The sequence below is a fragment of the Balearica regulorum genome, chromosome 2 (genome assembly GCF_011004875.1).
Source record: "Balearica regulorum gibbericeps isolate bBalReg1 chromosome 2, bBalReg1.pri, whole genome shotgun sequence".
In the NCBI taxonomy this organism is placed as follows: Eukaryota; Metazoa; Chordata; class Aves; order Gruiformes; family Gruidae; genus Balearica; species Balearica regulorum.
Window position 1 is genome coordinate 27,775,048 of NC_046185.1, and position 144,179 is coordinate 27,919,226.

The window sequence follows — 144,179 nt, forward strand, 5'->3', positions numbered from 1 at the left end:
CAATGCACTGTCTTGATTCTCTCATGCTAGTTGGCACGGCAAGAGATCGCAGTTCCACGCAGTGAAGCAGAGAACGATGTTCTTTCTTACGTTTTCACTGTCTTCAACGACACACACAGCAGCCAGCTGGTCTCTATGCTGTAGGTAGGGGTATGGTGCAGACTCTGTTTTAGGACAAGGAGGTGTCCGGCTTCCAGAGGGAATAGGGAGTGTGAACTGGAAAGAAGCAGCTGTAGTTGTCCCTGTCCTTTTCCATTGGACATTACATGAAGCAGTATCTGTCCTGCAGTATACGTGCAGGTGCAAAGACAGAAAGGGCTGCAAAAGCACATTTGCAGTAAAAAACTTTTAAAACCCTGACACACATGCACAAAGAACACAGAAATGGAGACGACTCATTACGTAATGCAGAAAGATCAATCCGTGCTGAAGCCATCCTGACTGCTGTCTTGGTACTTCATCTTTACAAGCTATTAGACATACACTACCACCTAGACGAACAGTGAACTGACTTAAGACAGATACTAACTTAGAAGCTATAGAAATATTAATCTCTTTCTCTTGCAAGTGAATTAAAATTTAAATGGCAAGGTAAGTAAGAAACTTTATTCTGATTCCTTATAAATCAGCCATACCTTGCATCTAGAAAAAGCTAAATGAGGCCTGAATTATTCCATTCTAGTATTTGGTAATTTGCATTCAGTAATTTTACAAAAATATATTTCAAGGTGACAAAGCAAATCTGATCTCCCAGAGTGCATGTCAATGGATTAATTTACAAGGGATTCATTTTCATTTAGGTCATTCTTACCCTTATATGTATGTACACACATCTGAACACATAACACTTTTATTATCTTGAAATCATATTTCCTATTTGGGATGTAAACTAAAATTGTCAACAATTTTAATAATCATTTTTCTCCACAGCTGTGACAAAAACAATTATCTCAATCCAGAGAAACATGAATGCGTAGTTTTAATGTGTGTAATTTTTATAATCACTACTCTCTTGCACTGGTAATATGTGTTTCCTTGTGTCACATTCCAAACTTTGGGGTTTTCTTTTTCTTGTTATGCTCTTCGTCCTGACTCTTCTATCCCCATTTTACTGTATCTTTATTTATCAGTACAGGTTTTGGTGGCATTTGCTGAATCATGCTGATTTAGTCTGAATCTAAAGGTAGCAATGTATTAGTCATAAGACACTATATATATACTCCTGGTATTAAAAGCTATGACAACGATCTCAATCAGCATAAGAACTAAATCCAATTCCCATGACTGAAATACTGGAAAGCAAAATTCTGCATTCTATTGGAGCATGGGGTGATTTCTCTTGAAGTTTCTTTTCAGATTCAGAGACTAACGCCAGCACATACAAAAGATTTTTAGGTCTTGTAATTCAGCTGTGATGATAGATGTATTCAGAGTAAAGGAATCTATACAAATAGCAGGTGATAATCTGGCCCAAACTCAGGAAAAAAACTGTAAAACTTGCACTAAATTCATTAAGCCATGATTTCAAAATTCTATTCTCTCAAAGCAAACTGAGGTCTTCCAGGGTATTATTATCAAGTATTAAATGTGTGAGTCTGTTTTCCTGTGCATATATAAAAACACACAAAAGAAATAGATATATGTTTTTTAAAATCTAACTAAGTGTATGTGTACATAGATTATAAAACGTTGTTGTGCTGCATAATGATAGATGTGGATGAATTTTTATTGATTGCCCCAGGGGTCAGTACTGGCCTTACTCAACATATTCATCAATGACCTAGACAAGGGGACAGAGTGTACCCTCAGCAAATTTGCTGATGATACAGAACTGGAGGAGTGACCGATGCACCAGAAGGCTGCGCTGCCATTCAGTGAGACCTGGACAGGCTGGATCGTTGGGCAGAGAGGAACCAAATGAAATGCAACAAGGGCAAGTGTAGGGTCCTGCACCTAGGGAAGGACAACTCCAGGCACCTGTGTTGGTTTTGCAGGGCAAGGTTTTGGTAGCGGGGGAGGCTACAGGGGTGGCTTCTGTGAGAAGCTGCTAGAAGCTTCCCCTGTGTCTGATAGAGCCAACGCCAGCCGGCTCCAAGACGGACCCGCCGCTGGCCAAGGCCAAGCCAATCAGCGCCTCTGTGATAACATATTTAAGAAAGAGAAAAAAAACCAGTTAGAGAGCGCTTTTGCAGCCAGAGAGAGGAGTGAGAAGATGTAAGAAACTCTGCAGACACCAAGGTCAGTGCAGAAGGAGGGGCAGGAGGCGCTCCAGGCGCCGGAGCAGAGATCCCCCTGCAGCCCATGGTGAAGACCATGGTGAAGCAGGCTGTCCCCCTGCAGCCCATGGAGGGAGGATGAGGGGGTGTAGCGATTCCACCTGCAGCCCGTGGAGGACCCCACGCCGGAGCAGGTGGAGGCACCTGAAGGAGGCTGTGACCCCGTGGGAAGCCCACGCTGCAGCAAGCTCCTGGCAGGACCTGTGGATCCGTGGAGAGAGGAGCCCACGCCAGAGCAGGTTTGCTGGCAGGACTTGTGACCCCGTGGGGGACCCGCGCTGGAGCAGTTTGCTCCTGAAGGTCTGCACCCCGTGGAGGAGACTCACGTTGGAGAAGGTCGTGAAGGACTGTCTCCCATGAGAGGGACCCCACGCTGGAGCGGGGGAACGATGAGTCCTCCACCTGAGGATGAAGAAGCGGCAGAAACACCGTGTGATGAACTGACCGTAACCCCCATTCCCCGTCCCCCTGTGCTGCTGAGGGGGGGCGGAGGTTGAAGCCGGGAGTGAAGTTGAGCCCGGGAAGATGGGAGGGGTGGGGGGAGGTGTTTTAAGATTTGGTTTTATTTCTCATTCCTCTACTCTGTTTTGCTTAGTAATAAATAAGATGAATTCCCTCTCTAAGTTCAGTCTGTTTTGCTCGTGATGATAATTAGAGAATGATCTCTCCCTGTCCTTATCTCGACCCGTAAGTTTTTTTTTTGTTGTACCTTTTCTCCCCTGTCTAATGAAGGAGGGGAGTGATAGAGCGGCTGTGGTGGGCACCTGGCCCTCAGCCAGGGTCAACCCACCACAGTCTTTTTTGGGCGGTGCGAGGATCCTCATTAAGCACCACCACCCTTCTCATCCCTTGATATAATATGCTGATATCATTCTCTTAGTCTGTGGACCACCCTTTTAAAATGTCCATAAATGTCCACAAAATGTCCATTGGGTTCACTTGGTCCACAACCTTGGGCTCCATCCACCATGGTGGTCACTCAGGACAGGAGAGGTGGTTGACGTGGAGTTACTGGGCACCAAAACCAGCTCAGGTCAGGTCCACTGCTGCACTTGCGCTGCTTCCTGTAAGTCTTGTTCTCCATTGGTTCAGGTGATTTCTGCTACAGTAATTCCTGTAACATGCAACTCAAATCATCGACTATAAAAATTTAAAGGTATATTTCCATTACAATCTCCACCCCTGGTCCCTTCGAGTCAGACCATCAAGTTTACCATTGCAATGAACCCTTGCCCCTGCTCCGGCTTGAACTTATCCTCAGACTGCAGTCCCTTAGGGGTGTACCCGCTCCAAGTGGAGCCTTATCCATGAGCCACAGTTTCTCCAGGGGTACACCTGCTGTGGCATAGACTTATCCACAGCCACAGTCACTTCGAGGTGCACCTGTTCCAGCATGGCCTTCTCCATGGGCCACAATGCCTTCATAGATACACTTGCTCCAGCGTGGCCTTGCCCACAGTCACAGTTGCTTCAGTCCTCTCAGAAATAAACCTGCCCTATCATGGGCTCGTCCATGGCCACACACTTTGAAATGTTCCAGCATGACCCATGCACAGCCACTGATGCTTCAAGGTGTACCTGCTGCAGCATGGACTTATCCTTGCCACAGATGCTCCAAGGTGTACCTTCTCCAGCATGGACTTATCCTTGGCTCACAATCCTTCCAGAGGTATACCTGCTGCGGCACAGACGCAACCACGGCCCCAGACGCTTCGAGATATACCTGCTGCGGCACAGACGCAACCACGGCCCCAGACGCTTTGAGATATACCTGCTGCGGCACAGACGCAACCACGGCCCCAGACGCTTCGAGATATACCTGCTGCGGCACAGACGCAACCACGGCCCCAGACGCTTCGAGATATACCTGCTGCGGTACAGATGCAACCACAGTCACAGATGCTTTGGGGTGTCCTGCTCTGACGTGGACTCATCCACAGGTCACAGTCCCTTCGACTCGAGTGCACACAGGAGTTCCAGCCCATCCAGGACAGCGGCACAAAAACAGCAGCGATGCCCTGGCCACCTGCCAGCCCAGGCTCATCGCCATTGCTGTTATCAAAATGTTCCCAGGCACAGCACAGTAAAATGGTAAGCACTACAGCAGTACAGCAAGCAGCGAACGCACAAAGCAGCCACTAACGAGCACTAGACTCTAAAAGATAGTAAGGCAAGCAAGCCCCATTGCAAGCACAGGAGCCTGCCAATTAATAGCTAAACAGCTAATACTAAATAGCTAATAACAGCTATAAATTCAATCTAGCACATTCCAATCAAATCTGTCATTATCTCGAACCCTTCGAGCCCCACGTTGGGCACCAAAAAGGACTGTCCTGGTTTTACCCCAGCCGGCAGCTGAGCACCACGCAGCCGCTCGTTCACTCCCTCCGCAAACAGGATGGGGAAGAGAATTAGAAAAGTTAAAGTGAGAAAACTCGTGGGTTGAGATAAAGACAGTTTAATAGGTAAAGCAAAAGCCGCGCGCACAAGCAAAGCAAAGCAAAGCAAGGAATTCATTCACCACTTCCCATGGGCAGGCAGGTGTTCAGCCATCTCCAGGAAAGCAGGGCTCCGTCACGCGTAACAGTGACTTGGGAAGCCAAACGGCATTGCTCCGAACGCCGCTGCCCCCCCCCCTCTTCCTCCAAGCTCCTTATAAACTGAGCATGACGTCATATAGTATGGAATATCCCTTTGGTCAGTTTGGGTCACCTGTCCTGTCTGTGTCTCCTCCCAACTTCTTGTCCACCCCCAGCCATCCCTCTGGCAGGGCAGTGCAAGAAGCAGAAAAGGCCTTGGCCCCGTGTAAACACTGCTCAACAATAGGTCCATAGAACAAAAACATCTCTATATTATCAATGCTGTCTCCAGCACAAATCCAAAACATATCCCCACACTAGCTACTATGAAGAAAGATCAATCCTCTCAGCTGAAACCAGGACAGCACCAGTACAGGTTAGGGGTTGACCTGCAGCAGTTCTGCAGAGAAGGACCTGGGAGTCCTGGTGGACAACAAGCTCTCCATGAGCCAGCAATGTGCCCTTGTGGCCAAGAAGGCCAATGGTATCCTGGGGTGCATCAAGAAGATCGTGGCCAGGAGGTCAAGGGAGGTTATCCTCCCCCTCTACTCTGCCCTGGTGAGGCCACACCTGGAGTACTGTGTCCAGTTCTGGGCTACCCAGTTCAAGAAAGACAGGGAACTAGAGAGTCCAGTGGAGGGCTACAAGGATGATTAGGGGACTGGAGCATCTCTCGTATGAGGAAAGGCCGAGAGAGCTGGGGCTGTTTAGTTTGGAGAAGACCAAGAGGGGATCTCATCAATACTTATAAATATCTAAAGGGTGAGTGTCAAGAGGATGGGGCCAGACTCTTTTCAGTGGTGCCCAGTGACAGGACAAGGGGCAATGGGCACAAACTGGAAGTTCCATCTCAGTATGAGGAAAAACTTCTTTACTCTGAGGGTGACAGAGTACTGGAACAGGTTGCTCAGAGAGGTTGTGGAGTCTCCTTCTCTGCAGATATTAAAAACCCACCTGGACACGATCCTGTGCAACCTGCTCTAGGTGATCCTGCTTTAGCAGGGAGGTTGGACTAGATGATCTCCAGAGGTCCCTTCCAACCCCTACTGTTCTGTGATTCTGTGATTCATGTAGGGCCACAAATCTTTCCCAACTTCTTCTTATGCTTTTGTTAATACAAAAAAATAAGCAACCAGTAGATACAATGATACTTTCTGATATCCTCCTTCACATAAAAAGTTAGTTCATCAAGCTGTTAGCTGCAGTCTAGCAGTTTTCCTCCTCTAGTGATCAACTGTCCCACGGCGTCTTCTTCTACTATCCAATGCAATTGCAGCAAAATAAGGCTCTGCATCTCAGATGTGCCCTCCACATGCTAGTTCCTTCAACAGACGTTCAGTGTCTGCAGTTATTGAGAATATTCAGTTCATACATCCTGAATGCACTGTTCGGTTTAGGCGCAATTCACCTCTGCAATTCAGTACTGTCATTGCTCAGTGATGAGATGAGCAAGGCAGTCCTCCCCCAAAATAATGAATGTTTAATTTTGAGATGTCTTTTATATATTTAGTCATAAAATAATACACTTTATTTGCCATTTGGGGATTTTTTAGTACTTGTATGGTGCCTTTGATCCATGTTGTCAAGATTGTGTTGTTCTCCACGTTCACAGCAATCAGACATTTTGAAGAAAAATTTTGAGAATCTGTTATAATTAATGATCCCAGAAAATTAATTTTAAAGAAAAATACAAAGTCTTAATCCAAGAGAAGGATGACAGTTGACAGAAGTGAAAGACATTTTGTATGTGAAGAAAATATATTTGCATATATTAACATACATAGTATTATATGCTGATCATAAATATCTTTTCAGTTACACGTGGTAAGCACTAACTACAGCAATAGCTTCCCACTTTTAATTCTACAGCTTTGCTAGTCAAAAAGAACAAGATTAATACTCATTAATCTGAATTCTCAAATCTATTGAAAGAACAGCATCAATATAGTAAATAGTTCAACTTCAGGAACAGGCAGGGGTAAAAAAGCTTTTGCATTCTTTCCCTGTGCTGCCACCACAGGACAAGTCACTAGTTTAGCTGAAGTAGCCACTTCACAAACGTACAACTAAAATATTCTGTGTGCACACACGTACATTTACAGGTACATTCTTGTATTATCTCTCAGTGTTTGTTCTACTGACTGACTAATAAAGCATATAACATTGGAAAGAATGCTTTTTTTTGCTTTGTGATGAAATTACTTTGAAAGCGGCTTTAGAAAAAAAAGTCTCCCAAAAAAGTACTGCTAAACAAATCATAATTATGTATGCAAATTTTTTACATTTGGCTGTACAACTGAATGACAAATTACACTGAAAATGGCTTTACAAACTTGCAACTGCAAGTCTGCCCTCAGGCTGACCCAAGAGTCCTTTCATTTCAGCACAAAGTCATTATTTTGCTATTAAGTGCCATCCATTACAAAACTAAAATCACGTGCAATTACAATTACACGCTCATTTAGATGTGCTATTGCTCATTTTTACACGTGCAATATTGATATTGTCTTTCATAAATGTTTTATGCTTTCCTGAACCATAGCTAGTAAAGGGAGTATGACTCTGTGGCTTTCTGCAGTCTACAGCCTTTAGGAGCACAAGCAATATGTTAAAAAAAAAAGGTAATAATCTCTCTGATTAGTTTGCCAACTAGAAAAAGCCATTTGGTTTTGGGGGTGGGTTTTTTCTACATGTATGCATTTTTTTCACAAACCAATAAAAGCTTTAATATTTATATTTCGCTATACATAATAAATCTCTCTTGGCTAGACCTGTCATTGGCTCTTTAAATTAATTACTGTATATATCAGGTATTGGAGAGAACACTACATTATTATCATGTAATGCAAGAACATAAACAATACCAAATGAAGTAGAAATTTCCAGTAGGGTAATTACCACCACCAGGCAAACAGGAGACAGTTGATAAAGTGGAAAAAAATGTTAGCTCATGTTTTCATTTCCGACAATCAGAGGCAGGATTCTCTCTAGGCACAGGACAGCAGGTTGCTGGGATCTGCCAAATGGCTGCAGTCCAATGCTCCCTCTGCGTGCGCCAGGCTGCGTGCTGACCTCACTGCCACTGCTGGTATTGCCAACTCATGAGTGGCAGCGTGTGAGGTGATAACTGTTCCTGCTGGGACAGTCAGTGCCTCAAAAAACAGCCATTACCAGCCCTAATATTCCCATCTTCCCAGCAGGCCCAGGAGCAACAGGCTTTCAAAATACCTGGAACACTTCATTTCTTTCTCTTCTTGCTCTATTTTTGCTCCTGCCCCTTCTCCTTCCCTTATAAATTAAAAGCAGCAGCCCAGCCTACAGCCCCTATGAAATATACAGGTGAGGCTTTTTACTGTTTAATTCATCCTTAGCATATTTAAATCTACAAAAATACTTGAAGGATATGTAATTCTACATCACTGTACATCATACTGTTTCGATACGTCAACCACAAAATGGTTGTGTTGATCTTGCACGAATTGGTTTGCAGCACCTGGCACACTTCTTTCAAAAACCACAACAGCCCCATGAAAAAACGCCTTTATCTTGGTTACCCTGTTGACTTCCCTGTCAGTAACTATTCTGGAGTAGCAGCAGACATTTAATATTTATGTGCACTTACATATTAATAATTGATATTTAGTGCTAATTTAGCTAAAGGAAATGGTTGACATGAGTAGGGGCATAACTGTTTTACGTGATAATCTTGTGAGAATAGATGATATGGGTCAGAAGAAACATGGTATGTCTGAGCATAAACTAATTCACTTGGGAGAACTTCGAAACCAGACTTTAAATGGCACTAAGTGGGCTAGCGAGTATGCAGATGTACTGCATGAGTGTCTGCAAAAAGAACGTACGTGATGGCAGCTAACTGGAAGATGATGTGTTACGAGAGAAGACTATAGGAGCATGACATCTATAGATGAGCCTCTATTTCAGGGACAGTATTCAACTCTGCATACCTGATTTAAATAATATTCAGAGATTGCTGCAAAGAACCACAGTGCTTGGTGGAACAAAAATGTCTTTATACATAACAAACTAGGATTGTAAATCTTATCATTGGCTATTAATAATTAAATAGCTATTATTTAAGTACTTGCTCTTTATATAATTAAGTTATGTACTTGATGTTACCTACCCTATTCTGAACCTCTGGAGTCAGTCGGTGCTATGAATTATTTAAAAAAACCACCAGAAAGAACAAAAAAATTAACAAAAAAGTTAAGAGCTTTTCATTAGTGCTGTGTTCTATAGTAATGTTGTCACCGAAATTCGGGAATGAAAGAAAACTCCTTAACACCAATTTAGCATTAAGAAGCAGGCACTTCCTTTATTGCAGCACTGGGTGTCAGGAGGATAGTTCCTCAAATCAGGCACACCTCAGGCTGGTTCTCTTGTCATATTTATACACAAATGTTACAAAGATTACAAAGTGGTACACTCTCCATTATAATAATTGGTTCATATTTCTTCGCCTAGTATGCAAACTAGAACGCATGCTCAGTTCTGTTCTCCGCCTCTATCTTTTGAGTAGGTGGTAAAATTTGGGTAGGGGGCTTATGGGTCAGTGGTCGTGGGGACCCTGGCCCAAATTACCTTTCCCCTAGTTTCTCAGTATTTCGGTGTTAGTAATTGTTTGCTATATGCCTCAGAAAGATAAGGATGTTGCTGGAGGCAATTAATGTCCTCCCTTTCTGCAAAGTATGTACATAAGAACCTTGAAGTGTCTTGCAGCTCCTCCTTTTTCTCATGATGTGTAGCAGGTGCTCATTCTAAGAATTGTTAGCCTTCTACCTAAAGTAGTAATGAATAGTTTCTTATCACATATAATACAAGTAGGCCTTCATTACAGGCCTTTCTTTTTGGCTACAATGTGACTACCTAGAATCTAGCAAATTAACATGAGGGAATTTCAGTCTGCCCCTTTGGGAGTTAGCACGGTGTATCCATTGCTATTGTTGATTATATGTTGTAGGAAAAAATATAATTTAATTTCCAAAATGTGCAGGACACCGTCACTTATATAAATGGAAAGCCGGTGGCCATTCTCTGTTCCCCTCATACCAGTTTAACTGGTTAGTGCAACTGGGCAAGTTGGCTAGGGCTGTTTTCGGATTCACACACACCTGACAGCTTTCCCTGGCCTCTGTATTTTCCTTGCCTTTCTGCAAGAGGCTAGTTGTGGAGATCGCAGAGCTGTGTTCAAGTCTTACTTATTTTCTCCTGATTTCCACTGTAAGGTCTTGACAAAACATAACTACACTTTGTGGGATGGAGGAGTAGTTCTAAGGATAAATAATTTTTGAAAGAGCAGAGAGATCTCATTAACTACCAACAAAGGTGGGAAGGAAGAGTAAGTGGAGAAGTGCTTTCTGTTCAGCCAGTAAATCACCCAAACACAAGCTGGCTTGTAAATTGCACATTTTAGGGGGATTATAGTGATTGAGATCAGAAATCACCCTCAGTGGTGCCTCAGAGTACACGTCTCAGAGGAAGAGCACAGGCCGTACCGCTTCCTCGTCAGACCGACCCGGACCTTCTCGCTCACACCAGAGAAGGGGCTCTGCCCCTGGCACGCAACAGGGTTTCCTGCTGTTTTCGTGGGGGTGGTACTCTAGCTGCTATAAGGTAACATACATTTTCATTATTAAAACGAAGAAACAAACAACAAAAAAACCCATAACCATAAAGTACTCAGCAACCCGAAATGGCAAAACTTCGAAGGCAAGCAGAAAAAGAATCAACTAAAGCTTACTTCACAAACGACACCACCTTTATTTCCAGTCTCTCTCAGTCCTGCACAAGAGGGAGCTGGCGGCAGCACCTCATCTTGCCTCTGCCGCCTTAGCAGAGCCGGCAAAAACCGCCGCGCCTCGTACGGCGCGTACCATTCCAGTCTGCACCCCCTCCCTAAAACGCGACAGGTGGCGGGACGAAGCCACAGCGGCCCCCTTGAGGGACGCCGAAGACCGCCATTAGGCTACAACCGCCACCTCCACTCGCTGGCGGCGCGACCGTTAAACGGCCGGCGGCACGCGGCTGTGGCGGGACGTGCCGCGCGAAGGCCAGTCCCGCCCGCCGCTGAGGGAGAGCGGCGCCTCGGAGCCCGTTCGGGGTCCTGGGGCAGAGGTGCCGCCTGCTGCTGGAGGAGCTGCCCTGGGAGGCGGTTAGAGGTGGGCTGGGGCAGCCCTCGGCGTGCCGCGGCCCAAAGGGGGGCGGGAGGGGCTGGCGAGTTGAGAGGCGAGAGGCCGGGGAGAGCCGCCGCGGGCTGTTAGGTACCGCGCAAGAGGGAGGCGGCTTCTGTCAGGCTGACGGAGCGCGGTTTTGTTTTCTTGAGGGTTTTGGTAGGCGTTCGGGGGCTCTGACTGGGACAGTGCTGTGCCTTTTGGGGCAAGGGGAAGTGGTCAGTTTCTGGGTACTCGTGGGCCTGCCCGGCTCGGGGGATTTTTCACCAAAATTGCGTTAATTCTTTTTCACGTGTTCAGGAAAGAGTCTTCTAAAGAATATTTTTGATGGGCCCTTGTAGCTGTTCGCTGTGAATGTCCAGCTTGTTAAGATCCTCAAGAAAAAAAAGGTCATGCCGAAATCCTGCTAGGCCTGTTGGCTACTGCAGAAGGCTGCCTTTCTGGTGGGCAGCTCACCAATGGGAATAACTCCTGAGAATCAATACGGTCTTTGTAAGGGGGATGTCTTGGGGTGCCCCTGCAGCAATAGTCTCTCACAGAAGCAGTTTATTTCTCAGCTACTAAAACTAATCTTTCTCCACTTTTCTTGATACTAGTCAGATAGAACAGCGTATTAATCCAGAAGGTTGGGCTAGTTAACTTGCTGCGGTCTTTTCTAGCCTCTTCCTTCAGCTTAAAGGGGGAAATAGAGCTGTTACAATAGTGCACTTGTCACCCCTGCCCAAACTCCCTCTTCTCTCTCATTTTTGTTTTACTTGCTTTGGAGTATGTGGTTTCTTAGACATCTTCATGGAAATTTTGGGGGTGGAGGGGCAAAACGTGTTTTGCTGTCACCACAAGTCACTTCGTTTTCATTGTCAGTGGAATGCTTTAAACAATACAAGTGTGCTACATTCTAGAAGCTAGCCACCCTCTTAAAACAGTTTTTCCTGTTTTAAAAAAGTGTGCTTATAATTTGTAATCAGAGTATGCAGGAAAACTTGCTTTTTTTTTTTTTAATCTTTCAATTTAAATATTACTGCATTGCTTTATGTGGAAATTTAGTATCTAGTATAAATATTGTTTAAACAAGCATTGCTAATCTGGATAAAATCTGTTTTCCATGTCAATGGTCTCAGTTCATTCACCTGCAGGAGTTTTGATTGTTCCTTTTGACAACAGCTTTCAAGTCTTTTTTTAAGATGAGAAGATAGGAAAACCAGGGAATCGAACTAGAACTTTTTTCCTAGCTTTAGACCAACTGTTCTAATTAAGACAATAACCATTTAATAGTTGGCTTCTAGACCTGAATGGGTTCAAACTGTCTATGTTGGAAAATTGTTACTTGAATATAGTAAAAGTTCAGTGTTCTAGTTCAAAAGATTATAATGTAGTAAATCATCAGATTTTTATTTTTTTTCTTCTATAATGCAAAGACCAGTTAAGTGGGAAGTGATACTGGCTCATATTTTAAATAGCCTAACTTCTCTTTCCCTGTTCCATACTGGAACTCTATAGTTTTAACTCTTGAAGTCATGATACTTTCCTTTGAATCTTCTTTGTTATCACAATTCTTCTCTTGTCTTGTAAAGTCTGGTAGAGAAAGCAGAATTTCAGTACCATTATTATTCTGTTGATCATTGTTTCTGCTATTCTTTTTCTCTAAAAGAACCTGACGTTCCTTCAAGTCATGAAATTTCCCAGTTGACAAAGGAGATGGGGGTAGGAAGGAGTAAAATTAAGATATATATATTACAAATTAAGATTTTACGACTGATGGTGGGTCATGTGTCCCCATCTCCTTTCTCCAAGTGCACAGACGTATATATACATACAGGAAAAAATATTTTTGAGAAGAAGCTAGGGTAGCTCAGTTGTAAGGAGAATGAGAGAGGTCCCTGATTCTGTCTTTATGCAAATTTTATCCAGTATATTCTATCATCTAAGAAAACTTAGGTGTGAGGCCTTTCTTCTTTTTCCTGCCCAGATAGTAAAATACACTATATCCTCTTGTCAAATGTAGCTAACAAGTGGTAGATAGACTGCTCTTCTCACGTAACATCTGTATGTGAAACTGAATGGCCTGTATTGATTTCTGCTGCTTTTTTAAAGTGTGCTGCTTCAAAATGTTAAAGGAAACTAAAAAGTTTATTGGTAAATCCCTTCAGCCAGCACGACCTGTGCACCATCTGTCTTCTAAACAAGGTGAGTAGCATGGCTAAGATACAGTTCATTTTGCCAAACCTTCAGGTGCTTTTGAGGAAGTAAGAAGGACACGTAAGGTGACTTGAGTATTGTTATTTTTTTAATTACTTTGTTCGCACTACAACAGTGTATAAATGTCTTGCTGTGTGTTGATCTTACTACCTAATCGCTGTGATAAAATCTGAATTTAAACTACATTAGGTTTATGCAGAACTCTTTTTGGTGGTGTTCTAGCTTGACATCTGAAATTCTGGCTTCAGAAAGCTGGATCAGGCCTCTCCATTAAATTTGGATTTCTTGGGTTAGTTGACTCCTGCTACTGAAAACGTCAAACACACATAATTTAACAAATATATTATTGTTTAGATTTTATTGCAAGTACCGTGTACTGCCCCGTACCGTTCTTATCTAGCCTTCATGCAAGTTCAAACAAAAAAATGCATAAGAAAAAAGTCATGCACTATTTATGTCAAGTGTGTATATTTTGGTTTTGTTTTTTAAATTTCTGTATGCCTTCTAGTTATTGCTGTGTTACAGCTGTTACTGTTAAGTTAAAAATTTTTGGTGGCCAGAGAAACAGTGACAGCTGTGCTGATGTGGACAGAAGCTAAGTGACATAATAAATTTTTACTTTGTTTAAAATTCATGGAAGAAATGGAAGAATGATGGTCTTACTTGATTTAGAGCTTTTAAGTTGTGAATAAATGCCTATACAATCTCTTTGTGGTTGGATTTCGGTAATGTTCTTGTGGCAAGTATCACAAAATAAAAATGTGGAGTCTATTTAAAATATTTTTTCTTAATGTTTTCTCTTATCTTCACCAGTATCATCCATTGCGCTAAACTTTCAGACTGAATTACCTAGCAGCAACACTGAAGTATGTTTGCAGAATAAGGTTGACTGGGTGAGTATTGAGTAAATAGTAGATGACAAAGTTGATGGAGTGTGTGCTATAAATTGAAAGTCAGCTTATTCCTTATGTTACCAAATGAAAAGTAAACTGTATTTCCAGCTAGGAGTGTCCTTGAATCTGTATGTTATAAATGAGCAGTGTCAGAAGTGTTACGAAGTATGAGTTTCAGGAATGCCTTTCCCTGATATTTGCATGCAGTAGTAGCTGGAAAATACATTTTATGATTTACTTAAGAGTCTTTTGAAAGTCTGTGTGTTTTTTCTTTAGTCTTCATTGAATTTAAGACAGCTATTTTAAACATAAGGTACACATATTCAGTCTTTGCTTATTATGTGTAAGGAATAACATTAGAAATTTATTTTTTTTTAGTTCTGTTAGCACATGCATAAATTCATTTGAGGCAGCAAACTTCACAAAACTAGATAATTAAACAGTTCCAGTGCATTCTGTAGTTCTGTTTCATTGACGTGCTGGACCGGGCCTTAGCATTCAAAAAACCAGAAACACTCTATTGCTTTATTGCCAGAAATACTTGGTTTTAGACATGGTACATTGTGTCTTTCAAACTTGCAATTGGTTGTATCTGTTTGCTGCAAAATGAAATTTGTAGTGTTCCAGCTGGAATATTTAATGTTTCATAGTCTGAATTTGATTTTCTGTTGATACTGGTTTTAATATTTTTCAGACTGTATTGAAAGTTTTAGTTTTTTTTTTTTTAAGAGGTCTAATAATCGTTTAGTCCTTCCTTTGTTTTATGAAGCTTCTGGAAGCTGCCTTTGACTTTAAAAAAAAAAAAAAAAGGTCAAGGCGTTGGCAGCCTATCCTTAATCACGCATAGGGAAATTAACAGTTATACGTGTATCTTGAACAATGTGTATTTAGGAGAACAAACTATTCTCTTTTAGAATAGGCCTGTGGTCAGCAATGTTATAGTACTCAGTTTTATCAATATTTGGCTACGTGTAGCTACATAATGCATTTCTTTGATGTTAGTATAGTTGTATTATATGTTTTAGAACTTTTCCTTTGGCATACAATATTGAAAAGACTTTTTAATACCTTTGACTCTCAGCTCTTTCATAGGTACCTCCAAATACCAGCTGACTAGTCTTATGAACCCCTAGTTGATGGGCAGCATTGGCCTGGAGGCTGGCATAGCAGCTTCACAGAACATTTTTCTAAGCAGGAACATTGAGTATCTAGTTCTGAAGATAACAGGACCTGAATCTGATGATACAGAGTTGTATATTCTCGCTCTTTAGTGAATCTTCCTGAACATTCTCTGTGTTTTAGAAAGTGTCAGTTATGATCTGAGAAAGCTGTACATTGTTATCCGTTTGCTCTTTGGCTCCTGATACGGTGAAATAATGTTCCCATTTCTAGAATAATATATATATATATATATTTCACTTCAAGAACTTGTTCTTCAAAATTGTAGTTGTATTTCAGGTACTTTAAATCTTGTCACCTTTTTGGCAAGACAATAATAGTGCTCTGTATCTACAATCATAAAACTTTAATTATCTTCATCCCCTTTCCTTCCTCCTTCAATATATTTCTTTTTTACAGAAGATAAGTGATCGCAACACTAAACACACTGTAAGGTGAAAAACAGCAACTGTTGATAAAACACTTAGTATTGCTAAAGGAAAACCAACTTTTTATACCAGTCATAATCTTATGTAGCGACAATCTGTTAAAAAGAGAATAAATACCCAAGGTGATATAGGTTAGGATAGAGGAAATGCAGGTTACTTTTTGGAAGACGTGGTGAATGGTGAAGACTTTAAAAAGGAAAGCAGATTGTATTTGCCACTAACTTATAAATAGATTTAAAAAAATAAAATAGGCTTTAAAAACAACAGAAAAAAGCTAACTCTGGCAAACCAGGTTCTTAAAGCAGTGAATGAACTGAAGAAGAATCTGGCGATTGAATCATCCAAACTGCTTAAAGCTGCTTAGACCTCCGCCAGGGAAAAAGATTCATCATAATGGCACATCAGTAGTGCTGGTCAGTGTTAGATTCAGCACTGAGTAATCTGAAGAACAATGAATTATAGTATTAAAACTACTATCTGAGGATCTTATAGTCTGAAACTTCTAGTCTTAAGTCTTAGAGGAAGTGGAGAAGAGGTACTGTTAATAATGAGCACAGTGACAGTGCTTGTATCTAAGACGTTAGCCTTCATTCTAGGGAATTTCCACCAAAATGGTGTTCAGATTAAAAGTGCTTGAATTTTCAACTGTGCCCTAACTGGATAATTTAAAGCAAAGAATAATTTTTATTCCTTCATGGTATGCAAAGAATAATTTTTATTCCTTCATGGTATGCAAAGAATTTTCAGAAGATCGGAGAGCGTTGAGTCCATTACCTCAAATCTATTTGAGGTAGAGAGAGAGGCTTGAAAAGTCTCTATTGGTCAGTATCAGTTTTAATTTACTACTTCTTAACTACCATTTAAAATGATGTTGAGCTTCACAAATAAATCCCCTGCTCTAGGGATATTCTTTATAGATGGATTCCATTCTTTGTAGATGGATTTCAGATAGGAGCACGTATAATAGTGTTCTTGTGAGTGTTGATACTCAATGTTGGACCAGAAACCAAGCGTAATAGAACTCTTGATATTATAAAGCAGTTGGCACGATGATGTGATGAGAGGTGGTGCGGGAAGAAATGTAAAAATATTCTGATGACATTGTCTGGCACACTGCTCTAAATTCTGCTTTGTCATGCACGTCTTTTTCTTGTGGATTTGAGAATGTGTTAAATCCTTGTTTGTACTTGGAAAGGGCCTTTGAATAGCTAAGACTTGCGAAGCCTAGTTGAACATCACAAAGCAGTTAGAATTAGCAGTATGGCGCTCTGTTCTCTGAAGTCTTTCATTCTTCTTCATCTCTTTCAATCTCTTCATTCTCTGAAATCCCTAGATTTTTCAGATGTTTTTTCCCCAGAAGTTTTAGACAAATCAGGGAAAGATAACTAAATTTCAACCCCAGAAAATGGAAGTGCGAGCAGAGTGGATAATATGCCAGAAATATTTTGCCATTTCAAAATTTCTAGTATTAGCACACCATGAAAGCTGGTGGTGCAGTTACAATACAAAGCGTTAACTGCCGTCTCTGTCCAGAAAAGATGATCTCTTCAGCTTTTGACAAATGCTTCCCACAATTTTCAGTTCTTACTGCCCCCCTCCCAACCAACCAAAACCATCTATGTCAGAATGAGATTAAAATTCCTCAGCCAAACCTGTGGAACCTTTTGGGAACCAAGACAAACTATTGAGGGTATACTGCTTTCCTACTTTCCAGAACACTCACTTCAAGGTTTTGGCCGTTGGAATGAACTCAGCGTTCTACTGTACATGTTGGGTCATGATGCTTATGACAGCTTTTGCTAAATGAGAGAATCCAAGTCTGTCTTTTGGTCTTAAGGAAAGTCCTTGCTGCTTTTATTATTCCCCAGTGTAACACTTTCTGGCTGTGTTCTGGGTGAGATAAGAGAAAAGGAGGAGGTAATTGTGTTGTTCTTAAAAACTAGCAATAGCACTGTAAAATTCTGTCCAAAAAGATTGCTGCCTTAAATGTGCTTACCTATACTGCTTTGTAAGTAGTTGGACTATTCCTTTATTATATGTAATCAAGAGTAACAAACATTCTACAGGTTCAAATTAAACTTCTCAGATATTTTACATTACCAGTATTTCTGTTTACAGTTTTCTGCAGTTATTTTGCCAGACCTTCATCTTTCAAGTTAGAGATGCACCAGTTGTTATAAATAGCTACAGTTCTGAGTACAGTTTAATATGTGCAAAACTGTTTCTTTACAAACTGTTCTTGTACTGTAAAGAAGGCAATGATTCAATTGCACAGAGTAGAAAAAATTAACAGTATCCACTTTTCTTCATGCACAGAAAGTATTAATTGTCCAAAATCTTGGTGACTGGTAAAAGCAAAATTAATTACTGAAACTGTGCTACAACTGTTATTTTTTAACTAAGAAACCCAGAAACATACATCCTTGTTTTAATATGTTTAAAGGAAATGAGCTTCATGACTTAATTTTGTAAAAATACATCAAAAAAAGTTTAACTCTTTCCTCCTATTTTAGTTATCTGAAATGACTGAAGTGAAGATCTTAACTCAAAATATGATGCCCTGTCAACCAAAACAGCATGAATCAGAAGCAAAAAAAGGTAAAATATTGCATGGAGATCTGAGTCAAAATTGTATTTTCTGGATGGAAGACAGTTGAATTTTGAAGAGATGTGGGCTGCATGTTATTTTTTTTCTGATTAGCCAATGTTTGAGAGTTTGGCTTTCTTCTAGACCACAATTTGAGAGCAATATGAAACCTTCCTGTTTTTCACATAACACTCTAGAGAAAGTGTAAGATTTGGCAATAACTGAGATGGGAAACCTTCACTGGTAGACTTGCTTGCATATAAGGGTGTACCTGCCTTTTGTTTTGTTTTTTTGTTTTAAAAACACCTAGAAAAAAACAAACCCTGAGCATAAAAAAATTTCTTCACGCAGAAATCCTGTTTTTGTATAAATTGCTTCTGTGTGTATAAGTATAGATTTGAGATACATCCTTTAGCCTATTGCAGGGGTCAGTCGTGGCATACAATCTTTAAGACTGGTGCATGCAACCAGTTTAAGAATTTAATAGTTTGGCTTCCTTTTCCTACTGTTACTACAGTGCTTCTGAAATACTCATTTTCTGCTGGTTAGATATCACTTAATTTCTTTTATGATTAGTTTGTTCTTGTGTAAACACTGTCCTTAAGGTTTGTTCCTTATGCTTTTCTTTCTGTACTGCCTGTCAGTCAGCACTCATAAAGCATAATAGTGTTTTTGTTGTGGTGTAGTAGTTTAAACAAGCTAAACATTTATTCTTTTTTTTAAGGGATAATCTCAGATTCCAAATGTATTCTCACAATCTTCCTCTGCACTGCTTCTTCCCTAGTTCTTCATTCTTAAATGTGTCACAGGAGCTGCGACAGTAATCCAGGTTAGGTCATCGGTTCATTGAGACAATTTTTTCTGTTACTGTCTTCCTGCAATAAGGCATTCTAAATCTCCATCTGTAATCTCCAATCCTTAAGTAATCTCTGGAGACTTGGTTTGTTCTGTTGCTCTTGAGTACTAAGAATTGAAAGAATTCTGTTAAGTTTTATTGAGCCTTTCCTATTTTACCTCAGTCTGAGGTTACCATCACCCAGGTTCTTGTTGTGGGTTACTGACTTGAAAGTAAGTCTTCCATGTGTCCCCTTTCAAGCTCCAATTATTTTCTTTTATTCTTGGTCTTGGTAAATAGAATAATGTTCTGTTCTTTGGATCTAGTTTGCTGTCAGGCTTGTCAGGTTCTGTCTGATGGTGGCTTTCTGATCCTTTCTTCTTGATTCTGCTTGTGATGTGTGGAGGCTATTGTATTCTACAAGATCTTAAATGGCTTCTCAACAGATCCTACTCTCTTGTATAAGCCATCACTTTGGATCTTTTTTAGTGGTTAATTGCTCTGTGATGCCTCCCTGGGTCTACTCCACATTTGTCCATAATGTCAAACTTTTTTCCAACACTTGTTTTCAAAGGGCTTTTGTTTGCTGCTTGTAATCCTTTCCTTTAGAGTAACACAACTTCAGAGATCCTGTTGTTCAACTACTGCCTACAAATTAGTCTCTTCTTTTTTTTCTCCTTCTCTTCCATCACAATGTGAATTTCCACTGGAACTCCATATTTATCTCCAGCTCTACCTTAAGTTCTAGATAATATCCATTTGATAACTGTTCAGTGGTAGTATGCCTTCAATTTTCTGTCTCTACAGTTAAGTGTTTTTTACTGTTATCTCAGTCACTTCCTTGCTTTCTTTTAGAATCATAGAATAGTTTGGGTTGAAAGGGACCTTTGAAAGTCACTAGTCCAACTCCCCTGCAATACGCAGGGACATCTTCAACTAGATCAGATTGCTCAGAGCCCCATCCAACCTGACCTTGAATGTTTCCATGGATGGGGCATCTGCCATCTCTCTGGGCAACCTGTGCCAGTGTTTCACCACCCTCATTGTAAAAAATTTCTTCCTTATATCTAGTTGGAATCTACCCTCTTTTAGCTTAAAACCATTATTCCCTGTCCTGCTGCAACAGGCCCTGCTAAAAAGTTTGTCCCCATCTTTCTTATAAGCCCCCTTTAAGTACTGAAAGGCCGCAATAAGGTATCCCCAGAGCCTTCTCTTCTTCAAGCTGAATAACCCCAACCCTCTCAGCCTGTCTTCACAGGAGAGGTGCTTCAGCCCTCTGATTATTTTCATGGCCCTCCTCTGGACCCCCTCCAATAAGTCCATGTCTTTCCTGTGCTGAGCACTCCAGAGCTGGACACAGTACTCCAGGTGGGGTCTCACGAGAGCAGAGTAGTGGGACAGAATCACCTCCCTTGACCTGCTGGTCATGCTGTTTTTGCTGCAACCCAGGGCACAGTTGGCTTTCTGGGCTGTGAGTACACATTGCTGGTTCGTGTCCGGTTTTCCATCCACCAGTACCCCAAAGTCGTCCTCCTCAGGGCTGCTCTCAATCCCTTCATCCCCAAGCCTGTATTTATACTGGGGGTTGCCCCAACCCATGTGCAGGACCTTGCACTTGACCTTGTTGAACCTCATGAGGTTTACGTGGCCCACTTCTCAAGCTTGTCCAGGTCCCTCTGAATGGCATCCCATCCTTCAGGCATGTCAGCCTCACCACTAAGCTTGATGTCATCTGCAAACTTGCTGAGGGTGTACTTGATCCCACCGTCTGTGTCACTGATGAAAATATTAAACAGTACTGGTCACAGTACAGACCCCCGAGGGACCCCGTGTCACTGGTCTTCATCCAGATATGAGCTGTTGAGTGCTACCCTCTGGATGCAGCCATCCAACCAATTCCTCATCCACAGAACAGTCCATCCATCAAATCCATATGTCTCCAATTTAGAGAGGAGGATGTTGGGGGACTGTGTTAAAGCCTTACAGAAGTCATTGTCTTCATATGTTTTTAAACAAGGTGTGGGTGGGGGGAAACAAGCCATAAGTTTTCAAGCATGCTGATGTTCTATAAACTACTCTTTTTAAAGTTATCCTCATGCTCTCACATAGGTTCATCAGTTACTATAATCCTTTGTGGTCAAAGGCAGGAAAAAGTCCCATTCATATTTGACTTTGTGGCCTTTCTTCTCAAGAGCCTACAGCCTGAGAAGCAAAAACTAGTCAGTCCAGTGACTGTTTAACAGAGATCCATTATTCCTAAAGGTACAGACTTCCCTGTCACCAAGGACCAGAGATAAAGTTTGTCCCTTCTTTACCTAATTCCTTTCTTCTTGTTTCTGCTGTTGTTTAAGAATATCATCTTAAAATACGGACATGGGTAGACATATCTGAGGCTATGCTAGAGTAGAGATAGGGGGACAAACTCAAATGATAACATGCACATTCTAAGTATTTTTTTTGCTATCTGTCCCATAGAAACATGCCACTTTGGTGTGAGTTATCAACAGATTTTCTAAGGTTTCAGGACCAGTTTGTGGCATTTCTATTAATTAGAAAAAGATATAGGGAGTCTGGCTATAGTGTAAGGTTGGATTCACTTTTTTGGGTTCTTTTGTATTAAAACTACAAACCCATATTAGCTTAGAATAGTCCTCAATATTTACTAAGTCAATTTGATACAGTTAAACTGAAATGCTCTGTAATTTACTACAAATTGTCCTGATGCAAGGTCAGACTTAAATTAATGCTGTTTTTAACACTGATTTTTATATTCCACATGCAGCATTTCCACCCTTCTCTAAGAAACCAAATCAGTTCTCTGAATTCCCAACCTTGATACCTTAAACAGCAATGTTGAACTTAGTTGTTTTGTATATTCACAGAAAGGATCAAATACAGCAGAGATTTCCTTCTGAAACTTTCAAGTGTTTCTCTGTCTCAGAAGAAGCCAGAGTTTCTTCCTGATCATCCAATCGTACTTGAAAAGCCAGTAAGTGCACTTTTTGTATTAAGTGAAGTTACAAAAACAGTCATGGAGGCTTTGACAACTCATTTGATAGCAAACATTTTTCTTCAGACTAGCCTGCCAAATTGATAAAACCTTCAAAAGACAGATTGTGCAGTTCAGCTCTGTTACTTTTGTACAATCCCCAGTCGGGACTTGGCATCTTACCATAGAAAGTACCATACAATGGAAAAGGGTTTTTCTTTGTTTTCAGAAAAAAGATCAGATATGTTTCCAAATTTTAAGTCATTATTAAATCATATTAAAGCTTTCTGTGAAAATCACAGTACATAGGTTTGGTATTCTATGTGAATTCCATCTCTGTCTTTTCAAAATAAAATAGAACAATCTTGATAAATTTCTATCTTGGTGAAAGTCTAATTCCAGTGTTTAAGTTGTCCATGCATCCGTGTCTACTACAAAACTATTAATAAGCTTAATGCAGTTTGTGTTATCATTATCTCTGATCTGTGTTGTTGGGGAGAAATGAACAGAAATGAATGATGAATTTGAAGGATTTCCAGGAGCGCCACCTTAGCCTTTGAGATGAAATAATTCTCAAATACTTAATATGCTGAGAGGAAAAAATCTAATGGTTCATATTCTACATGCCAAGTGTGGGAAAACGTTCTTGGGTATAAACAGTATAATATCAAATCAGGCTACATACCAGGCTGCTTTTGAGGCCATCGGGATGTAGTTCTTCTAGAAACAGGATTCCTATTCTGGAGAAGTATGTCAAGATGACTACTGTGTTGGCCACAATTAGAGGGGTTTTAAACTTTTCAAATTTCTAGTTTTTGGAAAAACAAAGTTAAAGTAATATGTGACAGTAATTGGCTTTCCCTGATCTTACTTTTACATCTTTCTGTTATATTTGTCCTCAAGGTGAAAGCTCTATTTGTTTGAAAACCTACCTGCAAATAGAGAAATTTAAACTCTTGAATTTCCTAACTTTCCCCCTCCCCCCTTCCTGTCATTTGAGCTTTGATAATGTATGCACTTTTATATGGCTATATAATATATATTATTCTGGTGTTGAATTTTAGTGTAGACATTGAATTTTTAGTAATTTGGGAGTTCTTTGGATCTGGACTGTCCTAAGATGTATTTTGTATGCCTGCATGGATATACTAGCTGGCCTTTCACTAAGCAGTTTCCATATTGGCAAGGAAGAGGAAAAAATTACCACTGTTTGCAAGAACATTGTAAGATCTCAGTTAAAGTAAATGAACCTTGTTAGAAATCATAGAATCATAGAATCATAGAATGGTTTGGGCTGGAAGGGACCTCAAAGATCATCTAGTTCCAACCTCCCTGCTGCGGGCAGGGACACCCTCCACTAGACCACATTGCCCAAAGCCCCATCCAACCTGGCCTTGAACACTTCCAGGGATGGGGCATCCACAACCTCTCTGGGCAACCTGTTCCAGTGCCTCACCACTCTAACAGTAAAGAATTTCTTTCTAACATCTAATCTAAATCGACCCTCCTTCAGCTTAAACCCATTACCCCTTGTCCTGTCACTACACTCACTGATAAACAGTCCCTCACCATCTTTCCTGTAGGCTCCCTTCAGGTACTGGTAAGCCACAATTAGATCTCCCTGGAGCCGCCTTTTCTTCAGGCTGAACAGCCCCAACTCAGCCTGTCCTCACAGGAGAGGTGCTTCAGCCCACCGATCAGCTTCGTGGCCCTCCTCTGGACTCTCTCCAACAGCTCCATGTCTCTCCTGTACTGGGGCCCCCAGAGCTGGACGCAGTACTCCAGGTGGGGTCTCACCAGAGCGGAGTAGAGAGGCAGGATGACCTCCCTTGACCTGCTGGTCACACCTCTTTTGATGCAGCCCAGGACATGGTTGGCTTTCTGGGCTGCAAGCGCACGCTGCCGGCTCATGTTGAGCTTCTCATCAATCAATACCCCCAAGTCCTTCTCCTTGGGGCTGCTTTCAATCCATTCCCCGCCCAGCCTATAGTTGTGCTTGGGATTGCGCTGATGTGCTTGGGATTGCGCTTACCCACGTGCAGGACCTTGCACTTGGCCTTGTTGAACTTCATGTGGTTCACATGGGCCCACCTCTCAAGCCTGTCAAAGTCCCTCTGGATGGCATCCCTTCCCTCCAGTGTGTCGATCACACCGCACAGCTTGGTGTTGTTGGCAAACTCACTGAGGGTGCACTCGATCCCACTGTCCATGTTGCAGACAAAGATGTTGAACAGCACCAGTCCCAGTACTGACCCCTGAGGAGCACCACTTGTTACCGTTTTCCACTTGGACATTGAGCCGTTGATCACAACTCTTTGAGTGCGACCATCCAGCCAATCCTTATCTGCTGAGTGGTCCATCCATCGAATCCATGTCTCTCCAATGTAGAGACAAGGATGTCATGCGGGACAGTGTCAAATGCCTTGCACAAGTCCAGGTACATGACGTCAGTTGCTCTTCCCTTATCTGCCAATGCTGTAACCCCATCATAGAAGGCCACCAAGTTTGTCAGGCACGATTTGCCCCTAGTGAAGCTGTGTTGGCTGTCACCAGTCACCTCCTTATTTTCCATGTGCCTGACCATAGTCTCCAGGAGGGTCTGCTCCATAATCTTGCCAGGCACGGAGGTGAGACTGAGCAGCCTGTAGTTCCCTGGGTCTTCCTTTTTACCCTTCTTAAAAATGGGGGTTATGTTCCCCCTCTTCCAGTCGGCGGGAACTTCGCCGGACTGCCAGGACTTCTCAAATATGATGGAGAGTGGCCTGGCCACTTCATCCGCCAGTTCCTTCAAGACACGCAGATGCATCTCATCAGGTCCCATGGACTTGTGCACCTTCAGGTTCCTTAGATATTCTCGAACCTGATCTTCTCCTACAGTGGGCAGTTCTGTATTCTCCCAGTCCCTGCCTTCTGCGACCTGGGCAGTGTGGCTCAAGCATTTGCCAGTGAAGACTGAGGCAAAGAAGTTGTTGAGTACCTCAGCCTTCTCCATATCCTGGGTAACCGGGTCACTCGCTTCATTCTGGAGGGGACCCACATTTTCCCTCCTCCTCCTTTTATCACTGACATACCTATAGAAGCTTTTCTTGTTACCCTTGACATCCCTGGCCAGACTAATTTCTATCAGGGCTTTGGCTTTCCTAACCTGCTCCCTGGCTGCTCAGACAGTTTCTCTCTATTCCTCCCAGGCTACCTGCCCTTGCTTCCACCCTCTGTAGGCTTCCTTTTTTTGTTTCACTTTGCCGAGGAGCTCCTTGTTCATCCACGGGGGCCTCTTGGTGGATTTGCTTGACATTCTCTTTGTTGGGATGCATCGCTCCTGAGCTTGGAGGAGGTGACCCTTGAATATTAGCCAGCTGTCTTGGGCCCCTCTTCCTTCCAGGGCTTTGTCCCATGGTATTCTCATTGACATATACTGAAAGAAAAATTTTATTTGTGGGATACATGAACCCTACCCTTCAATCTTTCGAACAAAGATTGAAGCACTTGGAGATATTAAGCTTTTCTGTATGGGAATCCAAATACAAGAATCTCTGAATAGAATAGAAGCTGAATCTTACCCAGGAATTCCTTAGACCTGACTTGGCCTGTCAACTAGTGGATTTTACTTTCATATATTAGTGTGAAAAGATTCGTGTTGAATTTCAAGAATGAGGAGTGATAAAACTTATTTCAAAATTAGAACGAAAAAACCCAGTAACTGCATACGTTTTATGGAACAAAGACCTGCATTATTCCCTCTTCTGAGTTAGCTGTATCACTTGGAAAACATTATTAGTGAGACTTTCATGAAATACAGGACTGATTAGTCAGTGTGGAAATAGGAGAAATCTCTGTTCAGAATGCAGAGCTCACTGGTGTATAGCTCCTGTTAAAACAGAGACACTGAAGAAGCAATTTTTTTTATGCAGGAGGAGGGTTTATCTCACATGAGAACAGTCTGGGCCCAATATCCCATAAAAGGATTTAGCCTTTTAGGATTTTTTCTTAATACTACTTACTATATGTAGATTGTGGGAAAAGCATTTAATAATTCTTGACCATGTAATCTGAGAAGGCACCTGGAATCAAAGAAAGAGTGAAGATAAATCCAGAACTGTTTTATCCAGAAAAGACAGTGATTTCAGGTTCCTTTTCATGCAATAAGGTGACATGAGCCTGTCATGTTAAGTTGCCTGCTTTGTGAGACACCTTGCTTATTGAGACTGGATATCAGATTTTGAGCATTCCATGCTGAAGTAGAGAACGAGTTGATGAATAGTGGAAAGCCTACAGGACAAGTGCAAACAGCGTTAGTTTTGGTGCAGTGTTTCCAGGTGCTGTGTCTTTCTAATCTGTTTAGTGATGAGACAGAATTATAATCTGCAGCCTTATTTTGAGTTTGGGAGGGTTTTTGCTTGTTTGTTTGTTTTTCTTTCCTTAGCATGTTTTTGGTAGCTTTTAATGAATTTTCCCAGAATCATTTAGTTTCAAAGGGACCTTTTGAGATCACCTAGTCCAACTCCCCTGCTCAAGCAGAGTCAGCTAGAGCAGGTTGCCCAGGATCGTGTCCGGTCAGGTTTTGAATATCTCCACAGGCAGAGACTTCACCACCTTTCTGTGGAGAGATTGCACAACCTGTTGCAGTGCTTGGTCACCATCACAGCGAAGAAACAATTGATTTAGATTTAGGGAGGCTGTGAAAGCTGTGTCTCATTCATCACAACTTATTGCATGTTCCCATTACTTAAAAAATAAGTCAAGAATCTTTCTCATAGCCTTTGTGGCTTTTAGAAGGGTGGGGGAGAATCAGACTAATTTTAAGGACATCCTATAGCGAAGCTGATATGATAGTGAGAAATTATCTGAATGTTGCTGTTCCTGAAATCTCTAAGTGGTGGATTTCTGTGCGGTTTTGCTTGTGATGTCTTGATAACATCTAAAGACAATACTCTTCTGAATGATAGTAGAATGTCTGTATTCTGATATCATTATTCAGGACTTGTTTTCAGGGGAGAGTGCAAAACCACTTAACTTACGCTGTAAGGGGTGTTCAGTTGTTCCATTATCCATCCTCTTTCCTCTATACTTTAGTTTCCTTCATACAGGAGATTCTATGGTTACCTGGGAAAATTCCAGTGTGGTGACTGATCCCATGTCACCCATTTTTCTGCATAAAAACCAGAGGGATCAATGAGATGCATGTGTAAATTAAATGAATGATGCTTAAAAGGGGCAGAAGGAGGCCTCCAAGTAAATTTCTAATGACAAACAGACAATCCTACAACATGTCAACGAGCTTGTTTTTAGGAGCAGATGGTTGTCAACAGTTTACTTCTGAACTGAGTATTCAGGCAGTTCTTATCCATCTTAAGGCTTCCATAGTTCTGAATTTTGAAGTCGCTGCTGAAGTATATGCCAGTCTGAGTGAAAGCCATATTTTCAGATGGAGAAAGCTTCCTAGAGTGATTTATACAAGGGCAATGTTGTTGGTAGAGTTAGTGGGCTGTGGATTGCATTTGTCCCAAAAGACATTGAGGGTTTTTTGAGATGTGGGGATCAGGCCTACCTATACATAGCTCAGCATTTGAACTGCAGTGAAGTTACTGTGTTGACAAAGTCTGCCAGGAAGATTTCAGATTAAGTCTGTGTGATTAATGAAAGTAGAACTGTTTGTATTAATGGAAAAAAAAAATCAAATTGTTAAATGTACATGGAGTAGAAAAGGGTTATAAGCAGACTATGAAAACTTGGTTTAAATGACCTCTTACAAATTAAGTAATTTGAGGGTCTGTTTGTCTTGCAGGAAAAGAGCAACCCTTTTATTGACATATGCAAGAAGTGACAGGTTGTTTGGAAGATGAGAAATCCATCAATGAAGGAGCTACATATGATGTAGATCTTTAAGATTCTGAAGGTACTTGGGTGCCTGCAGATGAAAGTAGGACCCTATTAAACTTACGGAAGTGCCTGTTTCTTCTTGTAATTGCCTGAATGCTTTAAAAGTCAAACCTTTGATTTGTAATGTCTGAGATGGTAATACAATTACAGTGAAAATAAATAATTTTACATTTTACTGTGACAGAATTTTGTCCTTTAATTATCTGTGTTATGTCACCATATAGTTTGTCTGACTATAAATTCTAAACCAATACTTGACCAGGGCTTTTTGCTTGCTCCCACCTCCCTTCCTTAGCAGTAATAATGTAACAACAAATACTGGCTGTGTCAATTCTCAGATGTCTTGGGGTTTGTACTCCTCTAACTTATTTTCTTGTTTCTTTTTTATTTCCAAAACTTTACTTGCTTGCTTTCTTCATTTGAAATCTCCATCTTGACACAAGACATTACTTAATATTTAGTGGACACATACCTTCTTTCAAGGTATGAAGTCTCATGTTACCAGCAGTTTCACTAAAATGAGAAATCTTCTCTCATCATGGATCAGAACGAGAGAACTGTCTATGCACTACATTCCTTGAAGTTCTTTGTAAATAATTGTCCAGTGGTTTTGACTTTGAAAAGTGGAAGTAATGGGCAAAATTGAGGAACAAGACAGATTTTAATCACGTCTTATATGGGTAAATGGGTATACCAATACATAGTTAATTCTATAACTTTTTTTCTTAAATTAGTACAGTATTTAACAGTGAAGTGGAAAGCAGTAGTTTGAGTAGTTCCTGAAAGCATCCTTCAGTTGACAAGCATCAAGAATAGTTATTTTTTATGAATATAATTACCCTCAAAACCTGTATTCACACCTGTGGTAACGTTATTTGGGCACTGAAGGCAATTTTTTAACTTCTGCCACAAATGATAATGGAAGCTAAATGAGAATGTGTTGAATGGTAATTGCAATGCTGCAGAAGACTTTCAAGTTGCATTTGATAGACACTAGATTTCTTTCTCTGCACTATGCAAATAAACTTGTTTGAATTCAGTTTCTTTCATGTTTAGGAGCAGTTAGTCAATTAAAATAAACTTTCACGTGTTCTATTTGTGCGGTTTACAAGTACTGTTACAAAGTGCTGAAATCCTTTTTTGTTTGTTTGTTTTTTAATCAGTGGGAATTTTTTAGAGTGAGTCCTATGGTTCTTTATCCCCAGTATGTGTCGAACGCAATTTCTGTGTGTAGCTCTCAAAACTGGTAAGTGAAACTTCTCAAACTTGTTTTTGTGTATGATTCATCAGTTTGTTTACTAGTAAATATATACAAAGGAGAATGACTATTAGAAGGACACATGACCTACTAGAACTTCCCCCCCTCCCCTTCAGCACCTAATGGACATGACGTTCTAAAGCAGGTTATTTTAAGAATAATATAGTTTTTCCAGTGAAAAGGAAAAATCTCAGTGTAGTGTGTCAGTTTTCACTTAAGGATTTACCCTGCAGTGGTGTCACATGTCACTGTATTTCCTTTGTTGGTAGATCAGTAGTGACAAAAGAAAACATGGGTTGCACTAGACTGACAGCTTGGCATAGGAAGAAAGCCAGCCAGATCTTCAGGAATATGCGTAGTTTTACTTTGCTAAAGACAAGAAACTTTTAAACTGTCGCTGATCTGTCATTTGTGAATGCAATACGGCTGTTTGGGTGCCTTTTTAAGAACGAACAGATCTGTAGTATCATGTCAATATGAGAAAGGTTTGGACTTCAGTATTATAAAGCATTCAGTTTTGATGATTACTGTAAGAAGATTTAAAGGTGAAATTTGTCTCTAACGTGGGCACCTAAATTTAGTTGTGCAGACATCACTTTCTGACATCCACATTTCTATGGAGAACCTTGGCTCCGTTGGCTTTATTCGCAAAGGGTTTGATTCAGTTGCCTGAAGGTAGGCACCTGGTTTCATCTGAGATATGTAGGATATATGAAGCACACAGATATCTGAAGGATAAATGACACACAACCTATAGGTAACTCATTTCCTCAGCTGGGAATTGGAGACCAGTTGGGATGATACCCTAGAGCATCTCACATGTACTAGATGCCTTTGCTGAAGGAACTAATTTTGTTTCAGAACTCCATTGGTACAATAGGAACTAAGATGCCTTGGTCACATGCAGGTACCTAAATGTGTCACCTTTCTTAATCTTGAGCTCAATCCTGGTCGTGGTTTCTGGCATATGGAACCGTACTGCAATGAAGATTGCTTGTTTGTAGTCTAAATTCCCTGCTTTTAATTACATGTAGTAATGTATTGGTTGAGTTGAAATAAAAATAGGTAAATCCTGGAGCGGAGATATTTTATTGGATATGACTTCTAAGTTACTTTTTGGGTACTGTTTGTAACCTGGGACTGCTAGATGAGTGGAGAGAGTGGTCATTTAGCGTGTAGAGCTTGTCAAGCTGTCATGGAGGTGTGAGGTTATAGTAGTCACTTGACTTTCATTCTTGGGCTGGAGGACACACCTGCTGCTCAGATGCAGGGAACAACAGCAAGACTTCATAGGGAAGAAAATATTTTGACTTCCAGGTTTATGGCTATTTATGCTGTAACAGTGGTTTCTGTAATGACTTTTCAGTGAGCTGTCAGTGATCTAATGAAAATATTTTCCAAGTGTTCAGGGCATAGATTTCAAAGCAAATTGGTTGTGAAATGTTAGTCTGTGGATCCAAAGAGGCTTGGCATACTTACAGACATGTTTCCTCTTCCAAGGACAGGGGCTAGAGGCTGTGAAGAGAACATGGTACTGCCTTGTCTTGTCATGGGAAGAAAATTTCCTATATGAGTGAAGTTCTGTATAGACATAAAAGTTGTCCCTATGCTTATGCTCCTAATTAATGACTTACAGCTCTCTGAAGTGTAAGATGTACGAAAATGTGTGTTCATGTTCATACCCCTTTATTCTGTAAAAGGAGAAACCGGCAGCGTTAAGTAACAATTGTTTATTAACACAGGACTAAAACTTCACAAATATTTAGTCATACCAATCAAGGTGCACTTTTCTGTTACAGTTTGGACTGAATATACACAATAAACAGTTTAGCGTAGTTGTCTTATTTCAGCTTTTAGAATGCATCATTTCACTGAACTCGTCACAAGAGGGGAAGGTAATGTGCACTTTTCCATATTTTAAAATGGAAAAGATCACATCCATAATAACAAATGGTATCACATCATAAATTCATAACCCAACGCACCTGTACACTGCTATATGAATGTTCATAGAATCATAGAATGGTTTGTATTGGAAGGGACCTTAAAGACCATCTAGTTCCAACCCCCCTGCCATGGGCAGGGACACCCTCCACTAGACCAGGTTGCCCAAAGGCCCATCCAGCCTGGCCTTGAACACTTCCACTATGTTATTGTAATGAAAAACAATGCAACATTAACATTACTTGGAACCACAGCTTCTAGTTGTTATTGAGGACCCACCACGATGCTGAAAGAGAGAAGAATTTATTTATTTGTTAAATAGTATTTCTTTTTCTATCTCTTGTAAAAATCCGAAATAAAATAGCTGTGACGTTTATAAAGAAACATCAATTCGTATATGCAGCTAATACTACTTTATTTGAAAGCTGCATACTTTCAAAGACAAAACCTCTCCAGGCAGGGGAAGAATACCTAAAATACTAGGAGAGCTGAGTATAACTGGTGAGGGGTGGCTTTAGCACAAGAATGTGTATCTCTCTTTGATGACATCCAGAAGCGTTAACGTGTCATAGGTGCGGTTGAATAGAATTAAGCGCCCAGATCCCAGAGAGCAAATCACATAAATCCTCACTCCTGTTCTGCTGTGTGTGCCAGTATTTTAGCTGACCATTGTGTCTCCTGGGTGGTTGTACTGCCTTTAATGACTTTCTTTCCTGGTGACGTTATTCAAAGTGCTGTTCTTTTTTCACAACTCTAGGAATTAAGAGCGTTTTGCCCTAAAAGTAAGAGAATTGACGGACTTGTAAAATGTCATTCCTGTAAAAGAAGATCTGGAATCACCAGATTATAGACAGGGAGTGAGACACATCTGTACTTCTTCCCCACAGTCCCTAACCTTTGTCCTTTCAAACCTTATGCAGAGAGGAACCACAAGATTTATGGAGAGAGATGGAAGGAAGGAAGGAAAGGAATTGTGCCTGTATCTGAGATGCCAAGTCCCCTTAGCGGATGGGTGTTCTAGTCTCAGTAGGTTTTGCACTGCACAGTTTGGGGATTAAATTCATTAACACAACTTGTTTCTGTGAACGTGTCCATAAATCTTTCAATTTAAGGCATTTTTCTGAAAAAAATGTTATTCTTGAAGAAGAATGTTGAGAAGATACTTAAGAATCTTACCTGAATTTGGGCTATGAAAGCCTAGTAGTCTCTGACACATCAGGGGATTAATGAATTTTGGCCAGAAAAATGCCAATTTAACAGTTTATTTTGTCCCTTGTGGTGTCATAAGTGTTCAACTGTTTTCCCCTAGCTTTTGTTTTCTTCACCTAAAGGTTCTCCAGTGTCCTCGAGTCCAGATCTTATATCAAAATGAGGCGTTCACTGAAGGTGAACCAATTCATGCCACCCTGGTAGATTGGCCTGAAGCAACTCGGTCGGTTAACAGGTGTGCAAGAGACTGCAATTGGTTGTGGTTGTTATTAACTGATGGTAAATGAATTTGCTTTGGGATAATGCTGGATCTAACAGTCCTGAAATCCCGTATCTTCCTGAATCATTCTTAGCTGGCTAAGTGTATCCTTATTAATTTTAATTAATCAGCTGAGTGAAGACTCAGGTTGTAATCATAGAATCAGATTCAGATTACAATTTAGAATTGTTTTTCAGTTCTTATTTAACCAGATGTGTTAAAAAAAAAAAAAGTAGATGTGTCTGAGCTAGGGTAAATTTGTTTTTAAAATAGAGCCTATCTATGTGCTCATTGCAGACGGGTTTGTTTGGTTTTATCCTGATTTTAGAGCAGTATGACTTTACGTTGTCTAGAATTCTTTCATAAAGTATACTGATAGTGTTGCAGCCATCATTTTTAATTTCATGAACATTTTCTATCTTTCAAATATAAATATGATTTGTATAGATCAAATATGGGAAGTACTTTCCATGAAACAAAAGTTCAAATGTCTGCGCAGATTTCTAAATGATAGATAATCTATAAAATGGTAAAAATAATGGTGAATGCGTTACTTCCCATTGCCCCCCCAGCACAGAGTGCACAGTGAGAAATGCTGTTTCTATGGCAACCGTCTGCCAGGATGGAGTGCTGCAGACTGAAATCCTTCTTAGCAGGCAGAGCTGATGGTTTAACGAGCATTTTGAATCTGATTTCAGACACTTCTGTTTAGGCATTTATAAATGACGTTTACATTTTATTTTATGTTAATTGTACTTTAGCTGTGAGTAAACCACCTCAGAACACTCCTGGGACATACCCAGTCTAGCTCTTGGACATGAAGAAGTTTGGGAGAAGGCCGCATTGTTTCCCACAGCTAAGTTTGTCTTAAACCCAGCAATTTCCCCAGTAAGATAATAGATTTGAAGGGATTCTTGGTTCATTAAGTGCAATCTCCTGATACTGCAGGAATCCCTGGCATATAATTGTGTGTTCAGGCTCATGAGGTCTGAAAATACCTTGGCTGGTTTCTTTTAAGGAGAAAACTCAGCTATAGGACTATCTATTTTTTTTTTTCTTCTCCTAGGTCTGTACTCAGACATAGGGGAAATTAGAGTTTCACTGTAATAGATTTGTGTTGCCCAAGATAAAAATTTTGCTGTCCTCCCTCTGTAAATGTGGGACCGATGCTTGCTTTGCTTCATCCCACACTGTCTCTTTTAACTATCATTTCTCTGAGAAAAATGATGTTGCATCTTTATTGGTTTATATTAGAAACAGTAATTTGGAATCATCAACACCTTGCTTTTTCAAAGTAGTTTGTTTTAACATAGCAGGAAGCATGTACAATAAATTGGTTAGTAAATGTAAATTATTAGTAATGAAGACTTGTGTCAATAATGTAGATATGATTAAGTCGAAGTCTTCATCAGCAAGCAATTTTTTGCCTGCAAATCTTAAAAAGGGTCTATTTTACTAATCACAAATAGTATTGTTTATTCTAGATATTTTCCTAAAAAGTATATGCTAGCCTAACTTTGTACTATGTAAAAGAAAGCATTGTGGGTCTTATGCTCCTGATGCATTTTACATTTCTGTGCTTCAAATAAAAACATTTAGAGTCTCTTTCTCCTTCATACTTATCTTACTGAGGGTAATATTATGCAGTTGTCCTGCATATGGAACAGACTAATACAGTAGAACTCTTCACATGGAACAAACAAAATACTGTGAAAAATTGATATTTACCAGGGACTAGCATTGTTGTGATGAGCTCAGGAGTTTCCAAGAAGTCCACATTACTTCTTTGGAATGTCTTGCTGTAATTCATTTGAAGGTGGCTAAATAATTGTAAAAAAATAAGAATATTAGAAAGTTTTTAAAGGGGCTAAATATAATGCTATAAGCCAGATTTTGTGCTTCAAAACTTAGACGATGATAGTGGGAGAGGAGACCAGATAAGCCGTGAAGTGTTTGCATGTAACATCAAACACACTTTTTCCTTCTGTATGGTTGGTTGCCTGTTACTCTGATGCTTTTCACTTGGTTGTAACACAGTATAGCAGTTCTTGTTCCAAATGGGTTGATGTGTGTTACCAGTAAAAAGTAAACGTACCTACTTTGGACTGGGGCTTTGTTCAAAAGGAAAGATAGTAAGCTTCAAGAGACTTCTCCATCTTCCTTCAGAACAATTTCTGTATACAGGTTTAGGATTTGAGGATTTGTTTGAGTTTTTTTAAATAGGAAAAGTAGTTAAGGAAAATATTTTTGTCTCAATTTTTTAGCCATCTGCCTGCTGTAGGTTAGAACTCAACTGGTCGGACTTCTAGTCACTACGACTTCTATTTTGGACCCAAAAGAGACATTCTGGAAGTCTGTCAGATGGGGTTTTGTGGTGTGGATTTGGGAAGCTTTGTGAGAGTTCCCCATGACTGCTTGCATGCTTAAGTGTGTTGCTGGATGGCACAGCTCCTGCCTCACTCATTGGCTCCATTTCTTTCTTTCTTTGTCATTAACCTGTGCAAATATTGCTGTTTCCCTATTCTTTTATCCCTGATCAACTAACATCCATCTGATGTCATTCCTTTCTCTGTTCACTTTCAGACTTTGTATGTTCTATTTGAATTAGCTGTGTCTGACATTTTTATTTACATTTCAGTATATTTTAGTCTTTAGCAACTGAAGTAGTGTTCTGAAGTATTAATTGTGATATATTTAGCAAGAGATTGATTAGCAGTATTTCATTTGTATTCAGTCCTTCTACACAATTGCTTTCTAACTTTCAAAACTTTCTATAGTACAAAAAAATATCAACCTGACCTCCCAAAACTTACCTATTCCAGGCATTGGAGTTCTCCCAGAACTCATAGACTATGAAGCGGGAATCACTTGGAAGCTTCTGTATTGAAACACTAAGAATTGTCAGATAGAACTAATTTAATCAAACATGACAAAATTATCAGACGTACACATCTTTTACTCCAAATTGCTAATGAGTAGGAACCAAATGCAGTGATTTTTGGGGGAGAAAAAAACCCCCCAAAACCCAACCAAATAATAAATGTAACAAATGAGTGATTTTTGGGAAACATGCTGCAAATTATTGGAGCTTTTTTCCTAAACTCTTGGAGTATTTTCATGGCTTTTTATTTACTGATATTTTATATTACTACACTTACAGACTCTTATTTATGAAACCAGTTTTTCATATTGCTCCAGTAGTCTTTTATCTAAAGAAATACTAATCAGTAATATGGAAAATTAATCAAACAAACAACTGTGGTTCAGGGAAAATCAGCTAATACAGCATATTGCACAAAGATCAGCTCAAATATGTTTATAGAGTAACTTGCGCTGTTTCAATGAAGAATTGTACTGTGAGAAGTCATCCTTTTGCATGAGAGATACATCAAAGTGGCACAGAGTTTAGGTGCTTGAAAGCAAATATAAAGACACATAGGCTGACATCTGCTGCAGATGATACACTTTTAAAATAATACTTTGGGTACTATTTACTTATTCTTATGCTATTCAGCTAACAATTTATCATGGGTGAAAAATGACCTACAGAATATCTGCTGATCCTCTACAGGGAATCATCCCACTTATTATCCTGAGCATAAAAGCTTTATAACACATAGGGTACTTATGCATTTGGGTACTCGAGTTGGTGTTGAGATGTATAGGACAAAAAGTATATATACGTATTTCTCTGCCCAAGTGTGAGATTGCTGATCTTACTCCTCATGTGCTTGTATACTGTTCTCAGATTATAATTCATACTGTAATAAGCAATAAGTCCTGTGATTTATTGGTTTTCTCCTGCTGTATGTGAAAGTACATTGTAAAATAGCAAAAAATATCAAGAACTGTTGGAAAAAAACAAGTCAATGTCATAAACGACTACAGTAAAAACCAACCGGTAGGTGGCATTACAGACTTACCAAATGCCTGTAAGCTTGGGAAAGAAAGTAACTTTTTGCATCATTTGTTAAGTTGCATTCTGAAGCCCTGTAAGCTCTCTCCCCTGACAAGGCTGCAGTCACTGCAGCGTTCTGCTGGATGCTCGTTTTTGGAAGGGGATTGGAGGACTTCTCTGTGTTTTTTCCAGGTCTTGGCCCACAGGAGAATTTTATTGTCCTCATCAGTCTGCCCTTATAAGTGAACCACTGCAAAAAGGTCACTGTTTTCTTTATCTGGCTTAACTTACTTTTTCTGGCCTGTGTGAACGCTACTGATACGATCACAAGTGTGACAGTCTCTTAACAACAAGGTTCATAAATCAGTTGCTAAAATTTATTCTTACCCTGGTTCTAATGTTTTATTTAATTCTCAAAGGAGCAAATCAGAAGTACACTATTTCATTGAAAACTTTGCTATTTAATTTTTCCAATTCTTTATTATGAACAAAAATTTTGAAATTACAGCCTAAAGGGAAGATTTTGAAAGCTTCCAAACAGAGAACTAGCAAACAAGTTGGTAAGTTGCTCACTTGCCAGGTGAGCACAAATGAAGGATAGCAAATGAGTTTTCCAATAGAGAGTGTCAGCCTAGGAGCTTGCAGAAGCTGTGGATTGATGACCTACAGAGCTCAAAAACCTTAAAAGATTGTTGAGCATCTTTGGGACAGCTTCTGTTGTCATTTTGTGATACTACTAAAAGTCTGCACATATACTTTGACATCTCTTTCTGGTTTTCATTGTCTTTGAAAAGCTGTCTTACACACCTGCATAACCAACCAGGAAAGAAGATGATAAAGGTTCTGTTTTCATAAATAACCCAGCTCTACTTAGAGGTTATTCCACAAATCAGACTACATTCCTTCCTGCTGCCCAGGGACAATAACATTGTACTTACTGCAAGCAGCCACCCTGAGTAGAAGCAGATTCCACGTACTGCTTCAGAGCAAGCCGGAACTCCACGATTTCTTCTTCTATCACAGACATTTGACGTTGGACAATCATTATGTGCTGATACAAAAACATTACAATATTACTGCCATATCGTCCTCTAAATTCCTTGTTCTTTAAACTCTGAAAAGTCTATCACAAACCAATAAAAAACACAATCATAAAAAAAACCCACAAAAGTTCCTTCAAAGTCCCTGTTTTAGTGCTCTGGAATGGGGAAGTAGAAATGCTTGAGTGCGGCTCTTATGTCTAGGCAGGCTGAGGCACAGTATGGAAACACCCCAAATTTGTGTCCACCTTAGAGAAACTGAGAGTTGTCCGAAGCCTGGATGAGACAGTCTTTTCAGAATAGTGCAAAGTAAATGCTCATCTGTGGAATATTCAACAGTAAAGTCAGCACATTTCCTTGGATTAATCTGTATGCAAGCAGGTGTGAGGTTTGAGGTAAGAGCATGTTGCCACAACCTGCATTGGATGCAGTGTTACTTCTGTGGAGGTGCTCTCGTAGTCTTTTACCTTTCAGAGCTCTGACTCGCACCTGAATGAGGTGCCTAAGGTAACGTGTTAAATAATGAATAGAGAAGGATTTTATTTCCTTCAACCTTTCTGCAAAAAATTAACAATCTTTATAAACAGGACTATGGAAACACTTGGCAGTATGGAAGACCTATTTATCCTGAATTACTATGATTACCATTTAGCTAATGTAAGTAATTTACATATCGATTCATCCATTGAAGATTGTCAACCTTACTAATGAAATATTTGAAGAAACACCATGTGCTTCTTAATTAATACAACTTCATCTCTTTTACGGGTTTTTGACTTGTTTCTGCCTTGATTATTGATACTGTTATCTCCTGGATTATCCCTTCTTCATAAGCAGCCTGTCTAGCAATATTGTATAATCTCATTTAAAAAAAGAGAAAAATATAATACAATTCCTGTGATGAAATAAGGAATTTGATGGATCATCTATTTTGGTTATTTTTTCATGTGTATTTGCTTTGCATTTTGTTAGGTTCAAAGCCCTGAACTTAGGAATGCTAGTGTATTTGAAAAATTCATCTTGATCTTGGGACATGAACTTAATTAAAAGCAAGTTTATTTCTGGTTATGATTCTGGTTTTGTAAGTTGTAATGTTGATTACTGCTTAACATTAGATGCTCTCCCATCTTTCCTGACAAGGCTTCCTATAGCAGTTTGGGAGGGAGGGAAGGAGGCTGGCTGTACAACCGTGATTTAAAGCATGCATGCAGCATTCGGTGATTGGGAGCTGAGAAGCTATCACCCCGTAAACATAGCTGCCAAATTCAGTAAATCTTATTAATGACACCTTTACCTCTTTATGTAAGTTGAGGTTTTGGCTCACTGTATCCCTTGAAAACAATGCAAAAATTAATATGAAAGTTTTGACCATATATTCTAAGTTTTGTTATGTTGTGTCTTGCACAGTGTATTCTGCTGATTAAAATGGATGCTTGCCACTGGGAAAAGTGAGGAAGGTGACATTTTTATTTATTATTTTTTTAACATATCAATGGTGAGGTGGTTGTCTTACTACCTGGCTATGAAAATCAAATGTCAAAAGTCATTGTCTTGAGATAACACTTACAGATTTTGCATTTTCTTCCAAAACTTCCTCTTCAAATGGCTCGAGCTTTAGGTCCTTTCAAGCAGTTGAAAAGAAAATAGAAATATAAGAGGTAATACTACAGCTGTATTCTGGTCTTACCTTTTTAACAAGCTATTCCAATAGCTAGACTCTGTTTTAGCTCCAGAAGTTATAATTAAATCCATTCTTTATTAGCTGTAAATCAAACACAAGCATTGTTTGCAGAATCTCACATGTTTCAGTGGTTAAATCCAACCCAGGCTGTTCTGTAGTTTTATTTATAGTGCTGAGCAGGTAATTTTTCATTTGTAAAACAAATCCACTTGCTCACAAATGTATGTTGGACTTTTAATTCAGAAAAGACAGATACCTTCTCAAATTGTCACGTGGACTATGGAGATGAGCAATTCTGGTAATTTGAAATGAACTATTGGCTACCATTACGCCATCATAAAACTTTATACAGAAGAAACTTCTTCAGGGGGAGTATAGTTGCAAGGGACAGTTTTGTAGCATTGAAAAAGATGCGCACGGTGCTCCAAGTCAGGTTTCTGAACTGCTGTGCTTGCTTCTGAGGACAGGCTGGGCACCAGCAACAGATGCATCCGTGAGGCAGCAGTATGCTTGCTTAACACACAAACTGGATGTGCACTTCATGAATCCGTGATTCATGCAAACGCCATTTAGTAATGCACACAAAAATATCACTTACATGCTAGGCACATGTGGTACCCTCTAACCCAGTGCCATATGGATATTCTGAAAAATGGGTATTCTGAAAAATATCCATATGCCTGAAAAAAAGCAGATCAATTTGCAATAAGCAGCTGGAGCAAAAGGCACTCTTTGTTAGCGGTGCTTCGCTTCTCATTGCAAACAATTCTTGTGTTACAAAGATTTAAAAAAAACAAAACAAACCAACCCTCTTCTACTTGCAGCTGGGTGAGCATTGATTAACCGCAAGTAGCAGGCGTTTTGCCAGCACAAATCCTGTTCTCGCTGAAAAGCTAACAAGAGGTGTGCAGGCAGAATTCAAACAAACAGGACCTCCACCAGCAGCAGGTAGCAGGGCAAGGCAGGAGTGAAGTAGCAGTCACAGAGTAACGGCTGTGTAGCTGTACCTCTCCTGCAGAACGTGCACAGAAAGGCATGAAATGGAGAAGGGGGAAACACCCAACTTTAGTAGCTCATTTGTCAGTGCAGGCACTTCAGATAAAAACCTTGAGAGAAAATGCATATTCCTGTGGTTTTTCTGTACTTTCACTGCATTTTTTTTTCCTAGGGAAATGTATGGAAAAACAGAGGAATGACTCAAGTTGTACTGCAAACTGTCTTTTAAGGTAGCAAGAAAATAATTCTATGTTTTCCAGTATATAACTTGAGAAATTGAGAAAAAAAGACAACCTACAAGATTGATTCATGGTTAAATTCACCTTTGACAGAACAAGAAGAGTTAGACAACGCTAAATCAGCCATTCACCAGGTAGTTTTCCAGTAGGAAACACTGGTGGATAACTTGCTGGCCTCTTCAAGAATTTGAAAATAATCTGGACAGGTTCTTCAGTAACATTATGTCATTAGACAGGGCATGATTACACAGATGAGGTAAGTCTACACAGACAGCTTGCTGTGACCTTTTAGTATGCGAGCACTGGCACATAGTCCTCATCTGTGCAGAAAGGGCACTCAGGCATCGGCTGACTTGATGTTGAGCATGAGTGAAGTAGCCCAATGTGGAGGTGAGAGCTGCTGCCATACAGTTCTCCTGCAGCCTGGAAATGAAACCAGCTCAGAGCTGAGGCTTTACCATGCCTCCTCAGTCCTCCCTCACCTCAGCTGAGAAGCAGTAGCTTCTGAAATTGCCTCGTAGTGTGATTGTGTGATCCTTCTAATCTGCCTCAGGGCAAAGTCAAAAGGAAGAGCTTTAGCAGCTGCTGAAAGACAGCTGAAATGTCACACTTGGTGGGATGTGGTGGGTTAACCTGGAACATCATCTGGGCTAAAAGTGATTAAGTTACTGCTGAGAGATGGCATACGTAATGGCCTCATCCCCGGTGGGAAGTGGTGACCAACCACTTGGTCACCACTTGATGTTTCTAATTTGTTTCAGTCTGAAGTTGGTGGCCATTCAAGCAATCAGCTTTGCCTTTTCTTGACTTTGTTTTGGAACAGAGTAGATGCGCTCACAGTCTCCTACTGCTAAGAGGCACCAGAGTCCTTTCTGCAATATGTGCCTGTCCCAGTCATGACCCAGACACTTTTGCTAGATGCTGTTTAAACATGGATCGCAGGGAGCTCCTCCTACTGTAATGAAGTGTAAGATCTAATAAAATGAGGACCAGAGGGAATGTCATTAATGCAAAAAAATTCTCATAATCTTTTTAATATGCCTTAGGATACTTTATGGGACCAGGAGTTTTATGATTTCTAGGTTGCATGCCTAGTAAATCTGGGGTTTTCAGTTCACAGGGGCCAGAAAGAACTGCCAAGAGAAGAACAATCAAAGTAGGTGGTTCTGGAGAAGCTGCAGAAGTGGTGAACTTCTCACCTCTCACAGTTAGACCTGGTCGTGAGATACAAAGTCAAGCAGATGCAAAGTTAGGCAGAAGTGGATATAGGCTGTCTGTTGGCAAAATTAGATTTATCTAATTGCTATGTTTTATTAATCAAGTTTTATCTTGATAAGGAGATGTTTATGGAAGGTCTATGCCCTGCCACTTTGGCATTCAGTTCCTTTTCAAACTGAGGTTGTAATTTATTTGCAGCAGATTTGATCATCTTGTAACATCCTTGTTCTAAGTTTATTCATTACAAAATGGTTGGCTGTTTTCTGTAATGTTTGCATTGCATTATTGCTGTATGCCAGATTTCTTTTTTCAGTAACATTCTTTTAAATTTTAAGTTTCCTTAAACTGTTTTTGGCACCAGTCCATGTTGGGAGGTCACTGTGGCAGGGCTCTGCTACTCAAAGCAGAGCTAGGAGTAAAGCTGGACCAAAACCAAGAGTTACATTTCATGATGGACTTTGACATTTCAAAATCCAACTTATATCTATTCAGGAAAAAATCAAGTTGCTACTAAAATGTCATTAATGTGGAAACTGCTGTGTAATTGCTTTTCTGAGGCAGAAATGACCTCTGGGAGGAAGCAGGTGGATGGGTATGCCCTGGCCAGAGGCTTAATGGACTGAGCAGACCATGAGGAGCTGCCGAGCATAGCAAGGAACAGAGTGAGGAGCTGACAGAAGTTACAGTGCCAAGAGGAATGGTCGCATTTCACAGCTGGTTAAGGAGAAGTGATGCAAGAGACTGTCAGACCTGAGGGATAGCCCAAGGGAGTACTGGGCTCCTTTTGGGGAGCAGAGTCTTGCAAGGCCAGCAGTGCCAGGGTGACTGTATTGGTAACGCAGCTTCTCAGCAATAAGCCTGAGATAACAGAAATACCCAGTTTTGATCCAAAGTGGGACCAAAGGGGAAAAGTACTGAGGGCAGTTTGTTCATCTGGGAGGGCGCAATGGCAGGGAAAGGTCACTATCCTTGTCTTGCTGAGCCCTGTGGCAGGTCATCACCGTTTATTCTGTCTTCTTGTTAAATCCCACACTTAACTATTTTCTGTGTGTTTAATTTGCTACTGAACTCAAGTTGGACTACCAGGCGAGTAGGAGGAGACACTTGTCTGCCAGGACCCAAGGTCTGAGCCAGTGCCTGGGGAAGGGTCATGGGTCCAACCACAAATACTAGGTGGACTTAAGGCCCATGATAATGTTCACTGGGGAATGTCCATCCTGATCAGCTGGAAAGAAGGAACAGGGTCAGGCTGTCTCGTGTTCATGTTTCTGAGAGCTGCTGGTCTGTGGGTGCTGGTAAAGGCACCCGTGCCCGTGCGTGTGGACCCGTATCTTTGGAGTACGTGCACAGCCTTGCTGCTGGTGAGCACTGACCTGCAGGGAGGAGCAGCATCAGCCGCACTGGGACTGGAGCAACTCCTGGATCTGCGAGCACTTCAGCCTAAAACCTTGCTTCTAGTAGACCATGAGGAAGAAGTCCCCTGGGTCCCAAAATCCACTGAATTTAGCCACACCCTTAGCACCTATCTGAAATTGTCTATCTGCCCTTCAGTAGGGACACTTTATGTAAAGAACAACACAGGCATTTATACCTTACTTTTTCCTCTGCTCTTTTAAAAAAAAAAAAAAAAAAAAAAAAAATCATCATACATAGACATAAATCAGCTTTTAAAACCAAGGGTAGCAATCAATCTGATTGATTGAAAACAAAAGCAATAGATATTTTCTGTACAGACAGATGTTAGTCAGGTTTTTACAAACCCTGGGAAGCCTTGGTATCGTTGGATCATTTGTCAGACTCCTGGAGGGCTCTGCTTCGTCATGGGAACCACAGGCGGTCTCAGGGCTCTGGGGGGCTGGTGCACCCCGGAGCTGGGGCAGCTCCGAGGCGGGATGGTGGGATTTGCATCAGCTTTTGGTTCAACCATACTTACTAGGAAAGTGTTTTAATCTTTATAAATTAGTATTCTCTGACAGGGAAGGAAGAAACCAAACTTTCTGTTAGGCTTTAGTGTGAAAATTTGGTGAGGAAGAGAAAAAAATCTGATTCTAAAAAGAGAGGCTTGTCCCATGTTCCCCAAAACAAGCAGAACTAAATACAGTGACATGTTCCAGTCATGGAGTAGAGTGACTTTACAGATCTTTATGAAAAGTTGGATCTGTGGTGATGGGAAGGGGAAGGGGGAGCGTGGGAAAACCATGTCATGTTCTCATGCAATAGGAAAGAAGGTGGAAGGAAAATGTAGGCATTTAATGAGTGTTAGCTCACTTAGGTGATGTTGAAGCTCCAGCCATTATTGATTGGAAAGGCTGTGACCGGGACATTGGAAACATTGGTGGTTTAAAGATTGCTTTACTGAAAATAAGAGAACAAACAGGTGAAAAGAAACACACACCTTCTTTTCCAGCCTGTCAATCAGCTTTTGGAGTCTGTTTATCTGGGTCATCCACTGGCTGTCTTCCTCGATCCAACCTTTGGAAAATATAAATAATGAACATTCTATGAATGTTAGTAATTTTATGAACATCAGCAACTCACAGCAAGGGATCAAACATCATTCTGCATCATTGTGCTGAATGAACAGCATCGTTTGGTGAGTGGCAGAAAGAGATTCATGAATGTGAGTGACAGAAGGGTCTTCAAAAGAGGGTTAAAAAGGAAGAGGTAAGCACGTGGCTGCAAGCAGTGAGATCTGCATGACTGGTCGAGAAGTGGGCTTGACCCATCGTGTCCTTTGGTGTTTCAGTCATCTGAATGCCTTGATTCTGAGAGACATCACTAAGCCTGGAGATGCCTTCACTGCAGCCTCATGCTTAATGTCACTGCTTCTAAAGAATCCCGTTTACCAAAATACCCTCTCACGTTTTCCATAGCAGAAATGCTGTTTCAGGTTTTTATGTATCACCTTAAATGAATTTTTTCCCCCCTTCAGGTTTTGTATCTTCCCTTTCTCTTTCTTATTTATTCCCCTCAGCTGGCATGTAAGTCATCCAAGTATAAGTATGAGTTCTGTATAAGTTATAGCATTCACCTTTTCATTCTTATCTGCAGGCTACAAATGTTACCTAAGAAATGCTGAATCAACCCACAGCCTCAAAATGATAACACAGTTTGCCCCATAATTATGTATTTATTTTTTATCAGTTCAGATCTATGGGTACATATTTATTTTCCTTACAGTAGGAGGTAATACCTTCTATATTCAATTGAAGATTGATTTCTGTCAGTAAACTGAGTTACCATGTTTAAATCAAATTTTTGGGAAGAAGATGCATGTGTATTTTTCTGTATGGTGTGTATGCATGTGTTTTAAATATCTTTAAAATGTGAAACACCATACCTGTGCTAAAATGAGGGCTATTTGGCAACAGGCTGTTGTTCCTCTGAAGCCTTCGAGCTGAGCGTTTTCCTGGCCATTGAACTGAGAGCACTTCTGGTTTTGTTGGGCCTTGTCTGCACAGCAACACAGGAGACTTCATCAGGTAAAACATGTGGGAGAGCTCTCCTCTCTCTGTTCTCACAACACGTGCTTGCATATTCCCATTTTGAATTAAAAAAGGAGAAGTACCTATTCAGACCACTGGATTATTTTCCAGATTTTCAGTATTACTTATTAGTTGTGTTTAGCTTGCTAGTCATTAGAGAAGTAAAAAAAAAAAAGGAGGTTAAGCTGGTGTAAACCTTTCTTTTAGGGAGAGAAAGCTCAAGTTCAGTGTCTGTCCATGATGTGGTTCTGACCTGGCCTGAGGAAGAATTCACACCATTTCTTTATTCACAGAATTTTCATAGCACCTCTGCGGAGGAACTGGGGTCACAAGAACAGCTAAAAGTGAAATATGAACTTTAAACATTGACTCCTTCAGCTTAAAGATTGAAAAAATAAACAGCAACATGTATCTGTTAATAAGGAAGGAAAACTGATGAGAATTAGCTAATATTGGATGGAGGACAGATAGATTTCTGGGACCAGTATTGAAATATAGCAGATACAGAAATTACTTATGTTTGTACTGCGATGACAGAGTTATTGAAGCTTGAAAGTTTGTGTGGGGACTGAAGGCTATCTCTATGTGGTTCATCTTCATCACCCAGCTGGAGAACAATGAAGGACCAGGACTATGATTAGTTTTGAACAGTTAGTTGGATGAGTGGTTGCAAAGACTATTAGACAGTAGTCTAAACAGTTCAGTAAATAATTCCCAGGTCACTGCTTTGGAAAGCTCTCTGGTATCCTGAAGCACAGAATGAAGGCTCACCAAAAGCTCACACACTATGTTAAGAAGATGTTTTTTCTGCAACATAAAATCCCTTCACAGTAAGGCAAATTATGGCAGCTCCCCACTGTGAACACTCTTAAATTAGTTTAGGAGTGTCTTAATGGGATTTTGATTCAGACAGTTTGCCCCTGAGTTAAGTTAAACATAATTGAAGACAATTTTACATAGGGACTGGGGCATCTGCACTAGGAACTAACTCATTTTCTCCGAAACAGCTGTAGTTGTAGTGCTGAGTTTGCCTGGCTTTTCCATTGCTACCTCAGAAAATGGGGAAGATCATAGAATCATAGAATGGTTTGGGTTGGAAGGGACCTCAAAGATCGTCTAGTTCCAACCCCCCTGCCATGGGCAGGGACACCCTCCACTAGACCAGGTTGCCCAAAGCCTCATCCAAACTGGTCTTAAAACACTTCCAGGGAGGGGGCCTCCACAACCTCTCTGGGCAACCTGTGCCAGTGCCTCACCACTCTAACAGTAAAGAATTTCTTTCTAATATCTAATCTAAATCGACCCTCCTTCAGCTTAAACCCATTACCCCTTGTCCTGTCACTACACGCCCTGATAAAGATGGTATTTGGCTTAACAGTGTCACACTTTCTTTACCATAAACTAAATTCACCATTCAAGAGGATATTTCTGAACAACTGTACTGATAAGGCTGGAGAAAGAAGTCTCCACAATGCCCTACCAGACAGTCAATGCAGATGAGAAAGCTGGCAGCAGAAGGGATGTTCATATCACCCAGTTCTACACACCCAGGTGAGTAGTTTGAGTTACTCACATGGTCTTTCTAGACTGTATTTCTAGAGAGGCTGTCCTAAAAGGCAAGTCAGAGAAGAAGTCAATGATTACTCCAGAGGATGTAAAAGTGCCTAAGTGAGGCTCCAGCTCTGAACTGGCCTTTCAAGACTACTTTCTCTCCCATCATTTGTGTGGGGAACCTGAAGGATGTATGCATGAATGGAGGGGTATATATACCATGCATACTTGGCGCACCTTCAGCCTTTCAAAACCTGCTTGATTCCTGCAGTCAAGCTGCTGGCACAAAACCCCAGTGTATTATTCATGTACTTCAGAAATCTCAAACCCAACAGCAAAGCAATCAAGAAAATGACATTACCAAAAGAAAGAATGAAAAAGCAATGCATTTTAAAACATATGACGTGTTGAGATCTTCTTTGTCCATGAAACGCAACAGCTTGTATTTTGCTTTCCCTATCATCTTTAACAATAGCATACTGAGGAAAATAAATCCATAAAGTCAAGTACCTTTTCAAAAATGTTTTGATCTTTGATCCTACAAACCTTCATCTATGAGTTCATGGTATTAAATTCAGCTAAACCCCTTGGATGGATATAGGTTACCGAGGTGTCTGAGAGTCTATAGAGTTAGATGTTAAACAATACTATGGCCCTGTGTTCTAGGAAGAAGCTGTAACAAGCAAGACCCTGGATATTTCTCCTCTTAACATTGGGATTGTTGTGCAACCAGGAATGAAAAAAAATCATAAAGCCAGGAGAAAGAAATGAGACAGTCAATGGTCTTAGTAATTTCAGAGCTCTTTATATTGCTGTGGTCTGGTTTCTGCATTTGATATTCAGTAGTGAATGGATCTAAAAAGAAGTCAAAGGAGCAGAGCCTAGGATGTAATAAAATGGTCCTCCTACATGCAACCCGCCACAGGATCAGATTGGAACCTGCTTGCATTCAATTTCAGGAAAACTCCTATTAGTGAGTTCCTATATGGAATAAAAACCGTATCCTTATTTCTCCTGTTATTCCCTACATCAAGCTGCTGGGTGAAATGTTAGATGGTCTTGCATGTTCACGGTGACCTCACTCCTCATCCCCTTCACTGCAGCTGGGCAGGATGTTTGCTCACCTCTCCTGCCGAGTCTGCTCCTCCGTGGTTTCCATGGCACACTCCAGGCTGCTCTGGAGGGACTGAAGCTGGTTCAGTGTCTCCTTCAAAAGAAAGCGAGTCACAAACTGCTCCAAATTGGAAGCTTCCTGATAGTCCTAAAAATTACATGGGGAAAAAAAAAAGTTAAGGATTTGCTTGCTTGGTTAGAAATATGTAAAGGAAGATTCAGTCTTAATTCAGAAAGAAGCAGCTTGGATGTTTTCATGCTTATACATGCAAACCACATAAGCAACCTTTATGTTTCGGGACAAAAAGACCTCTGAATTTCCAGGTATAGGCCCTGATCCTACCGAAGCTGAGAGAGGCCCAGTTACACAGTGGCACAACATAGTTTCTACTCAAAAAACCTTTTTTCCTTACATTTCTTAACTCCAGTTGATGGCAGTACCACATTACTTCTTAAGTATGGAAAAGCCAAGATATGACTGACAACTGTAGAAGTGAATTTAAAGTTTTTATTCAGATCTACTCTTGTGAAAAGATGTTTTCTAGCCCACTGGGCTGTTTCTGGCAGTGACTATGGGAATAGTCTTTGAGCAGGGCATGTCATGTACTTAGTGATACTGCCCTGGAAAACTCCACCAGCAGTCTGGCTGAAGGACTGCCCGTGATAGAGAGATTGCCTTCTGAATTTAACAGTCTTTGACTGTTTTTTGTTCTTTGAATTTGTTTCATTATTTTTGAAACCATATATCTATATATTTCACAATTACATGGAATGCATCTAAATTATCTTTGAGCTGGAGCTTGGTTATTAAAAAAGTTTGCACCTATATTTAGCAGTCTGTAATGGTTCTTTGTATAACAACATTTTCAATATATTTTATGTGTTTAAAAATATTTATGCATATTTTGTGTAGATAATTGCAGAAATAAGTTCTTACACCTGCTCTCTCCCTGGCCCAATGAATCATATTTCCATGGGCGATGTCGACTTTAACATTTCTGGCAAACCCAGATCTGCAAACCCCAGTTCTGCAGTGACATGCAGGTAATGCTGTGTGAGGGGGGGAACCCATATGATAATATAAACACCTTTTTTGTTGTTTTCCCATTAATGAATGTAATAGAAAGGATAGAGGGGACACAGAGAGCCTCTGCTTAGTGTATAGAGTTCCCATCAGGAACAGAGAAGGAAAATGAACTTTAATACCTTAAACTCCGAATGAATTTGTTGGCTCCCACGCTGATGAAAGTAGGCTGGTATCCATTTTTTCATATGCCCTAGGTCTAATTATGTTTGCAGAAAATACACTCAGCTGATCTTGAAAGCCTGACCATCTAAAATCGTTTCATTAAATATGAGGTGCATTGAATGAAAGATTTCTCTAGTTATCACAACTGAGGATAGATGATGGTCTGTTATCTCCAAGCTTTAAAGAAAACTTGTCATTTGAATGGTGTTGCCTCCCACTCTAGCTGAGAACCCATTTGAGTATTTTTGGCCATGCATATGGGTATTTTTAAGCTCTTCTCTGTTCTTCCCAATGTGAATTACAGCTAAAATGCCTATTTGGCTTTTAGATTTCTCTTAGAATTTTTGCATGCGTGTGTTTGCAAATGGGATGTTTTGAAATTTAAATGTAAAATAAAAGATTGTAAGATAATAGCTTTAAAAGCACTTTGCTCTCAAATGAGAGCAATCTATTCACAATGTATGTTATTAACTTTATTCTTGTTGGAAGACTTCTGCTACAGCAATCTCAGGATGTTAAACCACCTGTGAATCATCAGAAGTTACTTATGTAGCCAGGAGTTTCGTGGTCTTCTATATTTACTTCTTCTGTCTTCAGATTAATCAGGTGTGAGCCACTCTCCAACAAATAATTTCTTATTTATACATTTTCAAAATAGATACTCATGGGAGATTGTCTGTCTACCTTTTGAGTGAATACCTGAGACTCACACCAGTTCTGTAAATAACATTTATGGCAACCTTTATGATTACTAAATCTTATTATGCAATAGAAAAGCTGGTTTTTTCCTCTTCTTCTTCTAAATTGCCTCCATTGTAACCGATCTAAAACTTCGGTGCACCTGACAGAGATAATTTAATTTCAAAAAATTTTGATTCTTTGTGGCATATTAGAACAACATGTGCGAATCTGTGTAGCATGGGCAGCTAAATAAAACCCTGCAGTTGAAATCCAGAGTATGTTTTAATTTTTCATTTTTTGACAATGGTCTTGGTGAAACATGTCAGAACTGACCATTTCTTGTAAGTTTTTGAATACCAAAGCAATCTCACAAGAGGAGGATAACCAAAGAAGTGGTTTAAAATTCTGGGCATCCAAAAAAGTAAATGCTACAGATATGTCCTTCTAGCTTCCTTCTCATAGTCATGGTAAACCTGATACTGGCACACTGATTTACAGCTTAAAATGTACATCAGTACTATTTCATTTTGTGAACTGTTCAGGCGGGCCCTCGCTGACGGGGGGATCATACAAACGTTAGCTCTGTAATACTTGCTATTGTGTGAGGCTGCTTTCTGACTCCTTCAGAAATGCCTTCTGCCTCTGAAAGTTAATAAGTAATAATGGGACCCACTGATGGCATGTGTACGTAAACTAGAAAAATGGCCTGTTTGTTGATTTTCATTAGCTGTAAATTACCATTCATTAGCATATACATTATACTGCACAGCAGCCTGGGCAGTCCAGATGAAATAAGTCTGTTAACATATCATTCGGCTTGCTAGTTTTACTGATTGTGAGTGAATGAAAGTAATTTTCCACATCTGCCTCATCAAGATACAACCGTGACCTTTGTGAGCAGCTAAGATTTGAGTTTCCATTAATGCAACTGAAAATATATATAATTAGTCATTTCCCTGTGGAAAAAGGTCACTGTGGTCTTTAAAACTGGCTTATGGCTATCTTAAAAGGTACAGAAGAGGTTGTCCTTTTATAAAGGCAGAGGAGGCAAGGCTTAGGTATCTCCTAAGGGAGTCCACATCTCAGGGCTACCACAGGTTCAGCGACTCTCTTGGTCCTCTTGAGCCCTGGTGCCATCCCCAATCCTCTCCCCTTGGGTGACCTGAGACCACACTGACTGGCTTAGCAGAAGAGCAGCTCCTCGAGAGTGGGAAGGAGGGAGAAACCTGTGTTCACTTACTTGGAGCAAACAAACTAACTTGGCTGGGACAAAAAATAACTGAAATCTCACAGAAGAGGTGGGAGCTTAGGCAAGAGCTCCACAAACTTAGTGGGAAAGGATGTCTGGCTGTCATCTAGTCCACCCCCCTGTTCAGAGCAGGGGCAAAAGCTAGTTCAGGCTGCTTGGGGATGTGTCAGCTGAGTTTGGAACATCTCCAGGGATGGCAATTACACCATTTCTCTGGTACACTGTTGCACGACCCTGTCTGTGCAAAATATTTTCCATATGTCTAGTCAGCATTTTCCCTTCCACAAGCTGTACCCGGTGCCTCTTGTGCTTTTGCTATGTACCCCAGAAAAAGACAACATTATTTTGTCATCTCTATAACCCTTCTTTAGAAAGTAGAATTACATCTTCCCTCAGCCTCTTCCCCAGGCTGAACAAACCTGGTCCCCTTGGCCTCCCCTTTCTATCTTGCTATTTTGCTATGGAGTAGTTTATGTTATATAACACTTACTTTATAACTTATTTGTTTGTACTTTATTTTATTTGTAACATTACTTATAATAGTTATTTATTATGTTATGTTACTTTGCAATTTTCTATTTCCTATTTTATATGTCATATCAAAATAATTTCATAAAAATTGTTTATGCTTATCTTTACAGAAAATAACCCCAGGGCAACTGAAAAGTAGTTATTATTGAGTAAAACTCACTAAGGAATAATCTATTTAAATTTCCTTTGATCATGGAACGTTTCCTGCCCTATGTGCTTAGATCCTACATTAGTAGGACAATGCCTTGGGTTAAAACTTTAAATTGAAGTTATTAAATTAGTCAGAATAACTGTACTAAAATGTAAAAGAATTCAAGACTTTTTCATTTCAATCATTAAGATCTAATTCTTCAGACTGTAGGACGGAGCCAGAACAGAGTAAGAATAAAATCATAATTTCAATAGAAGCCATATCCAGAGATGCCGACTGCATTGACTTCACACAAATGCAACTTTTACAGCATCCTCATTGTAAGAATAAGCAAAGGCATAACATGCCAAACTATCACATAGATTCAACTTCAGTTTTAGCATGTGATACAAACTTTATAAGTTTATCAAAGTATTGTTAGGAATAAATTACATTTAAAATCTGCCTAGAGAACTGCAACAGTGACAATCTCTGCTAACCACTTGCAGTGCTGGCATAAGAGCAATGAAATAAAACAGGCAGCCAAGAGTCTTATTATTAAGTGTACCATGCAGCTTAGACACAAGAAACTGTGGTTTAGCTGTGTTTTATATCAACAGGTAGCAAGGATATGTGTAACGCCATTGCTCCTGGAAGAAGGTTGTAAGAATACAAAGAAAACATCTAAGCTGTTGGTGGTTTTGATAGGTACTGAGAGAATGATAGGTACAGGAGAATGGCTAGATTTTTAAATGTTTCTTTTTCTGCTGTGAAGTTTTTTCTAAGCACTTTTATGTTTAAAGGTATGGCTATGAGGGTGGTGAGGCACTGGCACGGGTTGCCCAGAGAAGCTGTGGATGCCCCCTCCTTGGAAATGTTCCAGGCCAGGGTGGATGGGGCTTTGGGCAACGTGGTCTAGTGGAGGGTGTCCCTGCCCGCAGCAGGGGGGTTGGAACTAGATGATCTTTGAGGTCCCTTCCAACCCAAACCATTCTCGAATTCTATGATATTAACTTAATTAAGTTGGGGGGGGGTTTGTTTGTTTTTGTTTGATTTTTTGTTTGTTTGGTTAGTTGGTTTTGTTTGGTTTAAGTTCTGACTATTTGACGCATCTTCCCTGCTACCAGCAAAAATTTGAACGTTGTCTCTTTCTGACCCAGTAGGTATAAGACTTCCACAAAAAAAGATCAAAGAAGTTCCCAAGAGTTTTCATTACTCTGATAAGGAGCTCGAAGGAAAGGGGTGAAGCCCTAGAAAATCCTTGCACGACTGCTCAGAATTCATCGCCTGCAGCTTTTTGAATTTATCTGCGTTTCACTTGACTTGCACTAACAGTCATGACCTTTAATAAATTTTATAGATAGAAAATCCTATGAAATGAAATTCCAAAGCCTTATTTAATAATGTCCCTAGATAAAAATAGCTGTTTATTCATAAGGTCATCTCTGCCTTATAGCAGGATGCGACTGGTGATATAATTAGCACTATCACCAGCATTACTCTCTTCAGCTGAGTTTACAGATGAACAGCTGAATAATGGATTTACGCAAAAAGCATCCAGACTCTGGTTCTAACCACTGGCAACTCTGTCTCATCAAAAATTAGGGAATGATAAAAAAACAACCCAAGGAATTTAGGTCAAGTCAGCCATGGTCAAAAGAAAAAAATGTTCTGGATGGTTCTTTTTAGGAATCTACAGACTGCATTTAATCAGTTTTCTAGCTATTTTAGCTAGAAAAAGTAGAATATGAGAAACAACTGAGCCTGCAGTAGGAACAGTTCTTAAAAGAAACAAGAAAACAAAAAAAGAAACAGGAAAAGCTTCTATAAGTAGGTCAGCAATAAAGGAAGACTAGGAAAAATGTAGGCCCTCTCCATAAGGAAATGGGAGACCTGGTTACCCAGGATATGGAGAAGGCTGAGGTACTCAACGACTATTTTGCTTCAGTCTTCACCGGCAAGTGCTCTAGCCACACCACCCAGGTCAAGAAGGCAAAGGCAGGGACTGGGAGAATGAAAAACTGCCCATCATAGGAGAAGATCAGGTTCAAGACCATTTAAGGAACCTGAAGGTGCACAAGTCCATGGGACCTGATGAAATGAATCTGCGGGTCCTGAGGGAACTGGTGGATGAAGTGGCCAGACCACTCTCCATCATATTTGAGAAGTCCTGGCAGTCCGGCGAAGTTCCCACTGACTGGAAAAGGGGAACCATAACCCCCATTTTTAGGACAGGAAAAAGAAGAAAACCCAGGGAACTACAGGCTGCTCAGTCTCACCTCCGTGCCTGGCAAGATTATGGAGCAGACCCTCCTGGAGACTATGATCAGGCACATGGAAAATAAGGAGGTGACTGGTGACAGCCAACACGGCTTCACTAAGGGCAAATTGTGTTTGACAAACTTGGTGGCCTTCTGTGATGGGGTTACAGCATTGGCGGATAAGGGAAGAGCAAATGACATCACCTACCTGGACTTGTGCAAATAATTTGATGCTGTCCCATATGACATCCTTGTCTCTAAACAGGAGAGGCATGGATTTGACAGATGGACCACTTGATGGATAAGGAAGAGGCAGGATGGTCACGCTCAGAGAGTTGCGGTCAACTGCTCGATGTCCAAGTGGAGACCGGTGATGAGTGGTGTTTCTCAGGGGTCAGCATTGGGACTAGCGTTGTTTAACATCTTCATTGACTATGTGGACAGTGGGATTGAGTGCACCCTCAGCAAGTTTACTGATGACACCAAGCTGTGTGGTGCAGTTGACATGCTGGAGGGAAGGGATGCCATCAAGAGGGACCTTGACAGGCTTGAGAGTTGGGCCTGTGTGAACCGCATGAAGTTCAGCAAGGCCAAGTGCAAGGTCCTGCACATGAGTTGGGGCAATCCCAAGCATAAATACAGGCTGGATAGAGAATGGATTGAGAACAGCCCTGAGGAGGAGGACTTGGGGGGGCGGGCTGTGGACAAGAAGCTCAACATGAGCCAGCAATGCGCACTTGCAGCCCAGAAAACCAACTGTGTCCTGGGCTGCATCAAAAGAAGCGGGACCAGCATTTGAGGGACGTGATTCCCTCCCCTACTCTGCTGTCGTGAGACCCCACCTGGAATACTGTGTCCAGCTCTGGGGCCCCCAGTACAAGACAGACATGGACCTGTTGGAGCAAGTCCACAGGAGGGCCACGAAGATGATCAGAGGGCTGGAGCACCTCTCCTACGAGGACAGGCTGAGAGAGTTGGGGTTGTTCAGCCTGGAGAAGAGAAGGCTCTGGGGAGCCCTTACAGCAGCCTCCCAGTACCTAAAGGGGGGGCTACAAAAAAGCTGGAGAGGGACTGTTTATGAGGGAGTGTAGTGACAGGACAAGGGGTAATGGATTTAAGCTAAAGGAAGGTAGATTTAGATTAGATATTAGGAAGAAATTTCTTATGATTAGAGTGGTGAGGCACTGGAACAGGTTGCCCAGAGAGGTTGTGGATGTCCCCTCCCTGGAAGTGTTCAAGGCCAGGTTGGATGAGGCTTTGGGCAACCTGGTCTATTGCAGGGTGTCCCTGCCCATGGCAAGGGGGTTGGAACTAGATGATCTTTGAGGTCCCTTCCAACCCAAACCATTCTGTGATTCCATGTTTAAAAGCCTAATGCAGCCTGAGCTTATTAACAAGTTCAGTTATTGCTCTGATATTTTGATGTTACAGTTTTTATCTCTTTGTTGAGTTCTGATTACTCAGTAAGGATTGGTTAAAAAATTCTCCCCAAAATTTTAACTTGATAAAGCTTTGAAATTTAAACAACACAAAAATACATTTAAGGCATCTGCTTTACTCCACTTTTTTCTCTTTTGCTGAAAAACCTTTGACAATTCTTTAGAGTTCAGTCAAGAAAGTCTAATCTCAAGGACTTTCTTCAACAACTGCTTAGAATCCTCTCTCATTTCATAGATACAATGTTGAACACTCTTACTATTTTAGAGGGGTATGTCTGATATTAGAGCTGAATGAAATGCCTGTAAGAAATGGAGGTGGTGGTGGCACCATACTTGTCATTTCTCTGAATGAACAGTATCTATGAAATTTTGAAATTATTGTTATTTATTTCTTAGAATGAAAAATTGAACTTTTTCTTTTTTTACTAAAATAATCTTTTTTTCTTCTTTTGGCCCAATATTTCATGCTTTTTTTTTTTTTTGCTGCAACATAGCCAACATCTGCCTGGAAGGGCAGGATGTTTTCTTCTGCATCCAGTTTTGTATTCCTGAGGCTGGACACTGGCAGTGCAGGGCACGTAATGCCTAACTTGTAGGCTGCCGCATCTTTTATTGGTTTTCTGTCTCTGTCTTTCCCTTTGTCTCCACTGTGAAAAGCATGAATTTACAGCAAATCTTTCAACCCTCGTTCCCCTCCATGGTATTAAGTGGTGCCTAGCCACTGAAGGTACCTGAAGATAGCTGATAGGATGTGAAAACACGCCTTTAATGCAAGAAAGACAAATCCTGAGTCTGCAGTTTGCTCGACTAGCTGGATGATAAATATTCTTAGAGGAAGTTTTCTGATGTGGAATTTAGAAAGTACTCAGTCTTCATGAAACTCTTCTTCACCTATGATCTTTTAATCAGTACCTTACATTTTCCAAATAATTACGAGAATCAAACCCCCTACTCGCTGTAATGGGAGGAGATACAATATATGTCCAATTAAACTAATGCAATAGAGTTAACTGTCATAAAAAGACAGCCTGATGCAATCAAATATACAGGAAGAATAAACTTAAGTGCAGTTAAGAAATATATTAGATAGCAGTATTTTTTGTCACTTTGCTTACAGTATTAAGTATTAATCATTGCATGCTGCAGTATGTACCACTGCTGTTCATTTGTTTGCCGTCAGTGTTTTATGTAATCTTCATCCTGAACAGATTTGTATTTCTTTATAAGGAGTAATAAAATGAATAACTCCTCTTTGTTCTAGCTTTTCATTTCCATTGGAATCTCGATATTTTGTCCACTTTAAAATACCAAGATGGGAGATGGCTATGGTATTTCAGACTGATGCTGACCTCAGAAAACTCAGTGATAAATACAAGGAACAAATGAACTAGACTCAAAGCCAATGCATGAAAATTAATAATCAGGATAAACTGAGTCATACCTGCCTTAAGTTATTCTTTGGCAGCAGCTATTCATGACATTAATTCCACAAAAGGTGCATTTGTAAAAAGTGCAAAAAACCCTAGATTCTGTGGAAACTCTTAATAAATTCTAATCACGTGCAAAAAGTGTTACCAGCCAATTTAACACAGATTTTGAGAAAACATCAACAAAAAAAATTTAAAACTTTGTTTTTGCTCAAACAGAACATTAGTTGTGGAAATCTATTGTTGACATATGTTTGTCTAGCCTTTTTTCAGTTATTTTGATTTGCAATATAATAATTTACATATTCACTGCTATTACTATTACTGAAATATGCAATTTAAAAAATCTAGGTATTCTGGTTTATAATGGGTATCAACTCTCCAGAGTGCAGTGATTTACATAATTACCATAAATGCACCATCAGTAACTAAATTGCATGTCCCTGTGTTACTCTTTCAGCTCTTATAATCTTCTCTTTGACTGGTTCCTATTTTTAGACTAATCAAGAAGTTTTCTAGTAATAACAAGGCTGCATTGACTTCACTTTGCTTTGGGTTTTTGTGAGCAAAGTAAAAAATGAATGATTTCATAGGAGAAAAGACTTAGACATGCTGTGTCAGTCACTGAATCCAGCATCTTGCTGTACACACCACAGACTCCCTTTTCTATGTTTTTGCAAGAAACATGTAAAAAGCAGTTACACTGTTTTTTGCTCCCAAATGCTTGGAAGGCTATTCCAGAACTCAGTTGTTCTATTGAATAAGAATTATCTTTCATTTCCATCCTAAACTTAATATGTTTACGTTTTGCATATAAATGAGTCACGGTTACTGATGCTTAAGTGGTGTTTCCTACCTCACAGAGTCCAGTGCCCAGCTATCACAGACAGATCATTTGGTGTCCTTCATACAATAGTTGCAAAGGAAGGAAGGAAGTCCCTCCAAAGCAAAGAACATGAGACTTTTTACAGAGTCTGAAAAAGTGCAATTTTGCAATGCCCCATCCTTCATTTCCTATGCTTGCCTGCCATTCCTTTCCATGGAAGTCTGCAGTGCTTTTTTCTCCAAAAGCACTGTACCTCTTATGTTTACAGGAGGAGTGTGCAATCAGAGGTCATCTCAATTCAATTTTCAAAAAAATGCACATTAATTATTCTAGCCAAAACACTTTCTGGCTTTCATCTATATGAGAAAGATCTTGTACTGTCCTGGTTTTGGCTGGGATAGAGTTAATTTTCTTCCTAGCAGTTGGTATAGTGCTGTGTTTGGGATTCAGTATGAAAATAAGGATAACACACTGATGTTTAGTTGTTGCTAAGCAGTGTTTACAATTAATTCAAGAACTTTTCAGCTTCCCAGGCCCTGCCAGTGAGGAGACATGAGCCTTCTGCAGGAGGTGCACAGGAAGCTGGGAGAGCACAGCCAGGACAGCTGACCCAGACTGACCAAAGGGATATTCCGTATCATATGATGTCATGCTCAGCATATAAGCTGGGAGGAGTTGGACAGGGAAGGATGTGGCTCGGGAACTAGCTGGGCATCAGTCATTGGTAGCTGAGCAATTGTGCTGTGCATCACTTGTTTTGTATATGCTATGATGATGATGGTGATGGTGAGTATTATTAATTATCTTCCTTTTCTATCCTATTAAACTGGGTTTTTATCAACCCAAGAGTTTTTCTTTTTTTTTGATTTTCTCCTCCATCCCACTGGGCTGTGTGGTCGTTTTAGCTGCTTGTTGGGTTAAACCACAACAGTCTTTTTGGTGCCCAATGTGGGGCTTGAATGGTTTTAGATAATGACATATCTGGCCAGGGTGTGTTAAAACAATTTTTTTATAAGCATCCATTATATTAGTTTAATAGTTGCTAGTCACAATGTTGTATTATTTGTTCTCAGGGTTGTGTTATGTAAAGCCTAGCTTGCTGTATTCCCTGCGATCCTGTTTATCATCTCTGCAACATGGATCAAAGTTAATGTTTTGGTGTACTGTGTAAAACTGGGTTATGATATGATATGTTTGTGAAGACTAATCTGGTATTTGTACTCAGCATTGCTCTTATCTCTGTACTTTGGGAGCCATCTCATGGAAACTATTAATAATTACACTCTTTACCTTTTCTCCTTGGAGAGTCAATCTATGGGGGAGAAAAGGGGACGCACTTTCCTCCGCTCCTTCACTTCCCCCTTCTCCTTCAGACTAGTTAGAACAGCTCTCAAGAATGCTGAATACCCTTGGGATGTTCAAACCAGCATGCTCCTATTGCTATGTCTCCTGAATGTGGTTCAGGTCTCATTTAGGGTTAAACAACTATTTAAGAATGCCACCCAGAGATCTGCCCCGAGGCTGGATAGTTATGAGTGGCAGGGTGTGTGGGATAATATGGGCAAGTATCTAGAACAGTGGGCACCTCCAGTGTTTTGGAACTTCACCCCTGAACAAGTGCAGAATCCTGAAAAACTAATAAAATATTTGGAAAAAAATACGCTGTCATGCTGGCAATTGCAGAGAGACACAGTCACTGTGAGGTGCTGAGGCCTGGACCATGCCTATCAAACCCAGTGGTTTTGAGGAAGAAAAGAAATGTAAAGAAATGTAATGAAAACAATGAAATAAGGATGATGAAAAGATGACACAGAGGAACAGGTTAAGGGGGCGGGGGGGATCTTCAATATTTGTTTAAACAATTTCCAACTGTGCTGACAGTCCTTCTTGGTTATTTTGATGTTCCCTTTACTTTAGATTTAAATAGATAAATGCTTTCTATTGGCTGTACAAAAGTCCTACCCAAGTCTATCCAGGAGGTTGCTGTTGTGTCAGAGTTATTGGATTTGTGCTTTAGATATAAAGTTATACAGGGTCAAGCTCCACTCTTACTGGATCAAAGTTTCATCTTATAAGCACTGTTAACTATAAAAGCCAGTTTCAGTTTACTTTAAAAAAAATACATAGAATCTTTTGCATCATTTCCTCTTGACATTAAGATATATGATGTAATAAATATGATCAATATAGCCTAAGAAAAAGGTTAGATATGAAGCTTTTTGTTGCTGGAAGTTCAATCACTTTCACGGTGGGTGTGGTGATCTTAAGTCACTATTGAGACAGCTCACAGGGTGGTCTCCATTTGCAAGAAAACAGAAACAACTACATGGGCACTTAGTGCCGCTCTCCCGAGGAAGCATCTCTGCCGGGCTCAGTTGCTCTCAGCGATTCCCAGTTCCTGCCATTTCGCTGATGTGCCAATGCCAAAAGTCTGAACTGTTGTTGTTGTTGTTATGGAAGTAAGTCAAGAGCTGGTATGCTGTACATCAAGACCATCATCAGCTCCGTGATAGAGTAATGTGTTAGGTAAGGCTCAAGCCGACAGCCACTGAAATCATGGAGCAGGAAGCATGTCCCATCCTGAAATCCCCTTGGCACAGTCACTTGGCCACCAGCCAGCTCTGGTTAGACTTTCATCAACTCTGCCATAGGAACTGCTCTGGGGAGCAGGGGGTTTAAAATAATCTGAAGTGGTGCCTGCTTCCCCCCAGGCCTCTGCTGCCAGCCTTCGCTGTGCGGGTGCCAGTGGTGGTGCCAGTGGGACACATGGGGATGCGTCCTGGCTGGAAAACTACCCCGTGCTGTTGGCAAAAGGGAAGGCAGGAGGCAGGAGGAGAAGGGAGTGCACCTCAGCTGGTGAAAAAAGTGAACTTCAGATGGGTGTTATGACTGTGATAAAAAGTCACTGTCGGATCAGTGATATCACCAGCTTTTCCTCTGTGAGACAGTTCCTTGGGAAAAATCCTCTGGAAGCCTCAGAGCTATTCGAGTACCTTAACTGGAGTTTGGTGCCATACAGAGCCCCACCTGGCTTCCAGCTGCTGCCCAAGAAGGAGGTCTCCTTTTGCCCCTGGGTCTCCTGGAGGTCCTGTGTGCTATTTGTCAGGCCTGTGCAGACACTTTGACGTCCTTGAATAACCCAGGTTTTCTAAAATACTACTAGGTGCGTATGTTTAAACCCCTGAATACTTCTATATTGTAAACTCCATTTCATGTGAAAATGACATTTTTGGTGATTAAATGAGCTTTTGCTAGGTTACTGAGTAATGAATAGTTCACCACCACCAGCAGGTTGCATTTGCAATAAGCTATAGCAATACCAGAAATAAAAATGATAGAGCAAACCTTGTTCTTACTGAATAGCTGACAAATAGCAACAATTTTATGGCTTGATAACCTAAGGAAGACACCTTCTTTGGTTTGCAAGTTTTTGATTTTCAGTATTCGCAAGTCAATAGATCCAAGATGTCAAGCACCTAAGAAAAACTGGTCTATTTTTATCTACCTACATCATTACTGAGTGGCAGATTTTATTTTCCGTGCTGTGGGTTGCAAACTTTCTCTTCATTGTATTTATATGTGACTGCAATGTACATACAGAATGTAATAAAAATGCAGCTTGCTGAAAATGTTATGTCTATTTGGATAATAAAAAAGTTAAAATTAAATGTTTTAATAAAATATGCTTGTGTTTTGCTATAAAAGACACCAGAAAAAATTATTAAAGAAACAAGCCTTCCAATGCGTTTGTAAAGGCTTGCCAAGTCTTTTATTTTTAATGCTTTCTGTATATAAAATGAAGAATAAACAAGATAAACAGAACTATCCCAGCTTGTACTTTGATCAGGAAAATACCAACCCGGCAGGTACAAGAAAAACAACTGTCACTGATGATTAATCTGTTCTAACCACTCCTGTATACGTAACTCACACAGACTCTCCATCCTAAGGAGAGAAATAATCAAATATCAAATCCCAAAATCCCTCTAAAACCGCTCAGATATGTGTTTCCCTTCCTTTTGTAAGGATAACTAAACCACAGGAGAACAGCACCAAAACAAAAGGCCTGTAGCCTTGTTCCCAGCATCCTCTGGTAAGATGATTTTTGTGTTAAAATATGTTGATTGCAAATGCAACTCAGTCTTTTCCCTGCTGAAAGGTGTTCCTTTCCATATCTATTTCTCTGCATTTTTAGCTTAGCACCTTCCTGTCAAACAACAGACCTGAACCACTCCTACACCAATGAGTGCTTCCTGTCTTCCCATCTGATACGCTGCCCTGTAACTGCTTTTCTTAGTAAAATGTCTGAAATTGAGATTCTTACTCCCCTCACGCTCCTTGTACAGCAACGAGACCTGGGAAAACCCCTCCTTGTTTGAAGGAGGCACTAAAAGCATAAGGTACTATTTAGTTTGTTTAGGCAGGAGGGATCTGGCCCCAGAACAATGAAAAGAAATCTGGTTTCTTGAAACTGCTGAAAGACTGGAACATTTTGTTCCCTAGATGACTTGATATTTTCATTTTCAGATAGCACAGGACTGGAAGACTGGGGAAGAGCTCAGTCCAGGAAAGCTGTGCTTTCAAACCACAGAGGGCAATAAAACACGCAGCAATTATGCTGCAATTACCTTGCAGGAGTCAGTTATCTGCTAATCTGTTGGGTTAAAAATATCCACACATGGAAATAATTTGGAGTGATGGGGACAATGTGGTTGATCTAGATTTAAATCCAGGAGTCTGTAGCCCTGCCAAACTCCAGTTGCTCTTGGTGAGAGATCTTTTTGACTAAAGGCTGAACAGGTTGGGAGTATTTGTAAACAAAATCTAAGGTATTGTTGTGATTTTCAAAACTGATGATGAATTAAAAAAAAACCCAAGACAACATGACTTGAAATCCATTTCATTTGCAAAAGCTACTTGGTGCACACTTGTGTACTGGATATACGGATATGAGTCAAATAATGCCACTCACTTTGGTGTTATCAAACTTAGATTAATGTATGCCAAAAAGTAAAGAAAAGTAGATTAAATGCTACATTTTAGGGGGTTTTAATTTCTATTTCTGTTTATATCTGGAATAACTAGGGTTTATAGATTAGGGGTTTAGATTTTTCAGACATGTTGATCCACTCTTCAGCTTTTTGTTGAAGATTGACATATCTTTCTTCTCTGGGGTTTCCTTGGAAACTGAAGCTGAACAATTTTTCTAGGGCTCCAATTCGGCAGCTGCCTCCTGTGCAAAGTACCTACTGAGTATGGGCAACATGAATTGGTGGGAAAGCAGGGATTTTCTATAGGAAGGACTGAGTGGTGATTGTTTATCTGACTCTAAACTGGATAAATAAAATGAATGAAGTACCAAGTTGCTCCTTTTTCCCAAAAAATATTTAAGACTGAATGAGCTGCCTACCTGAAGTGGTGTGCACTGTGGGAAAGTTTAGCAGAGACTTATAGTTAGAGGTGCTGAGCTTTCTTAAATCCACAAAAAGTCAGAGGGGATGGAAAGCTCGTGGCCACCCTGAGGACTGCAGAGTGCAGTTCAGGTTCAGTCTAAGAAGTTTTTACTTTTGGTTTTTAATAGGAGAATTTGGTTCTTGGAAATTCAGTCCTGGTCATTGTAAAGTGACTCAGCCACTCTAGATACACCATGTCCTTGTAGCTCCCAAAGTGTAGGTCTTCAGCTCTGGGCTTTATTTCTACATACGATTTTTCCAACTAGATGATGGCTTGGAAGATAGTAATAAATGCTCCCATTACTTAGTGGTTATTGAAGGGGTTAGGTGGTGGCAATAGCAGAGCAGTGACAAAGTTTTACTCTGTAGTAGGAGGGGAGGCCCAAGGCTTGCTCTGCATACACACCAACAGCCATTCATAACCAGACCACTCATTTCCCACTACCTGCTTGTTTGAGCTGGGGAGCCAACTTGAGCTACATCACATCTAGTGTGTGTCTCTGGCGATGAACACCATTTATCCAGGCTATCTCAATATGCTAACTACCTTTTGTTGCGCTTCCAGCTCTGATTTTAGGTGGATATATTCCAGATTTTAGACTTCAATAAAGCTTGGGCTCTTTAAGATGAAAATTGTATTATATGCTCTGCAAGGATTTATCAGGTAGTCAAGTCACATAACTTATCTGTTTCCTGAGAACTGAGTTCCTGTTCCGCATAATCCCAAATTTGAATTGAGAATTTAGTTTCCATACAAAGTCATAGTTGCTGGGCATATCCTTGGTAGAAAGCTCTATTTTAGAGTATTTGAGGATACATTTTTTGTTTGACTGTGTTCACATAGTGTGTCTACTAATTGGAATTAAAAGTATTTTTTTCCAGTGTAAGCCTTGCTCTAGTTCTGCCACCTCTAACGCATAGTCAGTTGGGATATTCCTGAAAGAGAGAAAACCCATTAAACTTGAATCTTCAATCAGGAAAATAAAAATCAAAGAAATTGTGGTTTGGTGTTTGGTTTTTTTTTAGGTGGGTTCTTCAAGCAGACAAATTAAGCACTTATTAATATTCCAGATTTTCTTATCCATTTTCTAGTCAGGCCAATGCTTACTTCTTACATCTCCGATTACTCTACTGGGACTCCTCCTCTGTAATTAACTTCTGAAGTAATTCTTAAATGCTGTGTTCTATTTACTTCCAGTAGTTATCAGATGACATGTCCTGCCCTTTAGCAGTAGTTTATACACATTATGCATAGCTAGAATAAACTAATTTGTTGCTTTTCCGTGTCCAGCCCAATGAGGCAGGGAGTCAGTGCACGTTCACTTCATTAGGAGTGGAAGATGCACAGCACGAGCAGAGAAACATTCAACTTACTGGCTCAAGCTCTAAATAAATAAGCTACACTTTCGGGTTTTTATTTTGGCAGTTTATGTAAAATGTACAAGTACTGAACTCTTGCAAACACCTGAATGCCAAAGATAACAGCATTGCTAGAGAAGCACGGCTTTCTCCCAATTGATCCCTCCATTGATTGACTGAAAAAATCGGAGTTTTTTTCCCGCCATGGGATCTCACTGAACACTTTTGGCTGAAATATCTGATGACTTGCCTTCCAGTGGACAGCTTTGCAGTGTGGGTCTGGGGCTGGGTTTGAAGGATCTAAGTTCACTTCCTCCCCTGGTTTGGGCTTTCCCTCGCCTTTTGAAGCTGTTCCACCTTGCACAGAATATTTAACTGTTCGGCCGGCGATAAGGAGCATATTACCCAACGTCTTGATGCATTTTTGATCAGACATCGAGCTGGGATGTGGTATGAATATGGTTGGACTTGATGATCTTAGACGTCTTTTCCAACCTTAAAGATTCTATGATTCTATAATTCCATGAATGAGCAGGGTCTGAACATACGAGCAGGTATGACCATAATGAATTGAGAGCCAGGTGGATCAGCTTTACAGCTTTGATACTCAACCATTTTGATAAGTCTTTTCCTACTGGACTTTTGCTACAAACATATATAAGTTTGCAGCAATTAGTAACTTTATATAAGAAAAATACTGGATATATGTTCAAATAAACAAAATATACAATATAAAGAAAATTTAACAATTTTTACTTACTTTCTTTGTTTTGTCCATTGCCTTCAGTATGGTTATGTTTAAGTCTTCCAAGACAGATAGAACATTTTCATACTCTCCTAAGTGCTGGGAAAAATATTCTAAAAGAAGAAAAACCATGTCACTTATTAATGAACTAAAAAATCACTATGTCATTAAATATCAATTTTATCAAGTCTGAATTCAGTTATGGTATTATTAACTATCTGAATATATAAAATGAACAAGAGTTATAATGAAAAGGATTATTTTATTTTTAAATTTTGTATTATTTCCCATCAAAATCATTCCTGGAGTACTTAAAAAAATAAATCAGTGTTTCAAACATTTTCTTTCAATAAATGAGTTGCCAAATTGACAAAAATTTAGAAGATCAGTTTGAGAGCTGAAACAGACTTATTTTTGAAATATCTGCATTTTCTTTCTAAACTAGATTTTCAGTTTAATAGTCTACTTTACAGTTACTAGCAGGAAATGAAGTTTTCATGTGTATGTACTAAATCTGATTATATTGATACAAAAATGAATAATTCTGTTAAAGCCCTTAGAGAAGATAAGATCAAGTGGGGGCAGTTGTGAGTCGGGGTCAGCTGAGACCAGTTGTTTTCTCTCTGAGAAGCAAAAAGACCATGAGTTGGCCAGATAAGCTTCTAGTCCCAGGTACTGTGATTATGCTTTGAACAAATATGATGCATGCAAAATACTTTTAACAAAAATCTCAGAAATAACATAAGTTGCAGGATGTCTTTGTGTAGCTGCTCAAAGCAAAGGACATTTTAACAGAAAGACCTAATGTAAAATCAGGGGGTATAATTCAATCAGAGGAATTACGGCAAGAGGAGGAGGCAAACCTGGGAAATCATGACCTGAGTTCCCGTTTGGTCAATGTGACAAAATACAATAGAGGGAGGCACAGGAAGGAAAAAGTGTGAGAAAAGACAGACAGATAGACAGAAAGAAAGAATTTAAAGCTAGAGGCTGTATTAGACAAGGCATTTAGACATCAGATCACCTGGAAGAGCATGAAAAACAACATATAAATGGCAGACTGGAAGAACAAGATTAGATAGGAGCTTTTTGAAATAATAACTAGCAATACTTTGAGGCTTTTAAGGGGTCAGTTTGAGCTTCTCAGGGCAGTCATGAAAGCATAAGGTTTCAGGAGCACTGTGACATAACCTGGTATTGCCGAGAGGTTGAATGAAATGATTTAGAATGAAAATGTATTGTGAATTAGTATCCTGCAAGTGACGCTTCGTTTCTGAGGAGAACTGAGATAACTCAGAAGGAGCTTTATAATCACTAGATTAAGCATGTGTTGAGTAAACTCAGTACCAGATTCACAGATGAGAAGCACCCTAGTGGCACCCTATGAAAGATTTAAAAGGCAACTGAAGCAGCCCATATTTACCAAAACAGACAGTAAACAGAGCCCATGCCAGGCTGAGATCTTCCTCAGCCCTCTGGCCTGCCTGAGGTGGCTGGTGGGGTCAAGTGCTGAGCAAATCTGTAAGCCTGCAGTGCAACGTCAACAGCAGTAAATCTCTTGCGGAACAAACCCCCCTGCCTTCCTTGGCCAGTTCTACACATTTTTGGCCAGATTCTCAGCCAGCAGAAGTCATCACAGCCCAGTTCACTTCATCCGAGTCTCTCGCCATATATTTATAAGCCACAGGCTGAAGTGCCTCTCACTGGGTTCTTGGCCATGTGTAGAGTTATCTTGTGGGTGAGTAAATGAGCTGGCATTTGACTTGACAGAGTTTTCAGCTTTTATAGCTCTCCAATATTGTTGACCATTAGCAAATTTATCAGGCTGCCATTTTTTGACATCTTTCCCTCAGAACTAGATTGGTTTTGGCAAGTATAAATTTTTTTTGACATTTTGTGGGAAGACTTGCATAAACTTTCTGTGAATTGTTTTCTGCTGCAAGCAGCACTCCTAAACCAGGTGTCGTAAGATCTGCTGGAGGCCAAGCAGGCTTTTGGGGAAATGACTCACAGCCCAGAATGGGGCACAGAAATGTGTAACTGGGCCAAATTCTAGGCCTTGCAGGAGTTTTTTTGTGATGAACGATAATAGAACTTGTCAAACCGCTGTTCTCACTGGCTCAAGTTGGAGGAGAGTAATGAACTTTCCTCCAGTTGGGTACTAAGATGACAATCTCTTTCAAAATTGCCAAAGCACTCATACCTCTGAAAGCGATGAACTAACTAGAAAAAATCTCACATGAAAGGGAAATAAAATAAAATAAAAGGTATATATCTTTACATAAGAACAGATCTTGAAGCTCAGCGAATGTGAAGTATTGATTACGAAAAATATTTTCAAAGTAATTTCTGCATGTAATGGATGAGAGTCTGAAAGATTATAAACCATCTGCATTCCCCCAAGAGTTCTTTCAATGGAAATTATTTTCCATTTGAGCTACAAAGATTAAACAGAAAAACAATCATATTACATGGTACATTCACTTGCACAGGGATAGATACAATCTTGCTGCAGGCATAGATTATCTCCTTGCCAACAAAAAAAAAAAAAAAAAAGGAACTTACCGCAGAGCTCTTCTGTGTCAAGATTGCTGGAAAGACAAGAGGACAGAAGGTTAGTGAGCTTAGCGATGTTTCTTGCTGGACTGGTAACTAGTAGGACTAAATATCAACCTGACCGGGATATGAAACTTCCCTGCTGGGGCTGTAGCAGGAGATGCGAGTGCCTGGCCCTGGCTGGCCTTTCTCTGCTGCCTTAGGGAGGCTTGTCCTAAGCTGAAGGCTGTAGCTGGCTGCAGGCCCAGCCTCCCTTCCTGATAACATTCCCACTGGCATGTTCCTACTCACTGCCAGCCTCCTTTGAAGTTCCTCATCTAGCCTTTGGGCATCATGATGCAGTTACTGCTCCTCAGGCTTTACACACATGCTCCTAGTGCTGGCAGAAATCCATCTAAACACCAGAAATTGGGGTTTTTTTCCCCACACCTTTCAGCCTGTACTCCTCTTCTGTGGCTGTCATGCTGGACAGCATGGCTCAGAGCTTGGCCCTCCATGCTAAACAAGGGGAAAACCCAACAGACTTCTGTTTGCAGTCTTCACCAGGCAGTAGTGCTCCACAGGAGAGACAGTACAGCAGGAGGATGAAACCAGACATAGCTCATCAGCACACGTGGTTTCTAAGTCTTTCTGGCCATACAAAACTGTTTCACCAGTACTAACTTCAGCAAAATCAGTGATGTGAAAAGAATAGCTGTATCGCCATATTCCCATATAAATACATTCGTGTATGCAAGGATTCCATACAATTCAAAACTATTCACTTCAAACAGATTTCATCTTAATCAACTCTTAAGCAATATTTTCTCTCTGAGGCTTTAATAGTCAAAAGATAAACCTTTTGACCTACAGCTCAATTCTGAAAGTTAGCATATTGACTTTCTTCCAAGGAGAAGAAACTGATTATTAAAGAAACTTAAAAGCATGAATGTCCTTTTTGAATCTTGCTGAGGGGTGAATATTGAACGGCTGATTGCACTTTGGATTTTTTCACTTATCTTTTTAATGGGCTTTTTTTATTGACCTTTTAATAAAATGATGACACACTATTATCTTAAAGTCACTTTCACCAGTGCTAACTTCCATACATCTGGCTTTTATTTCATGAGAGAGAAAGACAGAAATTGCATCATCCTGGGTTGTCACAAACTTGCATACTCAGGTCTATAAAACTTCTGAACGCTTTTAATTGATGATGTAAATGAGATTTTCCCGCAACTTTTGTTAACTAAAGGTGACCTGATCTGCACTTGAACAGGCCTAGTTGGATGCCTACAAATAGGTCTTGCATCTGATTTTTCCAGTGAAATTGGTGGCAGGTATAATGAAATGCATAGTAAGAATCAGTGCTGAAGCTGAGAAACTTAACTCTTAGGTTAACAGATGTTCACTCCTTGAATGCAAACTGAAACCTTGAAAGCTGGGAAGCTGCCTGAGTCAAAAAGCAGTGACAGAATATGATGATGTTAAATGACAGGAGTTTGCTGTTAAGATGCCTAGTCTTTATTCATTGTCCCTGCATTTTTTGCCCATTCACATCATCTGCCCTACTGTCTTCTCTTTGTAAAAGACATTTCTGCATTTCTTAATGTACAGCTCAATAACTGTGCTTAAAACAGCCTTCCACATTGTTAGCCAGTCAAATTCAGGCTCTCTCTTAAAGTTTCCTGTTAAAATCCATTCTGGTCCTTGTTCTTCTGCAGTATCCTCAGCAGTGTGGTAGCAATATAGTAAGGGAGTTGCTCAGAGGCTTCAGTGTTGCTGTCATCAGAACATCGCTGTCAGTCCTATTGACAGAAGCGATGCAGCTACAGATGGACTATGAGTAAAAATGGAAAAGTATTTGGGTGCTGAATTCATTTTCAGTTAGAATTGGGCACCTGAACAATGAGAAAATTATTGTCCAAAGTGATTTGTGCAGCAACTTTCAGGGAGCCTGTGACAGAGAATGGAAATGACATAAAGAGCATGGATTTCAGTCTAGCATATTCGTGATATTTCCTTCTCTATTATAAATATCTTCTGAAGCTCCATTGTTCTTGGCATCCTATTTAAAGGGGATGCTGTTCTAGGCAGGGAAACTATAATTTTGTGTCATTGATTATTTCATTCTCTCAGAAATAATAACATGCTGCTTCAAACACAGTCATGATCAAACCTGGAAATTCTTTTTCCATATACAAATGATTTTGAGCTCCCTGCAGGATGCTGCAGAAGCAATTAAAGAAGTTTGGAATATATCTAATAGTACAGGAGTGAGGTGCATGCTAGAGGGTTCTGCAATGCAATACTTAGGTTTATAGTGGGCACCTGTTCGTCCTTTCAGTGGGTACATATGCCACGGATGCTTCTGCTTAGACCTATAATCTGGCAACGCTGAACATGTTATTTGCAATATTGGCTGGGTGACTCACATCCAGATGCCAGCACGCCACTCCTGATAAGTGCACCCAAAGCATAAGGTGCAGCCGAATGCATTCACGTCATGTTGCATGATCATTTTTTTACACTTCTGCTCTCAATTTGCTTTCTGACTACTAAATACAGTCCTTTTACATGGCTGACTTTGTGTCTAAAATGTTCCCTACCTAATACCATGAGCTATTTTTAAAGGATTTTTACAAATATTCCACTGAGCAGTCCTGATCCCTGCAAAGTTGATTGTACCTGTTGCTCAGTGACAGACACGTAAGCAAATTCACTTGAATGAACTGTGGTAAAAGTGACCATTTGTGGTACCCCTGGAAGTGGCCCAAAATGTAGGAGCACAAAGCAGCTGTGATCACACCCTTGTTCTGCCCACCACAGTCAGCTGTGGACTGGGGCCAGCCAGGGAGGAGGGAAGGTTAAAGCTATTCCACCCATCCACAGCCCCATCCGCTGACCTGAGACATAGCATTCTCTGCGATGAAAGGCGCCTCTAGGCAGAAGTACCAGCAGAAGATCTGCGTATTTTCCCTGAACCACAAGAAGAGGCGATGACATCTCTTCAGCACAGTAATTGCATATAAAGTATGGACCCTGACATCTAAAGCAGTTATAGTATTGGATTCTTTGATAAAATATGAAAGACTTTATGAACTAACCCAATTTAGGAAATTCATTGCCATGACTATCATTGCTGGAGAAAGATAATGCTTTCTTCTTCAGATCTCTCCTCATTCTCAGATATGAGAAGGATTTATTTCAGAGGCTTGAACCAACTCTTTCTTGGACATTCCATTTGCACGTCTCTCTGCTAAATTTGGTTTTAGGGAGGAAAGTTTGAGACTGGTATCTCCTATTTTTAAGTAGAAGCATATAATTTGTGACTGAAAGGAATTAAGTGTTACTTAGACTGTGCAAGGGTAACTGAATAGTCATCCATGGACAATCTCAGCCAAAAAGCTGTAAGCGCTTTGCAACAAGAAAGCCTGCATACCATCCCACTTCAAGTCAGCAAAATAAGTGCTCCAACAGTACCGAGAGTGTTGTGCAAAGGAGCTTTATGTGAGCACTTCCATTTTAAGGATACTCTGTTTCACAGCTCCTTTGCAACAGCAAAGAGCTTTTTGCTCAGGTTTGTTCAAGGTTTCTTATCAGTGGAGACAAAACTGCCTTTTGGCAGTAGGATGCGGTGTTGGGACAAGCCCAGGCTTTGGCCTCTGGCCACAGAAAAGGGAGGAGAAGGGCCAAAAGTGGGACAGAGCTCCTGGGGCTGGTCCCTGGGAAGCCAGCCTTCCTGCTGCCCCAAGGACACTGCTGCTCTTCAACCCCAGGGCTAGCTGGACTGTGCACCCTCTGCCCTCTCAAATGTGGCATCCAGCTTGGCTTTCTGGGCTCTGATAGTGGGGTCACGGCTGTTTTAGTGTCCCACATTTTGCTGCACTAAATAATTGCCTAGTTTGCTTATGCTTAGCTCCAGGCCAAGTGATAACTTCAGAATCATCACTTACTGCTCTGAGCGTGGCAGGACTACAGGAGAGAATAAAGGTGTTTGTACGGAGTAACAACTTGTCCCAAAAAACCCAGTGTAGTTCTTTGCATTAGGCAATGATTCACAGGGATGCAATGACAACATAACCGGCTACCCACCTTAATCATCCTAGCTATCACAGTCTCTGTGTTGCTAAAAGTCTTAATAATACTATTAAAAGTTGCCGTACAGGTTAAAATCTGTAAAGAACTGTACAAGGGCTACGGAGCTATGGTTTTTTTAGCAGTCTGAATCACACCAACCTAAACAAGGAGATGAGAGCCAACGTCATGGTGGCTCTTTTGCCACAAGGAGCAAAGTTCAGAGTTTTCACCCTGTAGAAGACAATAATGTTTCATCTTCTGGTTTTGTCGAAAAATTATTTATTTTTTTTTAAACTGGGATTAAAATATTTATTGTTACACATTTATTTTGGTTTATTAAACTCCTTGGAAATGCACATATTGATAGATACCAAATCTGCTGTGGTTCTCTGGGAAACCCAGATCATGGAAGGGAGTAGGCCCTCAAACTACACCTACCATTAAGCATTGAGCTCACTGCTAGGAAGCCAATGTTGTCTTCCGAACTGAAACATTCTAGGTCAGCTCCATTTAGGTCAATGCAATTGAAACTACCCATTACCGTTTGATTTTCCCAGTGTGAGTGACTCTCATTTTTTTCCACAGAAAGCTGAATTTCCCATTAAAAATAGCCATTCATATGGAAAAATTTCAGGCAACTCTATTTGCAGTTTGTCTGTCCGACCAAGGATCTGTTAGTATCAGGATTGTGTAAATCATTCTCAGTGAACTTGTTTTGTTCAGTCATGAAATAGTAAACTGTATAATCAGCTCATTCTGACCAGTATCTTGCCTTTTTCTCTGTAGTTCCTTTACAAACTGATTTCTGTAGCTATTGTCTTGAAAAGTCTGAGTTAAAGCAAATAGCTGCAATTATGTCTCTTAAATGGCAGCAAGCACAGCTTTCTGAGGTCAGTGCTACACCATGTGCCTGAAATTCTTATTTTCTTATTTAATTTAAAAGATCTAGTTTTAAAAAATGGTCAAAACCCAATGTATTATTTTCCTCCTGCAATTTTTGGCATTCAATAATTGCTTTTTAGAAAAAACTTTTCACTCATCTGCAGTTCATCTAATTAAAGAGCTTATCTGTGTCTTGTGCTGTTTTTAATAAATCTTTTTTTTTTCTCATTGTACTTAGAAGTTAATTATTTTTTCTGTGTACTTCTATCGAACCATGATAAATCAGCAATAGCATGAGACTAAAATACACCTTCCAGCTGAAACAAAAGAAAACCATCCAAAGCATAGATAATTACTATCCTTCAACTACAGGTAAGCTACTGAGGATTTCTCATTATTATCTTTACAATCATAGTCTTCAAGGAAGCACTGTGGTCCCATCTAACATACATTTAATTTTAGTTTCAATGCAGAGCACTGGGCTGGAGGCCAATGCAGTCAGGTGGGTTCCCACGATCGCAAGGATAACGCTAACCAACCTCTTGCTCTCAGACATCATATTGGCATGCTTTTGGAGCTTGCTATTAGGACAGATGAGATCAGCATTTCTCTTTTGACCCAAGGGAGAAACGAGGGCTCTGCTAATGAAGACTTAGGCAGGTGGGAGGGAGGTGGATTTGGGGCTCAGAGTCCTACATGTAGATGTCAATACGTGTACTGGGTGTCCAACCTCCCCTGCCCAGCAAAGGAGCCCCAGTGGAGTTGGGGGCTTTTCAGTGAACCAGCTGGCAGGAGCCTGAGTAATTGAATATAACCCAGGCATTAAGTGTTGTTTCAGATGCTCTAGCATTTCTCCCACCACCCATGTCCCAACTGCATCTCCTGTGCCACCCTGTCCACCTTGGGCTCGTGTTTCAGATGGGAGTATTGTAAAGGCCTTGTGCCTGGGCAACAGTGCTGAAGCCTGAGTGAGCAGGGTGAGACCTACTTCTTAGATGACTTCATAAACCAGAACACCCTTAGACACCCTGCTGACACATGCAAGGGTAGATGTGTCTCCGTAGTGCCAAGTCCTATCCCTACACGTGCAATACACGCAGCATGACAGACTCTCAAATGGCCAACACAAGCTCACAGCTGCAGGTGTCCAAGACTGTCAGGTCCTCACCAAACTCGTCTCTGGCTTGTGCATAGTTTATCTTCTTTAGATTGTGCCACACACAAAAGCTTAATGGGATACCTGCCTTTGGGAGGTTGCTGGTGCCTCAGGTCTGCCTCAATAGTTCTAGCATCCCTCCTACCCTGTAACTAAGGTCCTGGATGAGGACTTCATTTTACCGATGAGAAAAGTGAGAAAAACAAGTCTGATTCCCCACTGACTCATATGCGTCAGTAATCAGTGAAGCATTTATCGCAGTATCTCTCCAGCAGTGCTACAGACTGAATCCCCTCGAGATCCTCTGCATATCTCTTAGTTTGTAACTTTGCCAAATCTTCTCATTATCTTCTGACACCTTTTCCCTGAGGATGCCATTATGCAAAACCAATTTCCATGAAAGTTATGAGTGGGGGGAGGGAAGAAAGAAGGATAAGAGTAAAAGGGAGGTTTACATTTGCAACGACTGCTAAAAACTATTCACTAAACCATTAACCATGTCAAAGATTCTTGCTCTGCTGAAACATGGGCTCATCAGACTTGACATTAAAATTAACCAGGCGCAGATTTACCAAATAAATTAGCTGTAAAAGCGCTCATCCCATAAGCCACAAATTTCAAACTTTTCCTGCATACTTGTTTCCATGTATAAAAAGACCTGTGCTGCTGATACTTTTCTCTACTTTCAGTACAATTATTCAGGCAATAACACATGTAAACAAGACAGCTATATTTCCAACAATCTACCTCCTCTGAAGCAAAACTGTGCTGCAATACTGTCTTGCATGCAAGCTGTTTAGCATTCAGTAGACAGATGTGAAGTCCAGGTACATGCAATTCATTAATTGTTTAGAGAATGCTAATTGGGAGTTTAAATAGTTTCTTCAGCAGTATTACAACTCCCAGGCAGCTGCACTGAACATATGCACACATTGGATTTAGCAACCAGATGAGAGCTCAGAGAAATGTTAGATACAAACTAGGTAGTAGGAATGATGCTCACATTGTTAAAGTACTTAAAATACCAAGTTTACAGTAAAAATACCACTTTTGTTCCTGATTAGATGCAAATATGGGAGGAAGAAGATCTTAAGATTTGGCTTTGGCGTATGCATCGTAATTTAGTGATTCATAAGGACCAAGAAATAAAATAGCAATGAAAATAACACAAAAAAATTCTTCAATGTTTTTCAAGTTGAAAGTCAGCAAAAGCCAGTCACATTCAATAATTCTTCTTCCTATTTAATCTGTAAAATATTCTTGTGCTACAATCTGCTCCTAAAAATAGTGCTCAGGAGAATATGTTCAGAAACACAATGCTTAAGGTTGCAAAACAAATCCACTCTTCTCTCCTCAGCCTTAAACTTCCGAGATATTGTTTTGTAAAAGCCTGCAATTTTTGAAAACAGGAAGTGTTTCTTGTAGTTAACATCACCAGCTCACTTCTGTCTTCAGATGGCTTTGAGCATCAGTCACTGATAGCCTTTGCCTTGAGCTGTGTGTTGTGATTTACACTTGTGCCATGATAGTGCAAATTGCTACCCAACCAAAACAAGCGTTTCATGTTCACTTGATCAAGGAGTTAGTAACTAGGATGCTCCAAGACAGCAGAGCATGTGGGTCTTCAGCTTCAAAATTACTGCAGCTATGACCTGCAGACCATGTCCTCCATGAGCTGTGTGTTGTCACCCTCCTTGTTGGCCGTGGGAAAGACTTCTGGTGCCTTTGCAGCACCTGCATTTGCCTCCAACACCCTTCGCATTGCTCCCACCAGCCCTGCAGGGCCTCGCTGAGCACTGCATAGCTTGGAGACGATTGGGGAGGGGAGAGAGGAGTGAGAAACCACAGTGGGCTTCCTCCACCCTCACAAAACTCCTCCAAAAAGGTCAACTCAGTTTTCACATAGAGTGCATGGAGTTTTTTTGAGGGCTCTGGACAAGGACTGACAAGCTCCCAACTGTTGGATTATGTATGTATGACAGATGTTATGTCAAATATGTGTCAAATCAGGAGGCAAAGATAAGCTCTTCCTCTTCCTCCTTCCCTGCTCACAGCCATGCTCTCATGTTGGTCTAACTTGTACTGGGGTGGCTCGACTCCTACCCAACAGGATGTGGGGATCTACCTTGCCCTCCTGATACCTTCAACAAAGCTTAAGATGTTGCCAGAATGCTTATAGCGTGTTTATTTCTGGGCTATCTGCAAAACACGTAAGCCATTATGAATAAGGGGAAGAAGGGTCATTGTCCAACTCAAGGTTGAAGCTTAATTCTTTTTTTTTTTTTTTTCCCCAAGGGCCTTTAAATACAAGACATTGCTTTGCACTAGATGCAAGTGCTATGTGCTGCATGCTAGGAAATGAAAACCTGGAGACCTGGCTGTAAGAGCCCAGAACTAATCACTGCTGCATTGATGCAAAGCCTTTTCTTACCCTGGCAGAGAGAGGGTGTCTGAGTGGGGACCCTCCATAACAGTCTCTTTATACTATTTAATGGTAAGTCATTGAATAGGGATTGCCCAAAGGTTTCAGGAGCCCCTGGAAAGCACAAATAGAAGTGACTTGCAGTGGAAGTCAAATGCTTAATTGGCTTTCAGCTTCAGTGTAAAATTATGACAATACTGGAAACTGCATTTAAGGAAGAACAGTTAACTGCTACCCCCCTAAAGCAGTCACCTTGTGCTAATTACACATCAGGAATGCTAGTTGTATGGCCTAATCAAAGCAGTCTACTGTCTCTTTTGAAGCACAGTATCTCTGAATAATCAGAGGTTGTTTATTTTACTTAAGAACATCAAAATTAATGCAATGTATGACAATTCTTGGTATTATCTCCCTGCCTTGATTAACAAACAGGATACTGACATTCACTGGGTCACTGCATTGGTCCAGTGTCCTCTTATTTCTTTGTGGTCTTGGAAGGCTTTTTAAAAACAAACAAACAAACAAAAAAAAACCCCAACCCCCCCACCACCTATGTTAAGCCCTTGTGAACAGGTATCAGCTACTTTGCCCGTGGGGGGAATTTCTGTATAACTGTGTATCTAGTAGTTGGCTTTTAAACTCATTATTATATTGGCTTATGGTTCAGTGGACAGAGGACCCCTCCACAAATTTGTTCACAATTTATCTTTGGGATTGCCAGCTCTTACAAATATAATTCTTGTTTTAAAAGAACTTCAAGAAAGGTAAAATATTGTAGCAGTACTAAAATATGGGGAAAAAAATTACTTCTTTTTGCATGCATCTATTTTGTACCTGATGTATATTAATTTATACATTTGTTTCAGGCTGTATCAAAAGAAAAAAAGAATGGAAGCTAAAACAATCAAGCAATCAGTTTGTACAGTGTGTCTTTACTGGTATTTATTTAATGTTTAAAATGTTATCAAAAGGTAATGCAGATTTTATGAAATAGAAAAAATAACCTGTACATTCATAAATTGCAAAATATATGTCCAAATGATGTACTGAGGAAAGATGCTTAGCTAATGCAAATTTTCAGTAAAAGCAACGATCTGCCCTGGATGAATAACCTGTACTTTAGGGTCTATAAAAATTATAAATATAAATTCATCCTGGCATAACGAACTCCCATTCCACCTATCTTTTGGGAACTTTATGCGTTGGTAACTAATTCCTACTCATCTTTTTTCCTGGTGATTAGGGTTGACTCTTCTTTTACTTTGCAAAACAGCTAACACCTGTCTGCACCAACCCGCAAGGGGCAGAGATCATAGCCAGTTAGGCAGACACAACCTTAATTACTGGGAAGTTAAACCCCCTATTATTTGCCCTGCTATCACGTTGAGAATGGTAATTGCTCATTTTAGCTGTCTTCCATAGCCTATCTGTTCTGTTACAGGTATTTTACATTAGCTTGGCTTGGTCTTTTTAAAAGTTAATAATCTTCTAAATGTCTCTTCAACAAGACTGACATCAGGACCCATGTAACAGGGGGTCTTAATACCTGGTTAATTTAGTTCCCTTAAAAGTGTTAAGCCAATGAAAGTCTTTTATGATTTCAATATTTTTTTGAAAGATTCCTGCAGCAGAGCTGAGAAGGGAATTCATATTCCCTGAGCTTGTGGCCCATGGAAATCACCCCAAGGACATCTCTCCTTTTTTATCTTCAGGCTTTGAAGTACAAAGACTCATGCACACAGACAGTGAGGCTGCGAATGCTGGCAGAACTAAAAGATTTAACGCAGGTGGAAACAACCCAAAGTCTGCTTTTGTGACAAGGTGGGTATGAAATCTTGACATACTCTGAGAAACGATCTAGCAGATCATGACATTCTTCCCCAGCCATCTGTCCTAGGTATTTACGTGTAGTGTAAAACACTGCATAATCTCAATGCTTACGAAATATTTCTGGGATAGGGAACTACAGTCCGCATTTTGTAAATAGTGAAATGAAGCAGAGAAAGGATAAATGATTTGCCCAGAGTTTGACAGAGTCTGTATTTTAACTGAGTAAGAGAGACAAAATAATCTGTGCAAATCTTTTCCCACTAGATACACAACTGAGTAGAATTTCTCACCCCCCCCCCAGCCCCAAACCCTAAAAACCAGCCATAAACCACTTGGGAATGATAGGCACAAACCATGATTTTCTTTTCATTCCCTTGGGTCATTTGCAAGTGAAAGCATCACAAAATAGGTGGTTTGGGAATTGTTTGATATGTACATGATTCTCCTAATGCTTGCATTGCAAAACTTCCCAAGGTTCAATGAACATTTTGCTGCTTTTCTTAGCCAGCTGGTTAATTTGAGACATTTTACATAATCTGCCCTTTTCAGCAAATGCCAGTGAGTAAAGTTTTTCCCTCTTTATTATATCTGCTTCATGTGATTTTTGCTGGAAAGCTATACTAACAAGGAATTTATGTTACACTGCCCAAACTGTTTCTCCTTCCTATATCCATCTGATATTTGGCATGCTACATCTTGCTGCCTGCCTGATGACAAGGTTTTCAAAAGCTTTCAAAGGTGCTAATGGAAAGTCTTTAAAATGTATTTGCCTCTGCTAAAGAGAAAGATCAAGTGGTGTAGAATGCTTTTCAGCTGCAAAGTCGGGCACTAAGCCTTTTATCAAAGACGTCATGAAAAAACATACTCTAAAAGCTTCTTGTTGCTGTTTTAAATTTAAGCTTTAGGCATGTTTTCTTATTATCTGTAGCTGGTTGTACTCTATAACAATGTTAACCAGCCTAAAGAAAGCACCCTTTCTGGTTGGAAAAGGTAATTTAGTAGTCTTCCACCTGTTCAATTCCCTGAACTACATGAAAATATGATCCTTCACAGTACATATTCTCTGTGACTTTTGTGCCAGGCTTTTTGCCAGGCTTTTCTCGGACAGTGAGAATTATCTCTCTCTCTGATGGCTGCTGTGCCAGATTCATTACCTGTTCTCAGCTAGCATCTGCAGCATTCAAAAAAGTCACATCTATTCTTCAGGTATGCTTATCTCCCAGGACGAAAACATAATGTTATTTTCACTTTTATGCATATTCTTCAGATCTATATATTCTCTGGTAAAGAGAGAAAGCTATACAAATAATAATAATACTAATAACAAATAAAAATATTACAAATTAAAAAATATATCTTTACAAATAAAAAGAAAGGAAAAATAGATGTAGAACATCTATCTTTTTTCTTAGAAATCTTACATAGTCATTGAGGATATTTGCCCTTATCAGGATGCTCCCTGACAAATGCAGACAAATGGAATCATAGTAAAATAAAACCAATCATCTCATGCATACATGTAGTAACATGAGGAAGTCCAAAGCTGTATGAACGAGTCTTTGTCTCTGAAATGAGTCTTTGCCTCTGGGTTAAAAATTTGCATGAAGGCTCTTAACCTGCAAAGCAAATTCCCATGGTGTTCCCAGAAGCACGTGATTCATTTTGCTAGGGTTAGGTAGACTGCATGCATTGTATTTGTTCAAGATCATATTTGTTTCTCACCCTTTATCACTGATTTTAAGAAACCTGAGGAAATTGAAATGTTATGCTTACTTGTCCTGTACATAGTGCCTATTTATTTTAGCAGTATTTCTGCAACCTTCTGCTTTGAATTTCTAGTACGTAAGTACTTTTGACAAATTAGGGAAATAGGGGAAATTACAGAAATAATTACAGCTTTCTCTTCTTTTTTTATGATAAGAGATAACCTATTTAGAATACTGCTTCTCCTGTGTTGTCTCTATAAGGAAAATGATATATCAGGGAAACTTCTTCCTCTGTCTTTGTTGCATCCTAGTACCAAGAGTCTTCAATACAGCATGGTTTATTGGATGCTTTAGGATGGATTTGGGATTAGGAGTCTAATTTCATATTTCCACTTTGTGCTGGCTTTCATCTAATGATTTTGGGGAGGTTATGCCTGATTTACAGAAACATAAGTGAGATCAGAGCTAAAAAACAATCTATAGAGCCATTTAGACATTTACTCCTAGGGGATATATTCCTATGTTTATATGGATTAGGTGCCTATGTGAATGGGGTTTTGTTTTTGTTTTTGTTTTTTTTGGGGGTTGGAAGAGACCTTAAAAATCATCTAGTTCCAACCCCCAGGACTGCAGAGCACAGATCTAAGAGAGGATTCCTACCTGTAGGCATTTAATGGTTCAAAATAATCAATAATACTGCTCATGAAAAGTACTTCATACATCTTTATAAACAAGCAGCCAAGCTCTTAAGACAGGAAAGAAATGTGGTTCTGCATATAGACTGCATATTTAAATGGCTTGAAATAAGCAACAGTTTGAATAGTTAATACCTGAATTCATCTAATTAATGAATTTTTTACAAAAATATTTGTGTAGTGGCTAATGATAATCTAGAAACTTTTTTAAAATTTTGATGTTTATCATCCTGGAAGATGTTCATAAATGATCATAAACTGACATACGTGCTCCCTAGCGTACACTTGTACAGTATCGATCAGATTTCAGACTTCAATTGATTTCTTTCTTCACACTTTCTGGAAATAGCGAAGTGGTTTAATAATTCCACCTAGGTAGGAGGGAGGCAAAATTTGCAAGGAGAGAGAATATATTCATTAAACTAGCTGATAATGGTAGAAAAAATGGACGAGATTCCAGAAGAATGAGCTTTAAGATGGTTCCTGAGAAAGCCCTCAGCTGGGCTTCCAGGTCTTCTGCTGCAAGGGTAGTTGTCATGTCAATGGCCAGCATCACACCTGGTCATTGACAGGCCTCCAGGATGATGGGCCTGGGCTCAGGTCAGCATTTGGGGCTGAGGATACACAACTGTCACGAGAACTGGGCGTTTGTGGAGGAGGAATGGCAGAAGCTGAGGAAGAGGGGAACAAGGAGGGGTGTGATGCTGACACAGACATCCAAAGGAGAAGAAGCCATAGAAGAGTCACTGTCAGGAAGAAGTATATACAAAATAACAGCGTATTGGGTTTTTTCCCCTGTGGGAGACAAAAAAAACCCAGAGACACAACGGAGTTTGGCGTTGGATGAGATAAGATCCTGTTAACACTGCTCCTACCTGGGAGCAGGACTGTGATAGCATCTTAATACTTGTTGCTCCGCTGTATGCAGCTGAGAAAAAGCAATACTGATTTACTGTGTACTCGCTCCTTGTAAACAGAATCACAACCCACGCCATGATTGCTACATGATGTCTTCATAACATCTTAGCAAAAGCAATAAATGACCTCTCTCCTCAGGACCTTCTCTGCCCCAGGAATAGTCCAATTTAAAACCCACTAGTTTAGTAACACCCTCCTAATTAACAGTAAATGGGACACCTGCTGTGAATAACTGCTGATGGCCAGAAAGCAAATAAAAAGGAAATTCATTCTCTTCTTCAGCTATAGAATCACAGCACGGCTGAGGTTGGAAGGGACCTCTGGAGGTCATCTGGTCCAACCCCACCCTGCTCAAGCAGGGCCAGCTACAGCCAGTTGCATAGGATCATGTCCAGATGGCTTTTCAATATTTCCAAGGATGGAGACTCCACGATCTCTCTGGGCTAGTGCTTGGTCACTGTCACAGTAAAAAAGTGATTCCTGATGGTCAGAGGAAACCTCCTGTGTTTCACTTTGTGCCCATTGTCTCTGGTCCTGTCACTGGGCAACACCGAAAAAAGCCTGGCTCTGTCCTCTTTGCACCCTCCCTTGAGGTATTTATATACATTGATGAGGCTGAGCTCCCCTGAGCCTTCTCTTCTCCAGGCTGAACAGTCCTGGTTCTCTCAACCTTTTCTCATAGGAGAGATGCCGCAGTCCCATAATCATCTTTGTGGCCCATTGTTGGACTCTGTCCAGTATGTCTGTGTCTCTTTTGTACTGAGGACCCCAGAACTGGACACTACTCCAGGTGTGGCCTCACCAGTGCTAAGTACCAGTGAAGGATCACTTACCTTGGCCTGCTAGCAATACTTTGTGTAATGCAGCCCAGAATGCCATTTGCCTTCTTTGTGGCAAGGGCGCTTTGCTGGCTTGTGTTCTACTTGGTGTCAGCCAGGACCCCCAGGTCTTTCTCTGCCAAACTGCTTTCCAGCTGGATGGCCCTCAGGATATATCGGTACATGGGGTTGTTCTTCCCCAGATGCAGGACTTTGCACTTGTTGAAATTCATGAAGTTCCTGTCAGCTCATTTGCCCAGGTCACTCTAGATGGCAGCATGACCTTCTGGCATATCAGACACTCCTCCCAGTTTTGTGTCATCAGTAAACTTGTTGAGGGTACCTGTGCCACATCATCCAGATCATTAATGAAGATGTTAAGCAGGAATGGACCCAGTATTGACCCCTGGGGTACAACACTAGTTACTGGCTTCCACCTGGACTTTGTGCCACTGATCACTACCCTCTGGGCCTGGCCATTCACCCAGTTTTCAATCTACCTTAGTCACTGATAAGGTGATAAGGAAAAGTTAGCTTAAGAGAGCATGCAATGGCACAAGTTTGGCTCTGTTGAAAGCAATAAGTAAGATTCTTCAAACCCTCAACCTGTGGCCTTGTTAAGCCAAACTGTAATGGAGATGTCCAAACAGTGTAAGTGACAACACTAACACAATTACCATGCCAGCACCAGACCAGATGGCTTTTTCTGCTCTTTACTATGATTGCTTCATTCATTTTTTCCCTGCTCAACATCTGCTCCAAGTATTCATCTCAGATAGTGAATCAGAGGAGTCAAGAATTGCAGAACTCATATTTAAGCCTCAAGGAAGCCACAGACCCTTTTCCTTACTATCATGGGTGGGGAAGACAGAAGGCATCCAGTTTCCACCCTGTGTTCTCAGTACCCGAATCATATTTATTGGAACATGCGAGTATTTCTACAAGGTTTAGAAACACTTCACTTGTACAGTTTAGAGCCATTTGACACAGCTTAGCTTCCTTGAAGCAGTTAAGACTTGTTTTCTAAAATCTACCTGATTTTTTTTTTTTCTCTTCACAGGTACAGACAGTAACAGTCTAATTGTAAGAAAGGGACACTTACTCAGTATTGTGTGTATCGATCGTGTGAAAAAGTTCATGCAGTTCTTCTCCACTCAGAACTCCATCAGCAAAGTAAGCTTTGAATTCATCAAAGGACAGTTTTCCGTCGTCTGAAACAATGAAGAAATGGAAAGTGCCTAAGTTTCATTTATGGTTTTGCTTGTTTACTTTATGCAGAAGAGGAAGTTATTAAAAAGCCTAGCTCTTCAGATTAAGTGTAGAAAATTTACGTATTTGATAAAGACACATAAACCCTATGATCTTAACTGCATCAGCTGTTGTCTCAGAGTTCTCAGTTTGCCTGATAACTCTGTTACTCTTCCTCCTTCTCATCTTTCAAGCAAAGATAATTGGTTTTGGTAAGTCTACTGACAAACACATCAGTACAATCCTGTCTTTGCCCTGATCCCATTCGCTGTGGCTTCTCCCTGTTGTGCCCCACGCTTCCCCTACTTCCTCCATGCCAGTGTCTTCACCTCTGCAAGGAAGATCAGTGACCTCCTAAATCTGAGGGGGACAGAGAAAAACCAGGGAAATGCAAAAGCAAATGTTTGTTGAAGGAAAATACTAGTTCAATGAAATTTCTCCTATCTAGACCTATCTATTTATTTCCCTTTCCTTTTCCTCCTCTTTCCTCTGCCCTCTTGCTCCCACATGGGAGACTGAGACTCAAGTGCGCAATTCAATAGCAGCAGGGATCTGACCCTGGCTCTCCTCTCTAGCTAAGGACACTAATCAATACACTACACTGATTTGCAGCATTTTGATTCTCTCTTTCTTCATAAAATACATCTGTCTCAAAAAGCTCTAGGCTTGCTGTAGAATTATCAAAATAAAAGAAAGTTCTACTTTCATGCAATAGGAAGCCAGCTTAGTGTCCTCTTCCGCTGGAAAGAATTTCAGCTCATCTTTTTGGTCAGTATAGAAAATAAATTTCTATTTGTCAGCATGTAATTCGTCTGGAGATTACACAAAAATTTAGGAATGAGGAAACTGTTTTGGACATATATCAGAGGTCAGTCAAAATCCTCAGATGGATTTTCAGATGGCGTTTGGATTGGCCATGTAATATACAGTGAAGCCCAACTATGAAGAAGTTGACTTTATCTTCTAAGCTTCTGCTGCTCTCATTTGTTTGGGACAAAACCAGTCATCACCACATGGGTCCTGATCATCATCAATAACGTGTTCATGCAGTTAGGAAGTGTCTACAGGACTAATGGAACTCAGAGGGAGGGGTAGTACCATATGATAACATTTAGAAGAACAGTAATGGGTTATACATTAATTCAAGAGGAGTAAGTCCTTATTACAATCTCTACTACATTATTTAGTGGAGTCTCTTTCATCTGGTTCTTAATTTAGCATTAATTATAGCAAGCCCTTGACTACATGAGGCAAAATCCTTGTGCTGAAATGTGTTAAGCAGAGATTAATTCATCTGGTATTTTCAGGACGTTGCCACTTCAGAGTGAAGCTTTACCCTCCTTTTGTCAGAACAAACTCTGCACAACCATCAATGCTTTCTAAAGGGTATTCCAATAAATACTACAGCATTTCATTGAAGAAAGGATCATATTTGTATCTCGTTTCATTTACACGTCTGAAAATCCCAGAGAAGGTGCTATACTGCAGACTTTCCATGCTTACTTTTTTTTTTCGTAAGTGACGTCAGAAACGTATTGCAATTTAGACAGCCTGTCCTACCCACAGGCCCACATTGGCCGTGGCTGCACTGACAGAAAAGGCAGACTTAGGCTATTGTCTGTTTTGAAAGTAGGACTTCGAGATGCAAGCAGCATTATACTCTGTTAACTCTGGCCTGTAATCATATCGCAAAGGCTATTTAAACAACAGTGAGGCACTGGCACAGGTTGCCCAGAGAAGCTATGGATGCCCCATCCCTGGAAGTGTTTAAGGCCAGGTTGGATGGGGCTTTGGGCAACCTGGTCTAGTGGAGGGTGTCCCTGCCCATGGTAGGGGGGTTGGAACTAGATGATCTTTGAGGTCCCTTCCAACCCAAACCATTCTATGATATGACAGTCAGAACAACTAATTTGTTCCTGTGTATATGATTCAAGGCTGAGAAGGCGGCATCAATTAAAAGAAGAAATCTAAGATAATTCTGTTTGCTGAAATGAACTAGAGCCTGGATGGGGCTTTGAATGACATTGCATAGAAGGTGATGCAAGAAACCAACCAATGCTTGTCAGTAGGATGTTAAAAAAGTGAAAGAAGTTTGTAAATGAAAAGCTGACCCCACAGAAGTCCACAAGATTTCATGAGGGACTCCTCAAAAACAGCTGACATTTGCTTCTGTCCTGAAGAACAAGCGCCCTCTTTTCTTGCTGTACAGGTATGACTCCAGAAGTGCATGGGTTTGATGAGGTAAATCCATAACTCCATTAAAACGGTTATGGCAATTTGTTCCTCATTGACTAGTGTGTCTGAGTGAGTTTGAAATGCAAGATTGATAATCAGCAAATAAAATCCAAAGAAAAAAGATCCACCTTTTGCTTTAACTTAGAAGTTGGAATGGTTAAACAGTAGTTAAGTAATAATTTATCTAAACTGACCCTTTGCATGAAGCATAGAGGATATTTTCAGAGCCTAGCACTTTGTAACACTGCTTTGGGTAGCACTAAATTTAAGTTCACATGACTCTTTCTCTTCCTTTGGTAACATACTGAGTCATTCATAAGGCACTAAACAACTGTAGAGGATAAGACTAAGATGTCCTAAGCAGCAGACAAATCTACAACATATTGTGGCCTAATTTTGCAGTGGTTAAGAAACTATTGTAAAGGCAGTATCTGAATCCTGTAACTACATGCTGTACTACAGCATGCAGATTTGAAGAGTAGAGCTAAGGAGTTTTCTCATTCTTTTACTTGCTCATATTTCATAGTTTCTTTGACTTGAATATATGGCTTCAAATATGTAATCTTCAAGAGGTTTCAAAATTGGACAAATTGAATGTCTGCTCCAACGAAAACATTTTGAAATGTTTAATATGAAAAGACAGATTGTAACTGGAGATAATCATCATTATGATCAAAATAAAATGTCAAGATCTACAAGAGCTAAAAACCAAGACAGCACAATACTATGTTGAAGGTAGGCAATTTTCTTTGACAGAACTGCCATGATTACCTAATTGAGAATCTAAATACATCTTCCATTTGGTACTGGTTACAGAGAAGGAATATCAAATACTGAGTGTGTTGAAATGAGCTTCTTTTCACGGCTATGCTTCCTTTGGCTCATACAGATACAATCAATTGTTTAATCAAACCACCTCTGCAGCTTTGAACTTTGCTGGGAAGTGTGATTTGTATGCAAGTTATACAAATACTCAAGAAACTAGTGATTTTTGGCAACTTTTCTGAGATAACATATTATGAGTTTACTCACAGAACAGTCTGGGTATGACACAAAACCTGAAACATCTGTCCATTTATATCTGTTCTTTGGGATCATTGGCTTTACATCAATCCAGAAAATCAATGATCTGCCAACAGCCAGATTGGGCATTTTATCTATTTTCTTTAAATTTTATCATCCAAGAGCAGACATTGCCTTTTGCTTTATTGCTATTTATTCTCAATAACATTTTGAATGTTATTGACATTGACTGACACATTGCTGAGCTTGTTGCTAGCAAAACCCAAAGAGATTTGAACCTGTTTGGTTACTTACAGGCTTCATACAAGTTAGGTTTACTGAAAAAAGCTCTGGTTCTCCTGGGAATTTCTCTGATTTTGTATAAGGGCAACTGCTTTGCTAGTGCAGCTGGGGACTCAGCCACCGGTGGCCCAGGCTGCCCCGCGCTTCCTCAGTGCTCAGATGAAGCTCAGACGCAACCCCTAACAAGCGCTCCTTGTGCTGTTTAATTGAAGACACATTCGCCTAGCCAGGTTTTTTTTGAAGTGTCAAGAATGGCTTTTATTTTAAAGGGTGCATTACGTATCCTCAGCACGGCCTCCCTGAGGCACACCTCACTGCCCTCGGAGTGCCCAGATAAATACTGGTTTACTGTCTGGTTTAAATGCTTCAGGGCAGCTGAGCAGAAACCTTTATTATAGATGTTTCAACCCCTGTCACTGCCAAAGCGACAGGGGATGGATGATTCATGAAAGGCAAACTTCTCTGAAGCCATGCAACCCTCAGACAAATCAACCTTCAGCAGCATTTGCCTTGGCAACGTTATCTCAAAGAAGCTGTTTTGCAAGCCTTGCTTGCTTTTGTGTATCTTCTTTGACGTCTTTCAAAAGCAGGGTTTCTTCAAAAACAGGCACAGTTGCCCGTCCTCCTTGGAGCCAAAATACTCCTGACTGCCAGACAAAAATATAAACAATAAAATGAAATATATTTGCACAGTGTTTTAGAGGAGCCTTCCTTCAGGTTAGAATTGCATTCTTACATTTATTTCAGTAAAATTCACCTTGACAAGATGTTTTTATGTGTAAAATAGACCCAAGGGATATCCTCCAGCCAGTCTGCTCCAGAAACACTAGTAATCTCCAGGACACATTTAGGATTGCTTATGACTTCAATAAACAGCATATCTGATGAAGGAAAGCGACACACACTCTCTTTTTGAGTTGAAAGATTACTTTAGTGAGTTAAAAGATATCAAGTAAATAATGAACAAAGGCATGTATATGTTAGGAGTCTATGTGCCCGAAGACAATGGCAAATGGTGAGTCTGCAGGCAGTGAAGGAAGTTACGGTGATGTAGAGGAGCAGGATGTCTCGCAGAGATGTCAGAAAATGCTGAAGCACAACACAATAGCTTCCATTCCCACCTATTTTGGGCTTGTTCACATGTTCACATGATTTTAGGCTGAAATCCCCTGATTGTTGCAATCAACAACAATTTTGCTACTGCGTGTATTATCATGCTATTTTATACAGGTTTAGAATTCTACATTTAAAAATGTAATGTCCCTGCTCTGTATCATGGACATCAAGAAGTGCTGTATGAAGACATATGACAGAATGAGAAGATTAGTCTCATCTGACTGTATTTTTCATTTTACAGATTCTAGATCAATGACATTACAAAAGATGTATTTTTAGGGGGGAAAAGAGCTTTCATTGAGTGATTGTTTGAAATGTCAGAGAAAAAAATGAAACCCGACATAAATGCGCTAGTTCCGGCATTAATGACATTTTGTTGTTGGTCTGTGTTGGGTGTTTGACATTCAGATTTGGCCATCTCTGGAGCTTTAGTCTTCTTTTGTTTACTCAGTTTTTTTAATTTTCCCTCATTTGGTTGCAGTCATTCTTGACTGCCTGCAGTGTACTGTTTACTGTGTTCCTTATGGTTAAGGCTTTTTTGGTTTTTTTTCTTTTTTAAAGTCTCTGCTTCTGTAGCAGATATTACCTATGATGTTTTCAAATATCGTCCTCTTAGGAGCTTTAAGGATGTTTAAGATATAGCTTATACTCAGTGCTTTTTCAGAACAGCTGACTTGTATTTGCAAATCAATGACAGCATCTATATACAAACCATCTTTTCTAAACCTGTCATATTAGAGCTGCCCTTTTTAGGGCTCCTGCTTGGAGCTGGTCTGAGAGTTTGGGGGCAGGAACTGTAAGTTTGGAACAAGGCCATAATCAAATACCAGTCTGAAAACTGTGGAGGAGACATCTGAGAGGTCCTTCTGGAGGACGTGGCTGGGGGTCATTCCCTCCTCCCTGCAGGTTTGACTGGATGGCTGTTCTCACGCTGAAAAGCGCTAAGAGCAGTGTTAAATGCCAGGGCATGCCATGTTCCCAAAGCAGGGGAGGAGGCTCATGCCTTCAAGGGTGGCTGTTGTGCTGGTGCATACACTCAGCAGCCCACAGCCAGGCAAGCTCACAGCCAAGCCACTGGGGTCAGAGTAATTTGTTTCCACCATCATAAGAGATTAGATCTGCAGCAGCCAGGCTCCCCTCAAGAAAAAGCTGGAGATGATAAAGTAAAAGACTCAGCTAAAAGGGAAGAGCAGCCGCCTTCTTCCCCAGGAGGACGGGAGGAGAAATGACCCCCCACCTTGGTGCGGGCAAAGACAGGGTACTGCTCTCCAGTTATTTTGTGGTAATCCTGTACTCTGGTCCGTGTTGAACCATCAGTGGTGAAGCACCTTCTCTCAGCTGAAGGAAGACTATTAGTCTCGCAAAATTGAGACCTGCGTTCTCAGTAGATTATTACCTTTTTTCTTTATTTTGACAGTCACATCGTTTGTAATTGGATTTCTGTAACATAGACTATATTTGAATTTCCATTCCTGTGCTATCAGGAGGAAATTATAGCATGAGGTTATACTAAACGGGCACATGTCAAAGCTGCATGATCGGGAGAGGCCCCTGGGTGACCTTTGCCGACAACTGATATCGTTTCACTTGATCGCAAATCACTGCAAGGCTAATGGTGTGCCCCACGACCCTCTTAGCATATCAGAAGATACAAGAAATGCCTCATGCACAGAAGCACCTATAGGTGCTGCAGTCACACACGTGTGCGGCAACCACTATTGCCTGTGAAATGAGAGAGGTAAAAAATTTTCTTAATTAGGAAAGACTGCATTTGGCAGTTCTAGCTTCCTGTATTTCTTTACTCATTCTATTGCAGGATAGGGACAAGATTTTACCTTTTGAGAAGAATTTAATGGGTTTGATTTTGTTTTAAATAGCAAAAGGAATGAAATAAATGAAGAACTTTCCTTTTAGCTGAAAGTTTTCCAAATTAGATCTGTATGAAATCCACATGCTTTCCTTTGAATGCATGGAGTTTTGTAAAGTAAACCTGACCAAAATTTCATTTTGACATACAAACCTGAAACTTCTCCTTTCCAAAAAGGTCAATATGTGCAACATCTCACCTTTATGAAATTGCTTTTTTTTCCCCTCAGGGTTTTCTGTTGCTTTTATCAATATTATGAACCATATATTTCTTAGAAATGCGATATTCCTTCCCTATGCCTTGTTCTCCCTCTAAGAAAATCACATGCCCTTTTCGGTTACGGGAGGAGTGTGGATGTGCTCCATATAGAGCGGAGCTGCTCAGCCATGAAGTAAGAACTATAGATAGAGTTTATGAAGCTGATCCTCCTGTGGAAGCTGCTCACAGCTGGTATTTCCAGAAGCGAGAGGGTAACAGCGAGAGGGTAATATATGTACCTGGGCTGGAAAAGAAAGAAGCCTTCACCCCAAAAGAAACATTTGTACAGCTTCTTTCAAATAGGGGAATGACTGTTTGATAAAGGAGTTTCTCACTTAAACCCAACTGAATAAATCATTGTTGTATTTTTGAGTAACAGCAATTCAGCAGGATTTCTTTGCTCTTTTGATCTCTTATTTTATATTGTCTTTGCAAGAATAGTTGTCTGTCTGTGTTGTGGAAGGCTAACCTGAATTCCCACAGTCCCTAGATTCATAGTAGGAACACTATCGCCTATAACACTCCTATTTATCAGTTTGAACCACTTTTTTGGATGTTTTTTTCTTGCCGTCAAGCAAGTATCTAGTAAGGTTTTGATGATAAATATTTTTCAAGTCTTTTAATCTCACAGAGGGAATGAATACGGCAGCTCTGAGACAATCCTGTTAGAAGTGTATGGGAGAACTTAACAGGACGGTGTCATGGACAGTAACATAGTATTTGTTACTGTAAGCCAATACTTGGTTTCCTGTAGCACAGAAGGGTGACACTGAAAGTGTATCCTAGTCATTAACAAAAGCCAATAATCTGTGTTGACAACAGTGTAAACATGTTAGGTAAGTGTTCACATATCCAATAACCTTTCTGAGAAGGTACTGAACTTCCCAGCCTTAAAACAAATCTTCTCCCTATTAATGTGGCACGAGCCTGTGCAGTGCTGAATTAGCAAAGCGGAAGTCCCAGGGGCAACAGATGGTTGAGCAAACACAATTAAGCACATAAGAGCTGAAACCATTTCAAGTTCATCGAATTAAATTAATAGAACTAAAGTGACTGAACTTAACTACTTTAGTCCCAATAATATGTTGTAAAGCATCCATACGTAGGTACGAATGCCAGTGACCAAAGGCTCTGAGGCTGATGTGGTTTCATATTGTCCTGGAACAAGCAAGTTTGTCACTGATCATGTAGGCTGTTTCCCCTGTTTTAATAGCAACATATAAATAAGCTGTGGGGTACCCCAGCAAGAAGTGCTGTGGATCCACCAGGGCTGGGACAGAACAAGAGTTCAAGGTCCAGGGCAGGCACATGAAGCTGTAGTGACTCTTTTTGACTCCAGGGGGATGATGACCGCTGGTCTGCACTGTGTGCTCTAACTCTCATCAGTCTTCGGGGTAGACATGTAAACAGCTATTCCAAACACCACGAGGAGGTCTGCGGGGGATGCCAGCAGATCTTGGCTGTGGGTGGCATGCAGCTAAGCTGGAAAGGCACTGCTGAAGGGTAAGATGCTTCTCCTCCCCATCCCAGCCCTTGCCTTGGGTTTCAACTTGCACCATCACTGCCCTTGCAAGCCACTGGCAAGCTGATTGAGTGAGATAACAAAAACACTACCAAAAACCTCTCACAGTGATGGATTTTGAGGGTCCTGAGCTCTCTGAAGGAGCCTGCCATGGTCTTGTGGGAAGTGCCAGTTGTTGCACATGAGCTGGGGCAGGAATAACAACCAAAGGTGGATTGTGAGGGTGGGATTGCCCTCTCAGCAACAGGAAATGGTTATTCAAGAGGCTCAGTTATACCATCAAACCATATGGTAGCCCCTTACTGTCCAATAGTTCTTCCTTGAATGTAATTCTCTCTGATTTCCTCAATGGTATCCATTTGCCTTCAGATACCTGAGAGTACACTTTATCGAACCTGCACAATACCTCTTTTCTGATGATTGACTGGGAACTACTTGTCAGGTTTAAACTTGTCTGAGCTGTGGTGCTTCTGCAAGAAGTCACATCTCCCTTCTTCCCGTACTTTGGTATTGCAGTGCTAAATAATTGCAAGCTTGTATTTCCTTCTCATCCCATAAGCTCTAACTCTGGTTATCTAAACATAAATACTATTATGGTAACTGCAGAGCTACAGAAACTCTTTATAGCCTCAAACATACTGAGTCTCACATTCTGTGTGACGCAGGGACACGGTAGTGGCTTCATTTCTTTTCTGGGGTATGTGGCACAAAAAGGACAATGTAACTTGTCCAAAATTGTGCAGAAATTCTGAGATGGGAAATGGAGTTAAAGTCAAGTTCAAGTCCGTGACTATGTGCACCAGGAAAAAATCTAGTGGTTACACTTGCAGTCCTTACAGCAAGGACCTTCACGTGCTGCAGCCAAAATGGGAGCATTTGTGAAACCTTACAGTACTATGCTCCAACTTACTGAATTTAAATAAGGGAAAAAATATACATGGAAGGAAAATCAGTCAGTAGCACGAGGACAAAACTTTTGGTTAAGAACATAATAAAAAACTCATTACTTTTGTATTATAAATATGTGAGTTGAATTCAAGGCTCTATTCTGCCTACTGACATGCCAAACAAATACATAACTGCAAAATGTAGGAAACAAGTCTGATTGCTGAATATAGCCTATGGTGTTTTTAAAAAGTAATAAGATGTAGCTACTAACAAGTATTTCAGATGTTCTTGTGAACATAATGTCACTAAGAAAACACCCACATGGCACCCAAAGTGCAAATCAAACACACATGCCAAATTGTGAAAGCACAAGATGTGCCCTTAAAGAACCCACAGGGAAGATCAGTGCACAACAAAATATATTGCATTGAACCTGTAGAAAACATAAAATGACATGAGGGATGGCTGGTTTTCCTGTTAAGATATTTAAAGCAAGACATAAAATGGTGAATTCATGATGGATTTTTTTTTTTCCAAAGGGAGGGGGGAAGATATGTGACAGCTCTTACCATTCTTGTCTGCTCTTCTTAATATCTAAACAAAAAGAGAGAGAGAACAGAATTACTTTTTTTTTTTTTAAATGTGGGTTAATAGCACACAATGCTGTATTTAGTGGCCATTTATAGTTTGAGCTCTGCATCATATTTTCACAAGGCTGCATAAAATAGAAAGGTCTCCATCCTTCCCTCAGAGTATTGCTTTCTTTAACTCCTCCTGTGCTGTGTGTACTGAAAACCAAGTCCATAATATGAATCAGCTTTATTTTCTAGTTGGTGCATGGCTTATAAGGATGGTGTTTAGGCACAAGACCTGCGCCCATATGGCTACCATGATACTGGATTTGGGGTTGAGAGAAGTGGTTTAAAGGAGAGAGCAAGGATGATGGCTGGGAGGATGCACTGAGCGTCTGAGATGGTGAGGAAGGCTCAGGGTTTGTGTGGGTGGAAGAAGCAAAGGGATAAGTCGGGAGAGGAATTGGGTGACATGAAGGGATCAGACTGGGTGTAGGAGGCAGTGAGATCAGATGTGTGGGAGCAAATTTGAGGACTGCTCTGACAGCAAGTAGAAACCAGATACAGAGGAAAGGGGAGAGGGAAAGCATAGAGGTTTATAATCTGGGAAGGCAAGGGCAGCACGAGGGTGCCTGCTGTAGAACCTTTCCTGCAATACTTCTGCCACGAAAACTGTACGTGACCCCAGCTTACCCTCACGGTGTGCAGGTCTACCTTTTCTCCCCACTGTAAATGGCACCTGCTGAGAGAAGCTATTTAGATATGCAGGCAAGAGTCCGTAACTCCTTTTGCAAAGCCTGAGAAGAGGATCCTGGGGGGTGCATCCCGTGGGGAGACGTGGCAGAGCCTTCCAGGCCCAGCCCTTCCATCGGCGAAGGGGACACAGCACCAACCCATGCAGGACTGTATGCAGGTGCACTGGCCCTGTCTTACTGCTGGTGAGAGGCCGGCATGCCCACCTGTCCCTGCCGGAGTCCCACGACAGGTACCACCACATTAGTCACACTTTGGACAAGGGATCAGAGATAGGGAGTAGAAGCAACAGAGGGGGTCTCCTCCAGTTTCTTTGCTCCCTGCTCTCCAGATGAGGTGGTTTTGCTGTGGCATGGGTCACCACGTGACACTTCAGATACGTGCAATTGCTATCCATTGTCACCCCGCTACGTTTCTGGACATAGTCCCCATTGCCACCTTGGCCTGAACTGCAACTGGAGTCATCAGGCAATGCCATAACAAGTTTAGGCAAGGGAAGAAAGCAAATCTTCCGAATATAGTTTCTATTGCTGCTATGAATATCAGTAAAGAGTTTCAAAATGGGCACATATATTTTTGAGAGCTGACAGCAATGGAAACGTTCTCCGGTTTGGTAAACTGCTAGAAGTAGTTAAACAGCTTCACCAGCACATGCTGTAACTGCTCTGCCCCTAGAGCTAAATGAGAAACCCAAGGATCCAGGTGCCCAGCTCTGTCAGAGCATTTTTGTGACTGTATCCTGTAGAGTAGGGTTGGAGGGGAACTAATAGAATTGTGACCCACATCCAGGACTTCACTGATGGTCTCTAAGCTGAACTTCTCATTGGACCAAGTTTACAGCACCTAAAGTATGAAATGAACTCAGTAAGATGACATCTTTCCCCCCTATATATCAAAAAAAATTCATATATTGCAACTCAATTTTCAGTTTGAGGATTGGAAACTTTAGGGGTTTTAAATTTTTACTCTTAAACTGGAAATTTTCTCCTAACAAGAACTAAAGACTAAATGCAGAGCAAAGGAAAGATCATTAAAAGCATTATTAGAATAAAATAAAAACAGCCCTTTACAGGTAAAATACAGTTTTAGATTCGTTGCAGGTTTGGCTGGATTTTTCAGGGAACTGTTGTTGGTCTTTCTCCTATCTCACTGGCAAGCAGCCTTGTTTCCTTCTTGTGTCACCTGAAGGAAAGTCAGTCTGCTTGTCAAGGTACCCCCCTCCATGCTGCCTGCAGGACTTGGCGCTGCTCTGGAGTTAGTAACTCTGTGTTAACAGATGGCAAAGCCAGCGTGGTGAAAGGTTTTGCAGATTTTCAGCTGGAAGTGGAGAGATTTGTGAAATACAGGGAGGGTGGAGGAACACGACGCCCTGGGATCTAATGGCGTCCTTCTGCCCAGTTACACCCAATAAAAGGGAACAGCGGGTACCCCCAAGCAGATGCACACCAAAGGGGCCAGCGCCGAAACCCTGCTCCTCACCTCGCGGGTGCCTGGGCTGAGCTGCACGCCGTGGGCATGTGCACAAGCAGGTCTGATGGGACAGAGCAAGGTGTGCTTCAGCGAGGTGATAAATATGCCCAGCACGGACCCAAGCAATATGAACAGGTGACCAATGATTTGTGCCATGAGTAACAAAGGCCCATGCAGAGCCACGCTGGTGTTACAGCCACACCAGGTGACGCAGCCCACACCTTCTGCAAGACTTCTATGCGAGCAAGAGCGCTGGATGCTCAGGCTTGGCTTATGGATGTATGTATAGGACTGAGACAGCTGTAGTAGCGGATTTTCAATCAACTAGAAGTGTCCCACAAACATGGGTCAAGGGTGGCAAAAGTTTCTGTATAAGTAATTTTTCTTTTTTTTCTTTTTAAATTAATTTTAATGTATTTATTAATTTATTACTTAGGATTTAATTCTTTGATTAATTAATTAAAAAACCCCACGTACCTTAAGGAAATATTAGGCTCCTTTGGACACCCGATAGGGACTTTGACACAAAACCAAGGAGGAGGTTACATTAGAAATGAGGTCTCACTCTCATTAGGTCTCTGTCTACCTCCTTCCTGGTGGGACCAGGACCTCAGTGCCTGCCCTTTCTGCACAGCCTTGCAGCCAGTCTCTTGCTGCCTGGTCTAATTTACAGTTAAGCGTTTATACAGGTGGAGGTACTTCACTGAGGGCTAATCACAGAGCTGCACACCCCCAAGGACATGAGGGTGCTCTCACAGGAGGAAAAGCCCCCAGGGTCCAATCCCTGCTTTGAAGCAGGCAGAGACTAGGTTTGAACGTAAGGTTTTCCACTAGATGTAAGAGTAGAAGTACAGCAGCAGCCTCCCTCCCTCCTCTTCACTAGATTTGTGAAAGGCATCTGCTTTTCTATAAATATGAGCCTGACACTGGTTTAAGAAATTGCTGAAAATTAAACAAATATATTTTCATTTGAATTATTTTTTTCTACTTTGGGTGAAATCAAAAGTTTTCAGTTTATCAGATATTCTGACCATGTACAGTTTCCGAAACCAGTGTGCTGAGTTAAACTGGGGAGTTGGCTACAATGTTTTTTACCTCTTTCCTGGCAACTTAGGTTTCTCTTCTGTCTTTAATGTATGTCTGTAATTCTCCTGTTCCTCTTACAAGTAGTATTTATAAGACCAAAAAAAGCCGCATTTTCATTATACACTTGAATTAAAATAATCATTGTCAACAAAAAGTTGAATTTAAATGATTTCTCATGGAGGCTAGAGAAATCAGGAGATGAGCAGATTGGGGGCTGCTTGAAATAATTTAGGGAAAAGGTTGGGGAAGTTAATGTGGGCACATTAGAGAAAACATCTAGCTAAAGGATCCTTCAATACAGAACATGTCGTTTCCAGCTGATACTGTGGACTAACCCAGATATAAGAGGTGGTCTGAAGTAGATCAGAGTTGGTCTGAAGATTTGTACGTCTCATTAAGGACAGGGGATACTTTGGAGATCTTTGGGTGGGAGTTTGCCTTTTATCAGGACTTGCCTTGGACCAAAGAAATGCTCTGTGCTGGGCAAGTTATACAAAAAACTTTACAGCTGCATCTTGTGAGATGCTGGCCCCTTGGTTATGGTCTAGCACAGCACCCCTGAGGGGTAGGATGGCCAGGTGCACAGGAGGGCACCGTGCCAGGCTCCCCCTCAAAGAGCTGAAGGGATCAGGGTTGCTCTGCACATCAACCCTGGGCACCTCAAATCCATCAGGGTCTAATGGCATGGGAGGGAGCCTGCACACTTTGGGAAAAAACTTCTGCAGGGTGAGAAACTCTTCAGTGAAAAGCCTGGAAAAAATAAAATAATAAAAATCCAAGCAACGCCTTTTGAAAAGTGACAGCGTTTTCACTCAGCACCTTTCCTAACCATTCCCAACTGCTAACCTGCTCTCCTCATACATGCACATCATTGGAAGCAAACTTGTTCCCCTCATTATCATTTTAAATGGTAAAAATATGTAAAAATTGGGAAGAGGAAGGGGAAGGGAAGGGGGAAGGTAAGGGGGAAGGGAAAGGGAAGAGAGGAGGGAAGAAAGAAGCGAAAAGGAAGGGGAAGGGAAAAGGGAAGGGGAAAGGGAATCATAGAATCATAGAATGGTTTGGGTTGGAAGGGACCTCAAAGATCACCCAGTTCCAACCCCCCTGCTGCAGGCAGGGACACCCTCCACTAGACCAGGTTGCCCAAAGCTTCATCCAACCTGGCCTTGAACACTTCCAGGGACGGGGCATCCACATGGGAAAGGGAAAGGGAAAGGGAAGGGGAAAAGGAAAAGGAAAGGGAAAAGGAAAGACCCACAGCCTCACTGAGCTTCACCCCCTTCCACTCCAGGGACGAAATCACGGCTCCAGAAAAAAAAAAAAAAAGAAAAAGAAAAGAAAAAAAAAGAAATAAAAGAAGAAGAAAAAGAAAAAAGAAAAGGAAAAAAGAAAAAAGAAAAAAAGGAAAAAAAAGAGAGAAAAAGGCAAAACAGAAAAAAATACACCCCCCACCCCCAACCGCTTGCAATTGCTGCCTGTGCTGGTGGGAGACGTTCATGTCAAGGATGCCGCGTACTCACATCGCGGAAGATGCGCAGCCCCGCTCCCAGCTCCGCCGCCATCCGCCCGCCGCAGCCGCCGACACCGCCCGGAGCGGCGGAGAAGCCGGGGGGTGGTGGCGGGGCTGGGGCGGGGGAGCGGACCGCCCGCCCCCCCCCCCCCCCCCCCCCGGCCCCGTCGCCTCCCCCCGGCCCCCGGGGATGGTTGCTTTGCCTGGGGGGGCCGATCCGCACGCCCCGCCTCGCCTGTTGCTGAAAAACCACCCCAAAAGATGCTGGAGAAGAGGCTGCTAATTGCTTCTTCTCACCCGCGAGGGTACGGGGAGGAGTTTGTCCCATTCCGCTCTGCAGCCGCCTCGCTGCATCTTTAAAGTGTGTTCGTGGCTAGACTTGCTTTCTCTCCGTGAGAGAAACTTGGGTCTTGCAGCCAGTCTTTGTCAGGTCAGGTTTTCATCATCGTTTTGGCTGGTTTCCCCTTCAACACGGCCACTCGGGGGAGATCTTCCCCGAACCGCCAGACCCCAGGCTGAACCCGCTTCGAAGCCTCGGCAGTGCGGGGGGCTGACGGGCCGTAACTGTACTCTCACATGGCTGATGCAGACAGCACGATAAGCTGCTGCGCTCTGCAAAAGCGCTCAGGCTTGAAAAGAAGCTCCTTGAATATAATGTACCCCTCAAAGCGGCCTGGCCAAAAATCAGGGGCTGCGGGGACCTGGGAGTGCTGGTGTTTCTGGAGGGGAGCAAGCGGGGAGAGCGGGCTCTGAGGGGTGAGGGCGGGTGAGGAGGGTGATGTCGGGGTGAGGGGGAGAGCAGTTCTGAGGGAAATCCCCCCCCCCCCCCCGTGTTATACATGCCAAGGGGTTATTCATGGCCATGGCATAACGGGGGCTTTGTGCTCCCACCGCGCACCACCATTGAATGGCATTGCAATTATACATGGCATATTACAGTAATATATATTATACATTATGTACCATATTATTATATATTACCGCAGATGATATTATGCTTCATAACAAATGTTAGAGTGAAGATTTTACTTTAAAACACCTTCCTGTATGAAAAGCCTCAGCCGTGGTGTGACTTGCTGTGTGGGGGTCCTCCTGCTTCTTCCACCTCCCTTTCCACGTTTCAAAAGAAAACCTGAGAGAGAGAGAACTGTCCAAAAGGAAAGACAAGGCATTTCACAGGGTGAGAAATTTTTATCTCACTTCCTAAAGATGGCTTGAAAAAGAGATGGAAAAAATCATTTCAGGCTATTTTTGCTTTTTAATAATACTGAAAGGCTTTTATTTAATCTGATTGTTATGATGGAAGTATGGAAATCTATTTCTTTCCAGAGAGAGAAAAGAAGAAAAAAGTCCAAAGGTTGTCGCAAAAGTCAGGACGGTGAGTGGAGATAAGCAAAAGCTTCTTTAGACTGTAGAGGGACTTTTTTTTCTTAACTGTTATAACAACAACAACAACAATAATAATTTACATATTTAACTTTACTGACCAATTACTGTGTCAGATTGAAAACACTTTTTTTGAAGAACCAGTATCTTTCCCTTTGGATTCACTGTGACATTCACTGTGAATATTTTGTCTACAGAAATCTTCCTTTAAAAACATTAAGAAAAAAATTGTGTAATCCTGATATTTTTAGGGCAAAAATTAAAATGTAAGAAGCAAAACCAACTCATAGGCCTTTTATTATATTAGGAAGCATTATTTCCATTATTAAACTTATTTACAAGTCACCTTTGCATGACATAGAAATGGGAAAGTACTCTTTAAGTGATCATTTTCAGAGACTAGTTTGCAGGTTCAGATGAGCAAACAAATCTGTGAGTAGAGAATATGAGTGTAACTTACTGGTGATACTTTTTTATACCACTTTAAAATTAACTAAGATAATATCTCAATTTTAACAATACAAGCAGGGTGAAAGCTCTGAATATTTCCCTCTGTCTCTGAGCAAGAGGCTGCGAGGCGGAGGAGAGGCGATCACGGCTGCATGGTTCCCTGTGATGTGGGAGTACAGGTATGGTACTTGCTGCCTTCATGAGAAGATGATGGCTTTGTGAAATACCCAGAGGTCAGCACTCAGTGACGCGCTCACTTCTGCAGCCACAGACCTGTGCTGCTCATCATCTATTACAAGAAATAAAGTTGTTCCATGTGTGGATGAAGGTAAAGCTGAAAACTGCCTGCTCTTTTTCTTGCCGTGTTGTCACATCATTAAACTTCTATTTAGAAACTAGCCTACTGTACCAACATCTTCGCTCATGTGAAATGAAGTGGTCAGCCAGTATTTAATGATTTTGCCCTTTTATCTGGGAAAAACAAGCAAATGAAAACTGTCAGCAACAGCTACCTTACACTTACTGTGCCGTGGGCTGTGCAACAAGAGCCATCAGTGCTCAGACAGATAGACAGCAAAGCTTCCTTTCTACTGAGGAAATGCAAGATGCCTAACTGTCTAATCAAATTTCTAAATCACTCCATGCTGGTTAGCTATGTGTGTTGCCTCTAAATGACAGGATAAGCACTATATAATGCATATGTCAAAATACAGCCCTTCCAGCAGGACAGCTTGCACGCTCGGGTACCTCACGGGTCTGTAGTGAAAAGTACTATTTGCCCTTGGCTAAGGAAAAGGATCTGCTTTATGGTCCTTTTTTGCCCACAGGAGTGGATTGGTACCTATCAAAAGAGTTGAGTTAGCATAAGAAGATATCTCTTCAGCTCTCAGAACATGTAGTTTTGTCTCAATTTGAACATCTGGTCTGGTGCTCGGTAGGCCAACCCCAAAACATCCTCCAGTTTGAGTACTAAAGCGCTGCCCCCTGTAATAGATCCCTTGTGACTTTTCTTGATTGCAAGCTGTAACAACAGAGAAATTTCAGGGTTAGCATGTGTGTGGCCATGGCTTGCTTTACAAGCAGTAACGGAGGACGCTAGAGGCCAACTTTCTTTTCCTTTTGTGTCTTGCACATGGACTAGTCTGACCCAAATAAGGAGCCAGTATCTTTGCAGCTCTGTGTTTCTATCAATGGGATCGTGAGGATGGTAAAGTGAATCCCCTTCCATATGGTATCTGCACCAGTGCCAGCAAGGATAGATGTACTAAAACCCAAAAGGAGTGATGGTGTGCCTGGAAAAGCGTTAGGTCAACCACCCACACGGGGAGTACGTGGCTACGTCTAGTTCATGGGATGAAAACCACCTCAAAGTTCCAGCTCTGGGAGCTCACTTCACCCTCATCCTGATCCCTCCTGGGGCAAGACCTGATTCTGTTCCCAAGCCCCTTGCTCCCCTCCGTCTTCCCCTCCACTCTGGTGGAAAGGAAACCCAGACATAGGTTGCACTGGAGACACAGTCTGCTCCAATGGCCATCCAGCACAGACAACGGGGATGTGGGATGTACACCAGCAGGTGAACCTGGACACAGCCTGCGTGTATTGGAGGTCTTTTCTTAATCACCAGGAAAAGAAACGTAAGGAAAAGCCATAATTACACATGAGGAATTCCGGGAGATGCTGGTTGCCGTGTTGGTAAGAGCTCCTGCAGGAGGAAACCACACAGCTTGCATTAGAACATGATCTTGTTCTTTTTGTTTATTTGCGTGCTCTTCCTTTAAATATTTGGGAAAAATCACTGAAGACCTACTTGTTCAATCCAGTTTTCATGTATGTTCCCAAGCCTAATTTTTCTTAATAGTTTGGTGCCTTTGACATACTCTTCCCCCCGGGTGGGACATGCTAGGCCTGGGATCTCAGTCAGACTTTAGACCAGCAGCTATGAACCTCAGTCTCTCTTTACCAGCCTCCTTTCTGTCTGTAGGAGACACATGACACTCCAGGGATGGAAAAGTATCATTATAAAGATAAACATAGTAAAGATGGAACAGTTCTGGGTCAGTAATGCACAGTGGTGCATGACAAGTGCCTAAGCAAGTAAACTATATGCACGTCACTGTACATGGAATATCGGTTGTTCCCTGCAAGATATAACACACTTTTTTTTTTTTTTACATGATCTTTCATGTAGAGCCAGGCAGTTTTGTGGATTTTAGGACAACTTTTTAGGGACCTATGAAATGCAGAAGATGTGTGATGATAATTAATATACCGCATAGACTCTCCTGTGCACATTCTGTTTATGACCAGCCCTGCAGGAACATTTGGAAGCAAGCAATGTAATAAAAATGACTGTAATGGGGCATCCAGCAGAGACTATGTCTCATGTTGAGAAAAAGCCTGCTGTGTGGCTGGATGGCTAAATCAGATATTTACTTATAAGATCTAAGAAAAGGAACAAAGAAAAAGATCAAAAACATGACAGAGAATCAGAAGCATAGCAACACAACAGCACAGTAAAAGAGAAGAATTTTCATTTTTGTATTTGCAACGTTCCCAGAAAAAAAGGAAGAAGGAAACCACTATCGTTAGTCTGCAGCTAAAAATAATTTTATATTTAATCCAAACCCAAAGAGGTCCAGTTCACAGTACCAGTCAGACTCAGATATAAGCAATGGTCCTGAGGAGTCCATACACCCCAGCTCCTTCCCCTTCAGAAGGGGGATCATGAGGTTGTTTGTACTGCAAAGCCTTAGTGGCTAATTATTTCTCAATCCTGGGAGGACAGTTTTCCATACAGCTGAAGAAGGGAGTGAGGTTCCACCAAAGGGCTAAGTCCAGTCTTTAGGGTCCTGGTCTAGCCTGGCTCTGAAGAGGCCATTGACTACAGAGTAATTTTAGGAGCCTGGTTAATTTATTCAAGTGCTTGAGGCTTGTTGGGGTGTGTAAATAATTACTGTTTCCTTCTTCTTCCGTGCCTATGTACCCTCCCACCAATGCTAACCCATGAGTTCTGAATTCAAAAGTGTTTGAGCACTGCCACTGAGAAAAAGGCCGAAGGCTTTCTGCCTCACAGCTGGGCCAGAAGTAAGCACCTATATACATGTAATAGCACAGCAATCTGGGAGAGTGTCTGAGACCTATGACATGGAGTCATGGTTTTGGGCTTTGGCAAAGCTTTGGTGCCTAAGCTCTGCTTAAGGTGCCCAAATACTTTCCTAGGTGCAGGTCATCATCCTTCATATGCAACAGGGTTTTAGTTACGTGAATCCAATAACAGGGTCATGGATCCGAGAAGAGTATTTCAAATTCATTTCTATAGCTGGAATTGAGAAAATTTGAAATTTTTTTAGAAAAATTGTATTAATCCAATGGTTTTGCGAAATGAAGAATTTTCTCTCTACCTGTCCCAGGCTGTCACTGCTCCTGAGGTACACATTCCCCGTGAAGTCATACCTGATGTGACAATGACAGCTTTCTTCTTTGCTTTTCAGCTTGAAAACCCCCGGCAGTTGTTGGAATTCTGCTGTCAGAAATGGCCACCTGGCTTATTCCAGCTCAGTGATTTCATCACTTACGGCCATGCTGAGAGCTCAGAGGCTGTGGGCAACCCCTGAGGTGGGCAATGCTCACAGCCTGGTGGCACATCTACCAGTACTTCTCACCTGAAGGAAAGCCAAGGGCTCTTCAAGGTCTTTTTGACTGATGTTTGTGATCATACTCGTACAAATGTAGCTGATATTCTGTTTTGCTTTCAGAGGATTTTTTTTGGGGGGCTGAATTCTTGCAGAAAAAGCAGATGTGGAATCATATTACTTCAAAAAAATCTCTAGCTACTTTAAATTGCCAGAGCATTCAGTGATGAGCACCCTGTTTGCTCCCCAGCTGTTACCATGTTCAATCCTAGGCTAAGGGGAGTAATGCAACAAAATGCAAAAAAAGGAGGGAGAGAAGTAGGATGTGATTTTCTCTGTTATTGATTTTTACCAATAATTAATACAATTAATAGGTTAATAATTAATATAATTAATAGGTGTCTACTTGAAATAAAAAAATCAGTTCTGCTAAATGACAGAACCCAAACAGAAACATTTATTTCAATCCAGAGTGCAGCTTTGGAGATTTTTCTATCCAAATGCAACTCTGTACTAGAAATTGAGATAATTTCCAATAATGAATGTCAAAGTTTCCGCCTGCTTCTGAATATTGTGCAACTTTGGAGAAATTCTACATAAAATATTCCCAGAGAAGTTCTACTTATAGGTGGGATTTGAGATTGAGAATAACAGTAATTGATTTGGACAAATGCATCCCACTGATGCTGTCTTTATCCTGGAGTCAGGCCTCTGAAGGCTGGTTCAACGCCACGATGCTAAGCCCAACCCCAAGACAAGTAGATTAAATTCCTGGCCATATTGCAGACTTTCTGTAGGCTCCTAGAGAAATAATTTAGTAGCAGTGCTCTGCCTAGGAGCCACTGGATCCATGAATTGCCTGCAAATTTGCTGAGGGTACATCCTGTCCCATCATCTTTGGGATTAATGACGATGTTATGTAGTGACTGGCCTCCAGCTGGCCTGGAGAGGCTGGGAGAGCTGGGACTGTTCAGCTGGGAGAACAGAAGGCTCGGGGGGGACCGCATCAGTGCATATAACAATACAATAGGGACAGGAAAACAAACTTCTACGGATATGCATATGATCTCAAAAATGTGGTCCCTCACTGCAATACTAACAGGGAACTGTAAACAAGACTTTATGAAGAGTGTTCTTTAGAAAGGCCACAATACACAAACTTAATCATCAAAGGATGCAATAAAACAACAGGAACTTTGTATGTGTTTCATGGAGAGGCATTTTTAGCATTGAGGGACTGATTGTACAAATCACATCAAAATAATGGGAATTGCAAGACTGCGTTTTCTACATGGGATAAGTATTGTCTCTGTGAAATTTTAAAGACTTTTTATTACCCTTTTTATTACCTAAAAAATAAACAGTTTATACTTTTTTGGTCTGTTTCTGTGCTGAGTTATACAACAAAAGAATAATTGTTTTCCTTGGTGTCAGTCTGTTGAGTTCTAGAGAGCTCCCTGAAGCAATGCTGCTGGTGTGAGTAGAGCATCTAACAGTAGGGGATTAGAAGTTGACTCCTTTCATTTCAGTTACCATGAGAGCTGTAGGAATCAATAGACATTTCTTATCTCCTTTTCTTTTTCTCCTCTTCTTCTTCCTTTTCCTTCCTTTTCTTTTCCTACAGAGCTCTAAGTGTGCATTCCTTCCCCGGGAAAGATTTTAACCTGAAGGTTCAGCCCTCGCCATCATTATGGGCTTCCTGGAACTGCATTCCGTGTTTGGAGGACTGAGCCCCGAGGTAGGTACAATATTGCAGCGGATGATAACAACAGAAGTATGGGAAGAACTAGCAGGGGAAGAACATTACGTATTCAAATCCCTCAGGTCGTTTTGACAATCATATCCATGACTATTAGTGAATGTCAGTGACTTAAATTCTTACTTACTAGGACATTCCTTATAAATATTATACCAGGCATAGCAAGAACGGTCACAGGCATTTCCCAGTTAAAATAAGGAAGACTGTCAACCTAAATTAAAAACTTGCTAATTAAAGTTTCAAATCTCATTTTTAAAAATGCAGGCTTTCATGAGTCTCCTCATTGTCCAAGTCAGAGAACAATTTGTCTGGATGAAATGTAGCAAATTTGGAAAGGCCAGTTTTTCATCTGGATGCTAATCAAGAATTCTGATTTACTACAAGAGGACCTGACTAATAAAGTTATTGTTTTCCTCCCCTTTGGATATAGATTAGATGACTAGATATAGATATTTCTGATGGACGTATATCAGTATTTAGATGAATTTATATTTAGATTTTGATTATTCTGCCATAATGGAACCTTTCCAAATTCCTGGCATTTGTGACAATTATTGACAAATATGGCAGTACATAAATGGATAGAGAGTTAATATTTTTATTCCAGACACTCCTAGAAATCTTAATCATGGATTATCATCCTGTTATGCTAGACGCTGAACAGCTGCAGGACAAATGGCAAAACTCACTGGTGAATGATGCAAATCACATCATTTTTGTTAAAAAAACACCACAACATAAACATAATGAAATTCCACGTCCCTGCATAGTCCTCAAAATATATCTGCTTCTCTTTACCACAAATCATCTCCTCTGTCATAGGGGATAATAAAAGCAAATATCCTGAAGACAATGAACTTATACAGTCCAGTTCCTTGTGATACGCTGCCAGAGTAATGATTGGGTTAACTTTCCATAATATTTCCTGCGTCATTTGGAGCAGTGAATCTGAACCCCCTAAATCTATATTGCTGACATTATTGTCTCATGGAGTGCATTAATTGCCTTGTGGACTGTACCATAAAAAGACTATTTTCAAAAGGTCATTGGTATCTGACATCTAATTAGGGATTGTTCTCAAACTCTTTTGCTATTCAAAAATTGAAAGTGGTTGCAAGTGGAATTGTCTGTAGGACAGAGAGAATTTCTTGGTGTTAAAAGAATTTTCCAGCTTAAAAAAAAAAATCACTAAAATGCTATTCTATAATCATTGTAACATTCAACTGAAAACAATCTAAAATCACAGGATTCTATTATACCTCAGACAAAATTGGTTTCCTTGTTCAAAAGTCCTTTCTGCTTTGAAATGTAAATGAAATATAAGCAGTTGATTATTGAAAATAAAAGATTTCAGAATTGTCTGTTGTTTGTAGGCTCAGAGAACACTGTTCTTCAATTAGAAATAAGAACTTTTACACCAGAATAGGGTATTTTTTGCTCCCACCATCTCTACTTGATATTAAATATCATGTTCATTTTTATTTTTAATCCGTTCATGCCAGGCTACCTTATCTGGTTCTATATAGATACTACAGTTGTGCCATCTTGTGGTCTGCACAAATCTTGTGATGTTTTGTAGCCTGGAAATTAAGCAGAAGGTGTAAGACCTTGTCATCGGCCAGAGCGAAGGCAGCACGAACCAAAGGGCACCCCGCTGAGCAATGGTCCGACCACTCTGTTAAGCAGAGGATGCTTCACAGATGGATACATGCACAAACCAAAGTTCAGGTCTGCAGGCACCTGGATTGGCGGGCAGGGAGAGCAAGGGCTGTCATTGTGGTCATGTCCAGAGGTCTTTTCACCTTCAAAATGCATGCATGTCTTACCTGGAGTCTCAATAATTCATAGCAAAACTGTATGTAAGCTTTTCTATAAGGTCCTGCATTTTTTCCAGAGCAGAGGATTTATAACCAAGCCTCTGCTATTGCGGTTCAGCTTCAGCTGTGGATCTGAATGTTGATTGAAGTTACCTATCGTGGGCTTGTTGCTCTCCTTGTTGCCATTCCTTTTGCTCCCTGTTTTTAGAGGCAGCAGCAGGTGGGTCTACAGGGGCTAGATAGATTAGATTCCAGTTTCACATAAAACTCCAGAGCAAAGAAGCATCAGCTTGCTCTGATGTAGGACTGGGCTCTTAATCCCAGTGCTAAAAACCTGTGCTTTGAGAGCAGTCTCTCCCATTGAGGGGAGAAGAGGTGGTTTTACTTTCTGCCATGCAGTTTGGTATTCTTCGGGCTTCTGTACGTCCAGCTGCAAATTAGAAATGCCTTATGGCTTCTTATGGTTTCTTTCTCCTGCTGCAGGATGGCAACATTCAAGGCGGCTCTTCCATATGCTGATTAGCTGCTGTCCAAAAATTGCATACACTTTTATTTGCCTCTACTAAGAAACAACCCTGCTCCCTAATAGTTGGGTTTTTTTCCTATTTTCCAGCCTAAGCATATTCATGGCCAGTTTATTCCCATGTCTTGCTGTGTCAGCTAAGAAGTCTTTTTCATTCCCTGAGGTTTGGTCTTGATAGCTTTACAGAGAATAATTGCTTCTTCTTTCAGCCTTGATTTTGCTAGACTAAGTTAAACTCTTTAGTGTTTCTCTCATTAAGAGAAGCTGTCAGTTCCCTCATCGTGTCTGCCTTCTCTGCAATGGTTCACATTTGCTGCTCTTTTTCAAAGCAAGAGATAAAGGTTTTATGCCACCTTCCAGAAAGAGCTCAGAAAGAAAATGACATTATATGTTTCCTCTTCTTTGCTAGAAGTACTTTCTAGGTACCTTTGCTGCTTTGAAAATAAATCCCTCATCCACCATCTCCCCAAATGACGAACTCCCAGTTTGTAGTACAAATCTCATTGTAGGTCCAAAGGCATGGTCTTACAACATATTTGATGGGATCTCATCACACTGCTGTCACTCCATGCCCTAAGGTCCTCTAGTTCCTCCTGAATGATATTGCAGTCTTCTGCTTTGTCACATCTGCAATTTCAATTAAAAATAACTTTTAAAGGTTATGAACTAAAGCTATCTTCCTGTGTTCATTATTTGCTTCCACCCAACACAGGAACCTAGTTTCTTTACCAGTTGAACGATGACCTGGCAGTGCTATCAATTGGACTGGAGTCCAGAAGGTTTGTGGTGTTTGTGTGGTCCTATGGAACTCTTCTGAAATTGTCCATGCTTGAGGAAAGTGGGAGGCATCACCATCCCTGCACTCGCTGGGTACTGAAGCCCTCGCTGGAGCAAACGTTTGCAGCCCAGGTTGAGGATTTCCCTGGGACCAAGGGAAGGGGCTTGCGACCTGGACTCCCACTGGCTGGGTGATGCAGCTCAGGGTCCAGGGTGCGTTTCATTTGTTTGCTGAGTGGCCCTGGAGCATCTGGTAAAAAAATCCCTCAGAACTCTATGGGCTTGGGGAGGAGGAAGAGTTTCTGTACTGTTACAGAAGATGACTAAACCCACCACAAATGCATGAGGAACTCTACTACTAACCTCCTTCCAGCACAGTAATTTTCCTTTCAACAGAATCAGATTGCCATCTGCCCCGTTCCAAACATCATGCACTTTTATAGTTCTTTTATGAGTTCCTTTATCATTCATGTAACAGATACGGTCCCAAGTGGCAGCACATTAAATGTTTTCCTGAAGTTCAGATAGATGAGATCCGCATTTCCTATTCAGATCTCTTAGCACATCAAAGAAGCTTAGCTTGGCATGATCTACCATTGGTAAACACATGCTGCCTTTGATCTCATTTTCTATTAACCTCTGTGAGCTAAAATTATAATAGATGTACAGTGTTTCTAATTAGGAATCAGAGTTCCCACGAGTCTCATTTTTATTTCTACTTTAATGGTTTCCTTTTGTACCCTTCACATTTGCTTATACATTCATAAGCATCAGTGTGAGTATAAATAAATATACATATCATGTTCCTGAAAAGCGGGAGATTAACAACTGGGCTTGCTGAACTCCATTAATCTACAGATCAGGTACAGCACAGGCTACAGCCTTAGGAAATGCTGTGCTCACATCTGCCGCACACTGCACCGGAGAACTAGAGACAGAAATATCACACGCAAAGAGTCTAGAACTAGGGCTCTCCTAGTAGTCTACTAGGAGCCTACTGTCTTAAATCTCAGAGATCTGTTATTTTTCTCTTCTTACCTGTTGCAATTTTGCTGTAAAAAGCATACAAAACCCAAACTGCTTTCATCTTCTGAGCAAAATGACCCAGGCTGCAGGCACGCTCTGGTCTCCTCTATGAACTCTAATCTGCCACAGGAGGAGCGCTCCTCCTTTAATTTAGATTTAATTTTTTACACTGTAGCCTAATACTGTCTAACCAAAAGCTTTAGGGAATTTTCTCTGGTTTCTCCTAATTAAAGTGCTAGAACAGCATATTTTCAGCAAACATGCAGCCTTCTGACTCTCAACCAGAGTTGGCTGAATAGAATAATAGTATTTGAATAATCTTTCCAACTCCCCACATTAAAATGTTTGCTCAGAATTAAACAAGTAAATCATCAAATATGCTTGTGAATAAGACATTTGACAAAAGTAAAAGTTGTAAAACATTAAAATGACATTGACAAATACTCAGATCACTCTCCCTTAAAATGCAAAAGGAAATTTATGTTACCTTTTTAGAATCTCTAACTTATATTTTGAAGTGTAAACATAGTGCCTATATTAATTTTAACCCATTTTGAGCTTATTATATTTAAATAAAAATCAGAATTGTAATATGATGTAACAGCATGAAGGTGGTTTGATCAACATAACTTCTTTGTTTTATTTGCTTTGTCATTCCCAGTGAGTTTCTGAAACAGAATGCTCTAGAATTTCTGACTGTTACCTACCACATCATTAAACCAAGAGTTTTAAAGCTGTGCAAAGCTAGTCTCCTATTCCCCTCTGCATGACATTCAGCAATTGTGTTTCGTCTTTAGGAATCTGTGGTGCATGGTAAGAGGTTTACCAGTCACATCTGGTTCCCATCTTACATTCTTTTTTCCCCCCTCCATTTTGCATTTAAATTTCTACAATTGAAAGGACATGATCAGGTTAAACGAGAGTAGCAGAAATAAAATGCATACAGGTACAAACTCCATCTGCACAAAGAGCATTGCCCACACTAAGCCTTCCTCATGGATAAGAATTCGGGAGTTAACAAGGGTTAGTAGTACTTGTGGTGTATTTGATTAAACCATGAAAGCAGTTAATACGATGATGACCTAAGAAGACACCTACTAATGGACTATCAAACAATTTCTACAAACCACAAATTAAAGCAGGGAAAGTACTTTCACAGAGGGCACTCTGCCCGTTGGCCGTATGAGGACAAGCATGTGCGCTGTTTGCGGCAGCTGGCACGGTCTCTTGGATGCTGCTCTCTCCTTAGTAGCACTGTGTGTTTAACCGGATCGTCCTTAATAACTCAAAGCTGTTGGCTCTTGATTCTGTTTCTCAAGGTAGAAAGTGACTGAATTATCAGAAAAGATTATGAGGAGGGAGCTTTAATCCTGATGAATATAAGGAGAAAGACTGTGATGGATACAATGCACAAAAAAATTACAAAAGTGCCAGATTTAATCCTTTCCCTATCTGTCTTTACTCAACACCTGATTTGTCAATATGTGAAGAATTTTAGACAACTCCAGTTTCTGGGCTGAGAGGGGATTTAATGTCTGAGCCCCTTGTATGGGTGAGAAATTTATGGAGATGTATGGCAGCTGTATTTTTGCCCTTTTATTTATTTTTTTAAAAATATTCGCAGGACCCCAGCTGATGTCTCTTTTATCCATAGCAGACAAAATCCTCATAGCCCTGGGGCCTTGGTCCAAAGGAGTCTCTCCCTTCAGCTGCCTCTGCAGTCATGTTATCCCCATGGCAGCTTCCTTCCCACAAACCTTCTTGATCATACTGTGCAAACCATTATATGGACCATCCTGGTCCTGACCGTCCTGCTTACCTGCTCAGCTGACACATCTGGAAAATAGGAGTCTGCCTGGGAGGTGGCACACACCAGAGGAACATCTACACTGAATTTAAGGATAGTTGGTGGATGCGTTATGTAAACTATCCTTTCACATTCTGTAGCTCACACTAGAACTGAGTGGTGTCGGTGCTGTGCTCCTTGGTTCTTGCACATGACAATAAAACAGCCATTTATGGCAGAGTCCTTAACTCTCAGCATAGCCTTAACTAACAGATAAGGGTGATCATCCCTTCTTGCTTTATGTTGTCAACAATGGAGAATGTATGGGCAGTTGAACAGTAAACATAAGTACTTATCAGGTGGATCTCACTTGAAAATGAAGCAATTATATCTAAGACTTTTTAAGCCACTAAAGCAGCCCTTAGTAAAAGAAAATCACCACTGTCTGTGGGAGCCTGGGAATAACTCCTCTGCTAACTCTAGACTATCTAAAGTAAGGGCAAAGATGCTTTTGCAGAGGATTAGAACCCTGGGATTGCCGGAGAGGCTGTGTCCACATCTTATGTGTCTCACCAACTTGGTGAGGTGCCAGTGCTGCAAAGACAGCATGCAGCTTCTCCTCCTCCTGAGGACAACGTGCATTATTTGCTTCGCAGGTGACACATGTACGTGTTGGTCACCACTTTATAACCCCAGTGTAGTTCAGCCGCTGCTTCTTCTAGCGTCCTCCTTCGTTGGGAAAGCCACGCCGTCTGCACACAGTGTGCATACTCATATCTTAGAATCATGGAATCATAGAATGGTTTGAATTGGAGCTAGTTGAACCATCTGGTTCCAACCCCCCTGCCATGGGCAGGGACACCCTCCACTAGACCAGGTTGCCCAAAGCCTCATCCAACCTGGCCTTGAACACTTCCAGGGAGGGGACATCCACAACCTCTCTGGGCAACCTGTGCCAGTGCCTCACCACCCTCACAGTGAAGAATGTCTTCCTTATATCTAATCTAAATCTACCCTCCTTCAGCTTAAACTCATTACCCCTTGTCCTATCAGTCTCTTCTTGCCAAAGGTTAGATTTGCATTTGTGTGCTCAGTAATAAATAGCTGTGATCTCTGGCAAATAAGCCTTGATTCTTATGTTGGTATTTGTTTTACACTTGTTTCTTTCCTGTCCTTCAGAACAGATGCTTGGTCCGAATCTACCAAAACCAGCTGGGCAAATATTTGTCAGTAGTTACCTCTGACAGTTTCCCACTCACAAATGTTTTGCTTTGACTCCCTTTGGGCCTGTTGTGTCCTGCCTGTACCTATAGTTGAGCATTATTTCTTAGTTCTTTTCCCTATCTTTGGGAAAATGGACGTCCAGCTAAAGAAAATCTCCATCTACTTCACTTGTAAGAGCAGACAGGGAAGTCACACAACAGGTCTGCAATGCGACTCCATCCTCCCTCTAATTCCCTATTACCCTATAGAGAACCAATTAATTTTTTCACCATGCTTCAAGTACATCCGCTCTTTGGAAAGCTTTTTCCTGTTAATTGAGATACTGTCTGTGTATTTTGCAACTTCAGGCCTTATTCCTCCCTCCTAATTTTTTTAGTTAAGCTTCTTTTCCTAATCTACCCATTTCTCTCTGATCAAGTCTTAAAAAGCAGAAGGGCCTCATTTAGCTAGCACTCACTTCAAACATACAAAACTAGATATAAAGCTGAGGTGTACTGTAGATTCACAGCATTTACTGGTATACTTTGGTATAAATATTTAACCATTAGACAATCTTCAAACTATTAAATGCCATATGCATAGAGCTGTAATGTCTGTGCTGTAATACACTTTTGTACTGGCAGATGGAGTAAGAGATTCATACCTAGAAAAAGTGGGAGTGGTGGTGGTGGTGGTACAAGTGTCTGTCTGCAGCATTTGTATAATTGAATTTCAGATGAACAGCATATATAAAACAAAAGATAAGATTAAAAAGGTAAGAAATTTACTGTAGGAAAATTTGTCTTTTGGGAAATGAAGCTTCATTGTAAACTGAATCATCTGAAAAATGCATTGCTTTTCATGAAATTCTATGATGAAAAGAATCGAAAAGCATTTTAACAATGTTAGTGTGATTAATTTTGATCTTTTTCAGAATAAATTGTCATGTTTGAAACTCAAAGTTCTTTACTAGTTTATTATCTTAGGGTAATGCATTTCAAATTTCCTGAAAGAGCATCTCCTCCAGAAACTTTTAAGAAATTATAAAAAGTTGATTTTGTTCCCATCCAGAAACAGCACGACTTTCAAAGAGTCAGAATTTCCCTGCAAATTCTGATTGCTGAGGAGCTGAAAAGAATTGGAATGATGTTATAACAAAAGTAATTTGCGAGTCTCAGTGGAGACAATAATAAAGTTTAGAAATTAATTCTAAGGCTGGTGAATTAGTAGCCATGTTCTCCCATCACTTCTGCCAATTTAAAATCTTGTGGAAAAGGTAATATTAATGGGTTTTTTTCCCAAGTCTTTCCAGAAAAAGCCAAGTGCTCTTGGTGTCTTATTCTCTTGCTGATGAAAATGTAACACTGATGTTAATCTAGATCTGTACTGTTGTAAGTGATGACTGAACCAGACTATGCTGCCTTAATTTTAACGCTGTGGACCTTCAGGCCACCTCACAGAAATGTGCTGGTATAAAATGGCAAATATCCAGCAGTGGAATACAGCATTGGGACGTACATCAGAGCTAGTTACTTCATTGTTAATCTTACAACGCACAAGTCACTTCCGTCCCTTGTATTGTTACCAGTTAAAACTTCTGCACCTGGAAATCTGCTGATTCTGGGAACTTTACTAACAGGTCATGAGACAGTGTAGAATACTGGCTAGTTCTGCTGTCTATACAGTTTTAACAAATGAGATTAAAGCTTGGCTTTGTTTCCAAAATAAGCAAATTCAAGCAAACCTATAGAGAAGAAGGTCTCTGATGATACTTGCTGGGTTAGCACATCTCCATTTACATTACAGTCATAGGGTTAGATAATTACCTTTTAATTATCAAGATGGCAACTGATTATCCATTGCCATATATTATATAGCATTTACTAGTATTAATGGCAACTGCGTTGTTTTGTTGGAGACTTTCTCTCTCCTTCACTCAGTGACTCTTTTCTTCTGCTCACTTTCCTGAGTGACTCACATGAGAAAACAACAGTATAACGGAGAGTACTGCTTAGTGAGTTTCCCAAGATGGCCTAATTATTTGGCAGCTGTACTGGTTTCAGCCAGGCTTGTGGGTCTAAATGCAAGTCTTTGCTTTGGTTTCATACTTCAGAAACAGAAGCCTGAGGTGTCCTGGGTGCTTACGAAGTAGTTTCCACAAATAAACTCTCTCTTCTCTTTCCTCCTCTTCCTTCCCTCTTCCTCTCCCAGGTTCCACTGGCAAGTCCTTTTGTAATTACAGCATCTATATTAATCTACTTAGTACTAATAAACATCTCCATCATTAGTTTGAAGGATGAAAGTGGTTCTTGATCAGATAAGGAAGAGAATATGAGGAAGGATCATTACATGCAGAAGATGGGGTCGGAGGTTGGGGCTGGTAGAACTCCTACACCCAGATACAAATTGGGCTGCATGTGCTGGTTTGGAAAAGCCAGCTTCAGATCTAGAGGGACGGGACTCCAATTCATTGGCAAAATCCCCTGCAGTTAAGTTGTTGCATTTTTGAAACACTGGAGTTTAGCAGAGTATGAATTTGGCAGCTGTTGAAACTTAAAAGAAAAGAATAAGAAAATTTATACTTCCTGGTTGTACAGACAATTTTGCCATCAAAGCAGGCAAGAGATTTTTATTCCTCTCTTTCCTTTGATTTTGTGTGTATATTGCAGGAACTACAGTTTATAGACTCTCAAACTGTCTGTAAACACTGAAAAACCCCCGATTGTATGGTTTGGCAGAGGTTCTGAGAAAAAAGCAGCAGTGGAAAGACAGTGGATGCACATTTGTTGGCACAACAGTAAATATGAACAGAACTATGCATGGAAACATTTTCTGTGAGCAGGGAAACAGCATCAAGACACTCTGTTTCATGTAGAATTTCATACTTAATGAGCGGCAAAATTACAGAAATATTCATTTACTCCCTTGCTAAGGCTATTCCAAGGGTTCAGGCATCCCCACCATTCGGCACTCCTGCGGGGAGTGCCACTTCTGCTCGTCATTCCCAGCTGAGCAGCTCCTGAAGTTTCTTGTGTTCATGGGTCAGAAATCCCGGTCTCTCGTAGGCTTCAGGTGGACTTAGAAATGCTTACAAACCCATTGCTGAGTATTCTGGGTATTTCTCTAAGCCTACTCTCCTGTCTTTTTCTCCACGGCTTCCCTTGCCACTGTCCTTTATCACAAAGAATAAGGCTTAATAATTTATTTTTGGCAAGCAGTAAAGACAAAATTCCAGGTGGTGAATAACCTGAACTAATCAGATTATGATCTGAATCTAAATAAAACACAAACATCTTTTATTGGATGGGCTGTATTTGTACTGCTCTTTCTCTCAGGATCTCCAGCTCTGAGTATTCCTATTTTTCTTTTTCTTCAGTCCCCAGCACTAAAGCTTGCTGTATAAAGCTATATAGCACATACAAAGATATAATTCTGCTAAATTATAGCCAGTTAGAACAGGTAAACTTTCTAAAAAGTGTATAGTGATGGGCAAGAGACTAAGGGTCTCATTTATGGTTGTCTCTGCTCAAAATCTCTAATGCAATTAGAGCTGCTAATTCCTGGGAGCTTTTCCCAAGAAGGAACCTGGCCTAATTCAGGGAGTGATTCAACTCCAGAGAGAGAAGCATGAGTGTGTCCCATCCACTGCAGTGTATGCATCCCACTGCGTGCCTGAAACTGGCTCCGACTTGGTCTTACAGAAGCCACTGTAATTGGTGTAATTTACTCTTCTTTCCGTATAGTTAATAGCATTTTCCCTCTCTGCTCTCCCATACGGCAAAGGAAACTGCAAAGGACGTTTTTTCAGTCTCAGAAGACCTCACGTTGCTGCGCTGTGGGAGATCCATACAGGACGAGTCCTTAACATGATCCTGGGCTCATACTGTGCACAGTACAGAGAAACCCAGCACTTTATAAAGTGCAAAGATGAATAATATGCTCTCTGGGAAAATCTGATTGGCATGCTGATATTCTGAACACTAGATGAACACAGAATAAATTATTGTGGGATACAATGGCTCTAGCAGATTAGATTCACTTTGAGCCTCTCCTAAAAGGTACGTGACATCTTTAGATAGACTGATTTAATATTTTTAAATGAGTCTTACTGCACACTGAAGAGAGTCTGTCATGAGACCTGCAAAGGAGATGGCCTTCAAATTTATCTTCTGATCCTTGTCCAATTGTTAAACAAGTGCTTTTTCGGGAGTTGGTCTACGTCGGCTAGCTAATAAAAACTCAGGAAGTAAAAATAGAAGAATAATTTCCTGTTTTATTTTTAACCTGTCTCATTAGTTAATTAATATCTTAGTGATGATACATCATAACCTAATCCTTGTTTTCTTTATTTTTGGCTACAAAGTTGGGCTGAAAAGTGATGTCCAAGGGAGTAATCCCTTTACAATTGCTCGCCTTTTCTAGAGCTCTATGAGCAGCCAAGCAGCCTCCAGCCAAGTTTTACAAGAAAAGTTATCTCCATATCTCAGGGTGAATAATTCAGTGTTAGATTCTGCTGCCATAGAAGAGAGTTTTGTGTACACCATCAGGTGATTTTGTATGTATTTGTTGACAATGCTGTTGCCAAGGGATTTGCAGCATCCAAGACATGGGGCTTCTGAAAAACCCTCCAAGAGAGCTCCTGCGTGTCAGTCCCCTGAGAAAGCATAAGGCTCAGCTGTAAGTTTAAGTCACCTAGGTGTAGTAGTAATTTTGGTCTGCTCTGCACTGAAACAGAACTATTTTGTTCAGTTCAGAGGGCTGATGAGAATATTTCCTTTACAGGAGGCTCTTCTGCCTTAAAATCAGGTTCACTATTTTAACTTTTAATTGCCCTGTTGCAGAAATATAGGAAACAAGGCATAACTGCTGCAGTAGTAACACTAGTTGTGCTAGTACAGCGTATGTTTAAATTTAATTCCAAAAAAACCTGAAAATGGAGAATCATGTTTGTGTTGTAATCTATACCTTAAAGGGTAGGGCTTAATGTGGTACTGCCTGTATACGTCAGCAGTGAGGAAGTAATAGGAAGTTCGCCCTTTTCTTGAGTTTCCCTGAAAGCAAAGGTCTGCTAGAGACAGGCTGGTGGGCTTCCCTCCAGCGTGGCTTTCTTCTAACGCTCATGCATTCTTGTCCTCTCCTCTATAAGATCTTGATATGAAGTGTCTTCATCATCCCTTGCCACGATTTTGTCTTGCTTGAGCTCTGAGAAAGAAGAAATCCTTTGGCTCTGTAGGTTGTCCCCTCAATTGACCAGATTTTCCTTCTTTTCTCCTCACGGTAAAGCAGAGATGTTGTTCTGGACCACAAAGTGGTGATCTTTGCCACAGACGCGCTGAATCTGCAAGTGTCCTATAATGGCAGGGCAACCTTTTCGCTCTTCTGCAGGACAGCGGTCAGGGTAGACCCTCTTGCCACACTGAATGTTTCCCTCATGGCGCTGCTTTGAAATCACAGGTTCCCTCTTCGGTTCTGCTTCCAAACCAAAGACTGTTACAGCCTATGCAAGAGCAGGAAACAGGTGGAGAAATATTTTGTGGCTTCTTCCAACCACAAGTGGCCTACTCTAGACTTTTCTTAACAGCTTAAAACCAGCTGGTTTTACCTTGTCAGAAGGAAATACAGACTACATATGTGAATACTTTCTTAGGAGCTCTGGGTGAGCTGTGAACCCCACAGCTGTTTCCAGGGGTGTCAGGCACAGCCTGTTCACTTTCGCACAGGATGAAGGGTTTTCTGCTCTCTGAAAATAACCTAGTCAAAATTGTGCAGATCAAAGAATATCATGAAGATGTTGGGTGCTTCTGGAAAAAAAGAAAAAAGAGGAAATATAGAACGCTTCTCTTTAAAACTCTCTTTCTGCTGAAGTTTCTCTCTGCTATGTGCTTCCCTGGGTCTTCTCATTATTTTTCCACCATCAATCAATTATACTCCCCAGTGAATCAGCTGATCCACTCATCTTCAGCTCCCTGCAATTTTCCAACAAGGTTAGCAACAGCAAATTGCTGTAATGTTAAGTAATAAAACCCAACCTTTTTATGACTTGGCTGTTGCTTATTTTTCTCTAGTGGATACTAATAAAATAGAAAGAGCTCCCTTGAGCAGCACATCTGAGAAGCTGGAATGCTTTTAAGTATGACAGGTTAGAAGAGGACTTTAGAGATAATCTCCAGTACTCTTTAAAAAGAACTCCTTGGGGGAAATCCTAAATAATTCTTCATAATTAGAAACTTCATAATTGGTTGCAGCAGAGTTACAACTACTTTACTGCCTCTGTTGTTGAAGCAGCCTTCTGTTACATTGAAGACTAGGTAAGCCTGACTGCTTGTATGTTTTCCTGCTTTTCTGCCCATGCAAAACCACTGATGTCAAGGAGGATAACTTGTCCTAGAGCAATTGTAATGCTCTGTTGAATCAAATCAAGTCTTCAGCTATGTAACTACTTGTTGTGTAGAGTTTTTATTAATCTCCCTCCTTCAGTTTGTTATCTATTTACAGAAATAGTTCCTAATGAGAGGACAATACCCTGCAGGTAGGGTTTACTGGAAGAGGCAGGGTGGCAAGGAGGGAGGGGAGACAGGTAACATGGCCCTTAGCCCTCTCCTTCTCCCCATCCATCCTTTAGCCTCTTTTTGTGTGGCAAACGGATTCAGAAACATGGTGTGAAGGCTCACACACAGCACAGTCCCCAGATCTGGACCAGGGTTGGATCCAGCCCTGCTTGTGTTTGCTATGCATTGGCAACATTCAGTGCTCATATTATACATACCATAAAATATGTGGTGAGAAATGTGTAGCAGCAATAAAAATATACTCCGATTAAATATTTTCTGCATGTTCTCTTAAAAGATACACAATGCAAATAAAGTCTTCTGAGAACGTGAAGGAGAAGAAGGTGATTGGGAGCAGTCAGCATGGATTTACCAAGGTAAAAATCATGCCTGAGCAACTTGATTAGCTTTGATGGACTCCATTTGTAGTTTCTGAGATAAAGAAATAACAACAAAGATAGGAAAGGGCTGCTCAAACTTAGCTAAGTCAAATGCTAATTAAAAATCAAGACGATAAAAAATAAATAAATGCTTCACGGATTCCAAATGCTAGTGCAATGAGTTGTTCTTGTATTTGGTATGTCTGTAAAGGATAACTTTGCAAAAAGCTTCCTATATCTCTTGGGAAGCTACTGGGATTGACCTTATCACTACACATCAAGTTTATGATCAGTTGTCTTAATTCTGAAGCCATCTCCAAAGATATTGCCTAAGAAATGTAGTCTGCTTTCTGCCCAGCAGCTTTTGGCCAAATGAGCGAGCAGAGGAGTAGTGAGCATTGAAGTAACGTGAAGCATCTGAAAAGTTGAAAGTTTAAAGTGCATGACAAATTTTAAAGAACGGGGCAACTAGGCAAGCAAGAGGGAGAAGCTCAGCAGAAGCTCAATACCTCACGTCCCGTTTTCTAGCCAGTTTTCTGATTTCTTTAAGGATCTGCTTCATGTTACTTCATTTCTACCTCCATGCAAGAAAGAAAGAAAAAAAATCTAGGAAAAATAATAATAGCTACTACAAAACAAAACAAACAAATAAGCAAACAAAACCCCCAAACCTTTTTAATCCCATGCATGCAAATACAATGTGATCCTCCTCCATACTTGTCAACCTCTATTAGCACATTAACCATGCATAAACCAGACAAGTAGTTTGCATTCCTAACACTAATTTCCTTGGAATTAAGGAAAATTACGTGCAAAATAAATCATATTACCTGTATTGAACTTGACAGTCTGGGATATCTGCACATTTGATGTCAGTGCTCCTGAGAGTAGCACAGGTCCTGAGGGACCACAAGTACAGTTTGTCCATGCTGAGGTAATTTATGCCTCTGTCATTACTGGAGTGTGATACAATCGATGAAGGCAATCTAGAAGGAAACAGCTTACAACATTTGCTTTGTGAAGAAGTAAAGGCTTCTGCAGGAATCCAGCAGTTCTCTTTTGGCACCTTGGATCAAGGTATGTGTTACAGAAAAAGTCATAGGTCAAGAAAAAAGGCACCCCAGCCTCTCTCTTATGATGGCAATAAGCTATTGTGGAATGGAGTCACTCATAATAGAGCATGCCATGGTCTTACTCCAGCATTAAGTAGCAAATAGCATATTAGTTCCTATAAACCACATCGTGTATTTGAGAATATCATGAAATTACATATATTGGGTTTAGCAGTGTAACTTGGTCTGCTTTTTATACTGAAGGATAATGAGGCTGTCACAGACTGTAACTATTTGCTCAAGTTATTAAATATCGAAGCCAAGTCCAAAAGTATTTTAATGCTTTTTCTCTTTTTTCCCTTGTCAAATAATTATTTTAGGGAAATTTTTGTGCACTTCAGAGGATGTGAGGTAGACTTTACACTTTAAAATATAAATAGCACAACGTTTTTAATATTCTTGTATATTTTGCTAGATGTGAGACTAATTTGGAAGGCCTTGATGCATAAAGAAGAAAACTAGGAATACTTCAGGTTCAGGTAAATTTTGTGCTGGAGTGGTGTGGAGCTGCATTCAGAACCCATGAGAGAATCATACAGACAGGGCCACATAAGAGCTCTTCAGTATTTCCTTTAGCACAAAATTAATCCTGCCTTATTGACAATTAAAATAACACACATAAAGAAGAATGAAACTAGATTCCAATGAAAACAATATGGCTGATTATGTTATCAAGTTTCCAGCGAGGAATTTAACGGCGCTGCTGCTATAAGGATGGAATGGCATCTTGGCTGGCCCTGGCTCAGGACTGGTGCCTGCTGCCCATCTGGCAGTAAAGTGATAAAGCAGCAACAGCTGCGAAGGGGCATGGAGAAGTTACTTTGGAGAGATATGCATGCCTGAAGTAACCAGTATAACTGCTTGAAGAAATAATATATGCCTGCTACCCCATGGCCATAGGCAGAATACCAGAAAGGAGACAGAGGAGGAAGGAAAACAGAGGTAAACCTCCCACCATTATGGACTGGGAAGAGGAAATAAAGGACTATGTTAAGTGTTACCACTGGGACTGTACGTAATGATGGAAACTAACCTTTTCCTAAAGATGGAGCAGTATGAGGTGCCTGTATATTAATGAAGCATGCTATTTTATGAAGGAATACAAACGATGTTGAAACAGTGATTTCAGAGTAAAGAAACTGTGAATAAAATGCAGCTTTTTTGGGGAACTTTTACTGCTGCACAAACTTACTTTAAAAGAAAAAAATATGATCCTCTTCAATTTTTTTAAGAGAAAAAGAATTCATAAAAATCTAAATTTGTATAATAGAAGCAAAGAACTGATTTCATATCACAGATTTGGTATTAATTCCCTTTGTGTCTAACTTAACCCTTCTGCCTTATTTCTGATCACAAGAGGTAAATAAGCAAGCAAACACACTGCCTCCCACACAGAGGTTTTATAAAGATAGTCAGTTCAATGTTGCAGAAAGCTTTTAAGGTGCTCTTTCGATGAAGAAGAAATTCTCTACCTAAGTTAGGACTTGCCGCAATGGTTCACCTAATCATTTGTGTTACTTCGGGGGGAATAATGGGGAAACACTGTATTTTGTGGCTGAGAACATCTTCCTGGGATATTTTTGATAAGTGTGTATTTTCTAAGGGGGATAGCTGGGTTTGCAGACTGCCTGTTTTGCCTGATGACTTGGAAAGCACTTTAGAGCAGATTCATTCAAATGTAAAATGTGTTTGATTTAATGCATGCATATCTTATAAAGGTAATTTTAAGTGCTTCAAGGGACAGATGGAGGCAATAATCCAATACAAAATGCTTATACAGTGTTTTGAGGATGCAAAGAACAGGAGAGCCTGACAGTTGAAAAAACTGTTGTAGCTCAATGAAAACTGTTGAAATTGAAACTGATATAATAAAGACCGAGTAGCAATGATAACTCAAAACCCCAACCAACCACCTTCACAAACAAACTCTAAATCCAGCTAAAGATCCAAGCTAAAGAAGAGATGAGCTGTAGTGGATAGCAATGGAAAAAAAACCTCTGGATGCTTTCAGGTTTTGTGGATTTCTTTGCCTGAACATGTCTACCAGTGACTTTTATGGTAGACCAGTGTCTACCATAACTTTTCTGTGCATTTAATAATGCTGCATGCAACTGTTTACAATATTCCTTTGGGTTTTATTGGCTGCAGAAAGCACAATTTTGCCCAGGATACAGGCAAAAGAGGGCAAAGTATCTACTTGTATGACTAAAACCAATGTGCAAGATCAGGTTTGGAAACCTTTTTCTGGTTTTATCTAACAGTATCATTTAAACCAGGTTTACTAAATAACTTCAGTTTAAACACATGCTTTGGGTATCAATGTATGAGCAGTTTAAGTCAGTCTCAAAGTCAATAAATAGTTTCAACATGTCTAAATATTTTTTAACACAGCTATTCTGGCTCTGTTGAACCTGGTAAGAGGCGCAGTTTGGGAATGTTTGTTTTCAAAAGTCCAAATTGCCATGCACCTGGGCTCCTACTTGCCTAAGCTGTGTGCCCTGTAGAGATCGGTTCTGTACACAGGCTTCCTATTTAGCAAATACACCAATCTTAATTACTGTTGTCTCTTACAGCCTTAGAGGTTCCTCCTCCTTGTTACAGAAAAGCTGCCCTCAAGGGCAGAAAAGGGTTCATGGAGGTTGCCTTGGCTAGAGTGGGTTTAGGGTTGGAGAGAAAAGGCTATTTTATGCACAGACTCTGCCCCTCTATGCTGTTTTTTGTAGCCTCTCCTGTATAACTCCACTTAAGTAATACTAAAGGGCATTTTCATGTTTACAGGACCTCTTGTGACTTGAGGGAGGATACCACCTGAAAAGAACACACAACTCTTTTTCACATGGTTTCCTATCAACACATTTTCTTTAAGTCCCGTCAGCCCTCACTGTCGCATCTGATCGATTCTTTGTTTGTACCTTGTGTCTATCTCCTAAGCTGCTTGATGTGGAGCACCTCTTGAAGAGTTTCTGGGTGCCTGCTGGGGACTACCGAATCCTTCAAAAGAAAGAGAGGACACTCCAAACCTTTGGCGAAATCTTTATTGTGAAGCTAATGGATGGCTGCTCTTCCAACTACATTGTCCCCCATCTCAGCTGCTGGAGTAGCGGTGCAGACTCCAGAGCCTAGAAAAAGCAGGGAAAAAGTAGAGTTTCCATTTTGCAGTCTTAGCACATAAAAGGTGAGACCATTTAGAAGAGACTGGGAAACATCTTCCAAACTCAGTCATAATCCACCTCTGCTTTAAACTACACAGCAGAGGAGAGCCAGGCTGCCTGCTGAACCCTGACTTTTGGGGCTTCTAGTTAGGAGGCTCTTTTGCATGGGACTAGGGCTATACAATTAAAATGGGAGGCAAATTAGCTTCAAATCATGTTTTCACCAGTGTTTAATGTAAAATGTGAATGTTCCCTTGGAGGAGGTTTGTAACTCATCAGTCAGTCTGGCTGGAAACTAAGAAAAATAAATAATTTAATAGAAATACTACAACAAGGTTTGTAAACATGTAGACTGATATAATTCTGCTTTGTTGCAGCAGCAGTGCCTGATACAGTATAACACTCAGACAAGGGTTCTGCCATTGATTTTAGAAGCTGGGATTTTTTCAATCCTCATCTTTCTTCCGAGGAATAAAATCCTGCTATGTTCAATGCCTGCCAGCATTTACCACATTGTGGTTTCTCAGATAAAGGAATAACAACAAGGATGGGAAAGGGCTGCTCAAAGTTTGCTAAGTAAAAGCAAGACAACATGAAAAAACAAATCCATGAGCTTCTTTGTGATCTTAGATTGCTGTAACTGAGATCAGTGGCTTGCTTTATACCAGCAAACTTGAATACGTGTTTGTTTATCCAACCTGCAAACACATTCAATGTTCTGCTTCAGTGCTGACTTGAAGCTGCTTGATAAAGCTTAATAGTAAAACGCTGATGAATATTACTGTGCTGTTAAAACAGATCCTTTGGCTCTTGGGTTAACCTTTAATGTTAAATACTCTTACAAAAATCACTGATGCAAAAATATTAGGAGAAACTGACCTCAAATCCATAACCTGCTAGGACTATACCCTTGCCATGGGTAAAATGCAGTGAAAACGCAGTCTACTTTTCTTTGCTTTGCAACTTAGTCTAGTATACTTTAAAAGTGTATATATATATATAAAAGGAGATAGATATAGCTTTTATGTATGGAATTGGATAAAAAGCGTTGCAGATGTATCAAAAGGAATGTGATAGCTTGTTGAAGAATATCAAAGTATATTGCTAGAAAGCCACAGATGTGTGGGAACTGATGAAAAGATGACACTAAGGATATGCTAACATTTCCATTTTCCTAAACTCCTCCCACGGAACATGGTATATATTTAGATATACTTCTTTTAGTCACTTTTAAGTGGAGAAGAATCTGTATGTAAACAGCCTCACTAAATTACCGAGAGAGTTTCCTATTCCTCAGATATGTTTTGCTCACTGTACCTTGTTTCATAATACCCAAAATTCATTTTGAAAGCACACCTTCTAAACTTCAGTGCTCTCCAGAACTGCCTCTAGTATTCGGTTCCATGAAAATGTAGATTCCCAGTTTGGGAGCCTGTACTTACTTCTGTGAGTAATTATACATTATACATTTTGAGGTGCATCCAATGTTTACATAGTGCAATTCAGGAGGACACTGTGAATGTAATAAACTTGGTCTTTCTCCTATAGCTTACCATTTCCTATGGCTGCAAATGCTAGTCTAGTCCTCACGAGCAACTTAGTAACTTCCAAACTTTAGGCTAACTACTCTGCTCTACATCAACAGTCCCTGACTAATGCAGTCTTTTGGCAACAAAGCAGTCATTTCATAGAATTAAAATTGGCGGAAGTTTCCTCTGTCAACCTAAGGATATCCTTTTCATGGAAGAATCCTGTGTGAGTCTTTAAGATGAATTAGCTTAAGTTTTCCGTTACTGCAACAGCTGAAAGCAGCTACAGACGTACCAAGTATATAGCTGTATTTTTGCCTTGTGTATAAGGTTGTTTAAGGTTTCTCATTTGCTGTTCCTGGGCTAGGACACTCTAAGGAATATCATGCAAGTCATCATAAATCCTCAGTTCTACTGAAATGGATTTGGTTTAGGTGTGTCACTATTTATAGAATAACTAATACCAGAGTGATGTGTCAGAATCTTCCCTTCAGTGTAAATATTTCAGCATATTGCTTACTGTATTTAAGTTTGTTCATGCCTTACATATAGTTGCCATAAAAACTGCTTGAAATGTGTCTTGTAAAATCATTTTATTAGCCATATTTTTATGTACAAACATGTATGAAAATAGACACATTCATTTTCTGAATTACATGAGTTTATGATAGCATATCAAATCATTCAATGTTTTTAACATGATTGTATGGCACTTATCTGGGAGGCTGGGACTATAAATAAAGTAATAAAGTTTCTAGTCCTATATGTAGACATCTAATCAATCAAGCTTCAAAATAACACAGCCTGCATTCCCACCCTAAGACTTAAAAAGTAGTACTCTTTAATGGATACAGTTACTGAGTTTTATGGGCATTTCATTTTTTATGTTTGTATCTTTTACTTAAAGTTATTTTCTGATGTAGATAGCTCCAGGTGAAAGCAATGCAAGCTTTGTTACATCGTGATCGATATTTGTCCAAACAATTAAAACACTGGATGATCCTATGTTGCTAATAGTGCCATTTCTCCTCCTCCTCTTGATGCAGCAACTTCAGAACTATCACCTTTCACTGGGAATTTAACCAATCTCATATAAAGCTACATGATAGCTTGCTTTCCTTCAGCATACTTCTCATTTGCCTTGACAAACTGTGAATGCACATGTATTTAAACCATAACGACCCAAATCAGTGGTGCCCAGCCTATAGCCTGCAGAGCTAATTCAGCCTACTAGAATAATTTCTCTGGTCATGGCTTGCCCCTTGCAAATGTCTTCCCCCAAAGCCTTGGAACTCATCCTCTGTTAAACAGCAAAAAGCATATTTCCTGCATGAGCAAAGTTGATGCACCTTCCTTCACGTGGATGTAAAGGAACTTATAACAAGGAAGACTGCAGATAAGATGGAGTCACTTCTAGTGTCTGCCTGCCGTGGCCAAAGAATGGTTACTCCTGACATAAATTAGTCAATGTTGTAGTTCCCACCAGAGGACCTTCACATTAATGCTGACAGAATTAAACAGCACAGGCATTTAGAAGTACACCAGAGTTACAGTCCTTACCATCATCTTCTCAAAAAAGTCCTGCTTCTCCCCCCCAAAAGAGCAATTCAGAAATAACTATGGCAAGTTTTCAGGAGCTCACAATTCAAAATTATTTTGGTTCCTGACTTGTGGCTTAATGTATCCTACTCTCCAGCTTCAGGACCCCTATTCAGTGTGGACCAGTCGCATGGGCCTAAATGAGTCATGTCTTTCCTTTCAGTGAGATGACTCACATGCTTAGTTGGGTGTGTTTGAGTGCTAATATTCCTTGAAATAAAAAATGAGACAGGAGAAGCGGAGTTTCAAAATGCAAAATAACATTTCTCAGTTGTTTGTGTCAGATCAAGGAAATATCCTGGACCTACAACACAGGCCTGGAAAAAACACCATGGCAAAAATTCTTCAATATCCACTACAATGTATGTCATCATGAGAGTTTCTTCCCATAGAAACACCTCTTCTTGAAGCAGAACGGTCCTCTGGCTGTTACCCTGTACCTCTCAGCCTTAAATTCATTTGCTGACAAATACAAAAAAAGTATGAAGACAGGTAATCAGCTCAAACGATAGATGAGTTGAACGAGAATCTAAGTAACTCAGTCTGAAGAAGTATAGGAGCAGTTTTAGTTGATGTAATGTAAACATCTAAACCCATAGGTACTAAACCTGTAATTTTTATTCCTATTACTTCAAATAATTTTTGAAGCTAACTAGGCCAGCAGTACTTTTATAAAGAACAGGTTAGACAACATTCATCGCAAATTATTCACTAAATCAACTAACTCACTTGGGATAAAAATAAAAGCACTATCTTTTGGAGCACAAAGTGTTTGTCCAGGAGCTGTGTGCTCAAGAGCTTGTTCTGGTTTTCTAAGTGTAGCGATTGGTCTATTAAAAGAGAACTGCTTTTCTTTACTCATATCAGACCATTGCAACTGCATCGTTCATAGTATGGGAGTATTTCAATTCACTGACTAGTAAGTCTGAAAGGCAGACCATTTCGTCCAGCAGTTGGCAAATTTTCAAGGGTGCCTGAGGTTGGTTTTTTTCCCCTTCAGATGGTAAGAGCACGCCGGGAAGACTCGCAGGAGCCAGCTGACGCTGCCTCTCAGCTCTGTAGCTGTGTCTGCTCTGCGTGCAGGAAAGGCTCCCAGCTCCGCTGGAGTCCTGTTGAATTCCTGCTGGCTTGCTTGGATGTTCATGCAACGATGCTTCAGCTCCTGCTCCATGACCATGCTCTGTGTCATTCAAAAGCTGACTGCATGCCGTCTCTCCTTCCTGAGCTATTGCTCCAAGGATCTGTACAATGCCAGGATTAGCTATTTCAGGGGGGGAGGTTTCAGCCTGTATATTTCTAAGGACTGGAGAAGCATCTCCACTAACTAGTTAAAATATTTTTATGGGTTGGAGTGTAATGTCAGGACTGTCACATAGACAGACCATTATGTTCCTCATACCCTGTCGTGGTCCCTTTTCAAGTAAGTTTTCTGTGATTATAAACACAGAACACTGTAGCTTTTAGGAGATTCAGCAGGAGGTTCATTCCAGCTCTGAGCACAAGGTTACGCACTTTAAATGCAGAAATGTAGGCGCAGCGTAAAGCATGTAACTCTGACAGACACTTCCACTCAGGCTTCTTCATATTCTATGGAAGCAACTGTACTGAACAAAAATATACACAAGCTGAATCCACATCAAAGACATAAGTGTTCTTAGTATAAAACCAGAAATTAATATTTTGTCTTCTTGTTTTTCTACTGAATTTCCAACCCTCCCCAGTTTGCTGAAATGCCTTCCTGAATGTACAAGTATGCCCATCAACTTTTACAAGCCGTATGCAGGGCTTTCTTGCCATTATTGTTATTATTATTATGGATGTGTTCACATTTTAAGTAAAGAGCACACACAAAATCAAATGCTCACATTTGGATACGGGTAAAAGCAAGAAAGCAGCTTATGCTGGAGATATTTCTCTGCAACTTCCCTGTTGTACAGAGTCTCCCAGGATTGTTTTCTTCTGCTGTGGTGCTCGGATATCTGTCATTTTCTTAGGCTGATTTGTTGGATTGCCCAGGTTATGTGGTTTCTAATGGTGTATTTTGCAAGCGAACATATTTGTGGTACATTCTTCAAGATACATTCTTAATTTTGAGATCTGGGGTTTTTTTTTCCTATCACCCTTTAACCTTTACAACTCCCCCCCCACGTTATCATTTCATATATGCTTGCAAGTTTCCCAGCAGAAGAATGTAACTCCATTGGAGCACATTGTACCTTCATTCTCTCTAACAATGGCTCAAAATTCCAGCTTAAACCATCCAAAAGTGTTTCTGAGCCTTCAGGCCTGTGAGCCAAGCAGCTGGGTGGGTCAAGCTGTCCGATGTGGAGATGCCGCAAGCACCACGCAGCAGCCACGGAGCCGAAGGGCCTCGGTTGTTACTTGTCGGCTCAAACCCCCGGCTGCTGGCTGGGAAAGGTTTGTCTCTTTGTGAAGAGGAGAAAACCGGGGTGTCTGTGAAACAAAGCCTTCACGTAAGGCAGGGAGAGCGGCCAACATGTCACGGACGTCTAGTCAGAGATGCATCAACTACGCGCTCCTCTGACAGAAAATACCCAGCTTTGCAGCGCAGTCGCTCCAGATCCCGCCGGTTGAGGCTCTGCCGGGAAGGAGAGCTTCTGAGAACGGGGTAGGAAAACGGCAGGGGAAGCGGGCGTGGGGCCGCGGCCCGGCCACCTGAGGCAGGCGTGAGCGGCAGCACCAGCCCGCCAGCAGCCCCAGGCGCGGGCAGGCGGGGGGCCAGGGCGCCCCGCTGAGGAACACCCTGGTCGGCGCGGCGCGGCGCTCCCGGGGCGGGGCAGAGCAGGGGGCGGGCCGCGGCGGTGCCGCCGAGCCCCGCAGCAGGGCAGGGCGCTGCTGCCGCCGGAGCCGAGCCTCCTCCCCCTCCGCTGCGAGAGGCGCCCGGGCTGCCACATCGGCACCGCTGCTCCGAGAAGCCGCTGCCCGGAGCGGAGCGGGAGCCCAGCGCGCCGGGAGATGGAGCCCCGCTGCCGCGGTTGCTGCTGCCACCGCCGCTGCCGCCCCCCGGGACTCGCGCTCCGCCAGGGCCGCCGCTGCCACTGCCGGGACGGAGAGCGCGGCGCCGCCGCCTAACGCCGCAGCCCCGGCGGCGCGGCCGAGGGGGAAGGCAGCGCGGAGGCCGTCGCGGCCCCTCCGCCCGCCGGGCCCGCGGGGCGGCGAAGCGCGGCCCCCTCCTGCCCGCCCTCCTCGCTGCCGCTTCTCCGCCCCCGCCCGGCCCTCGGCTGGGCTCCGCCGCCGGGAGCCGGGCCATGGCGGGGCGATGAGGGAGCGGCCGCCCCTGCCCGCAGGCTGCGTGGGGAGGCGGAGAGCGACGGGGCTGGGCGGCTCGGCGGCGCTAGAGCCGGGCGGCGGGACGGGGGGATGTGGGGCGCGGGGGCCGCGGCGGTACAGCTCCTCTCCCGGGCCGTGAAGCAGGCGGCGGCGCAGGGAGCCCGGCAGGACCTGGGCCGCTGGCTGTCCCGAGCCGCCGGGACGGCGGCAGGAGGCGGCGGCGGCGACACCGTCGGCTTCGTCCCGGCGGAGGCGGCGGGGGCCGGCGGGCTGCTGCTGGGGCCCTACGCGGAGCAGGGCGGGCTGCCGCCGGCGGAGCTGCTGCTCTGCCAGCTGCCCGAGGCGGGCGGCGGCGGGCCCGGGCTGGCCGAGGCCCGGGGCTGGCGCTGCTCCTGCTGCCTCCTGGGCACCTGCTGGTGCAAGAGCTGCCTCAGCGTGTGCGTCCTGGCGGCCCTCTGCTTCGCCTCGCTGGCCCTGGTGCGCCAGTACCTGCGGGACCTGCTGCTCTGGGCCGAGAGCCTGGACAGCCTGGCCGGTGTGCTGCTCTTCACCGTGGGCTTCATCGTCGTGTCCTTCCCCTGCAGCTGGGGCTACATCCTGCTCAACGTGGCCGCCGGCTACCTCTATGGCTTCGTGCTGGGCATGGGGCTGATGGTGCTCGGCGTCATCATCGGCACCTTCGTCGCCCACGTGGCCTGCAAGCGGCTGTTGGCCCGATGGGCACGGGCCAGGATCCAGGGCAGCGAGACGCTCAGCGCTGTCGTCCGCGTCGTGGAGGGCGGCAGCGGCCTCAAGGTGGTGGCTCTGGCACGGCTGACGCCCATCCCCTTCGGGCTGCAGAACGCTGTCTTTGCGGTGAGTCCCAGCCTGGGCATGCACTGCAGCCCAGCAGCTGCAGCCAAGGACGGAGTTCTGGCTGGAAGGATGGCTTGCAGCATAGTGCCCGGTGTCACTGATGGAGATTGCCTTCTTTCCTGGGAAGAAACCTTGGTTTCTTTCTCTTTTTACAACAGTAAAAGCAACACCTCTGCCCGCTCTTGCTAGCAGCTCTTCCATGCTTGCGGAGGGATGGCAGGCAGGTTCTCAAAGTGTCTTGTTCAGTGGCATTGCATTAGAGTTGCTCTCTGGCCTTTGAGACTACGTCCTGGTGTTAGAAAGAAGCGGCAAGGAGCTGTGTAGCAAAATCTATGGAGAACTCAACAGTTTTAAAGTGCTTGTGTTTTTAAAGTGATCTGAGTGGGAGGAAAAGTTGTATTTTTAAGCCGTCTTGCCAGATCTCCCTCAAGTATTTCATATAAATAACCATATTGGAAAGAAAGAAGTGGACAGATTAAAATTCTTGCTCAGTTTGGTTGATGTTTGTAGCATACGTCTAGCAAATCCATAAAGAGCGTTAAGTCCATGCACACAAGAGAGGTCGTGCATTTTGGGCACAGCATTAAGATGTAGGCTCAGAGCTGAAAAGGGACATGATACACCTGAGCGGTACTGAAAGTTAATTTGAGCTTGAGTTTGGAAAAAGGTTGGACTTGCTTTTCTTTCTACTTTTAGATGAAGATTGGTACATTCTCTAAGAATAGTTATTTGAAACTTATAATCTTACTGTTCTCTTTAATCATCTTAAAGGAGAAAGTAAAGAAGAACGTAGAGGGTACTGCTTTTGAGTACCGTCATGCTGATGTTGACGACAATTTCAGACCCTCAGCTCTTCCTGAGTCCTTTGTCTGAAGGATCTGGTTTTGGCTGTGTGTTATGCCTCAGTTGTGTCTGCTAACTTGGTGAAATCAAAACAAAGCAAACCAGTTTGTGAAATATTTTAAACGTTTAACAGTAACTCCTATGTTCTTTAATGTAAGAGACCCTACAAACAAGTGTTATGGTCTGCCACTTTGTTACAGCACGTTTTCTGTCCCTCATCAGCAGTCCTGAGCCTGTGCCCTTCTGAAGTGCTTGTTTAATTTTGACACAATCATCTGGTTGAAATGATTAGGTCACTGAATACTAAATTTGTTATTTAAGAAAAAATTAATCCACACAGTTTTTAAGGGATAACACCCACATCACATATTTAAAATTGCTATGTATAAAACTGTGTGTGCTGGGGCATTCGTCGCAGGAACTGCAATCTCTGCCCCTAAGAGCTGTAGGAACTTATCATTTCTTTTTAAGCAGATCCTTTAACCATTTCCTTGTTATGAATGAGAAGAACCTCAGCTATTTTATTTATTTACATTTATTACTGCGGGACTGAGGAAGCTTAGACCCGTGCTGCTGGGAGCAGAGTCTCCCCAAGCCCAAGGTCCTGGTGTAGCAGATAAATCTGCTGTAGTGTGACCGTCCTAAAGTGGGGAGAGCTGTTGTGCTTCAGTTGTTCATGGCTTCTGGATGTCACTTGAAGTAGTCAGCAGATGTAGAGCAGTGCTGGATCTGAAGAACTAACCAGAGAATTACCGAGTTAAAATGATTTCCCTCCTGGCATAACCATTCTGTTGGAAACACAGTTCAGCAGAGTATTCAGGCCCGTGCAATATTAAAATGATGCTGTAAATCAGTGTTTTGTATTTTCTTAAGTACTGCAAACTAAGTAATTTTCTTTCTAAGCGGAAGGTTTCAGTGTTAAAATAACAGATAGGAAATGAGATGAAGCCAGATTCTTGAGTATGCCAAATAATGTGGATGTTGCCTGCTAAAATTAGTTTAGGTTGCATTTATTACTCTGGATTTTTACTTTGCAGCGTAGTCAAATAAAGCACAGTGTGTTCAATTTTTAACCAGGAACATTTAATATGAACTTCTAGATTACTGAAAAATAAAAATGTTGCATGCAAATCTGGGAATTCAAGGCAGTTTCTTACTGTGAGTCAAGTGTAAGCTATGTGTAGAATACAAAATTCTACCTGCACAGACCGAGCTGTCATTTCTTTGAAATCTGACTTATTTGAAAACTTAAGGATCTGCTTGTGTTTAAAATGCAAGGGGGGTCGGGGTGCCCTAACCATCTATCCGTTCCTCGTGCTAGCAACTTCAGCAATGAATTTGAAAAGGATTGCTCTTAATAGTAGAGGAAAGAACAGTGAACATAAGAAAACCCACACATCTTTAATTTTTCAGCAGTCTGGTCTATATGCCTATTTATAAATAAACTGGAGATACTGAGAATACTTAAATGAGAGGGAAGGGAGGAAGTGACACATGAGGTCCAGGACAAGGCATAACCTTGATGTGAGAGGGGTCATCTGCAGGGCTGGGATTAGTGGGTTTCTACAAGCACTTGTTCAGTGGTGTGTACCATCTGCTGAGGGTTTTGGGGGGGTTGAATTGTAGCAGAATGTACCGAGGGAAGGAAGAGCTTCCTAGCGTCTGATTAGTGATGGGATCATATCTGAAACAGCAGAAGAAGAAAATTAACACAAATTTCTGAGTTTCTCATCAGCCAGATGTGAACATCTTGCTGCTTATGGTCATTCTGCTGCTCTGTGGGAAAGCACTGATAGGTGGTGCACTGGAGTAATAAACGCATATCCTTGTATTCCTGGAAGACCTAGAAACTTCTTAACTGAAAGCATGTTTGTATCTCTGGGTGGCTTTTGCTTAAATGTTGCTCCTGTGATGCCAGGGTGGCCTCGTAGCTCTTACCGAAGTGTTTGCCCATGCACAGCCCTCTCTTGGCAGCTCTGAGTGTTTTGAAGGCAGGTCTGTAAGGAGGCCTGGTATGCAGGTTATCACCTCCTTCCCACTCCTGGGTCCCTGGAGCTAGATCTGTGCAAACTGATTATTTGTAGTGCCAGGTGTAGCTTAGATCAGAATTCATATTTCTTCTTTCTCCTCTGAGAGGAGTTTTCTATGAAAGAAATAATGTGTCCAAGCATGCCTCTCTGGTTCAAGAAATGCACATAGTGAAATCAGAGTTCAAGAAATGATACGTGCTTTGCAGGAGCATGCAGGCTGCTTGCTCTGCTTGTTGGAAAGTTGCTAGCTATTATTTTGTTTTGGTTTTTATTCTCTACCTGTTGTGGGGACATTTTTTTGGAGAAAGTAAAGAGCATCAGAATTGTCCTTTGCTCTTGGTTGCTAAGCCTACCTGATCCGAAACACGGGATTTCCTAAGTTGAGGGGAGAGAAATCTGCTGCAATCCCCAAAGTCATGTGAGCCCCCAACAAAGTCCTGACACAAGCGTTTATTCTTTGACAGGACTGAACTAAAGGTGTCGGCTGCAAAGAATACACAAAAGTTTTACTGGACAAAGCCTGTCCAACGCTTAGTGGGAGAATTTCTGGCTAACGCTCTTGTTACCAGAGTAGTTAGGTAGTTCTTAATTTTATTTTAATACATCAGTATGGTCTATAACAATTGCATCCATACTTGCATTGGGATTTCACTGTTAATTTTTGCTGGCTTGAGCTTTCTGTAGAAACAGAATCCCCATAGCCTCTGTTTGGCAGCTTGGCCACGCAGACCCCAGACTGGCAGGTTTCTAGAACAAGTAAAGTTTCATAGAAGGAAAGACACTGAAAACTCTAAGTTTTATTGAAAATTTCTCAGGTTTCTTAGGTAGGCATGCTGTCCAGTTCCTGTGCCTTCTGGAGGAAGGTCACTGTAGGTCTAAACCCTGCAAACCAGGAGTTAAATGGGCACCTGCAATTTTTTTCCCCTCCTCTCTCCTTGACTTTCGTTCTAGTGGGAAGCACAAGTCTGAGTCCAGCGTGCATGTTGCCAGCCTCCCCTTCGTTTGGAAACAGTCTCTCTCATGGCCCAGGAGGTCCAGTTGCTTCAGGACAGATCGAGACATGCAGATGTGTTGCTCTGCAACTGAAGTGTCCTTAATACATATACAGAAATGAAAGAGGTGCCCGGGAGTGTTAAAACAATCTTTGGAAAGTTTCCCAGCTCCATTAGATTTAATGACAGTGTCCTACTTAGCAAATCTTGCCTCAGCATTAGTATTTCAGAGACTTTTAATAGTAGTTCCCTTCATTCCCTTGGCAATATGGGAAGTTTCAGTTGTGCATTCTTATTACATGGCCCAGATTACTATAATGTTTAAAATAAATAAATAAAGAAAAGTAAGTCTTTTCAAAGCATCGGTCAAATAGGAAATTCTGACATCATTGCGTAGTGCTTTTTCATTAGAAATCTAAATTAATCTTTTATATATAGAGAAATTAATATTTGCGTTGCTCGTATAGATTTCAATCCGTGGGAAGTGTAATTTGCAGTGTGAAGTTTGGAATTTGCTTATTGGATCTTGTTCCAGTGAATTAGTCTTAATCTTTATGCTTCATTGCATTCTCCTCCTCCATCGCCCTTCCTTCCTCCCCAAAACTTTCCACTGATGGTGCTTGGAGCTCCGAGAATGCAGTACTGTGACTTTCATAGTAACCAAAGTTTATTTTAAGAATAGCATGATGAAATGAGTAACTTTGCTGCTATTCTCTTGTCTTCGACATTGTACAAAACTGTCAAGGTCAATAATTTCCATGTAGACTCTCAGCGTTAGGGTCTGTTCTTAATTAGAACTTGTTTTATTACGATGTGATCAACTGAATTGTTTGGAAAATTCCTTAGACTGCTTGTTTCAAAATCAGCCTTTTCATATTAATTTTTAACCCATGGTTTCCTCCCGTTTTCATTTTTCTTGCGCAAATATCTTTTTTGGCCTCTGGGCTCTTGCATTTAATATTTCCCAATGGCTGCTGATACTAATTTAGCTAGTACTGTGTACTTTGTTCCCATGTAAACTGTCCACATACTGACTCAGAACAGAAATTTCACAGCAAAGAGAGGAAAATATCTTGAAGTATTATTAGTGGTTTTTTCCACAGAAACTAACAAATGCTATAGCTGTGCATACTGTTTTGTTCACAAATTAAAGTGTGATATAAAATATCTTTGGTAGAGAATCTTAATGGTCCCCATGTATGTCACTGATAGGTATAGATAGATATCACTGCTAGAGATCACTGACAGATATATGTATCTTAATGGGTACGTAACTTCCCTAGCAGAGGCAGATTGTATCTGCTATTCTGTTTACCTAGATCATGTTTAATACAGTGACATTTTGAACAATTACCTCTTACTGGTTGCCATACATGTAAAAAGTAAAGCAAATAAATAGATTTTTGCTTTAGACCTTCACATTTGATAAGGTAATTTCTTCCAGTCAGTATATTCTCATAAATTGTAGGGCTCCGTTCACCATGAAGACACTAAAAATCTTCAATGAACAGTGTAATTGCATCCTTAGTTAATGAGGTTTGCACAGCGTTGTTGTGTAATGAGAGATGAAATGAAATAAAACCTAGTAACTTTAAAAAGGCCAGGTGAAAACTAGCCACATATTGTTTTATTGTATTATCTTAGATTCATGTACAGTGGAAAGTTTCAGTGAAGGAGCGTAGAAGTTACTTCATTTTTTTGCATGGATGCTCATGGGAGTGGCAGTCTGGTTGTTTATGCACCTAGACTGTGTTGGAGCTGTGCTCAGTTTCTTACGCTCTTTTACTCAGATTACAGATTTGTCACTACCCAACTACCTGATGGCTTCTTCAGTTGGGCTGCTTCCTACTCAGCTCCTGAACTCATACTTGGGCACTACCTTGCGTACCATGGAGGATGTGATTGCAGAACAAAGTGTTAGTGGCTATTTTATATTCAGTTTACAGGTAAGTTGAAATTATTGCTTTCATACACCTTGGTAACAGTAATGTCAGTCTCTATATGACTGCTTGGGTAAACAGTTACTCTTGGAAACAGTCATCTTCTTGTGTTTGACTTTATATTTCTATATCCGTCTAATTTTTGCTTGTCTCCTGTACTAGTGGGGTTTAAGAGAGAGTTTTTCTTCTGGAGACAGTAGACAAGTTTGCTTCCTGTAGCTTTGTCTCTTCAAGTCATTGAATCTTTGCTTTGGGAACTGCCTGTGCATAGGAATGCGTGTGAGGCGGAGAGATTCAGTATTGCTGATTTGTCTCTGAGGTACAGCCTGGAGCGTAGAAGGGGTGAGCTGCAGGAGGTTTGGGGAAACGCATGTTGCAGGGGTTAACTGCTGCTCTCTGTCGGCATAACAGTTCCCTAGGCTGAGGCAGCCGACCCTTACAGACTGAGCGCCAAGCAAGTATGGCATGTGGTGTTGAAAAGTAGCAGGTTTTAAAACGTGTGTAATTTATAACTCTGGTATGTTCAGTAGATTGCGTAAAACTGAGCTGACATTTTTTTTTCACAGGCTTATTGGCTGCTAGATACCTAGAGAAATGCGTTTCCAATGTACTGTTTTCTTTTGATTTTGTTTTCTTCTGTTAGAAAAGTGTAATTCTCTCATACCTCACATGACACAAAGCAGAACTTACTCAGTGTTCTCTTTTTCTCTTTCTGCCACAGTTTTGTCAAGTTTTCTTCTCTTGCCCTCAGCAGGTAATCTCCTGCTGAATTTTAGACTTGTCAAACCACCCCTACACAAAAGCCCATGTACTACCAGCTGCAAAGTAGCATGCTCAGGATGCGTAGTAAACCCAGCACCTGTGCGGTGTTCAGTGTCAGCACTGAACACTCCCGATTTTGCATAGGTATTAAGGATGAAAAGTACTGTAGAAATACCATTTTGTTAATGCCTAAATCAGAATATCCTAATTTTGCAAGTGAGTAAATTCGTAAGAAATATATAGTACCTTTACGTGAGCTTAGCCGATGAAATAATTTGTCAATAAATCTTGGGGGGCTAAGCCTTAAGTCTGAGACCATTACAAGCATAGAGGTCATGAGTATTTCAGAACCAGATTATATATTGAAACCTCCTCTGACAGCATCGGTACTTCAGGCTGTGTTTGAACAGCAGTTACCATGGTTTGCAGAGTTTCAGCTGGTACCGCAATCATTTATCTTCCTCATTTTTTGCAATCATAAAGCTGATGTTTAACAACACTAAGATATAAAACGTAAGGCTAGGACTATTTTAAACCTGCCCCCCCCAAAACTTGGGTGTTCTTAAATGGAATGTATAACTTATAGGCTTCATGGAACAGGTTTATGAGTATTTAAAATGCCTTTGTAAATGTGGGGTAGATAGATCAAAGAGAAAATAAATGGTTACTTGATCAGCTTTCATTTTAGTCATGAAATGTTATTTCCAGGTTAGTAGTTTTTAGTGGTCTTTTCCTCCCCACCCCCCGCCATTAATGGTTGGTTTTGTGTTTTATTTTAAATGACATTGTCTCTCCTTTGTGGCTTATATAGGTTGTAACATAACTGTTGCTCAGGTAACCGCTAGCTGGAGAGGCTGAATATTTGAATAGGAGTGCTCACCTCCTTGGGAGCTGACATCTTTTTTACCATGAGGATGGTCAAGCAGTGGAGCAGGTTGCCCAGAGAGGTGGTGAAATCTCTGTCCTTGGAAGCTTTCAAGATCTGACAGGACAAAAGTCCTGAGCAACCTGGTCTGATCTTGCAGCCAGCCCTGCTCTGAGCTAGAGACTGTCAGGATGTCTTCCTGCTGCAATTATCCTGTCACCGTACCTGTCAATCATCTTGGTGATATTCTAGCATCTTTTATGCCATGCTGACAGAAGTTTTTAAGTGATAGTCCTTAATGTTAAAGAAAACATAGCCCTACCAATTAATAATGAAGTTCAGATTTTGGACACAAAACTTTAGATTCTGTTGTAAACAATATAACCCTTTTGGTTTTTTGAAAGGAAGTTGCAGAATCCAGCTAGTTTCATAGAACATTCTTAAAAAAGAGACTCTCAGTATGAGACAGCTTGATTTTTATTTGAAGATTTTTTTTTTTTTTTAAGGAGGATCTTACCTGGTGTTTTATTGAAACCGAAGGCTGCCTCTGGGGAGTGCAGTGCATGCCAATGTCATTGAATGAGTAATTTCTAGCAAAAATTGTCCAGATTTATTCCTGATAATTTTTGTGGTGAAAGTTTAAAAATTAGCAGTAAAATTCAGAGCAAAACCTCAAACTAAACCCCTAGTTTTGGACAATATTTCCTCCTTAAAACAAAAAACCCCACACTACCAACGTCCTGTCCCCTCCTTGAGGCATCCTCCAGAAACCAAGTTCTTCCCATACAGACTGCTATAAGTTGCTCAGAAACTCTGATTCTGTCCTGTTTAGTCCAGATGTCCAAGAAGCAGTGACACTGCTGCTCTCTGCTGTCTTCCACACCAGAGGGGCAAGGACAAGAATTTTTATTTCCTTTACCCTCTTTTGCAAGTTGCAGATGCCCAGTACAATTTCAACCTATTATTCACTTGGTACGTGGAAAATGGGGCTTTTGACTTGCAGAAATACACCACGCCGTTTCTTTGTGGAAACATTTTTGCCAAGAGAGAAAGTGAAGGGATTTTTTATAACAAGTATGTGGATGTCAATGGAAAGAAAGAAAGAAAGAAAATATGTTTACAATTCATATGAATATTTAAGTTCTGTGTAATGTCTATGCTCTGATATGCTAGTTACGTTGTTAGCATCTGTAGGTTTAGAGCCACTCATTGGTTAAGTTTATCTCCCTTCTAATGTCTTGCCTGTGAAACATTGAGTCAACAGATGCCTCCATGAATCTTTGTGTTGATGACTTTTTGTTTTGTTCAAAACAATTGCTTTGTATTCATGCTTACAGTTTATATAGCCTACAACACTCTTGTTTTATTTGCAGATTGTCATAAGCATAGGACTCATGTTTTACGTTGTTCACCGAGCTCAAGTGGAACTGAATGCAGCTATTGTAGCGTGTGAAATGGAAATGAAGACATCGCATGTTAAAGACAGTCAGCCGAGCATCAGTGGTTCAACAACATACTGCAACAAAAGGACAGTAGCATTCTCTGGAGGAGGTGTCAATATTGTGTGATTTTAAGTATTAATAAAGTAAAGGTTTTGTGAACCTAAGCTATTGCCTAGAAATATCTATGGACAATTCAACCAGTTTTAAAAAAAATTACAAGTGGTTACAGGTTGTACTGTGGCACAAACCAACCGACCAGCTCTTCAGTTGCACACAAGGTGACTTCTAGCAAGAAAAGAAAGATGGTGAAGTAACTTAAGATGTAAATGCAAATTTGGCTGCACCTTTGGTCGTTTATTATGCCTGTCATGGCCTGTAGTCTGCACTTTAGGTTTTTTTCCTTTGCTCCTATAAACTGAGAAATGCTTCTATAAACAGAAAAGTAGCACAGAGGTAAATATTTTTCTGCTTAGCATTATTTATAAGGCTGAATAATTATATGTAGTAGAATTTTATTACTGGTAAAGATCGAATGAGAAAGTATGCAATTCAATGTATGTTATTCTTGAATGTGCTTTTGCTTTGGAATTACTTCCAGAACTCGGAGTGTATTATTTAGCTAATGATGGGACCATTTGGCTTTTCCTTCATTTTTGATTTTAAAAAAAAAAAAAAAGACCCCTATATAAAGTTTTGGTTGAATGTATTTTTGTAAGTCATTAAAAATGTTGCAGAGCCATGCATATGTATTCACACAAGCTTAAATCCTACATTGTGGGACTGAAGTGCTCTTAAATAACATTTTAAGTTACACTGTGTAATATGCAAAGTAAAAGGGAAAATACAGAAGTTATAATAGATTGCAGTGACTATTTGAAGGAGACTTCATGACTTAACTGTTACATTGGTTTTACCACCTTGGTGATTGTAACAAAGGGCTGTTCCACATTAGTCCTATTTATAATATTTTTAATTGTTAAAAAGGTGGAGTTTTTCAACTCACATGACTGCATGTAATAAGGCTTCCAGAACAGGGAGCTAATCTTTCCTTTAAACAAAATGATGGGGTACTGGCAGTACTAATTTTACATGAAGGTGGCCTTTATTTTGTAAGTGACTCCCCTCTCCCTTTAAAAAGCTTTAAAAATTCACTTCGGTTGGCATGTTTTTTTCTAAAAGTTTTACATTTTTTAAAAGATGCAATCTATTATAAATTTCATCAGAGTGAAGAAATGAAAACTTGAGGTTCTCCTTGGAAAAAACAAATAATCCAGTAATGGAGGAGGACGGTAATGTCTCTGAGACTCAGGAATTCTGACTCCATTTTTGCAAGACAACACTGTATTGGATACTGCTCCTTTTACGAGTGCTGTGGACTGTTTTTTCACTGCGTTTGGATAGACTGGATAACCCGACAGTAACTTGTGTGTATGTGTAAAAGGAAAACGTCAATAATGCCTGAATGTGATGTCTTGAATGTGTGAGTTTCATGTAGATATATGTACCGATGTTCAACTGCTCAAACACATGCAAGTCATCTGATACAAAAATAATGTAATCTATTGCTTATTTTGTAGTTTGTTTGTGTAAGTTTTTAAGGATGCTTTCAGTCTTCAAGATTTAGTATTATTTTTGAACAGTATGACTGTGCTGCCTTTTTTGTAAGGCTGTTGGGTTCAAGCATTTTTGTCTTGTTGAGAATAGCAGCTCTTCAAGGTTGTTGGGAAACAGAGATTTGATAGCCGCTAACAGTCTTGCTGTGAAGATGTACGGTACTCGTATAACGTGACATCTACGCAGTCCTTGGTAGTGGAAGTTCAATTTTGTTCTTTAAATATGTATCCTTTGCAGACCGCTGTTCTTGGGCCTTGTGACCTAAGGAACTGAACTAGTTAAATGAAACAACAAAGTTCAGATTGTCTCCTTTTTGTTGTTTTGGGGTTTCGTTGGGTTTGGGTTTTTTGGTTTTGGGTTTTGTTTTTTTTTTTATTTGGTTGGTTTTTGAAAAGGCAATCTGTATATACCTGGAGGTGTTCATTTACACATCTCTGCCTCTGAGAGCTCCTGTGTGAAAACAAGAGAGCCAGATAACTTTTTGATGGCGTTATTTGTCATCATAGTATAATCAAGCCCTTTCTTAACTAAAGTTTTTTTATTTTGTTTATTGGAAAGAACAGTCCTTCAATAAATGAACTGATCTGAACGTTGCTTCATTTTGCCAAATCAACAATAGTGTTTTGAAGAGGGTATCTCTTTCTTTGCATTTTTTTACTAACTTAAGGTTGTGTTGATTATTTGAGAACATTTCCCAAATATGTATTTCGAAGTGCTTTTATTTCCATGACATTTTGTAACCAGAGTAACTTCACTATGTGAACACTTTTGTAGTATGGAATTAGTTCTTAAGACTTTTGCATTTTGCTTGATACTTGTAATATTTGTGTACAAGTTAATGGGAAATGTGCATTAAAAGGAACTTTTCTGTACCATGCCAATCATAATTTTATACAATAAATTCACTCAAATTTCTTTAAAGGAATATGTATTAAATGTTTAGGTTGCTATGAAGTAGTTTGAAAGAAGGTGCAGTGGAGTGTTGTCTTTACGTATGCATGCAAAGATGGCTTTTCATGTTAAACGTGTAACAAGTTAGGATTTAAGGATGAATTCCATGGGTGGGGAGTTACTGACAAGGGAAAGACACTTGATTTTTCCTTTTTAAAAATTAAAATGAAATACATGCTTAATTCTATTAAAGATTTTGAAGGTTAGGTATTTGTACCTGCCTTTTTGATAGAAGAATAAGCATACGTGTGCTTCTGCGAAATGTGCTGCTGAACCGAAAGGGGATTGATATTTTTGAATGTAAAAGTAGTAAAAGTGATGTGATTTTTTTTTTTAGATAGTCTCCCTACCTAGTACAATTAAAACATAAAAGGATGTGAATCCAGCATAAATAATGCGTGGCAAGTCACCTTTGTGAATACTTTCTGAGTTGCAATGATGGTGAAATTTCTTCATTCTGTATATGAAATGTACCTAAATTGCAGGTCATATAGAAGAAGGAATCTCAGCTGCGGGGCACCAGTTTTCCTTCCTCTTCCTTGTGGTAAGTGCAACTGTGTAATGAATTTGTCAAATTTAACTTTATACTAAGCACCTGTGAGGAAAGACCTTTTTTTGTCCAAGAGCTTTATATACTATTTTCATGCTGATTTTTGCACAGTAACTTCAACAAGAGGTCAAGTTTGAAGAGTGGAGAACTTCTGTGTTGGTGTCAGGTATCAGATTCTTTGCGTTCATTGTCAGCTTTACACCCAAGGCTGGTATGATTTGGATTTTGGCCATGATTACTGGAGTCATCGGTGGCCTTGCAAATAATCTAGGATACGATGCTTAAGATGAAATGCTATAAATGTGTTCCCATCACTTAATGGCGGAAGCAAATTGTTCCAGTAGGTCTGTGACAGGCTTCCTCACTATAATAAATTCAAAGTTGGTACCAGTCCTGTCTGCATAAGGAGATGATGGTTTGGGTATGAAGGAATAGGAAATCGAGTGCCAAAGGAAAGCTGATGCAAATTCTGCCTTTGCCTGGGAAAGCAGCTCGTCTCTGTCCTCTCCAGACCCACAGAATTACAGGGGTGTGCCTGGCAGCACAGGGATGATGGCTCTAATGCATCCTCTCTTCATGGACGTTAGCAATTGTCTCGCATTATCCTGCTGTATTGATTTTTAATTTATATTAATTAGTGATAAGTAGCAAGAAATAACTGAGTCTGCAGTTTCAATCCTGTCCCTTTCCTCCTTCAATAGATTATTTTGTCATATTGTTAAACTTAAAACTACATTTTAATCAAGTTTTGTGTTCATTAATGTAAGTTAAGTCCTCCTTGCTAGCCAAGAGACTAATGTGTAGTTGGCTGGATCCAGATTCTCAATTTGTTTGGAAAATTAGCTGGGCAAAATTTGCTGTTGTGAGTGTGCCAAGTCCTCTAACTTTCCTTCTAATTATTTAGGACTTTAGATACATTGTGAGATAAATTAGCAGAATAGGTTTATTATACAGAGGTTTTTGTTTCTTTTGTTTTAGAAAAAAGGTTACTAGCAAGATAGCAGAAGAAGGATTTATTCTGTCCTGATCCTGGGACATGGATACTGAGTGTCATCCTTTTTCGGAGATGAGAATGTTGCCAAGATGTAGCACACATAAGCACAGGCGAGTCAAGGTAATTAGGTGCCTGCTTTTATGAAGAGGATGTAAAATCTCTATCTTCAGGTTAGTATGGCAAGTCCTTTTTTATCATATAATCTACAGACCAGCACAGGTTGGC

General features: G+C 40.9%; 3 protein-coding genes across 3 annotated transcripts; 2 read left to right on the forward strand and 1 right to left on the reverse strand.

Annotated features, from left to right (window-relative positions):
* Positions 1-13,151: 13,151 nt before the first annotated feature.
* Positions 13,152-28,003, forward strand: C2H8orf88 (chromosome 2 C8orf88 homolog). The gene is made up of 5 exons (XM_075747089.1): positions 13,152-13,230; positions 14,056-14,135; positions 18,256-18,340; positions 22,047-22,153; positions 27,939-28,003. Exons 1-5 carry the CDS (start codon positions 13,152-13,154, stop codon positions 27,975-27,977), a joined length of 390 nt encoding a protein of 129 aa, XP_075603204.1. The 3' UTR covers positions 27,978-28,003.
* A 3,003-nt stretch (positions 28,004-31,006) lies between these two features.
* Positions 31,007-98,268, reverse strand: NECAB1 (N-terminal EF-hand calcium binding protein 1). Its single transcript, XM_075743750.1, has 13 exons — positions 98,157-98,268; positions 93,325-93,349; positions 83,419-83,527; positions 67,840-67,865; positions 65,290-65,387; positions 47,936-48,072; positions 45,116-45,228; positions 44,171-44,247; positions 39,209-39,262; positions 37,540-37,652; positions 35,517-35,594; positions 34,432-34,523; positions 31,007-31,521 (listed from the first exon to the last, which is right to left on the reverse strand). The coding sequence occupies exons 1-13, from the start codon at positions 98,196-98,198 to the stop codon at positions 31,493-31,495; spliced, it is 993 nt and encodes a 330-aa protein (XP_075599865.1). The 5' UTR covers positions 98,199-98,268; the 3' UTR covers positions 31,007-31,492.
* A 31,724-nt stretch (positions 98,269-129,992) lies between these two features.
* On the forward strand, positions 129,993-142,384 carry TMEM64 (transmembrane protein 64). Its single transcript, XM_010301112.2, has 3 exons — positions 129,993-130,971; positions 136,627-136,782; positions 139,777-142,384. Exons 1-3 carry the CDS (start codon positions 130,207-130,209, stop codon positions 139,969-139,971), a joined length of 1,116 nt encoding a protein of 371 aa, XP_010299414.2. The 5' UTR covers positions 129,993-130,206; the 3' UTR covers positions 139,972-142,384.
* Positions 142,385-144,179: the final 1,795 nt, after the last annotated feature.

Excerpts from the sequence above, each read along its gene's own strand:
- C2H8orf88 (XM_075747089.1), top strand. The coding sequence starts at position 13,152 with ATGTTAAAGGAAACTAAAAAGTTTATTGGTAAATCCCTTCAGCCAGCA. Across the intron at positions 14,136-18,255 it reads TGCAGAATAAGGTTGACTGG|TTATCTGAAATGACTGAAGT; the intron begins GTGAGTATTGAG and ends CTCCTATTTTAG. Across the intron at positions 22,154-27,938 it reads CAATCGTACTTGAAAAGCCA|GAAAAGAGCAACCCTTTTAT; the intron begins GTAAGTGCACTT and ends TTTGTCTTGCAG.
- TMEM64 (XM_010301112.2), top strand. The coding sequence starts at position 130,207 with ATGTGGGGCGCGGGGGCCGCGGCGGTACAGCTCCTCTCCCGGGCCGTG. Across the intron at positions 130,972-136,626 it reads TGCAGAACGCTGTCTTTGCG|ATTACAGATTTGTCACTACC; the intron begins GTGAGTCCCAGC and ends TCTTTTACTCAG. Across the intron at positions 136,783-139,776 it reads ATTTTATATTCAGTTTACAG|ATTGTCATAAGCATAGGACT; the intron begins GTAAGTTGAAAT and ends TTTTATTTGCAG.
- NECAB1 (XM_075743750.1), bottom strand. The coding sequence starts at position 98,198 with ATGGCGGCGGAGCTGGGAGCGGGGCTGCGCATCTTCCGCGAT. Across the intron at positions 48,073-65,289 it reads CAATGGACAAAACAAAGAAA|GACTATCAGGAAGCTTCCAA; the intron begins GTAAGTAAAAAT and ends TGTAATTTTTAG. Across the intron at positions 31,522-34,431 it reads CACAACAATGCTAGTCCCTG|CATCGTGGTGGGTCCTCAAT; the intron begins GTAAATATCAAT and ends TCTCTCTTTCAG.